The sequence below is a fragment of the Artemia franciscana genome, chromosome 5, assembly GCF_032884065.1.
Source record: "Artemia franciscana chromosome 5, ASM3288406v1, whole genome shotgun sequence".
Taxonomy (NCBI): domain Eukaryota; kingdom Metazoa; phylum Arthropoda; class Branchiopoda; order Anostraca; family Artemiidae; genus Artemia; species Artemia franciscana.
The window spans coordinates 44600602-44707141 of record NC_088867.1 but is presented as its reverse complement, the minus strand read 5'-3'; the positions used below and the strand labels follow the sequence as shown (position 1 = coordinate 44707141).

The 106540-nt window shown below is 35.6% G+C and overlaps 1 protein-coding gene across 3 annotated transcripts; it reads right to left on the bottom strand.

The window, feature by feature from the left end:
- Nucleotides 1–3380: 3380 nt before the first annotated feature.
- On the bottom strand, nt 3381–94945 carry LOC136027472 (thioredoxin reductase 1, cytoplasmic-like). 3 transcript variants are annotated; one of them, XM_065704765.1, is made up of 13 exons: nt 94867–94945; nt 88624–88766; nt 76511–76680; nt 52899–52959; nt 36370–36813; nt 33786–33928; nt 27457–27690; nt 25364–25525; nt 20800–20930; nt 14017–14146; nt 11055–11285; nt 8060–8194; nt 3381–3810 (listed from the first exon to the last, which is right to left on the bottom strand). In XM_065704765.1, the coding sequence occupies exons 2-13, from the start codon at nt 88724–88726 to the stop codon at nt 3748–3750; spliced, it is 2007 nt and encodes a 668-aa protein (XP_065560837.1). In that variant the 5' UTR covers nt 88727–88766; nt 94867–94945; the 3' UTR covers nt 3381–3747. The 3 variants fall into 3 exon arrangements, with proteins under 3 accessions (XP_065560837.1, XP_065560838.1, XP_065560839.1); XM_065704766.1 differs by having other exon boundaries at nt 94798–94899; XM_065704767.1 differs by lacking the exons at nt 88624–88766; nt 94867–94945 and adding an exon at nt 81820–81955.
- Nucleotides 94946–106540: the final 11595 nt, after the last annotated feature.

Sequence of the window (106540 nt, the reverse complement as noted above, 5' to 3'; positions counted from 1 at the left end):
TGTTTTTTTTACTCTTTTTCAAAAATAAATTTGTAAGTTAGGTGAGTTATTGACGCCCTTGCACATTGAGCCCTCCTCCAAGATGTTGCTCTAGATCCACCCCTGCTTGAGGACAACAGAAGATAAGTTTAAAAAACACTCCTGCTGGTGAGTTTTAATTTTTAAACCACTCTCTGAATTTTTGTTTTTTAAAGAGACATATTCAACAATGTGACAAGGGGGTGTGGACCACAGAGATGAAAAAAGAAAGAATACAAGTTCTCTCTAGTTTACACTATATGTTCCATGATAAAAAATTAGCATGACTTCGATCTAAGGGTAATATATGATTGCGAGTTTAGAAGAATCTTAGATCTTTTCTTTTTTCGATCTTTAGGGTTCAGACCCAACCTATCGAAAAAGAAAAAATTATGATAAAAGACAGAAATAATTTTTTTCATTGTTGAGCTATATTGCGTTTCAATTGATGTTACTTATAGAACTGACCCCTTTCGCTTTAGAAATTACTATATTTTAGAGTTTTGTGCCGTCCTTTCTTAGAATCCAAGAGAGACTCATTCTCCTCTATTCCACTCCAAAATGGTCCCTATATTTAAAATTTGAAAATGGTGACCGAAAACCATAACCAGAACACTATTTTGCAGATCAAAATGGAAGGGGTTTGTATTCCATAATTATGAGTCTTATCTGTATTTACAAATTAATAAAACATGAAGAGCTAACAAAGAAAAAGTAATGAAGCCAAGTTCAGTTTGGAGATAATAGCTTTCTACAATTTGTTCAACTTAAAAAACAAGTTAGGACTTAGCATTCTTAAAATGAGAAACATAAAAAGCAGTACAGAATCTCTTTCATTATTCCGCAATGGCTTTTAAAGCTACTTTGTCCGATATTAGTTCTCCCATCTATTACACCTGATATATGAATCTCGTGAAACTAGTAACATAAATGTTGTAATTACGAAAATATGGTTAAAACTGGGCATTTGCGTCTTCCCTTTTTAAAACACAAAACATACTTTTTTTTACTCAATTCTATTGTTTTCACCTTGCCCAGTGGAGAACTTTGAATGGACAGTAACTCATGTTCTAAAAAGCTGTTTTTCAAAATCTAGATGAGGGAGGAGGGGAAGGGGAGGTAATATTTAGTTTTTCAAATTTTTCAATGGAAACACAGAGGTATTTTTTAACGGGACTACAAAAACAGATATTTTTTCAAAATCCAGAGAGAGGGCGAATGCAGACATACAACGACTACCTAATTGAAGCTACTGCTGTCTTCAATAAAAACTTTGAAAATACCTTCCTGGGGAATAACTTCGAATCTGAATCCATTCATGAAAGTATCATTCACATAAACCACACTTTCCAACATAACATTTTTTTTGGAATTTTACCGATTAATAATATTCCTCTTATTTTGTGAATTTTTCAAGGTGAATCAGAACCTTCGTTAGCTATTTCAGTAAATTTCATCAAAGCTTTCTTTGGCAAGTTCAGTTGTCCTTTAGGTCAAATACAAAATTCTTTAACTAAAAATCGAACGTATCCGCCTATTTGGACACATGTCTATTTCCAACAACCAAAACAAAAATCCACTAGTAGTTTTTATGCTGTATGTCTAGTAGCATTTGCTTCTGTTTTCAGAGAGCCTTAGATAACTTCGAAGACCACACTGCCTTTCCATGACGAAAGTAAAACAGTTCAAAATAGGGATGATACCTTTTTATTGACAGTGAAATATAAAATTATTTAACTGGATATTTCGAACACATATACAGTGTTCATCATCAGCAGTAAAACTCAGCTGATCAGCATCATCAGCAGTTTTACTGCTGATGATGAACACTGTATATGTGTTCGAAATATCCAGTTAAATAATTTTATATTTCACTGTCAATAAAAAGGTATCATCCCTATTTTGAACTGTTTTACTTTCGTTCAGAGAGCCTTGTTTTTATTAGGCATTTTACGAACATAAAGGAAAGCTAATCAACTAACACCAATGCAGAAAAAATCTGTTATTTTCTTTTTTTTAAGCATATAAGCCATCTAGATTTAGATTTTACCAACACCGAGATTTAGGTAGTGCTAAATAGACCCATTCGGGATTTTCACTGAATTTTCTTGCCTAAAAAATTTTTGAAAAATTCTTTTTGGCTTAAATTAGCCGTATTTAAATCTCAGAATTAGTAAAATCCCATTGCGAATAGTGCCATAGGAAAACGGGATTTTAGACTAGTATTTTGCCCATAAGAAGGCATAAAAAACTTTTTTTATGGCTTAAGTAATTCAGGCTAATTTTAATTGGTAAGAAACGATTCCGTAGAGTGGATAAATCTTCGACACTGTGCTACCCATTAGATTGATGGAGGCAGTTTTAAAACATTTAAATGAACACAAAGCCCAAACTCTTCTTTGTAGAGATTTTTGTTCATTTCAAGCTGGGTTTGCGCATTCAGTTTAAGTTTCACTCGTTTTAAGATTTATTAATTCATTTATATTAGCAACTATTGTTTGCATGTTTGCTATGATTCTTTATTAAATTTCTGTTCGTTTTGGGTTTCATTTATTCTTTAATAGTAATTTCTGGTTGTTTTGAGTTTGAGTTATTGTAGGTTTCTATTTCTTCTGATCTTATGTTTAATATGGTCTTTACTTTTCTTTAGAAAACTTCTTTTTCGGAAAGTTTTTTTTTTAATTAATTGCTTAAAATAGCGTCAAAAGTATTCTCTGATTAGCTCGCATATTTGCGGGGAACTCGACGATATTTCTGTATAAAATGAGGGTTGGGTTACTTATTCATCAATAAGGGCATAAACGTCCATACTTCTTGTTGACGATTAATAGAATCCTTCCTAGAACATTTCAGACGTTCAGACGTCAATGGATTAAGCCCATAAGAAAAAGAGAGAAAGGTAAAGATTAAAGAAAACAAAAAAAAACACTGCTATTTTTGATTTTAATGCACTAATTCTCTGGTTAAAAAGCTTTTAATTTCTTTTTTAGATTTTGACGTGCCTAAGCATAGAGGAAGCACACATATACTTTGCACATGAGAATTTTGGGTTGGACTAAACAGCAGGTAAAAACAAAGTTTTTTGTTAAATTTTTATATTAACCCTTGTTAAAGAGAGAGAAAAAAAGAAGAAGAAATTAAGCATAATCATTCATAAGGCCGTATCTAGGGGGTGAGATGAGGGTGGGGGGTACTGGGTTTGAGCCTCCCCTAGAAATCTACTAGTAAAAGCGTAACAAAAATGCATATAAATACATTTTTAGGCGTTTTTTTTTCGTAAAACCTCTCCGAAGAATCCAGGATACGACCTTAATCATTCGATTTCTAAAAGGCTCGTTAATAACAAAACTAAAAAGCGATGATTCAAATTCGAACTTTATTGCTCAGGTTCTAATGCCTGATCAGAAGTAAAAACAGAATTAATGGAAAAAAAGCACTGGGTGGACTTTCATCAGCTCTCACATCAGGATATGCCCACCATAAATGGTTTCGAGCAAAACCGTCATAGAATCTTCTGTAAACAGACTTAAAGCGAGTGAAAGACCCTTAAATGCTGCTATTCGCTCATGTTTATCTCCGTCCTTCAATAAAAGCCTAAGTTCATACTGAGATTTCAGTCTTAACACCAAAGAGTAATTTATCACTATAGTCTTGCAGGTAGTATGAAAAACAAACGGGATCGGAGCATAAACACATTGTTAAAATGAGCGAAAAGCAGCAACCTTAACCTCAGCAGCCTTTCTGGAGGACGTCTTGGCCAGATGCTTTCGTGATTCGAAGAGTAGTCAACACCTGTAAAAAACGAGATCCAAAATAAGAGAGAGAGAGAAAGCGAGAGAGAGAAAGGGAGGAGGAGGAGAGAGAGAGAGAGAGAGAGAGAGAGAGAGAGAGAGGGGATGAGTTTTTTATTTTAAGTATTTAGCTTCATTCCTTGACATGGTCCCAATGACTTCGAGCATAACGAGACTGGTGGCGAGTTTCTCAAAACTGTTTTTACCTCACGTTTTGATTCCGCTCCTACTCATTAATGTCTGTTCAAGTATCTGAAATTTAATTATTTATCGAAATTGAAAAACTTTGACACGGCTCAGCCACACGCATCATTAGATCTATAAGAAACAGGCATGTACGCAGGGGGGGGGGGGGGGCTCGGGTCCACCCCCCCCTCCCCGAAATTTGGTGAAATATTTAATTTCCCCATGGTTTCTTAAGATTTCTGACAAAAGTAGGACTTTTATTAAGAATCTAGATACATGTGTGAAGCCTTTTTTAAGGGATTTTACAGAATGTAATTATCCGGTTAAGTCACTGCCCAATTATTAACCCATTTTCTGTCTAAATTTTTACCCTCTTTGAAGTAATTAGCAACTGTACTGTTATTTTTTTTTTGTAAAGAGAGTTTGCTTTCCACAACAAAATAGAATTATCTTTGATATTAGGGCGTTTATCCCCGCTTTTCAGGATAAATTACAGCTTTTAATGGATCAATTTTGGAAACTATCATTTTTCATTAAAATCTACATTTTTGCAATAGAAGAACTACCCCCCACAGCACCTATATTGCACTGTTAACCGTAAAATTTCCCTTTCCGTGGGATATAATAGATTAATCACTGGTTCTAAATCACTATGAACATAACCTGAGCCTAAAACGTACTTTTAAGGCTTCAGTCTTCTTCCCCCCATCAACTACAATACTCCAGATTAAAGTTAATCTGTATTTTCCGATATACGTGCTTTTTGCATTACTGAATAAAAATAAGTGCTACTTTATATCTGCTGTTTCGAAGGTTTTGGCCCCCCCCCCGGAAAAAATCCTGCGTACGTGCCTGATAAGAAACATCAGTTGAGTGATACTTGTTCACAAACTACGTGATGAGAGCTAGTGGAAAGTCCGTCTGTGTCTAAGAAAGTCCACCAGTGGGAAGTTCGTGGAAAAACTAGTGGAGAATCCGTCTCATAATAGCTGAATTCATTTCTGCACTACCAACATGGATTCGGTCTTTACAAAACTCAGTGAAAGTCGTGGTTGCAGCGGTACCTGCAACCTAGTAAAAAAAACAAAACAAAAATGGCCTTAAGTTTCAAAAATGGTGTCAGATTGAAACACAAAGTACACCATTGGAACTGCCTTTGCTGAAAACCTTATAAAGGAAACTTACAGTCCCTTGGCTTGAACAACAAGGAAGGTGGCTGAAATCATAAAATTCTACATCGATTTTCTTTCTACGCAGCTAGCGGGACACTTGGAACATCATATAAAGCTGTTTAAGGGACCGTTTTAAAGAAAATATAGGAATCTGGTTCACGCATCTGTTCACTGAGCACGGGCGTCAGATATTTGTTTCAGCACAAATCCATTTAAAAGGCCTATTTACAGTGTATGGCCAACTGGCATGTCTACATTGGGCTAACAATCCTCTATAGCTTGTGCTTTTGACCGTGGTAACTTATGTTAAAGAAAAAAAAAAACTAAATTAACATTAAGGAACAAGAAGTTAACATGTATAGTCACAACTTCCTATATGCTTTGGCGCTCAATGACTATCCTTTTTAAAATAACGATAAAAAAAATTCCCTTCCTCCCTTGCTACAGGCTTCCCGATTTCTAATCGATTTTTCCTTTATAGTTTTTTAGACAGCGGCCAAAAGGAATCACTTCACAAGAGATCAATTTCGCAATAATCCCTACAAACTTAAGTTTCAGAATTATCTGAATTATTGAGCTGGCAATTAATATACTCAAGCCAAAAAATGTTATTTTTTCAAAATTTGAAGTTTTCTGACGATAATTTCAAGATTAAATATAGAAATAGTCAACCACACAATTTTTTTTTCAAAATAGGAAGAATTCTAGAGAAACCGTAAGATTCAAGAGCTAGAAAATTGCTAGATTCCATATCTTGTAAGAATACTATCTTTCAAGAATATCCCCCCCCCCCTCTAAAATTATATATATATAATTAAAGGAGCTCTACAAGCACTGATTTGGCACCCGGACTGTCAAGATAGGTCCAGAAATTTGGATCGTAAAACTGAAGAAGAAGAAAAAGCAAAGAAACAAAAATTGATTCCGTCCTGTCTAAGAGGGCTATAGTGCTATAAGACTTTTATGTTTTATAATTATTTCTGTAAATAAAGTGCTGCTCATGGAAAAAAAGATTCATAGTTTGAGTCAAATTTAACATTTTTGGTTATAACAAATCGAATTGAATTACGAAAACGCCGTGTTATGCAGAATTAACCAACAGGCATACTGAATACAAACTGAATCAAACGCTTTCAAATAAAGAAAAACAAATTACATAATTGGTCTTACAAGAAAAAAAACTGATTGAACATAATAATTACTTGGACGACTCAGTTCTGGTGCAAGAATTGAGCCAACGATTCATCAGTAAATCTTGGGCTCGCACAATGCTAGGTTTCTGTTGCGACTTCCTCCGTGGACTCGCAACTCCTATTTGATGAAAAAATATAGCTAGTCTGACCTATGTGCTAAGTTAGCTGAGCTGAATGCACACATGCGCAATAAGTAAACCGGCCATGAATGGCAAAATGTTGTTTTTCGACGTGGAATTATTTTTGTTTGTATTTTAGAATGTAATTACGATATGTTGTTTCTTTCTTCTTTTTTCCTTTTTTTCAATGTACTCCATCACTTCATTATTTTGTATAATGGGTTATAAATAAATACATACATACATACATACCACCGGCAATCTCCTTTAATAACTTAAACTAAATTCAAAGATTTGTTTGTAGCTGGACATTTAATCTGAGAACAGTTATGATTGACGAATATGTAACACTGGTGGCCAGATACCCTGCACCGGTGAATGGCGGCTTGGGAGATTAAGCCAAAGAATATGGGCAATTTCTAAGAGTGGGAACTGGCACTAGCGTAGACAAAAAGACCCTCCACGCTATATAGCGTTTGACTCGGGGCAAAACATCGATTAGAGATTCGCCCCCCCCCCTGTCTCCCACAAAATTTTAAGGCAAAATCTTAATTTGTTAACAGAATTATTTTCAGTTTATTAATTAATATTGATTTTGATATTTTTGCGCCCCCTAAAATTTCTGAGCCTGGAGCAAGTGCCCTCTCTGTCCCTCCTCTATAATTGCTTCTATCACAGCAGCAGTCAGACGACGGACATTAAAAAGAAGAAAAATATAGCGTATACTCTTCGTTGAGATTTGAAGAAAACTTACCAAATCCATTTAACTTCGGAAGTTCTCCTCAGAATGAAAAGTCTGAGAACGTACACTCAATGCATAATAATCCAAACAACAGTCTCAACACCTTCGTCCAGTATTTTAAAATGAACAGTCTGAGGCGCTTCGACATTGAAACAGTTCCTGTCTTTCTTTTTAAATTCTGTTATAAAGGATATCTTAAAGGACTCCGAATAAATCCTAGAGTATAGGGTTTAGTTATATGAAGCATACACAGAGTCATGGCAAAGATGCCTCACATTAAATCTTTGAAATTTTTCTTCAGAATGAAAATTCCTAAGAACAGCCCGTTAAACAACTTTTTCATAACAACCCTGTTATTACTAAGCTATATTCCGAATAGTAAGCTGCACGAAAAATGTGGACCTATCCCGCTTTCTAGGGCTATAGTGAAAAAAAAAGTTGAGATGGCTAGGACACGTTCTACAGATGAAGGATGACAGATAGCTATAGATCGTTTTTTTGGGCCAACCGTCTAGAGCCAAAGGAAGAGCAGGTTGTCCCCGAACGGAAGGAGGTCGTAAAGAAGGACTTAATACAAATCGGAACTTCTTGGGCGGGGGAAAGGGAATTAAAGAGGGAGGCTTTGAATAAATTGGGATGGAACATGAGCGTGTATAACAAATACTGGCGTCAGGCGACTGTGTGCTACAATGGGTCGTTAGTAATAGGAGTAGCAGCAGTAATAAATACCCATGGGTATCGCCAAATTCAGTTTGGGAGGCTTAATAAAAAGAAAAAAGAAGATTAACGCAACCAAGTCTTAACAAAAATCAACACTAATAAAATTCAAGCGCATTACCTCAGCTGTAGTAGGGTGAATTCCAACAAGATTGTCCAAGTCGGCTTTCGATGCGTTCAGCTTTAAGCCGAGGGCAAACCCTTGAGTGACCTCGCCTGCATTTGGTCCGAAATAGTGCAGACCCACGACCCTTTCCTAGAGAAAACAAACATCACGATGAAGTAAGTGGGCAATATATTAAAATAAGCGTCATTTTAAAATATTTAACAGACAGAAAAAAAAAATAATAAATTTAGAATCGTTAACCAAGAATATGGGTAACTTACAGGGATTGAGACTGGCAACAGTGTAGAAAAATCGCGTTCTAGCGTTTATTGGCATTTTTCAGTGAAATATTAAGGCAAAATTAGACTAGTTAGTGTAATTGGTAAGATTAATGTAGTAATAAGTGCCAGATCTCAACTTAAAAAAAAAACACAGTTATGTTGCTTGAAACGCCAATCTAGAAAGCGTTGGTAATTTTTGTCGACACTAGCATCAGTTTCGACTCTTACAAGTTGCCATTTCCTTAGATCTTGACCCTGATTAAAGGATGTTCACATGTACATTTTGTTACGAAATAAAATAATAATCAAAGATTTAATTTAACTGAAATTAGATAATCACTGGAATACTGGAATGCTAGCATTCCTGGAAACCCTGGATAGCAATTAAAAAGAAACCATCAAAAAGGCATATCTCTTTTAGCTAGTTGACTCGAATTGAAATCTGAGGGGAAACAAAAATAATATATATTTACAAGACTGCAGTCTGACTACTGCTTGGAGCTATAATTAACGCCATTGGAGAATGTACAAAATGTACAAGTAACTTTAACGCTATCTAGCATTTGACGACACTTAGCAATTTTTCATGCTTTTTAATCGTTTTTTTTCTTCCAGGAACTGAGATCAGAGGAGTCATTACGATACTAATTTTATCAAATAAACAGACTGAATTAATTATTCTTACTATTACAATGAACAAATGCCAAGTATCGCAAATGCTAGATGGCATTGAGGTTGTTTTTATGTCAACACTAACGCCAGTTCCAACTCTTGTATGTCATTCCTAATCTTTGGTAGTCTACAAAAAAAAAAGAAAATAAAAGCTGATTCATAAATTGTTCTAGAGAAAAAACTGGCGATTATGTAATGTGAATGTTTTTTAAGTCATTATATCCTTATCTTAATTGAAAGATACGCATCAATAATTAAATCTTATACCATGAATAGCGTTTTCGTATCGCTCTAATTTGATGCCTCTTTGGGTTCACCATATATAGAACCAAATTATTCACGATTTTTCTGGAGCGGACAACCTCTTAACGCAGTTACGTGTTTGTTATTCTTTTTTTGAAGCCGCAACGAATGATCTAAAAAAAATTGAAATACTATTTTAGGGTTGACTCAAGTCAAAGTCACTTTGACTCAAGTCAAAATTTTCGGGGAAATAGAATTAATACAAATCGATAAAATTCAATTCTGGATATTACCATAGAGTATGGGTAACTTATGAGAATGGTAACTGGCGCTATTGTTGACAAAAATATCAGTGCCATCTAGTGTTTGGAGACACATGGCATTTTTTAGTATAACAATAATAATAATCAATTTAATTAGTGAAAATGGTAAATTAAGGTAGTAATAAGGGTCAAATCGCAAATCCTAAAAAAAAATAATTGAAAAATGATAAGTGTCGCCGAATGCAAGATCGGGTTGATAGTTATTTTTGTCGACACTAGCGCTAATTTCGACTCCTATAAGTTACCCACATTCTTTGACTACTATTTTGATTTCATGTTAAAGTCGTTAATCACAAGGCAAGTTTTACTATTTCGCTGAGGACGCCATCCGTTAGCGAAGACTTTGTACCTGTTAGTGTCTGTCACTGTCCAAGTAAGCAAAATGTTTTCTTCATATTTTGGAATTATTTTGGGCATATATATTCATAGACGACACAAAAATTAAAAAAAATTTAATTGTTACTGAGTTACATATACCGAAGAATGGATTTCGCTTCTTATTTATATTCTCCAAAATCATTGCAATATCAGATAAAAACACAAATAAGTGATCAACAGTCAAAGAACGCATGCGAAATTCATGATATTCATATAGAAACAAATTTAACATTACTTATTCTAACTTTTGATTGAGAGTGCTCAGGCTTAAACCCCACAGTCGCAAGAAATAGTTGTTGTTGTTGTTGATACATAATCACTGTTAATTTTCTGGGGGTGGGGGTGGAGGAGCGTGCGTAGCTGTGTTTGCCTCAGGCGGCTTGGTACTGCAGTGTGTTGTTGATAGTAGTAGTACTAACATTCCTGCTAATTAATTCAAGGACTTGGTATAAAGGAGTTGGGCTCTCATTTACAGACAGACTAAACTTTAAGTTCAGAAATACTGTTTTATGACCTCTGTGGTCTCAGCTATCATTACGGACTTTTTTCTTTTGTCTTTATTCTGGCTTTATTTTTATTTATTTTGTTCTTCTTTTGTTTAGTTTTCAATTTTTTTTTAAGCTTATTTGTTTTAGACCCTAACTGCTTTTTTTTTTGCAATGACATTTTGATGCTTAATAGATAATTAATTCATAAAACCTTTTTCTTCTTTGAAATCCACCGGCCTTAAACTCTCGATTCTTGTTTACTATTATTTTCTGAGACCTTTACTTACATTGAACAGACAAATAAACGTTCAAACGGGGATAAGTCCATTTATTAGACAGTAAAAACAGATACAAAAGTCTGGATATTTTGATCACACATACAGCAATCCTTATCAGCAGAAATACTAAACCACTAAAATTAAAACTAACAGACATTAATGTCAACAATTTAATATATCTGCTGATGACGATCGCTGTATATATGATCGAAATATCCAGACTTTTGTATCTGTTTTCACTGTCTAATAAATGGATTTATCCCCGTTTGAACATTTGTTTGTCATAGAAAGGCAGTGAGGTCTTGGAAAAAAAACCTAATTTAAGGCATTACGTCCAAATTACTTACATTTAAGGACTTGATGCAAATGACCTTGGCATAGCCGACATTCTCTCCTTTCTTCGGCAATTTGTATTCCAAAGGTGTGAAACTTGTGTGGTATATTTCAATATCATCAGCACCAAATCTTTCAATGGCGGCTTCTTCGGAGAATCCGACCGAGCCATATTCGATCGGTGTAAAAACAGTTGTAGGAACATTGATGTAATCCATTAGGCCAACTTGACCTCCATACAATCTCTGCAAAAATATTTTGATCCTTTTGAATATAAACACTATACGAATCAACAATGAAAAGTAATACATAATATGGAGCAAATTAGCACGATTATCACATATTTGATAAGACCAGCTGCCGCCTACGCGGTACAATTGCACGATTTTAGTACAATTTACAAGTCCTGGTACAATGCAGTTAATTTGAGACATTCATGGTACAATTCAAAATTTCTGGTACGTTTGGGCTGTATTTGCCACATCCAAGTATTTTTTTTTTTAATTTTCGAAACTCTTGAAGTTACCTATTAGGGATTTAAGCAATAGAAAATGGATCTGTGTCGACATGACATAAAAATAAACCACCCCTATTCAAACTAATCTCCACACAAGAAGCATCATTTAAATAGGTTTCTGAGAGGATGGAGATATTAATAATAATAATAATAATAATAATAATAAAAATGCTTGCCTTTCAGTCTATTCTAGTATTTTGTCTATGAGGTGAAAACCGACGCAGGATACTATAATTGTGCCACATATAGAAAATGTAATACAACATACATATAAATGTACCACATTATATTATAATCTTTTGGGTACAATTTGGTCAGAAACCGGTATAATTTATCTCTTACCTCTGGCAACGCTGGATAAGATACTTTTAATTTGGATAAATGGCAAACCTTGCACAATCTCTGCATAAATATTGTACCTTTATCCATTAATATGTAAATCACTGGCGCAGCTAGAAGGGAGGCAAGGGGGACGGCTGCCCGAGGAGCAGCCTCTGAGGGGGGCACCGAACTAGTTTTCTTCTGTTTACTTCTATTGTGGTAATCATAGAGGAGTGTCTCAGGGCACTGAAAACCACAACACGAATTTAACGTAAGCAATATATAAATGAAGACCATTAATTTGAAATGAGGAAAAGATTCGCATAGGCACTAGATACTTATCAAAATACTTTTAATTTGCAGAGCTGCTGACATTTGTGCATTCTCAGCCTAAAAATTTTAACTTTATCCATTTGGATGCAAGTAAAATACAAGTCAAAAATGAGCAATAGGAAGGAAGAAATAATGAAGAATTAGATATTCGAAGACTTAACATTGGAAGATAGGAGTTGTTATTAGCGCCAGTTACAATATAGCGTCTGGCAACTTAATTAAAAAAGTATATAATTTCAAAGAAAATTAGGTATCTGATAGGGTATAATCTGTAGTGCGTTAAGATTAAAGCTGAAATTTCTCTGCACGTGATAACTAGTCTGCATTTTTAACTTTCGAAAATTATTAAAGTCAAAATTCAGTCTGAAGTAAGAAGGCCGGGGTTAGTTCGAGATAATCCTTGTAGGTTAAGCAGGTTAGTGGACTTTAAAATGGTAGTCCCAAGGCTCAATAGGGCCAGAATTCGCTTTACTCTCCCCTACGTTTTAAAGTGATTTGAAACGACAAAAATGTAGCAATTTTGGGTCAAACGAAACCACCAAATGTTAGACGGCGTTGGAAATTTCCAACCTGACATTACCACCAATTAACGGAGAGCAACGAACCTAGACAGACAAAGAAATACAATTCCTGGAGAGACAAATACACTCCGCCTTTTTAAAGCCTAAGTGGTTCTTCTATGAGAATATAAAGACAGAAAAAAGGGTTAAAAGTTTTAGAATGTCATTTTTTAAAAGACTGTTCTCCGTGATTATGCTAAGTCTCTTGAGTAATAACAAGGCATTTTAAAATTAAATTATTCTCCATTCAATTCCTTTTAAACAAAGTTAATTATATTAGGAGTAAACGAGACATTACTTTCAAGGAAAAGTCGACAGGTAAAACAACAATATTGTCAATTCCAGCATATTTAGATGCGGTTACAACAAGAGGCAAAGAACAAGCAAAAACTCAGTAAAGAGCGCAGTGCCTTTCATATGGCTTTCAGACTCTATAACTAATCTAATTGGATTAAAGCTTTACCTACCGATGAATGTCTCCGTTGCTTCTTGTGAGAGTTTTTCCAAATTCAAGCTTATTAGAAGTTTTCCCAGATCGAGTTTGAGCCAAGCTCGACTTCCTCGCTTAGCTATTTTATCTAGCAAGATTGGTGTGGCGATATCAAGTTAGACAGAAGAGGTTCTAAGCAGAGTTGCCACCCGGCAAGAGAAACTATCACCAGATTTTAGTGATTTATTGGTTGTTTTAGCAATTTTCTTCAATGATCTAGTGATTTTTGAGTTTAGGCAATATAAAAAATAACTAGAAATAGTGATAAATCACTAGGGGTGGCGACACTGGTTCTAAGTAAAGAAGGGTTTTTAAAACAGTGCAAGTTATTATGATCCATTATAATGTAACACGGATGTTATAAAAATGTTAGTCCAAAAACTAGGTTTTAAAATGCTGTACTTTGTTACGCATTAGTTTATTTACATTGCATATTGGTAAGAATCTCACAAACCCTCAAAACATACTTACAAGATATTGTTGAGCACAAGACTCAGCAGACGTCCATAACAAAATTATATTTAACAGACTACTAATGCTAGTAAACAGAGAGAGAGGAGGAGGAGAAAGAAAGAAAGAAAGAGAGAGTGAGGAGGGAAGACAGAGGGGGAGACCAAGAGAGAGAGGGGGAGAGCAAGAGAGAGAGCGAGAGAGAGAGAGAGAGAGAGAGAGAGAGAGAGAGAGAGAGAGAGAGAGAGAGAGAGAGAGAGAGAGAGAGAGAGAGAGAGAGAGAGAGAGAGAGAGAGAGAGTTTACCCTTGAAAGTTGGATCCCCGCTTGAATCGCAACTGGTGTAAGTTCTAGTTTTCCGTCTAAGACGTCTCCGATGGCGAAAATGTTCTTCACATTTGTTCGCTCAGCTTCATCAGCAATGACTTTTCCATTTCTGAAATAAAGAGTGATGTGACTCAAAAAGACCATATTACCTAACCTACTTAATCAGTTCGCTAAGGTTTGCTAGTATTTATCGAGCACCGTAGGATAAGCCTGTCAGTAGGATACTACAACAGGGGAACAGGACCAGGCGTGTCCTCCCCCCCCCCAATAGCATCTGAAATTCAGATATCATTTTTAACAGTAAGCTCTCCAGACTCGCAATGACAGAGCTTGTAGATTCACACCCCTAACCATCACTTCAAGCCAAAGGTTTTGCTACAACAATACTTGAAACCTCGCCCTGAAGGACAGAGGATTACAAGTTCAGTGTGTCATCAATTCGGTTAGGGTGGTCCTAGCCAACTATTTCAAATGTTGAATTGCTGATGGCAGATGTCAACATTTCGTTAAATAATTCTTTGCAATTGCCAATAAGTTGGTGTGATATAAATAATTGTTCCCATAAACAGAAATAAGCATATAATAAATAATGTTTTAAGAAAAGAAGAAATACGATATTGGTGTTCAATAGAATATCTTTCTCATCATAGATTCACTAAACAACCTTTATGTATCATCTTCTTTGACTCTAGTCTTCTTTCTCTACACTACAATCAGGAACTAGACTGACGGCCATGGGGGCAGGGGGGCGCTAGCCCCGCTGGCTGAATGATGCTGCCTTATGTTTTTGTTTTGAGATTTATATTATACAGTATTGCCGATTTGACCAGGTAAGCCCCCCTCCCCCCCCAAAAAAAAAACAGCCTATGGGCACCCTTGCTGACAGTTAACCTTGACAAAGAGCTAACTGAAATTAACATTTAAATTCTGACAAAAAGCGACTCGCAGAAAACCATTGGTAGAATTATTACCATTTTCCTGAGATTATTTGTCCCTTTCTTCCATTAACAGAAATAAAGGTATTTAGTTTTCTAATCATAAAACTTTCAAAGATCACAAAAAAAAAAAAAAAAAAAAAAAAAAAAAAAAAAAAAAAAAAAAAAAAAAAAAAAAAAGAATAGGGCTGACACCACCAATCCCTTTTGAAGATTATATAAAAAAAAACTATTTTTTTTAAGCTGAAAGTAAGGAGCGACATTAAAACTTAAAACGAACAGAAATTACTCCGTATATAAAATGGTTTGTCCCCTCCGCAATGCCTCGCTCTTTACGCTAAAGCTTTTAATTGTTTTAAAAAGCAGAATTATGGCAAAGAGTCAAGTTTTTAATTGTTTTAAAAAGTAGAATTGTGACAAAGAATCAAACTTTAGCGTAAAGAGCGAGGGATTGCGGAGGGGACAAACCATTTTATATACGGAGTAATTTCTGTTCGTTTTAAGTTTTAATGTCGCTCCTTACTTTCAGCTAAAAAAATTAGTTTTTTTTTATTTAATTTCTGAACGTTTTTGAATTAATGCATGTTTGGTTTTGGCTCTCCGCACATAAATTATTAAAATGAATTTTGTATATTAATTCTTTTTTTGGCTAAATGGCTTTCTCTTAGTTTTGATCAGACGATTTTGAGAAATAAGGGGTGGAGAAGGAGGCCTAGTTGCCCTCCAAATTTTCGGTTGCTTAAAAAGGCAACTAGAACTTTTAATTTTTAACGAACGTTTTTATTAGTAAAAATTATACGTAACTTATAAATTAGCAACTTACGTAACAAACTTTCATAATCTTATATTTTTATTATGTATACAAGGGGGTTTGTATCCTCGTTAATACATCGCTCTTTACACTAAATCTTAAGTTTTGTCCCAATTCTTTAAGAATGACCCCTGAATCAGAAAGGCCGTAGAATAAATAGTTGAAATTACTAAAAATACTTTAGCATAAAGAGCGAGGTATTTATCTCCTCCTAAATACCTCGCTCTTTATGCTTAAGTATTTTGAGAACCCCTCATATGCGTTATAATCTCTGTTCGATTTAAGTTTCAATGCCACTCCTTCCTTTCATTTGAAAAAACGTTTTCATGTTTATTTTTCATTGTTTTCTTATAGTAATGCTAGAAAATCATGTGCCCTTTTCCTTGAATTTTTCTTCCCCCATGACAGATTCCTCCAAGGAAAGAACCTCCAACATAGCCCCCTCCCCTCAGCCCCACCCCCCAAACAAAATAAAATCCCCCTGAAAACGTCTGTACACTTCCCAATAACCATTACTATATGTAAACACTGGTCAAAGTTTGTAACTTGCAGCCCCTCCCCCAGGGATTGTGGGGGAGTAAATCATCCCCAAAGACATAGTTATTATGGTTTTCGACTATGCTGAACAAAATGGCTATCTCAAAATTTTGATCCGTTGACATAAGGGAAAAAATGAGCGTGGGAGGGGGCCTAGATGCCCTCCAATTTTTTTGGTCACTTAAAAAGGGCACTAGAACTTTTCATTTCCGTTAGAATGAGCCCTCTTGCGACATTCTAGGACCACTTGGTCGATACGATGACCCCTGAAAAAAAAAAAAAAAAAAAAAAAAAAAAAAAAAAAAAAAAAAAAAAAAAAAAAAACACGCACCCGTGATTTGTCTTCTGGCAAAAAATACAAAATTCCACATTTTTGTAGATAGGAGCTTGAAAATTCTACAGTAGTGTTCTCTGATACGCTGAAACTGATGGTGTGATTTTCGTTAAGATTATATGACTTTTAGGGGGTGTTTCCTCCTATTTTCTTAAATAAGGCAAATTTTCTCGGGCTCGTAACTTTTGATGGGTAAAACTAAACTTGATGAAACTTATATATTTAAAATCAGCATTAAAATGCGATTCTTTTGGTGTAGCTATTGATATCAAAATTCAATTTTTTAGAGTTTTGGTTACTATTGAGCCGGGTCGCTCCTTACTACAGTTCGTTACCACGAACTGTTTGACCAGAGCATAATTTGCACTTTACTGAAAACAAATTACATTTTATATGTTTGAAATTTTTGAACTTTATTAAATCGAAAATTATTAACACTAAGAAATGAATATCATTATATGGATGATAAATTGTCAATCCAAATCCATTTGTTTTTCCCCAGTAATTGTGGTTATGACATTGCTTTATTATTATTTTTTTCGATATTCTGAGAAATAGAAACATTCAGCTTGAAATAAAGATTGTTTTCAGATAAGTGCAAATTATGTTCTGGTCTTTAGAAAGAATGGGGGCGTGACCTCTATTTATCTTTGTTTCTGTTTGTTTTGGGTTTTATATATTTATTGGCAATTTTTGGTAGTTTTACGCAAGGAAAATTATTTGCCTTTATTTCTGCTCATTTTTGATTTATTATAGATCTTTACTTTTCTTTGGAAACAATATTTTGTGAAAAAAATTCAAATTAATTTCATTAAAGAGAAAGAAGGTCATAAAAAGAAAAACTGGCAAGCAAATAAGGAAACATGTCCATTACGGACCTTTATTTCGCTGAGTGCTAATTAAGGTAGGTTAAAGGAGTCAAGGGGAACATGGCTTCCGTCAGACTTGAACTTCGTCCTGACTGAATCAATACAGCCCAGCAGCAATAGAAGAGAAAAAGATAGAGCGGGTTGTTAAGACAGAACGAGTTATTTTGTATTAAGAGCCCAGACTTCTTTTATTTCTCTTACAATTCCTTACTTTTTGTATGAAATTCTGTTTTTTTTCTCGTTGCATTTGAATCATAACCCTTCTAATCCAGAACAGTTCCCTATACACATAGCAAAGGCCATATACAGGGGTTTTCAGCCCCTCCCCTCCAAAACATTTGTCTAAATCGTAATTTACGTAACAGAAATGAATAAACAAATTTTTTATGTATTTAAAAAAAATTCTGTACGCCGAAAAAAAAAAAACATCTTGGATAGGGCCCTGTATGTACCTATCCTAGTTTTCTCGTTACAAAATATAGCAGTAACGAAGAAACTTCAATTTAGCAGAAAACATAATATTATAAATGGGGATAGTTAATTCTCAGGGGGATAATCCTAATACAATTCTTTTAATACAAATATTGCTTGGATTTCACACTTATCTGGTTAAGAAAGATCTTTTCAAATGCTTCATTCTTTTCTATTTTCAATTGTACCTTAGAAAACCTACAGGCTTTTCCCACTGTAAAAACCAGATAAAAAATTGCACTCTCGATTGTAAATTTGGAATTCCATAGATAATAATTATAGTAATTTATTTATAACCCACTAATAAATAGAATAAAAAAGTCGAGTACAAAGAAAAAAGGAAGGGAAAAAACAAAACAACACAAATACAAAAACTCTACAAAAAACGAAAAGAAAGATGAGCCCGTGGTGCGACCCGAGCTTGCCGGGGGCTGATTAAGAATTGATTTTCCCCAGTCGTAGGTCGGGTTAATAAACTTTTTTGCTCCCCATGTTCCAATTTGTCAATCCTGCTTTATAAACTTTTTTTTCTTACCGACAATTCTCAATATTGTTTTAATTATCTAGTTTGTTGGTGGAAAATACCTTATATCTACGCTGTACACATTCTGTCTAAAACATGTACTGATAAAAGTGATACCCTTAAGGTAATTATAGGGTATAATTATAATTATGTGTTATTTATTATAAACAGTGTAATATATATAATATGTTATAGGGCATAGTTATAACTAATATAGTTATAACAATAAGGGTATAGGTAACTATAGTAAGTTTGTTTTGAAAAAAGGGGCACCATTTGCGCTGGTCTTCACTGTTTATTAAGAGATACTTTCAAAAATTAGTTGAATGTGACTTTCTGAGTTCAATCCCCCTCATCCCTCATGGCAAATTGTGAACAATACAAGTTACCCCTCTATGCTAGACTAAAGTCGTTGTTAGTTTATTTTCAAAATATTGTTTAGTGAAGAAGTGGCTTAATTTGTTATAAGTTTGATAGGGGAAATTGTACCATTATATCGGATATTAGAGACTGGAAATTACAAAGGATTATGAAAATCTTTTCGCCATTCTGATGCACTGATAAGTGATACCCTTATTAAACATGTACCGAAAATATCTATAAAAATAAATTTTCCTTCTATGCATAGAATTTCTTTAGGATGGCTTCAGAGAGTTTCGTTTTCAATCAGACACACAAGGCAGAGCCAACATTATGACATATTGGATCTGCCGTTTCGTTCGACAAATTCTACGGTCTTCACAGAACTTGGCTAAATGAGGATAAACAGTACTTGTTAAACAAACGAAACACACTCAAGAATTAGGTTTAGGTTGAGTTTAAGTATTAGGTTAGGTGAAGTTTAAGCATAGCGGTTATGCATACAAATGTGTTATGTACAGTTATTCCGCATATTATGAAGTAACATTTGTCTTCATGCTGTCCAAATACTCTAATCCCCCCCCCCTTAATTTGTAAATATATAACCCAAATGTTACGAGTCCAATGCATTTTATCGCCCGTCACTTGTCTTTGTGGCTATTAACCTGGTTTTTTTCATATCTAACACAAGCGCATCTAACCCACTAAAACGGTTTAGGTCCTACCTCTCAGAGAGATCTCAGTATGTTTCGGTTAACCGTACTTCTTCCTCTACTTTGCCTGTATTGAAAGGTGTCCCACAAGGCTCTATGCTTGGACCACTTATGCTTCTAATTTACATTAATGCTCTTGTTGATAGTCTTCATCCCCATGTTCACCCTCTTCTTTTTGCTGATGACAGTAACTTCTTCATTGCTGCAGTGGACCTGCCATCTGCCACTTCTATAGCTCAAGGTCTTCTTGATAAAGTAAAGGATTGATACTGGTCAAATGGCATGGCTCTTAACAGCCGAAAGAGTGCCATTGTCAACTTCAGGAACCCTTACCGTATGAGAGATGTACAGGAGCCAATCACGTGACTTTTGGGAACGATATTATACCACAAGCTACTATGGTAAAATTTCTTGGCGTGTATCTTGACTGTTTTCTTTCTTTTAAAAGGGATATAACTCACCCCCGTTACTTAATCCTCCGCCAGTCTTCAATGTTGCACCGGGTTGGGTCCTCCTGATGTTATGGTCTCTCCTTGTTATGCTTTTATTTATCCTTACCTTTTTTATTGCTGCTCTGTCTGGAGTAATACCAATAAATCTCTTCTCTGCTCACTTCAAAGAGCCCAAAATAGGGCAGTGAAGGCTACTTTTCTTTTCCCTCAGAAGGTGAGATTTCAATAGAAGGGAGCAGAGTGAAGTTTTGAATATAGGGGGCTGGAAGAATATCGCGCAGAGTTGTGTTGACCTGTAGTGGCTTTGTGCCGCGATAAGATGCTAGCAGTACCCTGAAGCACAATACTAACATCACACGACTAGTACAATGAAACGAAATAGAGAAGTGCTTTTATGACTTGTCCTTTGTGACTAAGGCAAACACAGGACAAGAAAGGTAACAAAGGTTATATTCTTATTGATTGGTAGTTGTTCTACTATTCCCTTAATAATCAGAACATACAAGGCGAATGTTAGATGCTTGTTTAGGAATATTATTTCAGCAACATGTGATTATATAAGCATCCAGGTTTTCTATAGAATATTAAAACATAAAATTAGTTGGGATAAGTAACATTTATGATGCTGAAACAGTGCCTAAATACTAATTCATCTCCCAGTCTCTTTCTCCCCCATGTTTGACACTACAATCAGAAAGGAATAGGGCTAGTTTAGTACCTTTTGACTGAACAAATTTCACTTATTTTCTGTACTTACAGTGGATTCAGAACAATTCCAGCTTTATCAGCTGCAATTTCGTCGGTGCAAGCGTTTCGGCCAATAGCAAACAAGACTGTATTATACATATCCTCTCGGATTTCACCTGATTCTTGATGCTTAGACGTGACCTTAAATAGAACTGCAACTTTAAAACAAGACTTTAACAAATTAAATCAGGAGAAGATACAAAGACAAAAAACTATAGAATAGAGTTATCATAGAATAGAATACAATAGAATATAGATGCTATAATTACTATAAAAAAATAGAATTACCATAGAATAGAGTCTGTTACTACAGAATATTAGAAAATAGAATACAGAGATACTATAGAACAGAATAATGCTAAAAGAACAAGAGGAGACATTAAGACAACAAACTATAGAAATGAGGTAAGAACTTGGACAAAAACATGGTGGTGGGAGCGGGGGATTAGGAGAGTGACTTCGTAGGATCTGGACCCCATAAGGGGTCGGCACGTGATCCAGTCATGGAATTTAAAGAAAATTTTGTGTTTGAAGCTATGTCGACAAAACCCGATTTATTAAGGGAGTGAGCGTGCAAATATACAAGCTACCTAAAATCAGGCATACTCGTTGCTAATTTCTGTGCTCAATTAATTGATTTGGATAGCCTGAATGCTTACAACACACCCGAATGGGAGTATTGCCTTCGTTTTGCTAGGAAAGTATTAGTGTGAATAATTTAAGTGAAAGAAAACAAGGAACCAATTTCGTTGATGCAATACCCCCCTCCCGCTCCCTAATAGTGAAAAATTTAAAGTTATAAGAATAATTTTTTTGTTCGATCCAAAGAATCTCTTACCAAGGGAAATCCCAGGAAAAAAATCGAAAGACCACGCACCTCGCAATAATCACACTAAATGGCAGAGGAGGGAGACGGTTCGCAACTATTTCCCTATATATTTCGAAAAATACCGCAACTATTTCCCTATATTTTGTATTTTTTTATTATTTTAGATTTCTTTCATCTTCAATTTAAGAAAAAGTTCCGGTCTTAAATTTCGAAAAATGCTTGTACTTTTCTTGTAGTAAAAAAAAAAAAAAAAAAAAAAAAAAAAAAAAAAAAAAAAAAAAAAAAAAAAAAAAAAAAAACTTACCCTGACTACTTTCATGAATTGATGTCATTTTTTTTATACATACATTTGAGCTTTTCATGAGAAAAAAATTGATGATTGACATAACCGGAATGGATCCGCTGTCTTTGGTTTATTTGGGGGTGGTGGTTAATTCTGAAAAATTAGAAAAAATGAGGTATTTTTAACTTACGAACGGGTATCAGATCTCAATGAAATTTGATATATAGAAGGATATCGTGTCTGAAAGCTCATATTTCAAATTCCGACAGGATCTGGTGACATCGGGGGGAGTTTGGGGGAGGAACCTACAATCATGGAAAACGCTTATATTGGAGGGATCGGGATGAAACTTGGTGAGAAAAATAAGCAGAAGTCTTAGATACGTGATTGACATAATTGGAACGGATCTGCTCTATTGGGGGGGGGGAAGGGTTAATTCTGAAAAATTAGAAAAAATGATGTATTTTTAACTTACGAAAGAGTGATCGGATCTTCATGAAACTTCGTATTTAGAAGGGTCTCGTAACTCAGATCTCTTATTTTAAATCTCAACTAGATCCAGCGTCATTGGGGGGGGGCAGTTCGGGGGGGGGGGGGACAGAAATCTTAGAAAATACTTAAAGCGGACAGATCAGTATGAAACTGAATGGGAATAATAAAAATCTGTCTAAGATACGTGACTGGCATAACCGGACCAGATCTGCTCTCTTTGGTGGAGTTTGGGGGGGAGGGTGATGCGGAAAAATGAGGTATTTGTAACTTACGAACGGGTGACCAGATCTCAATGAAATCTGATATTTAGAAGGATCTTGTGCTTTAAAGCTCTAATGTTAAATTCCGACCAGATACTGTGACATTGGGGGGAGTTGGAGGGGGAAACTGGAATTCTTGGAAAACGTGAAAATTGGGATATTTTTATCTTACGAATAGGTGATCGGATCTTAATGAAACTTGATATATATAGAAGGATCTTATGTCTCAGATGCTCCATTTTCGACTCGAATTGGATCTGGGGACACAGGGGGTTGGAGGAGGGAAACAGAAATCTTGGAAAACGCTTAGAGTGGAGAGATCGGGATGAAACTTGATGGGAAGAATAAGCACAAGTTCTAGATACGTGATTGACATAATTGGAACAGATCCGCTATCTTTGGAGGAGCTGGGGGGTGTTAATTTGGAAAAATTGAGGTATTTTTAACTTAAGAACGGGTGACCGGATCTTAATGAAATTTGATATTTAGAAGGAACTCATGTCTCAGAGCTCTTATTTCAAATCCCGACCAGATCTGTTGACATTGGGGGAGTTGGAGGGGGAAATCGGAAATCTTGGAAAACGCTTAGAGTGGAGGAATCAGGATGAAGCTTGGTGGATAGAATAAGCAAATGTCCTTGATACGTGATTGACGCAATCGTACTCGATTCGCTCTCTTTGGAGGAGTTGGGGGGAGGGTTCAGTGATTTGGCGAATTTGGAGCTTCTGGACGTGCTAGTACGATGAAAATTGGTAGGTGTGTCAGGGAACTGCACAAATTGACTTGATAAAGTCGTTTTCCCAGATTTGACCATCTGGGGGGCTAAAGGGAGAGGAAAAATTAGAAAAAATGAGATATTTATAACTTACGAGTGGGTGATCGGATCTTAATGAATTTTGATGTTTAGAAGGACATCGTGACTCAGAGTTCTTATTTAAATCCTGACCGGCATTAAGCCTCTGTTTTCCTTTTAAATCAGTATATTGATTCTTAGAATTTTGTTAAAGCTCATACCATATGAGCTCTTGGCTCTTAGCTCTTCTTGCCTCGTCAAAAGGGCCATATGAGCTCTTAGCTCTTGTTTTCAAAGAGCGATCGTACCAAATCGGTTATCCTAGAAAATCGGGAGAGGGCTAGTTTGATCGGAAATCAAAAGTACAATGCCCTTTTAAGAAATCAAAAAAGATCGAAGGGCAACTAGTCCACTTCCATGTCCATTTTTGTTACCAGAGACATACGATCAAAAAGTTTGGAATAAGGACCTCACTCAGCATGGTTGAAAGATTCAATAACTATGCCTTAGGGGATGATTTTTACAACCCATAGCCCCTTAAAAAGGGGCTGTAAATTACGCAGTTTGCCCTTTGTTCCCACATGTCTATTATCGGGAAATATACAAACATTTTTGGGGAATATATTCTGTGACGAGTGAGAAGGGGGATCCGCTGTGAGAATTGTCCATGATGAGGAGTTTCCGGAGGGAATTTTGAACAGGGGTAGAGAGAGGAGAAAGGATTTCCAGACATAATTTGAAGAACGGTCAAAAATTAAATAAAAACAAGTTCTGTTCGACTGAAAGTAAGGAGCAACATTATAACTCAACCCCAACAGAAATTATTACGTATATGAGGGTGAGGTGAGAGGCTGTCCCTTCCTCAACCCTCGTTATTTAAGCTAAAATTTGCCTTTCTGTAACAATCCTATAAGAAGGACTACTCAAACAAAGGCACGTTGAATTTGAACGATTAGTATTTTTTAAAGAACTTCAAAACTTTAGCGCAAAGAGTGAGAGAAACGAAGGGGCAGTCCCCTAATATATGGAATCATTTCTGTTTGTTTTAAGTTTTAACGTTGCTTCATACTTTCAGTTGAAACAAACTAATTTTTTTTACTATCAATTAAGAATGACACGAACAAAACAAAAACGGTTAAAGATGTCAAAGTTCATTTGACAATTTTCCCTTGAGGTTCCACTCTCTGTTATAAAAAATGGTCCAAATATACATTATTTCGAGTTTTCTCCCTCTTCCTCCTAAAGAGACTGGCTTATAGCGAACCTTTAATAACAAACATCTTTTCTAAGCAAACAATTAGAAACAGTCAACTGAAAAAGTATTTGGTGAGAAATTAAGTGACGATTGAATCGTCACTTAAGATTAAAATATTTTTTCTTATTATATATATATATATATATATATTATATCAAAGTCAACACTTGACTTTGAACTTGGTACGAAAAGTGAACGTTTCAATATTCGTTAAACAAGATTGATACCAAGACTGAAATATAATTGTTTGTCCATCAAACGCTAAATATATAAATATATATTTTTTTAACTAAATTGAAGAAACTAAACTAGAAACTATAAATTCAGTATATATATATATATATATATATATATATATATATATATATATATATATATATATATATATATATATATATATATATATAAATTTAAACTAAATTTTAAAACTAAGTGCTTAAATACCTTTAAGCCCATAACCGGTACTTCCCTCCACTGTTTATTTTATGGAGTTTATTTGGCTACTGAACAATTTGATGTTGCGAAATAAATCATTATGTAGAGATTTTTTTTAACCTAGGGTTGTTTTTTTTTTTACTCACAACAGGTATTAAAGGATAATCCAACAACAATTAAAAATAATACAATACGAAAAATATTTCTAAAAGGATAGCCATTTATACCTTCAGTGTTGGTGGTTTTCCTTCACTGGGGTTTCCATCTTCGATCTTTTCTACTTTAATGGGAACAAAACCTCTGGAAAATTTAACACCTTCCTCCTCCATGTTCTTTCCAATCAGCTCAGCCATCTGTTGGTCAAATCCTCGCAATAAAATAGAACGAACCTGTAATACAGATACTTCAATTCAAGCTGAAATAATTGATATAGAGTGCTTATTCTTAAATAAAAAAAATCGTCTTCAGTGTGAAATGCCAAGAAAATTTCGCTAGTCCCAGCTAACTATTCTTGTCACAAACCATTTTTTTGTCGCATGTTGTCATAATTCAGATTAACTCATATTGAAAGACTAGAAATTTTGAACAAATTAATTATATATTAGTAACAAGTAATAAAAGCAGTCACATCAAATAAAATTCATTCTGAATTATTTTACGCATATTAAAGAACCAAAAAAGAACCAATAAATTTGTGTTATTTATCAAATTTGGCTCATACGAAAAATGTAATAAATCTATTAAAAAGTGACAGAATCCCAACTGTAAAACTCCCACTCAATGATCAAATTTTTTTTATAGAAGTTTTAAGATAGCTTTTTATTGAAATTGTTTTGATACAACGCAATGCAGTTTCAAGGATACCAGAATCGAAACTTTTTTTGAGCACATTTGACCCATTTTAAACTAATCCAAACGACATTTTTCTCAGATTCTGGTTTTGGATGTTTTAAAATTAAGAAGTTTTTCATAATTAATATTTTTGTCATATTTTTGTCGTCGTTGCCACACTGAATCGTTAAAACAAATAAAAAAAAACTAATTAGTTACATTTGACAATCTTTTTCATCTGTAAAAATTCAAACAATAACAATCTGTTGAGTCCCTAAGACAATTAAACCTTCTAAGAAAAGGCTGAATTTTGACCAGTTTGTTTATTTGCATTTTCATTCAGAGCCCAGTATTACCAAAAACTACATAACTGCATATAGAGGTCTCTTTCATTAATAAATTGAATTTAATTTTTCCTAATTTTTAAGGTATATTCGATATAATTGTGTAATTAACCAATTCGGAATGTTTTATATCCTTTTCAATGTCCTTGCATGTTTTTAAATATGCATTACATAATGTCAATACGCATACCTTTACAACTTCAGAGAAAATAGAAACCAGCCACAGCATTAAGCCCAGCGCAATGACGATTATAAGGTGGTCAAGTTTTTAGCAACGGCATTTTGGTCAAACAATAATAAACATACCGTTTTTAATTTCAATGACGAGAATAACTACTACTAATTAAACAAAAAGCAGGTAGTCCCCGAGTGGGGTTAGAGGACGTCATAAGGAATGATTTAAAGAAATGGGAACTTTCTGAGAGGGTGTAAAGAAGGAAGCTTTGAATAGATTGGGATGGAGGAGCGGGCGTAGATGTGTTGGCCTAAGCTGGCTCGATGCTGCAGTGAGTTGTCGAACAGAAATCGAAAAAACATAGGCCTTTTAAGTTAAAAGGCTTGAACGAAAAGAAGGGAGCCCTTGGACCTGTATTCCTGTTTTTAAAATTTCCCAGGGGAGTGTTTAGTTTGTTCTTTAATTTTCCAACTTATTTTTCATCCGACCATTCTTTTAAAGATAGCTGTTTTTTTTTTTTTTTTTTTTTTTTTTTTTTTTTTTTTTTTTTTTTTTTTTTTTTTTTTTTTTTTTTTTTTTTTTTTTTTTTTTAGGAGAGAGAAAGTTGACACTAGAATTCTATTTGTATTCGTATTCATTGTCATTTGTGAAAAGTATACTCATTAATGCGTCTTTCATTATAGTCTCTCGGCTTCTCTATTATAGTGTCCCCACTAATTTTGAATGGTATGTTCCTAATTTCTTACACGGCTCATGTTATAGCAAACTTAGTGAACTTTCTCAGTTCTCTTTCTAGAAAATAAAACGCTAAAATTGATAAAAGTAGACTTGTTTGTTAACTACGTTTCGTTAAATCGAACGCAACTCAGAATATATAGAGATAACACAATATTACAATTAATTCAAATTATTGTACAGGTATTGCAAATTATTCAACTTTGAAATGTTTAGCTGTAAGAGAACCACTTACCATTACTTCAACCTCCAATCCTAAACCTTTGAGGAAGCCAGCACACTCAAGAGCAATGTAGGATGCTCCCACACACAAAGTCTTACCAGGGGAGTGAGGCAAGGAAAAGATGTCATCAGAAGTAATGCAGTATTCCTTTGCTCCAGGAATAGAAGGATACCTAGGACGACCACCTGTGGCGATAACAACATGTCGAGCGGTTATTATCCTCTCTTTATTCCTCTTGTCAACAGTCTGAATGAAAAAATAGCAATATAAAATATAATAATAATAATTTATTTACTGCCCACAAAAACACTGTATAACAAGTATTAGAATGTGGAGCGAAAATAATTAAATATACAGAAGATACAAAAAACGAGAAAATATAAGGAGAAAGTTTATCAAGAGCAGTGCCTGAGAGCTTTCTGTGTAGCTTTTCCAACTTTAATGTTATCTCAGGTATATTATATCAAACAGTTCGTGGTAACGAACTGTAGTAAGGAGCGACCCGGCTCCTTGCTACAGACCCTTACGTAATAAAAGTATACAAATGTAAAAGTTCATTACGTAAGTTAATTTGTAAGTCACGTATATTTATTACTAATAAAAACATTTGTAAATAAAATTAAAAGCTCTTGTGGCCTTTCTAAGTAACCAAAAAAATTGGAGGACAATTAGGTCCCCTCCCTTGTCCCTTTTTTCTCAAAATCGTCCGATCAAAACTTTGAGAAAGCCATTTAGCCAAAAAAAGTAAAATTAATATGCAAATTTCGTTTTAATTATTCATGTACGGTGAACCAAAATCAAAAGCTGCATTAATTCAAAAACATTCAGAAATAAAAAAACAAGTTTTTTTTAACTGAAAGTAAGAAGCGACATTAAAACTTTAAAACGAACAGAAATTATTCCGCATACGAAAGGGGCTGTCCCCTCCTCAACGTCCCGCTCTTTACGCAAAACTTCAACTCTTTCTCACATATCTACTTTTTAAAACAATAAAGATCTTAAGCGTAAAGAGCGGGCGTTGTGGAGGGGACAGTCCCTTTCATATACAGGCAAATTTCTGTTCGTTTTAAGTTTTAATGTCGCTCCTTACTTTCAGTTAAAAAAAACTTTTTTTTGTTTAATTTACTATTTAGAAACCGGTTACGTGTCCAAGGAGGAATGACAAGAAGAAACATAAAATTTCTGAAATAACTACCCCGGATTCTTTTTAAATCACTTTTTCTCAGGATGGGGTAAATTCTTGCCGTGTAAAGGACTGAATGGTCACAATAGGTAGAGTTTCGTAAAGTAATTAAATAAGAAAAAAAAGGTTTTTTTACATGAAAGTAAGGAGCGACATTAAAACTTAAAACGAACAGAAAATTACTATATGAAATGGGTTGTCCCCTCCGCAATCCCTCGCTCTTTACGATAAAGTTTTTAATTGTTTTAAAAAGTAGAATTGTGGCGAAGAGTCAAACTTTAGCGTAAAGAGCGAGGGATTGCGGAGGGGACAACCCATTTCATATACAGAGTAATTTCTGTTCGTTTTAAGTTTTAATGTCGCTCCTCACTTTCAGTTAAAAAAAAATAGTTTTTTTTTATTTAATTTCTAAACGTTTTTGAATTAATGCATGTTTGATTTTGGCTCTCCGTACATAAATTATTAAAATGAAATTTGCATAATAATTCTTTTTTTTTGGCTAAATGGCTTTCTCTTAGTTTCGATCAGGCAATTTTGAGAAATAAGAGATGGGGAAGGAGGCCTAGTTGCCCTCCAACTTTCCGGTTACTTAAAAAGGCAACTAGAACTTTTAATTTTTAACGAACGGTTATATTAGTAAAAAAAATATACGTAACTTAAGAATTAACTTACGTAACAAACTTTTATATTCTTATATTTTTGATTATATATATGAGGGGGTTTGTCCCCTCGTTAATACTTCGCTCTTCACACTAAATCTTAAGTTTTGTCCCAATTCTTTAAGAATGACCCCTGAATCAGAAAGGCCGTAGAATAAATAGTTATTAATAAAAATAGTTATATAGTTATAAGAGTTAAATAGTTATAAATAAATTATTAAAAATACTTTAGCATAAAGAGCAAAGTATTTATCTCCTCCTAAATACCTCGCTCTTTATGCTAAAGTATTTATAGAACTCCTCAGATGCGTAATAATCTCTGTTCGTTTTAAGTTTTAATGCTACTCCTTACTTTCAACTGAAAACTTTTCAAAAAAAACTTTTTTCAATTCAAGATTATTTTCATGTTTATATTTTCTTTGTTTTTTTTTAATAGTAATGCTAGAAAATCCAGCGCCCTTTTCATTGAATTTCTATTCCCCCCTGAAATATTCCTCCAAGGAAAGATCCTCCCACATAGCCCCCTGAAAACGTCGGTACACTTCCCAATAATCATTACCGTATGTAAACATTGGTCAAAGTTTGTAACTTGCAGCCCTCCCCCAGGGACTGTGGGGGAGTAAGTCATCCCCAAAGACATAATTATTATGGTTTTCGACTATGCGGAACAAAATGGCTATCTCAAAATTTTGACCCGTTGACTTTGGGAAAAACGAGCGTGGGAGGGGGCCTAGGTGCCCTCCAATTTTTTGGTCACTTAAAAAAAGCACTAGAACTTTTCAATTTCCGTTAGAATGAGCCCTCTTGCAACACTCTAGGACCACTTGGTCGATACGATGACCCCTGGAGAAAAAAAAACAACAAATAAACACGCACCCGTGATCTGTCTTCTGACAAAAAATACAAAATTCCACATTTTGTAGATTGGACCTTGAAATTTTTTCTATAGAGTTCTTTGATACGCTGAATGCGATGGTGTGATTTTTGTTAAGATCCTATGACTTTTAGGGGGTGTTTCCCCTACTTCCCAAAATGAGGCAAATTTTCTCAGGCTCGTAACTTTTGATGACAAAGACTAAATTTGATGAAACTTATATATTTAAAATCAGCATAAAAATCCGATTCTTTTGATATATCTTTTAGCATCGAAATTCCGATTTTTAGAGTTTCGTTTATTATTGAGCCGGGTCGCTCCTTACTACAGCAGTTCGTTACCACGAACTGTTTGAAAAATATCAACTGCAACAAATACATAATTCAGGCTGACTCGTTAAAAGATGACAACAAAAATGACGGATTAAAAGAAAAAAAGGAACTTATAATTTGTGTTTGGAGCAAGGGAGCGCCTAATAAAACAGTATTAAGCTGCGGAAATTTCGAAGTGGCGGTAGCACTTTTTGTCTCCCTTTGAGGGAGAATTTGGTTAGTGAACGGTAATTAAACTCGGTGATTTAATTGTGAACTGAAAATTTAAACTTATAATTTTACGATGACAATTTTACATCAGCCATATGAAAATTAGCCAGCTATTCTTCAAAAGGACTAGATTGACTACAATCCCCGAAACTACTAAAGGAAACAGTATTAGTTACTTCTTACGCTAAGATTTACTTCTGCAAGTAAACAAAACTAAAATATAATCTACGAGCAAATCGCAAAAAACGGGTTTCAACGAGTTTTACCACTAGCGTCTGATCTTAAAACCTAAATTCGGTAAGTTTTGATTTTATATAGCACATATTTATTGCCAGCTGGGTAAAGATGAAGGCAGTGGCATCAATCCACAGAAATTTACGAAAAGGATTTTTTTTTGTTTGATTTAATCACTGAAATAACAAAAAAGGTAATTATCAATGAACATACCCCAAAATGTATCTTTCAAAACCTATGCGGGAAAATGCCCCCCCCCCCCAACGAAAATTGATATCCCTAGAAGGAGGTAGCAGTACCAACATTTTTAGAGTTTGTACGATTAGAATCTTAATCGACATAGGTAATTGATTTGTTCTTTTAATGCATACTTTTCAAGGAGTGTTTTTCTGGCCTCCTCCTCTATTTTAGAAAAAATTGCTAACCCCACCTTGGTATTTAGAAATAAACAGAAATACTAAATAACATTTTTATTGCATTCTTGTACGACCATTAGTGCATATCAAGAATCATCAGCCCTCCCCCTCCCCCCCCAAAAAAAAAAAATCAAACTAGCAACCAATCTAGGAACCAATTTTGCATATTCTTTTTGTATGCAATTTTTTATACCTCTTTTTTGTTTATTACTTAAATTTGACTCAAAATCTTGGAACGACCGCTCAGATTTAGGTCAATACACGCCATCGTATTTAGTAAGATATCTAAGCTTTATAAATACTAAACTCATTAAGGACAAACAGGCACAAAAAAACAGGATTACACACAACTTGTTCCGAGTAGGACAACGCCCATGTCCCAAGGTAGAACTCATTAAACCGGTTCCAAGTCTGAATAACTAAAGTAAATGAGCAAATTGAGCTTCCTCTTCCATAAAAAAAATATCACAGCTTTATAGAAGGTGCGCAGAGGGTTACATTCAGAACCATATCCAGGGGGTATTAGGTTTGCCCCCTCCCCGACCAGATCCTGGATACGCCCTTAGTTATTTGCGATCCTCGTGTTCTTTCCTCTTGCCATTCATCCGGAACATAAATAATTGAAAAAAAAATTCCATCAGTTTCATCCTTCTGCTTGATCCACACTACTAAACTGGTTTTCTTGAAACACTACCCTAATGACATAAAGAGATCTTAAAAAGTATTGAGACTATTCCATAGCGTTGAATTTAACTGAACAAAATTGAGCACAATTAAACATAATTGTGCTTACTAACGGACTGGATCCAATATTAACAAGTATTTAGTAGCATCATCAATTATTATCCAATAATCAAGGCTTACGAAATTCCACAGAGAACAGGAAAATGTATTTTCCTTAATTATAGTTCGAGTCTATTTATTTTTTTATTTTTTTTTTTGCTCACAATGCGTTTTGAAACACAGACAATTCTAATGATTTGAGCAGGACTTTAAGGCCCCGCGATACCATTTAAGTCATTTTGCGAGTCTCAACATCGACTGACAGCTTCAAAGATAAAGAACCCATTAGTAAATTTTCCCAGCAACACAGGAAAATTCCAAAGCAATTTTGGTAAAAATTGATAGGGGATCTTAAATGTGTCGACAGTTCGAATAGCTAACGAGGGGCTAGTTTACAACAAAGAAAACTTACAATCTCTTACTAATTGTTAAGCAAAACGCTGCCCAACCAATGTACATACAGCATAAATAATATGCATTCTGTATAAGAAAAGATTTTTATCGAGACAGTTAGCATAACAGGGAACTTCCAAAGTTGTCAAATTATCCAACAACACTTCTTTTGAGCTAATTCTTAATGTTTTCCAAGCAGATATGCTATACTATTTTTAGAAAATGCCCCTTCATAAACATAGAGAAGCTAAATACTTCTTCTAAGATTCCCAGGAAAGTAGGTGCTGGCTTTTAGTTTTCTTTTATGCCTTATTCAAGCTCTATAAGTTATGACAATACCATCCGACAAATTCTGAATGGTTTGCCCACAAACAAAAAACGTTTATAATAGACTCTCGTCTATTATAAACTTTTTTTGTTTTTGGGCAAACCATTCAGAAGGGTGATAATTTATGGTATCGAGCGGTCTTAAGCCATATTCTTTTTTTAAATCCAAGAAAAATCTTCATAAATCCTATTAAACATCATATATCAGAATTTGACAAATATACAGGTAACAGTTTTATACATGGTCTCTCCTGAACTAAAAATTATGATAATAGGAAAAGAACAAACGATTTAACCTAAAATAAGCAAAACATACAAATACGAAAAAAACACACATGCTATAAAAAACAAAAGAAAAATTCAATTTTTTGTATATTAAATTTTATTTTTAAATTTAATAAGTTGAATTCAATTTTAATTTAATTTTCTGTATTCTTTAATTTATCATACAGAAAGCAATTAAAATTTTCCAAAAATTATCATTAGATTTGCTGGTAAATGCATCAGCCTTTTCTTTCACAATTTCATAAAATAACTTTATTAAAAACTACAGAGCATTAGTATTACAGAGTATTACTATTGAGTATTAGCATTATCGTAAGCTACAAAGTAGTATTACTAAAACTTACACAGATGCTTCTAGTTTAACTACATCTTAAAGATCAAGCTGGCTGGCTTCCCTATTTATATTCATTTGAAAATTAGCGTCAAAACCATTTTGCGATTTTTACATTTTCAAGTTCATAAGGAATATCATCGACGAACAAATAAACGAAAAAATATACGGAGACAACAACACATAAACCGGACAGGATACCTAATTTAAGGCGTTTCGTCAAAAAAATAGCATTGACTGAATTGAACAAAATTACGGTTAAAACATAACTTTACTGTAGATACTGAGAGTGATGAAAAGGAAGAAAAAGCTACCTTTAGAGTATGCGGGTCCAAAAATGAAGCATATGCGTTGATATAATCTACTTTCTTATCCCTGAGCTGTACTCGATAACCCCAATTCAGTGATTTGATATGCTCTTGGATTTTTTCGACCATCTTATTCCAATCGTGCGTCACTACATAAAATGAACATTGAGAAAACAATGAGACTAGAGAGAACAATGAGAGAATAATCTTAGACAAGAATGTTCCTTCTAGAATCCTAGAAAAGTCCAAGATGGACGTCACAAATACTAACTTAAGTCAATATTTTTTGCATCAAAGTAAATTTACCGTCCCTTTAGCTGAAAAAAGGATTAATACTAGGAAATGACAAAGAAAGAGTTTGCTATAGACTAATAAAAATTCACTTCAATCTAATTCAAATGTACCTAACCACATTTAGTAAACCCAAATGCTCACAAAAAAAAATCCACCAAATGATTCTAACATTTAAACCAAACCTTTCTGTGTATAGTTTTTCCTTTTTTTGTGCAGTAGCCTTCATTAATCTAGCCTCTGAATAATAATGTGAACAGTACCTAGCCTGTGAACAGTTACTACGAAGGATATGCTCAACATCATTCTTCATTAGCCCATACAGGAGAACAAACCAAAAGTCAACCATTCGAAAGAGAAACTCACTTTAAACAAATAAATAGAGAAAGGTTTTGAAGCAGAATACATAATTAGATAGATAGACTTAGTATGAGCCAAACAAGGTCATACAAAACAGTATTCAAAAATTTAACACAATATAGTAATGTGAGTCTACTCTCCCTTCCTAGCAAGAGCCAAAAAAACATACTGCTCTCCTTTCCTTTCGATATTATGAATACAAAATTTTTTCTTATTATAAGCCTAACAAAGTCTCAAAACAAGGTATTTGTAATATACATAAAAAAGCACAATATGCTACCATCGGTAAATAAATTGGGATGCAACCATTAAGAGCAAAAAAAAAAATCCTAATAGGAATGGAAATGGACATGGACATAAAATATTCATTGTTATTTAAAGAACCTCATACTTTAAGAAGTACAATGCCTCAACTGTTAGAAAAGGCTGCCACTAAAGCCAAAATCCGAACGAGTTCAAAAACATCCGACGTTGAGGTTAAAACAGGCAATACATAATCTCTATCGAGGTCACAACAATAAGATTAAGCCAAATAGGACTCCCAGAACCTGAGATTCCAATATTCTAATTTTGGTTTGCAGACTTATCTTCCTATTCTTCCAAACTTTTTTTAACTGCGAAAAAAAATCCCTGAGCCTTAGCTATTCTACTTTTAACGCCTTCACTGCTTCACCGTCTTTACTAATAATACTACCAAGGTAAGTGAAGCTGCCAACCTGATCAATCTTTCCGTTACCCAACGTCACCTTTTCATCTTCACTTATTCCTAGCCTTAGTGGCTTAGTCTTCTTAACATTAATTTTCCAATTTATTCTAGCACCCTGAACTCGCAAAACCTCTAAAAATTCATTCATTTTGCTCACACTTTCATCTAATATGCTTAAATCATCAGCATAATCTAAGACAAGGAGCGTTTTTCCTCCCCATTTGATTCTGTGGTCTCCAATTTTCTTTCCTGTGCTCCTTAAGACGAAGTTCATCAAAATGATCCATATAAAGGGGGATAGAACACAACCCTGCTTAACTCCTGATTTAATAGAGAACCAGTTGCTAACCTCATTTCCTACCTTAACCGCAGCAGTACTATTCTCGTACATAGCACAAATCACTTTAAAGTATTTTTCTGGTATACCATATAAGGATAAGACCTTTGCTAATGCTCTTCTGTCAACAGAATCAAAAGCTTGCTCATAATCGATAAAACTGAGGACCAAAGGTGTTAGACAACGAAGCTTAGTACATATCGTTGTTAGAAATCGGAGTAGCTTCTAATAATCAAACATCTTTGAACAGATTTTAGCATGAAAAGACATTAAATTGCGTAAAGAGCAAAAAACTGATAATTGCAGAAATATTTCTTTATATTTTAACAAGGGGTTACAACAATTCAAAACCTTAAAAAAGAAAAAAAAAGTTTGAAGCTCAGTAGAAATCGTTGTTAGAAATTGGACTTGCTTTAATTATCAAATATCTTTGAAAATATTGCAATGTGAAAAGACAGCAAATTGTCTCACATTGACTGCGGTTAGAAGACAAGCGACTATGAAAATCCTGTATATATATATATATATATATATATATATATATATATATATATATATATATATATATATATATATATATATATATATATATATATATATATATATATATATATATATATATATATATATATATATATATATATATATATATATATATATTAGTATAAATGTATAAATCATACATACTAGGCCAAGAAAGTCACCAAAATTATTCCCCGACGCCCCTGAAATCACAGATTTATCACCAAACAATTTAATCTTATAAATATTTTAGTCTTTTGATTAATGCTTCAGTTCTGCCACAACCTCCTCTTTAGTTCCATGCTTTTTATGGTCACATTAGGTATTTGAGATTAATAAATACCGACTGTCAGTCAATTACACAGACGGCTTACCTTTATCTGGTGTATTCCAGCCAAAAGCATGTGAATCATCTAAATATTTTCCGATTAATGCCGATTGGTGCATAAGTTTTTTCGGTATACAGCCAACATTAACACATGTACCACCAAGACCCCAAGTGGTTCCAATAGGGGTTGGCTTCACAAAGTCACATACTGCTACTTTTTTTCCGAGCAACGCTGCTTCCTTAGAAGCCGCTAAACCTCCAGATCCACCGCCAATAACTACTAAGTCATAATCATAGTTAGCATCTAGTTCGCCGTCCTCTTGTTGATCTTGTGAGGCACGAAAATTTAACAAAGCTTCAAGTCTCCCACTTCTTTGGGCTGAATGAGTGGCATCACAGCCACCGACATGATTTCCGGCGACAAACACGCTAGGAACGGTTGCAAGTCCAGTGCGCGAACGTAATTCTTTCTGAATATTGTCACCATCAGCTGAAAAGAAGTGAGGGTTAAAAGGAATAAATAAATCTGTTTGTCTACAAACCAACAAAATTACTCATATTGGTGTGGTCAGTTTTCAAGATCCGAAGGAAAAACCTCGTTGAGTAGTTTTTGCACTGGATTTCGAGCGCCAGATCCAATAACAACAAACCAAGGAAAGGCAAACTGTGCATTTTATAATCTAGTGAAGAACTGAAAACTAAACTTATTCAAAATAAAACACTATCAACAAAAGAAATGGAAGAGAATCACTCATTTGGTTACATACTAGCCACATCACAAGACAAATAATATTGAGTCTACTTAAAAATGCAAGCTGAGGGACAGCTCACCCTACCGTTAGGATGCACCCCTATCTATAGTCGTAGAACATATGGCCAAAAATTTCAGTAAACGTCTACAAATTGGGCATCTTCACATTGGGATATTTTAACCAAAAAGAAACACTTTTTCATACTGCTAATTTTAAGCTCATTTTCAATGATTTTTTTTCACGTTTTTGACGAAGTCCCAGCCCCCTCCTGATGCTCTCATATAGCCCGAGCTGTATAAAGAAACTGACCAAAAAATGATGGAATTTTTACTTTATAATATGCAGCAAGTGTTAATGAATCACATTCCATGTGTTTTCCTGTTTTTGAATCGGTTTCCATCAATTATTACGTTGTTTCTTCCTACATAGCCTAAGGCTATATGAGATCATTACAGGGGGGTTGGGGATGAATTGCCAAAAGCCCAAACCGAAAAGCAAACGAGATAGAGAGAGAGAGAGAGAGAGAGAGAGAGAGAGAGAGAGAGGGAGGGAGAGAGAGACAGAGAGGGAGGGAGAGAGAGACAGAGAGAGCTGACGACCAGCATTGTCAGGTAATCTATTTTAGTTTTGTTTTTTCCTTTTGTTAAAGAATATTTTTCTGTTGTTGCCCTTGGCGTTTGCTCCCCCTCTCGGAAAACAAATTCCTCCATTTTCTCTACTTTCCACCTACGATATAATTTTGTGCCAGTCAAAATGTTTTTCTTGTGTCAGTCAAAATGTTCTAATTAGCGTTAGCTGAACATCAGTATTAGCGAAATCTCATAGAGAATGGGCCTATAGCGATACAGTTGACATCGCATCTTCTTACTCCGATCAACTCCGTGGCATAATTATGAATGCTTCAAAATATAAAACGAATTATATTAACGATACAATTTTTTCCCTTTTTTTAGATCCATTATCGATGAATTGCAAGGTCCCATAGCCATCAAAAGCAGAAACAAAACTGCCAGTGTTTCTTTCTATTTAGGTGGTCATAAAATAACAAACGTTGTCATAGTAACAAAAATGATTTTTTTTTTTCTATTTTCGCACATAAAAAGACTGGCACTTCAATAAAGGTGTTGCTACGACGACTAGAGTAATGACTTAAATGACCTTCGATAAATCAATTAGAAATTATATGGCTTTTATTATAAAGCAATAAATTTGAAAATATTTTTATGATTTTTCGCGAAAGCATGGCCATACCTAAGATTTTAATTCGGAGGGGGTAATTGTCAGCTATATCCGTTTTTACCATATGTAATCTTTTGGTTACATATGGTAACCAAAATTCCCATAATTTCTTTATGGAATTTTTTCAATTTTTTTTTAGGGTGGGAGAAGGATATATCCAAAAATCTTCTTGGTATGAAATTGAATTAAAGGTTAGCATATTCCCAAAATATACCAGATATTTATGGCGTCGCAAACAAATTTATGCAACTCCTAACCACAATCAAAAGCTCTATAATGAAGGAAAGAAATGAATAAAAAATAAACATAACAGACGCGATCAACATGATGAATTATCAACATCTTTAAATGTTTACCTTACCGCTTGATGTCAGTGTTGCCAGATCGGACGGAGAGGATTATGTTTCCTTGAGCCCAAAATTATGCTTTTTTGGAAAGACTTATGCTACGCTTCTATATTTTTCCAGGTTTCACGAAAAATTTGATCAGTTAAGACAAGTCGAATTCTGTCTTATCTTAATAAAGGTTCTGAATAGAATATAATCTGGTAATAATAGCCTAATAGTTTATTTTTAACCCGCTAAGGGAACAATAGTGGGGTATAAACAAAGGAGGCAAAGAAAAAGGTAAAATAGCATAGAAAATAAGTAAAAATGCTTTTTTTATGTCCAGGGGAAGGATCTTGGTTCACAATTTGGTTCACGTTTTCGTCTTTTTTCGCAAGTCGTCTTTCTTTTCGAAGCGGTTGGTGGCATTTGAAAAACATAGTGTCTTACATCATCATCAAAATTTTACTACAGATACATTAAAAAAAGAAGGAAAAAATGTGGTTCATATTCAATGATCTTCTTCATCTTCGCTTTTGGATTCGACTTCTTGACCAGGGGGCGGGGTGGCTACGTAGAGGTTCTCGGAATTGTGGAGCTTGATCTGATTGTCTGTAGAGACGTATTTGTAGCAAACTGTATCTTTTGTTCTTAGTCACGATTTTGTGACCAGCACGGCTTCAATACTTTCTTTCTTCTACCTATTTCGCTTTTTTGTCTTGACATCACTGATCCAAGAAAAAATCACTTCTGAGTCTGCGTTCGAATGCGGTAGGGAGAGCACCCTCTCGGCGAGTTCTGCCAGATCTGGAAAAACTCTTTCGTCGGTAAAGTTTCTCATTTCGCTTAATTTTCTCCACATCAAGTCTGTAGTAATTTTACTCATATCTATCTTTTCGGAGTCACTAAAAGCATATGGCAGCTTGCGCCACTGGGAATCAATATCTGTGATTTTTGGCATTAGACTTGGAAATCGGTTCAATACGACACCTAGTGACCTAGTAATTTTGGTAGATTAGAAAACAATATCTGATCAGCATAAGCTTTTCACAAAAACTTCTGGAGTTTCGGCGATAGTTTGGTGTCTAGCTGGTATCAGCTGGTGTGTAGTAGCTATCAACCAATTCTTGAACCTTGAACCATTGCCTATGGTTGAAAGGGCTAGGCCTAATTGCACAGCAAAATTCTCTCACCGTTCACCACCAACAACAACAACATGAAACCCCTCTAAATCTCAAAATTTCATCAAACAATCATCTTCACCAATCCAATCCAACCAATCACCACATGTCTTTAAATTCAAATATCTTGCGTGCGCTTTTCTTTGCCATAGACCATAGACCACAGGATCAGAACAAAAAAATACCAGATGGTTAGTCCCCGAAGCCGCGCCGAATCGAAATTCGGCGGCGGTGGAGAGAATTTATGTCGGCGGCGGCGACAAAAAAAAATTTGCAGCGCGCCGCCGAAAAACAATCGGCGGCGCACCATCTATTTTTCGGCGTTTTCACAATTTTTAAGGCATTTTTCAGTAACTTTTTTAATTTTCTTTGGAATTTTTAATACTGTCTTTATAGAAATCTTTAGCGGTTTTCACAATATTTATAAGCCCTGAATTCTCTTTCTTTCATCCTTACCTAGTTATATAATATCTTGTCTTACGACATGACTTTGCAAAAACTAGCGGAGATTTCTAGATTGTGAGATTTACGCTTAACTCAGCAAGCGGTAGACTAGAAAATATGAGTGTAGGATTATTCATAAGAATGAGAGTTTCGAATCCGTGTTCAAATACCAAATACCCTTTAATACTGAATGTATATAATAATAACAAAGAAAAGAAAACAAGAGCTAAGAGCTCATATGGCACTTGTGACGAGGCGAGAAGAGCTAAGAGCCAAGAGATCATATGGTATGAGCTCTAACAAAATTCTATGAATCAATAGATTGATTGGAAAAGGTTAAATACGAGGCTTAATGCCGGTCAGGATTTAAAATAAGAGCTCTGAGTCACGATGTCCTTCTAAATGTCAAAATTCATTAAGATCCGATCACCCACTCGTAAGTTATAAATACCTAATTTTTTCTAATTTTTCCTCTCCCTTTAGCCCCCAGATGGTCGAATCTGGGAAAACGACTTTATCAAGTCAAATTGTGCAGCTCCCTGACACGCCTACCAATTTTCATCGTCCTAGCACGCCCAGAAGCACCAAACTCGCCAAATCACTGAACCCCTTCCCCCAACTCCCCCAAAGAGAGCGAATCCAGTACGATTCTGTCAATCATGTATCAAGGACATTTGTTTATTCTATCCACCAAGCTTCATCCCGATTCCTCCACTCCAAGTGTTTTCCAAGATTTCCCCCTCCAACTCCCCCCAACGTCACAGGATCTGTTCGGAATTTAAAATTAAAACTTTAAAGCACAAGATCCTTCTAAATATCAAATTTCATTGAGATCTGGTCACCCTTTCGTAAGTTACAAATACCTCAATTTTCAAAATTACCCCCCCCCCCCCCCCAATTCCACCAAAGAGAGCAGATCCGGTCCGGTTATGTCAGTCACGTATCTTAGACAGGTTTTTATTCTTCCCATCCAGTTTCATCCTGATCTCACCGCTTTAAGTATTTTCTAAGATTTCCGTTCCCCCCAACTGCCCCCCCCCCCCAATTACGCTTGATCAGGTTGAGATTTAAAATAAGAGATCTGAGTTAAGAGGTCCTTCTAAATATGAAGTTTCATGAAGATCCGATCACTCCTCCGTAAGTTAAAAATACGTCAATTTTTCTTATTTTTCAGAATTAACCCCCCCCCCCAATAGAGTCGATCCGTTCCAATTATGTAAATCACATATGTAAGACTTCTGATTATTTTCCCCACCAAGTTTCATCCCGATTCCTCCAATCTAAGCGTTTTCCATGATTTTAGGTTCCCCCACCCCAAACTTCCCCCAATGTCACCAGATCTGGTCAGGATTTAAAATAGTTGCTTTGAGACACGATATCCTTCTAAATATCAAATTTCATTGAGATCCGATCAACCGTTCGTAAGTTAAAAATACCTCATTTTTTCTAATTTTTCAGAATTAAACCCTCCCCCAACTACCCCAAAGAGAGCAGATCCGTTCCGTTTATGTCAATCATGTATCCACGACTTGTGCTTATTTTTCCCACCAAGTTTCATCCCGATCCCTCCACTCTAAGTATTTTCGAGGTTTTAGATTTCCCCCTCCCAACTCCCCCCCCCCCCTCAAATGTCACCATATCCGGTCGGGTTAAAAATAAGAATTCTAAGCCACGATATCCTTCTAAATATCAAATTTCATTGAAATCCGATCACTCGTTCGTAAGTTAAAAATACCTCATTTTTTCTAATTTTTCAGAAATACCCCCCCCCAAAAAAAAAAACTACCCCAAAGAGAGCGGATCCGTTCCGTTTATGTCAATCATGTATCTAGGACTTGTGTTTATTTTTCCCACCAAGTTTCATCCCGATCCCTCCACTATAAGTGTTTTCCAAGTTTTAGGTTTCCCCCTCCCAACTCCCCCCCCCAATGTCACCAGATCCGGTCAAGCTTTAAAATAAGAGCTCTAAGACACGATATCCTTCTAAACATCACATTTCATGGAGATCCGATCACCCGTTCGTAAGTTAAAAATACCTCATTTTTCCTAATTTTTCAGAATTAACCCCCCCCCCCCCAACTACCCCAAAGAGAGCGGATCCGTTCCGATTATGTCAATCCTGTATCTGGGACGTGTGCTTATTTTTCCCATCAAGTTTCATCCCGATCCCTCCACTCTAAGTGTTTCCCAAGATTTTAGGTCCCCCCCTCCAACTCCCCCCTATGTCTTCAGATCCGGTCGGGATTTAAAATAAGAGCTCTGAGACACAATATCATTCCAAACATCAAGTTTCATTAAGATCCCATCACCCGCTCATAAGTTAAAAATACTTCATTTTTTTCTATTTTTTTACGAATTAACCGGCCCCCCACTCCCCCCCAGATGGTCAATTGGGAAAACGATTTCTAATTTAAGCTGGTCATGTCCATGATACGCCTGCCAAATTTCATCGTCCTAGCTTACCTGGAAGTGCATAAAGTAGCAAAACCGGGACCGACAGACAGACCGACAGAATTGGCGATTGCTATATGTCACTTGGTTAATACCAAGTGCCATAAAAAGATCCATTGTAGCTGAGTGCAAAAGCTTAAATTATTCCTTTGAAAGCTTTGACTACCTTGTAATTATCACGTATAAAAATGAGCTTGTTCACGCGATGTGGAGCTAACATCGAACGTTTGGCAGTGACTAATCGCTAAATTCAGCGTAAAATCGCCCACAGATGGCACAGACAATAGAACGTCCGTAGTTACAGCTGTACTCACTTTGATAAGCTATATAGGACTAAATAAAAATCGGCGACAGTTATTCATCGGCGGACCGCCGCCGCCAAACCTCGCGGCGGCGCGCCGACATGTTTTCGGCGGCGGGCCGCCGACTTTCGACGCGGCTTCGGGGACTACAGATGGTTCGTAGTCTGTCGCTGTGCCGAAAATTTTACTTTAGTTTGGTCGAAAATTCGATAAACCATCTTTGGTGTTCGTTTAATGATGTGAAGTTATGAGTTGTTCTACACTGTCTTAGATTATGCTACAATTATGCTATCTTAAGGAGGATTATGCTTGGATGCTTTTGGTTTCTAATTATGCTACGTTCCGCATAATTATGCTACATCTGGCAGCACTGCTTGATGTACAAAGCTTACCAAACCAATACTCGAGTAACCACTGATAATAGGCGTGGTCAAATATTGCATATGAGAGACTAAGGTTGGTTTACCCTTAAGCAATGCAATAGATGAAAACCATAAAAGTAGAAGCATCTTTAATTTAGCCTTGGGAAGAAGATATTACTTATAAACAGAAAATACGGTAAAGCTATTGGGATAAAAATGTGAGTATTTGTTGCATTTAGACTGTTACGACATAAAAACATGCATCCTGGCACTTTTTTTTACTTAAACAAAAGGTGTCAGGAAACAGGAAGTCACTAGCAATGCTATATCCGGATGGGTGTTACCAGGTTTACCCCTCCCCCCTGAAATTTTGTCCGACTCGTAAACAAGTAGCAAAAAATGCGCATCAACACATTTTTGATGCGTCTTGTAAAGTCTTTTTTTGTAGTCCCTCCGAACAAAAATCTTGGGTATGCCCTTGGTCACCAGGGGTGCTGCAGTAACTACTGAGGCCTACATAACCTTCAAACCTTTAATAAGAGAAACGACGATTTCAATTATAAAGTAATGAGCATAAAAAAATGGAGTAAATGGAGTTTTCAATTTGAGTAAAGCAAGCAAATTCGTATCCAGGATTTCCAAAGACTAAGTTTTTTTCTTCAATATATCTCAAAAAGGAATCTATGGCATGAACCAAAATAGTGAATTATGGAGCCAAAAAATCAAAAATCACAAAGGGAATTCCAACTAATTCAACTTCAGACATGGTCACTTTCTGTTTTAAAACTGCCATTAAAAGGTCTCTATGATAAAGCAAGGAATTTCAAACCTTCTGATTTCTTAATTAGATAATATTCTTTACAGGAGATATGAAAGGCCAGGCTTCTATCTAAATTAACTTTTTAGAATCAGAAAAACATATACAACTGAAAATCAACTCGTTTAGGATGGAAAGGGGGGTCCCTTAAATCTTGTGGTCAAGACAAATAACAAAATAGGTAGCCGAATATCGGTCAAACTTGGTAAAAAGTAAGAGTTACTGTTTCTATCCCTGCCTTTTGGAGAGCAGAGACCAATAGACCAAAGGGGGGATTAAATTCTTATCGTTAGGATAAGAAACAGGAAATTCAGTCAGATTTCAACCAAACTCTGTGGACAGTATATGTAAATGTCCGCCCATAATATATCGAAAACCTGGGAGGCCCCGAATTTTTTTTATTAGGGGTTCTACTATAAGGGGTTATTAGATCTAGATCGAACTCACTGGAAGGTAAGAGCAAGCGTCCCAATCAGACTTATTGGGTGTCTGAATGTAATCCATGATATCCAGGGGGAGAAGTAGTTTCTTACATTACATTCATCAGGATGTCTACCACAAAAAAATGGTTTGATCTAAACCAAACTTTATGGAATGTAAGATCTAGTAAGAAGATAGTAAGAGCATTGCGCCTTTTGGTATCACTACCAAATGCAACCTTTTTGAGGATGAGGGAGGGCAGGAATTCTAAATTCCTGTCAGCAGGACATGTAGCAGCCGATTCTGTTGAGTCCGAGACGACGTTCGTTTAACCAAGATTAAATCTCTCAGTTTTGCCTTTTTGAGTCCGTACCCGTACCTCTATGACAGGAGGAGGCCCTTAAATCTTTGCTATCACATCTAATAGAGTATTTCGTCGGATGTTCACCAAGCTTGGTGGGATAGAAATAAATGTTCTAGTTATACCTTGTGGGACTTTGTACTCAATCCGACTTATACGAAGGGATTAAGAGGTACAGTAGTGTCGTAGCTAGGGTTTCAAGGAATGGAGCCCGGCCTACCTTCTGTGTGTGGGGGGAGGGGTTGAAGCGGGTGACCCCTAAATTCTTGTCGTTAAGACATCAAACAGAAAAGTTTGTCGGACTTCAACCAAGCCTGGTGGAAGGTAAGATTAAGCACCCAGGTTTTACACCTGATCCGATCTCCAGGCAGGGGACCTAATGTCCTACTTTTACCTTCTGGGAATCAGAATCTGATTCGGCATTTGTCGTGGAGGAAAAGGAAAGAGCCAATAAATTCTTGTCAGCAGGACAACTAGCCAAGGGGGTAATAAATAGCATGCTACATGCCTAGTTTTGCCTTGAGAGTCTGCTCATTTTAACTATCGTGGAAGGAGGGCATTCAGAACATTAACCACCAAGATTTGTCAGAACTCAACCAATCTTGCCACTAATAGCAATTGATGTTTTATGTCTTTTCAGGGTCGAAAATTGGTTAGAGTCTGCTAGTCCAATGGGAGGTGCATTAGGTGGGCCTAATAAAAACTCAAATTTTCATAGTTTAGTGGGGATAACCATTTTTCAAAAAATTGTATTCTAAAAGCTGTCCCAAGGACAACAACGGAGGCTATGTGTAACTTCCTTTAGAGTCAGTGATGGCATACTTATGGTCTTTTCAAATTTTGATCACCGATTCCCATATGTCCTTGCGTTCAAAGCTGATTTCACAAATGTGTACGAAACTGAAGATTAAACATCGTTTTTGGTCAGTCTATAATCTCCAATCGAATAGCTTATGTTAGAATCTTGTGAAGGTAACGCAACTCCATACAAAAGGCTTATTGTCAGGATCACCCTAATTATTGGGATACCTATTTGCTTTTCGTTTAGAATGTATTGAATTCTACTATGTCCTCCACAACTAAATATTAATATCATCGCATAATGTTTGGTAGGCAGCCTCTTCCATTTTTGTATATTCAATTGACATTGCCTTCCAATGATTATTTTGATTGTTATGAGGATTATGTGGCTAATTTAGTTAGGAATTTATTTACGATTTACAGGATTTATGATGAACAAATAGGAACGCAGAGAAAGACTCTAGGATATAATATAATAAAAATGCTATGGATATACCAATTTTGTGAGAATGGGAGCTCGTTTAGGCCCAAGACAGAGCTCGGAGTCCAAGGGAAATCAAGGGTTTGAAGCTCAAATTTCAGGGATCCTACATAATCTTAAATTTTTAAAAGGATTCCCTGATCTTCGTACAAGAACTTTCTGGGTCGTCTATATGAAGCACAGTGAGAAGTCGTTTGAACCTGTAAAGGATTCAAACAAACTTTCTGGGGTTTGTGTAACAGAATCTCGGACTTAGAAGGATTGATTCAGGATCGTCTGTATACCAGCTTTCGGTGGAGACTCTAGCAGTTTGTTCAGAGTTGATTGAGTCTAGGTCTGTTTCTAATGTATGACCGGAGGTCCAAATAGAGCCTTGTCTAGTTAGTCCAGAGGTAGATAAACGTGAAATAGAAGTTGAAGTAAGACCAAGCGGAGACAAACATTCTTATGAGAAGTAGTAGGAAAGGAACTTAAGCCCTCGGGTTATCATAGAGATTAGTAAGACTATGTTATTACAGCTAGATGTTTTCGCGAAAAATCCCTATATGTTGTTTTGAGTGCCCCAGTGACTGACCGTATTTCAAACAGTAGGCTGTACGAAAAGTGTGGTTCAATCCTGCTTTCTAAAGCTATAATGAGAGAAAGGCTGAGATGGTTAAGGCGCGTTCTACGAATGAAGAATGAGAGATTGCCCTTTTCGGCCAACCGTCTACGGCTAAACGGAAAGCCGGCCATCCTCGGTTGGAATGGAAGGACGTCGTAAGGAAAGATTTAAGAGCAATGGGAACTTCCTGGGATGGTGTAAAGAGAGAGGCTTTGAATAGATTGGGATGGAGGAAGAGTGTGCGTATCTGTGTTAGTCTGGGGCGGCTTGATGATACAGTGATTTGTTAGTAGAAGTAGCATATCATTACAGTATAAAAGGTGATGAAAGTAATAGTCATAGTTAAAATAAAGATAAAGATTGTCATAGTGTTGATAAGCTTAATAGTAGAAATGGTTTCTTGGAAATAAGAATAACAGAGAGACAAATAATAGAAACGAAAGCTACGCGGCAATTTTTTTCAAATTATTTATTTAATAATATTTTATGAATGTTAAAAGAATCGACTAAATTGTGCGAAAATAAAGAGTAGAAGTGGATTGCTCGGATGAAGATAGAAAAAAGGAAATAAAGAGAAAACACCTCACTGTGGTTGTTGTTTAGATTGGAGATTTCTATTTTCGAAGACATGTTCTTTTTAAAGGATATATTAGGTGATAAAAATTAGGTGTAGAGTTATGCAAATTCTATGCGAATTTACCGTGACAATATAAAAATAATAAAGTGAATTAAATACATCAACCTTCAGGAAAATATAGTACATATTTCTGCTTCTTATTATTCAGTTTTAGTGCCAGAATTTCATTCTATTTTTTAACGTTTGTACCTTTATTCAAAGATTTTGTTTTATATAATTTGAAAAACCGGGGTTCCCTTCTTGATGACAGTCTATCTTCTTAGGGCAGAACTAACGCAGATAGTCATTCAGTAAGGTTTAATTCAGTTAGTCTCTCAGTTCTGCGAGGGTAAGGCCATTTGAAGATAATTAGAAAACAAAAATGATTAAAAAATTTATGACCGGCCATGTCCACAGGGCTTAAAGTAAGTCCTTTTATGTTTCCAGGTTGTCTTGCTTCATCTTTATGCATTAATTCTTTTAACGTGCTTCCGAGTTAGATTACATATTTTTGAATTAAGTTTCAAATTTTAAATTTAGTTTAAATTAATTTCCTCTTAATGTCCGGGTTTCCAATTCCTGGCAAATTAAAATCATTATTAACATTTGAAAGTCTGATATTTTGGCGACTAAGCAAATATACGAAACAAGTGTCCATTTGTGTAGTTAGTTCTCATTTTCTCGTCATTATGTGAACATTTATTGCTCAAAATATACTAAAAGTAAAATATATACGTTTATACTTCATGCATACTTTACAACAGTTAGAGACGGTAGAAATTCTCCGCCGGCCGAGAAATAAGCGACAAAAGGAGAAATTTTACAGAGCTTAGCATGATTGGTAGGCCCATACTTGTGCTTTCTTATGGTAGATGTACAATCTTATCATTTTTGGATGGACAAGGGTATCAAAAATGTCTCGCCTGGTTACTAATCGGGCTGAAAGAATTCACTCACAGCCTGCTCTCAAATTACGTTTAGTGAGGGTGGACTTGCCAATGTTGCTGAGAACCTCCGAAAGGCTTTGTTGGATAGAATGCCTTCTATGTTTATAAGCCTTGGTCCTGTCACACCCGTCACGATTATCATAGGGTTAGCTTCTATTCCCATTTACAATGGGTTGTTTTGATGGACTATCCTAGGGAGCACAGCAAAGGCAAAGAGAGAACATGGAATTAACTGGGGATGTAAAACTCTGCTAGACTTTTGATTATACTGGTTGCTAGATTGCGAATAAGTGAAGGTGAAGAGTTGATATTGGGTTTGAGAAGATTGATCAGGTGGGCAGCTTCATTTACCTGGGTACCATTACTAGCAAAGACATTGGGTGTAGTGAAGATGTTAAAAGTAGAATAGCCATGGCTCAGGGTGCTTTTTCAAAGTTGAAAAAAGTTTGGAAACATAGGAAGAAACGTATGCAAATCAAGATTAGAATATCGGAAGCTAAAGCGATGACAGTGGTCAAGTATGGTTCTGAAGAGTGGGCGCTCCAAAATATGGAGGAGAATTTCATTGATAATTTCGAGAGAAATTGTCAACAGATTGGTTTAGGTACCCGACTGACTCACCGTATCACAAACAGCAGGCTGTCCAAAAAAATCTTGTTCAATCCCGCACTCTAGGGCTATAATGCAGGGAGTTGTTAGTAGGACTATATCTCCCCTGACGATCTTCTCCAAGTTGTGATTAAAATACAAGAGAGATGGATTTGGGCTTGTTGACTGCTGAATCTGTATTAGTGGATACAAGCACCGTGACAGTCTCATTGATTCAGCCACAACAGAATCAAGCCAGTTTGGGGGGATTAAACAACGATGTTCTTGTAGTCAATGCAAGATATACTTCGCCCGTTGCCTATTCTGAGACGGCTCTGCAAATTTTGATAGGGAGTCTATAGTTCCAAGAACGACTGATCCACTCAAGTTATGAGAGTCTCGCAATATGAGGTTCCAGAAATACCTTTAACAGGTTGCCAATAAATCAATATCCGTCACCACCATCAGTGTCTCTTCTGGGTTTTCTAAGGATGGTCAGTTAACCACTGCGAGGTGGGACCGACTCTTAGGGAAAAAATTGCTGTTTGCTACTGGCCAAAAATAGCCAGTAGTTTATTTAAAAAAAAAAATTGGGTTTTCAGGATATTCATGTATGTAATCGAAGTTCGTTTTCATTGTTTGATTTTATATTATTCGAAGTTTGAAGAAAAACTCTTTAAGTACAACTTTCGTCGTTGAACTTTCTCGAAACCATCAGTTAATCCGAGCAAAAAAAAAAAAAAAAATGATCCAAAATTTCAACATCGACATATTGAAAATCGAAAGTAAAAAATATCGATATATCGACACATCGGCTAATTAAACTATCGCCCCACACTAGCTGGCAACTATAGTTGGGATCCTGTGTCCACGCTTGATGAGATTTTTGTGTGGGGGAAGAACTCGACCCTTGCCAACCGCAACCATAAGAATCGCTGATTGGATTTCAATTAAATTTAACAGGGACCCTCAGCAAGAACTTTGTTACGCTGTCAGATTGCTTGAGTACAAACTGGCGAGACACGGCCACTTTTGCTCCGCAGCCATGACCCGCGGTCTATGGTTGTTCCAACACTTTACGGAACCATGACACCTGGGGTCTATTTTTTCCCTAATCAAATTCTCTTCTTCTCCTAAAAGTGACCAACAGATAATATTCAAACATAAAAATAGTCACACTCTTAGATAAGAAATAAAATTTATTGAATCAATTATGTAAAACAAAACCGGACTTTAAACATACACAATTTCTTAGAAAATTTTGAGCAATATGCAAAGAATGCAATCAGAATGGTCAATTTCAAATACTGAGTTATTAGATAAGAAATAAATTTTTTCAACCATACTTTAGCTTATTTGAATTTGAGAATTTATAAAAAAAAAGCAATAGAAAAAAACAACATAGGCTAATTTTGTCAGTTATAGATTATTTCAATACTAGGCTAAATAGGAGTTACGTCAAGTTCGGCTCATTTTGTGTAGGGCGGGGGTAGTAATCCCGTTATTCAACCCAAGACGTTTACACACATATTGATTCGAAGGGAAAGGACTCAAGTTACAACACTGAAAATTATCTGGAAAACATGAGAAATTAAAGTAAAAATTTCGAGTTTTAGGGGGAAGGGGTGCACGGACCGGAAGAGTACTATCCCTTGAATTCCTCGTTATAGAATTTATGAAACAAATTTGATTCAAATTCCAAGCTTTTTTTCAGTAAATTCCATATTTCACGGTTGTAGACAATATACAACATTAATGTCTAGAGTTCTACTGCACTATGAGGGAATGACGTTTTCTCTCTCCCCCCCCCCCGTAAACGGTAAATGTCTCCTACTTTTTTTCATTAAGTCAAATTTTTTATTCGGAAAGAGGGTAAATATTTAATGGTAAGCCTCTTCAGAAGGAAACAAGCTAATAAATGAAAGTAGTACCATTAGATTCCTGATTTTATGCTATTTCAAACATACTGACCACTTTTCTGACAATGCACCCCACCTCCCCCTTCCTGATGGCTCCATATATGACCCTAATAATATATATAAAAAAAACTCAAAGAAAACACTTTATAATATGCAGAATGTTTCTATTAATCAAATTATCATGTTTCCTTCCATTGTTATTCACTTTTTAAGATCATTTCAAATATATTTTACAAATATCGGTAGTATTCCCAACGAAACTAGATTGCATCAGGCGAGACTACAGAGAACCGGTTTCAAAAAAGAACCTATGACAAATGACAACATTCAATAACCGAGAATTATAATATTAGGGCTATATATGGGATCACCAATATGCAGGGAATGTGTAGGTAGGAAGTGCTGTCAGAAATGCGACCATGATATTTAGAAACAGCATAAAATAAGTAATCTAATGGTATTACTTTTATTTGATTAGCATATTTTCCTCAGAACAGGAAAAACCACTAAATATTTACCAAGAGGGTTAAATAAGTGATTTAATGAAACAGTTTTAATTTACTAATATGTTTCCTTCTGTGGGGCCACTAAAATATAATGTTACCGTTTCGTGTTTTGGCCATTTCATAATTATTTACCATCACGGTTTTTAATTGTTCAGGTAATGAACAAATAAATTTTCAAATAGGAATAATTCCATTTATTTAGACAGTGAAAAAATGACAGGTACAAAAGTACAGATATTTTTAGCACATATACAGCAACCGTCATCAGTAGAATTAATAAAATAATAATATTGAAACTGGCATATGTATGCGCAAAAAATAAATAAATCAAATTTTGTGTCATTCACAAAATAATGAACATCCGGATTATTCACTAGATCATTTTTAGAGAAAGTTCAATCAAAGCCTTGATGTAAATTTCCTTCTTTAATCTTCCCCAAAAGTAAAAAAAAAAAATTCTAATGAAGGTGGCACAGCCTTCTGTGTCTTACTTAATGCAAAGGAAATGTTGAGTTTATAGTCGTACACCAGGTTTGTCTCATTTCTCCATATATACGACGTAACACCTTAGATTAGGTATTCTTTTCTTAGACCACACTTCCGCTTTATGACGAAAAATTAAATTTTCAAACGGGGATAATTCCATTTAATTTATCACTGTCTAAATAACTGGAACTATCCCCATTTGAAAATTTATTTGTTCGTCATAGAACATCAGTGTCCTCTAAGAAAAGAATACCTAATCTAAGGTGTTACGTTACAAGTACATCGTTCAGGCAATTTTAAGGCTGAAGCGTCCCACGGAGCAGCCGATTCCCCAGGAAGTTTGTAATCACCAGGTTCGATATGACCCTTCAATTTGGGTAAAAGGGAGGTATCAATAAAGTAACATGTTTTTTGGCCTACATGGCAATTTCTAATCTTTCGGGTCATTTTTAAGGGTCAAATACTATTTGGAGGAGCCCGGAGATATCCGTACTTAGGGAGTTTGATATGTCTAGAAAAATTCATCAGATCGCGTGTAAACAGTTTCGTAGCAATCTGAATATAAACATGTTTTTGTTAACTGGCACATGAACTTTTTAGTGTGCGAGCAAAAAAATTGACTAAATAACACATTTTAATGTACTGCAGCCACAATGTGTGAATCCGCACGCTACAAGAGCAAGACTCCATCCTATAAAGGTGTCAAAGCATCGGCCAAATGGGCTAAATTTGCGCCATTATGGCGTTTTTTTTTAGGCGACTGCGAATTGTTCAAACCGGTGCATTTTTTTTAGGGTGAAAATTGTTTGTTCTGTGCATTTTCAATAGAAAAAATGAAGATTTCGGCGCAACTTTAAACCAGATATCTAGTAATACTGTGTCAAAGTTGAAAAGAGAATGGATATATAAAAAAAAAAAAAAAAAAAAAAAAAAAAAAAAAAAAAAAAAAAAAAAAAAAAAAAGGTAGCCTACCTCTTTTGTCGAGTTCAACAGCAGTGAATTCCTGATTTATGCTCTTAAACAAGTCTTTGACCTGCAACAAAAAATAACCTGCTAGAAACATACTATAGGTCTATAATAATGTACATTCTATAATTCTTGAAAAAAAAATTTCTATTACAACTAGACCAAATGCTCGCTGAACGACGATGAAAGACAAATCCACTGTCATAATTTAGCCTCTAGTCATTTACAATAGTGGGTTAATTAAAGGAATCAGGTCATGAAACGTCAATTGAACCAACAGGTATACAATAAACCACAATAGTTACAAACATTAACAAGGTATGCAGGAGTAGATAGATCTTATCTTTAAAAATTATTTTACGAATACACGGGCAATAGTTCAATACTTAAAGGTGGAAAAAAAGAAATTCCGTTTCTATATTCCTTACTTTTTAGCAATGTTTATATATCTAACTTTCTGTCACTGCTTTTACAAGCAATGTATCGGAGTAGGATGCATTCCAGGTTGTAAGTCCTAGAAAATTAACAACAACTACGGATGTTCTGTGTTGCCACCATGGCCTGGACGAACTTACTAAATCTGAGAGGAAAATTTCACTAAATCGCATGTTTTTCCTATATACTCCCAAATTTTTTTGGCACCTACGACTAGCGCCTGATGGACACCTTGTTGCACTGATGGACAACAGCCTGTATTTTGCAATATATGTACACTCTTAAAACTGTTAGAAATAAATTACTGACTGCTTAATTGATTCCTCAATGAAAAGGAAAGTTGTTTGCTGTATCCACGCTTCTGATTTTCAAAGCTTCACGTAATATACTGATGGTGATGATGAGGTGGAAGAGACTGATACTGGACCCACAGAATAAAAAATATCAATTCAGACAGAGAAAAAAGTTCCAATTTTGTTCAAAAGAATGAAACTTGGCACAACAATCACTAAACATTTTTTTTTCATATTTCTGGCAAATTTAATAAAAAACTTAGTAAATTTAAAGAAATTTCAAAAATTTACCAAATTTGACCTAAAATTTTTTTTTACCAAATTGTGATAGAGCAAATCTTTCTGTCAGTTTATACATGACATGGTCCACATCCTTTAAAGCAGGACGCTACATGTCATAGACTGGGCAATAACGTAAAGAGTGATGTATGCTCAATGTATTATTTATTTATTTTATTATTTTATTTTTTGGTTTTAGACCAGGGCACTTAATATCGAAGGAGTTGTTGTAGAAACCTCGGAAAGGGCTCAATCATTTGAGGGTAAATAACACCCCGCCCACGCCCACCATTTCCCCAAACACACCCAATCAAAATTTGAGATAGCCATTTTGTTCAACGTAGGTGAAAGGTCCGGACATTTTCTTTGAGGATGACAAAACCCACCCCCAAAGCCCTCGGGGCAATGGTTGTAAGTTATGGCCTGGGGGTATATAAGTTTTTTTTATAAAAAGAGTGATCATATAAACTTTGGAGGGTTCTAATTGAACTGTTGATCATAAGTTCTAGTGCCCTTTTTAAGATTCAGAGTGATCGGAGGGTGGATACCCCCTCCAGACTTCGTATTTTCCCCAAATGCAAGACATTTTGAGATAGCCATTTATTGTCGTACAAACTTCAAAAAAGACCATTCGACTGGAAAAAGAAGGGGTAATGCCCGTTTTAATAGTCAAAAGTGATTGGAGGGTAACCAATTCCTCTCACATGCCCACCATTCCCCCAGACACATCCAATCAAAATTTTAAATAGCTACTATGTTCAGTGTAGTTAAAAGGTCAGGAGATTATGTCTTTGAGGATGATAACCTCCCCGCCGCACTCAGGGCAAGGGTCGTAAGTTATGTCCTGGGGACATATAAGGTTTTATAGAAAGGGTGGTCGTATAAACTTCGGAGGGACTCACTGGATTGGTCGTCAGAAGTTCTAGTAACCTTTTTAAGATTCAAAGAGATCGGAAGCCGGATAACCCACCCCCAACACACCTCGCATTTTCCCATAATGCATCTGATAGAAATTGTTAGACGACCATTTGCTGTGGTAAAAACTTCAAAAAAGGCTCATGCGATTGGAAATTGAGAGGGTCTTTTTTAATATTCAAAAGTGATTGCAGGGCGACAACCCCCCCCCCCCAACGCCCATCAATTCCCAAAACGCATCTAATCAAAATTTTTATAGCCATTTTGTTCAACGTAGTTGATGGGCCTGGGAATTATGTCTGAGGATGACACCCCTCCAGAGTCCTTAGCGCAAGGGTTAAGGGCACATAAGGTTTTTATGGAAACGGTGGTCGTATAAACCCCGGGGATGGGGGGCTCATTTGATTGGAGATTAGATGTTCAGGTTCCCTTTTTACGAGTTAAAGTGACCAGGGGCAGTTGCTCCCCCCTACGTTTTATTTTCCACAAATACATCTGATAAACTTTTTTTAGATAGCCATTTGCTCAAAAACAGTCCAAAGATCATATAATAAGGCCAAGGGGTAAGGATCGCAAGTTACGTCCGACGGGCATATAAGGTTTTCATGGAAGGGGTGGTTATGTGAGGCTCACTTGATGTGAAATATATAGTTCTAGTTCCTTTTTAAAGTTAAATATAATGGAGAGCAACTAGCTCCCCTCCCTGACATCCTCTTTTCCCAAACACATTCAACTGAAATTGTGAGATAGCCATTGTGTTACCGAAAGTCCAAAAATCATAAAACAATTTCTTTAGGGTGGACAGAATTCCCCAGGCCAATGGGCAAGAATTGTAAGTTATGCCAAGTGCATGTAAGATTTTTATCGAACTGGTAGTCTGCGTCCATTTGATTGGACGTAGTAAGTTTTCGTGTTCTTTTTAAGAGTCAAAAGTGAATGGAGGGACGTCAGCCCTCCCAAAGCCTATCATTCCCCAGAACATATCCAATCGAAATTCTAAGAGAGCTATTTTGTCCAGCATTGTTGAAAGGTCCAGTATTGGTGATGTCAAACTACCCACAGTCCTCCGGGAAATGGCCTTAAGTTAGGCAATTCGTTCGTTAATCTAAGCACTTTTTTTTAACTAAGAGCGTACAACTATTGTTGCTCCAAATTCTTCTGGGTTGAGCTATTTTTTGTAATACCTGTAAGCACTTCCACTTCCACTTCCATTACATTTTAAAATAGATTACATTATTTTGAATACTTTTCCTTGAAAATTTCTAGGTCAAAGTCAAAATTAATACTTTATTTCTATAACAAAAAAAGATTTTCTTTTTTTTGCGGAGCTTAAACTTCCTTACAGAAACAGGAATTTGGACTATAACGGCAAGTTCCCGAATAAAATTTCAAACAAAATCACCAACGTGGAAAGAAATTCCAACGTTAGATTAAAATACAAATTATCAGGATTGCAATTTCCAACTTCTTTGAAAACCAACCAAAAATGATATCTCTGAACTGGATATTGGAACTTTGCCCACAGAAACGCACCTGACAGGAAGTTGACTATGCTTTGCTAATTCTGCCCTTCTGTAAACAGTCGAGTACAGTAGCTATTAATCAGCGGCATCAAATCACAAAAATTTAGGAGGGAGGGGGGAGGAAGTATTTTGAAATATCTAGGGGTAAGGGAAAACTTGCCGTTTCCTTCAATTTTTTCCGCGAAAATGCCAAAAAGACGATTTTCAATAAAAATACGAAAAAATTGTTTTTCAGTGAAAATATCCCCAAAAAGGTATTTTCAAAATCTAAGGGTGGGGGATTTTACGGGGCCGCACGTCCACCTATCAATTGACACAACTAAATTTGTTAAACGTTTGTTTTCCCTGCTATCACCTTACAATCAACAGGAATTGAGCTATCTAACATTTGTGTTGCGAGAGCAACACTTTGGTTTTGTCCCGTTTTTTTTTTCTTTTTTCTTTTTTTTTCTATGCCGCCGATGTCGGCTTATTCCTGGAAACTGGTAAGGGTCTAACCTGTGCGTTTTTTACGGAAAGTGTGGACCTCAGGCCGGATTTATAAATATAACATTGCATTTTGGAAAGCTCCGCAGAACTCTTGCCTGGGGCCAAAAAGGATGGTTTTTGCTTGTCCACGAGCCAGAGCCTATGGCGTGCGAAGTGAAGTGGACTTATGTAGCCTATGTCAGAGAGGAGTATCTGAAGTTGTGCAGCCAAGCTTTCGTTTCATCAAACCATGTTTCTGCTTTCGAGTGGAAAGCTCCGTTCTAGCAGGCAAGCACCACTTACAAATTGAAGATGGACTAAAATCTATAAGTGTTAAATATATACGGCAGTTACCCGGCCCCACAGCCAATATATCTTCTTTGAGTGTTACATAGAAAAATTTACAGAGGCAAGAAAGCGGCATTTTCCCACGGGTCCGAAAGTGCTGCCGTGATTTTCGCTGGGTTTACCATTTGTTTTTTCGGACTTGGAATTGAGGTAGAGAAATGTTATCAGATGTACCTCTTAAACTTTAAAAGTTCTGTCATTGCTAAAGAAATTGGAGCTTATCCTTTGCTCCTTTCTAAGTGGTGACGTTAGAAAGTTGGACTACGGCAAAAAAATCAACTTTTGAACTAAGACAGATTGATTTTTTTTTTTTCGACGGCAATCGATAGCTCTTGATGAGCTGATCAAGTGTATGTCATCCATTTTTTGATACAAAAATTCCTTCATGAGATATATTAGTTTGAAACTTTCAAGGGGTTGACAACTTCAGGTAGGGTACACACTGAACCCTAAAATAAGCCGATACCAATTGTGAGACATGTAGGGGACTTGTAAAGAAAGGTCAGCTGTTAGCTCATAATCATTTTCGGCAGTGAGGGGTTTGCAGATTTTGCTATTTGGTGTACCTATTATTTGTTTCCAGTGTATTTGATGATAAGACCCAGTTGGTTCCAGTGGTAAGACATGTAGGGGACTTGTAAGTAATAATCGTCTGTTAGGCTACACTCATCTTTAGTGAAGAGGGGTTTGTAACTTTTACTAATTGGTGTAGCCTACCCATACTCACTGTAACCTAGAATTAATTGTTTACGCAACGGGTACAAACTTATATAGAAAAAGAATAATTCCCAAGTCTTTGAAAAAAAAACTTATGTGTCCCAAAATAGTAAATAGTAGTATCTTGTAAATGACTATTTTTTCTCAAACCATATTTACATTTTTCGAGTATATATTCGAAACCCAAGGGAGCAGCACCTTCATCTTGACAGGCTTGAAGCCTTAGTTAAGACAGCTATGCTAGAACTTCTAATTTATTTATACTTTTTCCTGATTACATCCGGCAAAAATTCTACTCTTTTCTGACGGCCAAAATACTCTATTCCCATATTAGTGGAATAGGAAGTACTTACATCTTCATTGTATTATAAAGTGTCAAGAAAAGAACGTGATGAGAAAACCTAGACAACAGTAAAAAAAAAGATGGAGAGAAATACAAAAAAATTCTTCCTTTTATATATGCATTAAATACTCGGTGAAATCCATTGTAAGGGATCAGAACGTTTACAAAGGGAGGTAGGATTCATAAAGAGGAGTATAGGTACATACACTGGGCGGGCGGTGTTATATATTTGCATTAAAGACTTAGTGAAATGAATTGTGAGGGATCAGAACGTTTCATAAAGAGGAGTGTAGGTACATACACTGGGAGGGCGGAGTTATACATATGCATTAAATACTTTGTGAAATCAATTGTGAGGTATCAGATCGTTTATAAAGGGAGGTAGGACTCATAAAGAAGAGTGTAGACACATACACTGGGAAGGCGGTGTTATGAAAATTTCATAGTTTATCCGATAATTTAATTTTTTTTTAATATGATTTATCTTTTTTTTTTATTCCTAAATACATTCTAAAACCACACTAGCTATACGTGAAGTATTGAAAATAAAAAATCTAAAATGAAATGACAGGCTTTTGCCGAAATATAAACTTCTGTTCTATTCGCTTCTTTTCTATCCACTGGCTCATATTGCCCTTGTTTTCTCGGTTATTTAATGGGTTTGGTACTTGTCCATTATTCAGAAAACATCCAAGTTGAATCAATTTACAGGTACACAGGTTAAACAACCGAGACACTTGGGAGAAAGGTAGGATATATATATATATATATATATATATATATATATATATATATATATATATATATATATATATATATATATATATATATATAATTTGGACTGTATATTTTCACATATATGTATAGCTTCACATATATCACATATATAGGGGGGTAAGTATAGCCGGCTTACATGCAAAACGTAACCTAACCAAAATTCAACTAAATATTTAATTAAAATAAAGCTACAACGTAGTTTTTCACTAAACCGAAGCTAATTCTCTCCGAGTACAGTTAGCAATAAGCCGGTTAATGTCTGATATTACGAACCAAATTCTTGGTGTTTTCTGAATAATGAACAAGTACCAGTTAATTATATCACTTTTATCTTGTCGCAAGTTATTTTTATTTCTCCTCTTCAAATAAATTTCTGTGAACGTATCACACCAAGTGGTCTTGATGGGCACTTACGCTGCAAAGATCAACTCCAACTTCCATGCTTCTCATTTATTTGTACTAGTGCTTCTATTTCTTGTTCGATACTCCATATACTTCACCTTTCTTGCTTTTTTTAAAATCCCCCTTCCATAAATAGATCCCACCTATAATATTGTTAGGATGTTCCTGGGACAGTGAAGCCATTTCTATCGGAAAATGATAACACATTTAGTTATGCCAGTATTAGCTGAAGTTCTAAGAAACGAAGATCAGTGCCACCAGTTTCCACTGTAAAACCTGACACCACTTCCTTTACCTTTTTTTATATATTACCAGAAGCCTTAGAGATGCCTTCCGTTTTCAGTGCAGAGGGAGGAAGATAAGAAGACTTCCAAGTGAGAGACATAAGACCTTAGAAAAACACTTTTGGAGCCAGAAGCCTTCCGTTTTCAGTGCAGAGGGAGGAAGATAAGAAGACTTCCAAGTGAGAGACATAAGACCTTAGAAAAGCACTTTTGGAGCCAGAAGCCTTCCGTTTTCAGTGCAGAGGGAGGAAGATAAGAAGACTTCCAAGTGAGAGACATAAGACCTTAGAAAAACACTTTTGGAGCCAGAAGCCTTCCGTTTTCAGTGCAGAGGGAGGAAGATAAGAAGACTTCCAAGTGAGAGACATAAGACCTTAGAAAAATACTCTTGGAGCAAATTTTCTTATGGTCCCTTGGCCACAATTTTGGGCACATCAAATTTGAACGAAGTTCTCAGACGCTCCATTTTTATCATTTTTTTTTTATTATTACTACCTCGATGAAGCAATGGAGACGTGATTTTGCATTGAGAATTAAAACAATAGCGTATTGTTTAATTTCTGTCTTGGCTATCAAAATTGTTCACTTTCAAACATCAAAGTAAATGATTAGGACAAGGTTCGATTTCTAATCCATCCTTATCATTATATTAGCTTAGTACAGATAGTTTTTATTTAATTATTTTACGAATGTGTGTGTGATAATACTTGATTTATTTTTTACCTGCTAAATTTGGTATATATTTCTTTACTGTCTTTTGCCAGTACTTTTTTTGGCTTGAAGGTTTTTAAGCATCTAGATTCCGAAGTCAGCCTCAATTAGCATGTACGAAGGGGTATCAGCCCTTCCCCACTCAGAGATATCAGCATTTTTACAATTACCTGCTCTAGTTTTAACAGTTATCATACACTACCTATTTTCAAAATGAGGCAATTTTTTTGTGCTGTGCTTGAAACATTGCCCCCAGAACTTGAAAAATAAATTAATGGAAACGATGCATGGTCCAGTAAACAGTATTTAATGCAAGTTCAATTCCTTTACTTAAGAATGGTTTTGCGTTCCCGAAAGGTATAGCATCCTAAAAATTCCCAAAATTGCACCATTTATGCAGACAATCACCGGACTCAGTAAAGCTTGTTGCAATCAATTACACCTGATTTTCGTCATTGGGAGCCAATGAAAATCACTCTCTGATAAAATGATAAGTTACCATTGGCTGTGAGTGATGAGAATCAATTGCAATATGCAGTATTTAACGCGGGATAGAGTTACAAACAGTTCGTGGTAACGAACTGTAGTAAGGAGCGACCCGGCTCAATAGTAACCCAAACTCTAAAAAATGGAATTTTGATATCAATAGCTACATCAAAAGAATCGCATGTTAATGCTGATTTTAAATATATAAGTTTAATCAAGTTTAGTCTTATCCATCAAAAGTTACGAGCATGAGAAAATTTGCCTTAATTTAGAAAATAGGGGAAAACAACCTCTAAAAGTCATAGAATCTTAACGAAAATCACACCATCAGATTCAGCGGATTAGAGAACCCTATTGTAGAAGTTTCAAGCTCCTATCTACAAAAATGTGGAATTTTGTATTTTTTATATAGAAGGCAGATCACGGATGCGTGTTTATTTGTATGTTTGTTTGTTGTTTTTTTTTTTCCCCAGGGTTTCAATGTCGCTCCTTACTTTCCGTTAAAAAAAACTTGTTTTTTTTTATTTATATAAGAATAAATTGAATACCTCAGAATAACATAAGATACATAACTGATACAATTACATTGAACGTAATTGTTTTTCCTGCAATAATCTCAGGAAGAGAGACACTGAGTTATAGTAAAGAACAATAATACTTTTACTTGTCAACAGATTAAAGGCATACAGTTAATTCAAACCCATAAGAAACTGAAAATGGCTTTCAAATATTCAAGCTATGCTTTGTTGTTAAAGTGATACTTAATGTTTCTATTTAGAACATCAAACAAATATTAATAAGCTATATCAATGATTGATTTCAAAATCATGGTAATAAAATAGTGTAAATACAATGCCCTACAATAGCAGATATTAGTATACAGTGAAAAATATCACGTGCAGTAATAAAAAAGTATATGAAAAAATTATTTACAATCAGTCATATACCATAGATGAATATTAAACAAATAATATTAGTAATAAGTTTTTATAATAAATGATTAAAATAGCTTATACTATAGAAATTTAAGAACAAATGTTAACTACTGAGTTCTCATTGCAATAAATCGTTTAGCAGAGGTAAATAGAGCTTCTCAAAGTTCAAGTTTGTGAGATCAGTCTGTTCCGAAATCCCAAATGTTAGATTTGTCATAAGAAAGTTATTCAGGTTTTTTAACGTTCCCAAGGGGACAAAGAAAAAAAAAATAAGATTAACAAAATCAATTTACCAAAATTTAGGTATCGGTTTTTGAATTTGAAGCCGTTCTTTGAAGCCGATTTAATCATTTATTCCTTCTTCAAATTTTCCATGAATTTTACAAAAAACAAATAAGAGAAAAAACTGCCAATCTTGTAACATAAAAACTATCAAAATTTGGACTTTGATTTAGAGGCTTCTGAGATAATGCTTCGCCTTTCTTTCATTTATTTATTATTGCTTTTAGCAACCTTAAATGATGATTCTAATAAAAAAAATAATGTAAATTCTACCGTTTAACTTTTTGGAATTCAAAAATTCAGAGCTAGTTTGTGAACCAACTTTAACGTCTGTATTATTTTTGTAAAAAAAAAAAGAACAACAAACAAACAACTTATTCTGTTATATTTTACTTTCATTCATCCAATGTCGAAAATGAGTCAAAGTTTGGACAGTTTCGAAAATTGTTTGTTTCTTTTTTCTATTGTTTGTGATCATTTTAACTACGTCCGCTTGAAGCGCATGCATTTTGGAAATCTCTCTAATCATTCTCAGAATCTTTCCTAGTGCAATCCCTCGTCTAATTGTCATGATATTATGTATAGAAGGTGTAAATTGAATGACTAAGTAGATATTGATGAGAAGCCAATAGCCTATTCCTCAAATTATCACTTTTGAAAATGTTTTTTTTCAAAGATGCGGGCAACATTAGGCCACACTAACGAACATCCTAGTAAAACTTAAGAATACTAAATGTTTTTAAGATATTGTTTTTGTCCGAGTTTCTTCAAACATAAATTTTCCTTTAGAATTCAAATTTTCTTTTAGAATATAACTTGATATTTTTCTGTAATTTTATCATTTCAGCTTCTCATTTTACAAATCGTCAAATTCAAAAAATATTTGGATGTATAGAAAGGTTTGTTCCATAAATTTGAGCTTTAATGGGTGCAATAAAAAAAAAAAGTATTTTTGCAGTCCTAGAATTAATTGATAAATCGAGATTTATGAATTTCCAGAATATTACTGTGATAAAAATTATTGAAGAAAAAATATTGCTTAGAGTATCAAAATATCTTATCGCTAGGTAGTATGTGTTAGTTAAGTACTTGTATTAATAAGGTGTAATTTTGTCTACGAGACCAATAAAATGATGAATTTACTTAATAAAAAAGACTCCACCACCTCTTTCATAATTCATTTTGACGACTTTAGAAGTTCGAAGTGGTTTCTATGATGTATACTTGTATGTTGTCAAAACAATTAAATGTTCAGTTCCTATAGCGTAATATTTTAGTTATATCAATATTAAAGAAAATGTTGCTATATATCTGTTGAAGAAAATGTTGTAATCCGATTACGTATATTGTTTTATAATAAACACATCACATATATGATTGTTATATCCTACTGTCTCAAAAAACATAGCCAAGGTTCACATATAGTCCATCAGTTCACATATAACATTCATTCAGTGAACATCTTAAACCGGATTTACTCTCACGAAGTTTTTGATAAAACAAGAATGCATTCGAGGTAAGTAAGACCGTTCATTCAGTGTTCAGCAAGGTTAATTTGCTGTCGACTTTTTTTGGATAGATTCAGATGCCAATATTACTCACAGTGAGCAATTAAAGGAGTTTTATGTGGTAGCATATTTCTACAGTCTATTTTTCTTGGAGTGCAATTACTATTTTGTATAATGGGAGGAAAGAGGAAGAAGAACAAATCTGACGAGGCTTTTCTTACATCCAGTCCTATGGAAGGAATCTCATTGAAATCACTATCTGATAGCTAGCGTCTAGTTTTATAGACTGTTAAAGAAAGTTCAACTACGTTAAATGAGCTGAACGTTAATTTTAAAGGATTAGAACAAAGGATTTCTAAGATCGAAGAATCTATATTGGAATCGAAATTGGAGGTGGAAGGTATTAAGCCTAAAGTGATCAGCCTTGAGGTAGAAACCAAAGATTTGAAGAGCCACATTTCAGTGCTGGTTGATGAAAATTCTTTACTGAAATCGCAGTTATCTTGCCTAAAGCATAAAATGATGAAGCTGGAAAGTAAAGAAACAGATAAAAATATTCTAGTATGGAAAGTGACAGCGAAAGATACTGGAAACGCTAGGGCGATTTTCGATAGTATAATTTCGCCACGCCTTGGGATTCAGGAGGCACCCAAATACACGATAGCTGATGTTAAGCCTAAAAAAAGCTGATAAAGGTTATCACGGAGAACAGGGAGCTGAAAGTGGCAATTCTAAAACAGGCTCGAAATATTCGTGGAAAAACTAGCATGGGCAATCAGAATGTTTTTTAACCGATGATTCTCCTCCGTCTGTTCGAGAAGTTCGAAAAAAACTTTTAGCTATCCGAACCAGTATTCGTGAAAAACCAGGTTTCGAAACTTGGATTACGAGATCTATACCACCATCTCTATGTATTCGTCGCCTTAAGGGCCAGTGGAAATGTTTTTGATTGATGAAATCCCACCGGATATTGGTAGCCTGATTCAAACGCAATGAGAGCGTAAGCAAGGAAGTGGCAATTCTATGGACTGGATTACATGAGTGAATATTTTTTTTTTCAATTTTTGTTTAGTGAGTTTGTGGAAGCTCGGACACTTTGTGTTTTGATAAGAAAAAAGTATTGCTTGAATTATTTGTTGAGTTAGTTTGGTCCGATGCAATAAAAAATAGTATTAGTGACTTATATAATGGTATCTTCTGCTACAACAAACATTGTGTCTTTTTTATTGTATTTTTATTGTTATTTTTTTGTACCAACAGTATAGTATTAGAACAAACCCATTTACTGTGAGTTTTAGTGCTTTTATTTTTCAGTGGGAGAGGCATGGGGGGTACTCCTTGGCGTGAGGTCAATACACGATAATGGTTAATCAAGCACATGGGATCCCTGCATCTAGACTGGAAGAATTTGAAAGAAACTCAGCCCTCTTTAGTAATGTATTCCAAACGCCTCTAGCCCATGATAGTAATGAAATCTTAAACTCTTTTTTGGTCCCCCAAAATAAATATTTATTTTCTGATGAAATAGCTCATGAAAACCAAAATATGATGAGAATATCTTTTTGGAACTGTCGTGGTTGGAGGAGTGGGCAAGGTGCAACTGAAATTTTTTATTTGAATCGGGTACGGATATTCTTGGGGTTTGTGAAACATTTTTAGATGAAAGCTCGGCAAATAAAATTAATATTAGCGATTTCTAATTCTTTCATGTAAGCAGAAATAAAAAAAAGCAAGGTGGTTTAGCAATACTAGTTAAAAATCATATTCTGGCGCGAGTGAAAGAAGAATTTCTATATCTGAATACTGAGATGGTTTTTGAAATCTGTATTGTTGAATGTTTTTTATAAATAGATAATGAATAATATTAAAATAATTTTATAAATAAATTTAAGTAAATAATGAAAAAAATGTAATTGCTGTAATTTATCGTCCTTCCTCATCAAGCATAGCAGTCTTTATTGACAAATTTGAAAATATGTTAAGCGTAATATCAAATCTCTGAATGTCATTTTTTATCCTTGGGGACTTCTATATTGACTTTATGAGATGCCTCCCTTCAAGCCTGCAAAGGATTGACCGACACATCCTTCAGTTTTAGAATGTAACCTTTCACTTGGTATGAGCCCAGTATGTATTATTCCGACACGAATTACAAATTCATCTTTTTCTCTGATTGATAACATTTTTGGACCTTATCCATGTAAGGCTACATTCGTGGTTACGGAAGATACGTCTGATCATTGTATTTTAATGTCTGACTTCAGAGCGCAAAAGATAGCCAATAAAGAAAACCCTATCAAGCAGTTCGTGGTAACGAACTGTAGTAAGGAGCGACCCGGCTCAATAGCAACTGAGACTCTAAAAAATGGAATTTTGATACCAATAGTTATATCAAAAGAATCGAATTTTAATACTGATTTTAAATATATAAGTTTCATCAAGATTAGTCTTACCCATCAAAAGTTACGAGCCTGAGAGAATTTGCTTCATTTTAGAAAATAGGGGGAAACACCCCCTAAAAGTCATACGATCTTAACGAAAATCACACCATCAGATTCAGCGTATCAGAGAACCTTATTGTAGAAGTACAGAAGTACCCCTATCTACAAAAGTGTGGAATTTTGCACTTTTTGCCAGAAGATAAATCACGGATGCGTGTTTATTTGTTTTTTTTCTCTCCCAGGGGTGATCGTATCCCTCCAAAAAAATTGGAGGGCTCCTAGGCCCCCTCCCACGCTCATTGTTTCCCCAAAGTCACCGGATCAAAATTCTGAGATAGCCATTTTATTCACCATAGTCGAAAAACCTAATAACTATGTCTTTGAGGACGACTTACTCCCCCGCAGTCCCCGTGGGAGGGGCTGCAAGTTACAAACTTTGACCTGTGTTTACATATAGTAATGATTATTGGGAAGTGTACAGACGTTTTCAGGGGGAATTTTTTGGTTTGGGGGGAGTTGAGGGGGTTTACGTGGGAGGATCTATCCATCGAGGAACTTCTCATGGGGGAAGAGACTTTCAATGGAGGGGGCACAGGATTTTCTAGCATTATTTAAAAAATAATGAAAAAATAAATATGAAAAGTTTTTTTCCACTGAAAGTGAGAAGCAGCATGAAAACTTAAAACAAACAGAAATCAATTACGCATATGAGGGGTTTACCTCCTCGTAATACCTCGCTCTTTACGCTAAAGTATTTTTAGTAATTTCAACTATTTATTCTACCGCCTTTGTGATTCAGGGGTCATTCTTAAGGAATTGGGACAAAATTTAAGCCTTAATGAAAAGAGTGAGGTATCGACGAGGGGTGAGCCCCCTCATATACGCAATAAAAACATACGAATATAGAAGTTCGCTACGTAATTTAATTCGTAAGTTACGTATATTTTTTACTTATGAAAATGTTCGTAAAAAATTATAAGTTATAGTTGCCTTTTTAAGTAATCAAAAAATTGGAGGGCAACTAGGCCTCCTTCCTCGCTCCTTTTTTCTCAAAATCTGCCGATTAAAACTATGAAAAAGCCATGTAGCCCAAAAAAATTAATATGCAAATTTCGTTTTAATTATTTATGTGCTGAGAGCCAAGATCAAAACATGCATTAATTCAAAAACGTCCAGAAAACAGAAGGTTTTTACTGTTTTAAAATGTAGAGTTAAGAGAAAGAGTCAAACTTTAGCGTAAAGAGCGCGGCGTTGAGGAGGAAAAGCCCTTTCCATATACGGAGTAATTTCTGTTCGTTTTAAGTGTTAATGTCGCTCCTTACTTTCATTTAAAAAAACTTTTTTTTTTGTTTAATCACTTGTCTAAAGGTAGGTAAATCGACTGTGGAAATTGAAAGGGTATTAACGTTACAAAACACGAACCTTACGGGAGACTAGAAAGACAAATCAATGGGCTTAGAGTTTTTTTTTCAAGCTCGTTTATGCAACATTTCTGTTTTTTTTTTTGAAAATCAAAGATAGGACAACAACCATTTTAATATCAATAGCCCCATTGTCTAAATACTTACGAGTGCAAAAATGGAATAAAATAATTTTTGAGAAACAAATCCAAATTTTCAAAAAACAAAGCAAAATCCTGGTAAACAAAATGAACCAGCCAAAAGAAAATGCTTAGTTTAAGAGCACAGGCTAAAAATTCAGCTCACTGGGAAATGTCAAACTGATGCAAAAAAAAATAAATCAAACCATAAGAAAAGTGTAAATAATCTGGGTAGAGGCATGGAACCCGAAGATTCAGCGCCTGAGCAAGTGTTTTACGCACTTTCATTTTATGTATATTGGAGGAACAACTGTAGCCTTAGAAATATAACTGGATGCAATCTCGGTTGTCTAAATGTTTTAAACGTGCAACCAGAGACGTAAGTGCAGATTAATTATGGAACAAGAGCAAATTAAAAAAAGAGTAAAAATAAGCGAATCATGTGAGTCATATGACTCCCATGACTCATCACGAAATTCACCCCCGGAGCTCAGCGACCCTATCCTTCGCATGAAGAAGCTCGAAACGTTGGATGGTCATGACGGAATCGTAAGTCTGAAATCTAAGCCACACAGCAAAAGCTGGGTTGTGATGGTACGCGATAAGCGCTCAGCCGACACGCTTGCTGAAGCTGTTACTAGCTCCATTCCAAACGTTGAAACCAAAGTAATTGATAAAAAGCCTTTAGCTGTTGTCCGTGAAATACCCCATAACTATTCAAGAGCTGATTTAGAGGCCTCAGTGGAAGGACTTATTAGTGCTAATCAAATCGGCAATTCTCGCACTTTTCGCCTCGAGTTTATCGACAAAACCGCTCTGAACGCGGTTCTGGAGTCGGGAATCCGTATTGGGTATGAAATTTTTCGCGCTAAGCCCTTTCAATCCATTCCGCGTCGATGCTTTCGCTGTCAAAGTACTGATCACCTGATTGGAGCTTGTCCCCGCTCACCAGCACATCCCAAGTGTTCCAGATGTTCTGGCCCTCATGTGAATTCCAAGGAAAACCCTTGCCAAGCCTCACCAAAATGTGCAAATTGCACTATGGAACACGTAAGTTTTAGTCTGAAATGCAAAGTTCTCCGATCGGCTCTCAACAACGCTAATAAATGAATGCTCAAACTCCGTTTAGCTTTGTTTCCCTTAATATTAATGGTACAAAAGACAAGGATCTACTGATTAGTGAGCTACTTGAAAATGATATTGTGTTTCTACAGGAGCACCTTCTCTCTAAAGTGAATGTTGATAGCCTAAAGCGTTCTCGGACCCATTATACCTTCTTGACAGCCGCCCAAAAAACCTGTGGTAGACCATCAGGAGGTCTGGCCATCTATTTCAGACACAAGACTCAGCCGATATTATTGCAAAGCGACGCTAACATCTTAGCGAAAAAATGTGGTGATACCGCATTTATAAACATTTATTTCCCCTGTAATGGAAAGACTGTGCAGTCATTGTCTAGTTTTTCACAAGCATGTAATCGCCTACGAACACTACTTAGCGACCTTTCAAAACAAAATACCAAATGGGTTCTCGCCGGCGACATGAACACTGACTTATTATCTAATTCCGACCGATCTGAAATCTTTCTCGATTCACTACCTGGAGGATTCCATCTTGCTGATAAAGATCTTCTATTTACTTATATTCACAATCGTGGTGGTCTTACTTCCAACCTTGATCATGTATTTGTGTCAGATTCAACTCTACTTTCATCAATAGTTCATGTGGAAGACTCTAAAATCGACGACGATCGTTAACCAATCACGTGCCAACTATCTTGCTCCATGGCGACATCTGTGCAACGTAACTCTCCCAAGTGGTTCTCAAAGTTAAATTGGGAAAATACCAATGTTCCACTTTATGCATTGACATTGTCCCAGTTATTATTATCTATTAAAGTGCCTTTTCACTTATTGCAAACATCTGTATCTACAACTTCAACTCGGATAGATATCAACTCGTATTATCAGCAACTAGTGTTCTGTCTAAAGTCTGCCGCTAAAACAGCTGTACCCTCCGAGTGCGTGCGAACGGGTACTCGCAATCCCTTTTGGAAAGTTGATCCTAAAGTGAAGATGGCTAAACAAAAAGCTAAGTTCTGGCTCCGTGGATAGCCTGTAATCGTCCTTCTTCTGGTTCAGTACATCAAATAAAACAGAAAACCAAACGAGAGTACAAATATTCCCTGCGTAGAGCGAGACTGAATGCCTGGGATGGTCCTTGTGACAAGAAATCCTGGGATCGTGTTATAAACAGTGTAAAGTGTTCACCTCCAATTAATTCGTCTCTTCGGCTATGTGACTTCGTTTCTCATTATAAAAATATTTTGCTTTCATTTAATATTAATCTCCAAAATCATTTTAGAAAGTTTGTCAACTCAATCCTCCCAATTCGTATCAACCAATCTCAAGTGTTGTCGGTGGAATATGGTGTTATACTCCGAGCTCTTAAGCAAGTGAACAAGTCTGAGTCTCTCGATAGTGATGGTCTTTAATTCAAGTTTTTTGCTTATGATTGTCCTGAACTGCTGAAGCATTTGCAGTTATTGTTTCAGATGTGTTTAGCACAGTCCGTTGAGCCAGATAGTTTTTTGTCCGGTTGTATATCTCCCATAGTCAAGAGGCGTCAGGACCCCAGTGCTTGCTCTAATTATCGTCCTATCACTGTGTCTTGTTTTGTTAGTAAGCTATTTGAATATGTACTGCTACCGGCTATTAACTCCAAGTGCAATTTTACACCCTTCCAGCTTGGTTTTAGAAAAGGTATGGGCTGTGTTCAAGCTCACCATATTGTGGGTCGGCTAATGAAACAAGCTGTTGCTCAAAAAAGTCCCCTGTATTGTCTGACTGTTGACATATCTAGTGCTTTTGACAATGTAATTCATTCAAATGATTTGTTTTCTCTAGCAGCCTCTGGTGTTAACCTTTCTATTGTTTCCGTGCTTAAGTATTGGTATGCTAATTCTTCAGTTAGGGTGAAGTGGAATGGTACTGTAGGGGAGTATATTCCTGTTAAAAAGGCGTTAGGCAAGGTGCCGTGTTATCCCCGAGCATTTTTAAATGTGTTTTAGCTTCGTGTCTCCAACGTCTTCAACCGTCTTATTATACTGATGATGTTCTGCTTTTTAGCCGGACAAAAAATAGTCTAATTACCAACTTTTACCGGCTTTCAGCCGCACTATCCACAGTAGGCCTTTCAGTTAATGCCTCCAAATGTGAGTTTTTGTGTTTTGGGAGTCCTCCACCAGCATCACCTCTTTGCTTGGGTTCTTCAACTATACCATGTTCAGCAAGTATTAAATGGTTGGGTCTCTCTTTTTCCACGTCACTTTCGTCTACTTGCTCCGCTATTACGTCCAGCGTGCTGAAAAGTATGCGGGTTGGATACGCGAAAATTTCACCGAATCGTGGTCGGTATAACCGAAAAGGACTATGCCGTCTTTATTCTAGTTTTTGTGCCCCTGCTGTTTTTTATCTTTCTGGTTTTACTTTCCTCCTTCGCAAGAAGGATACAAAGAAAATACGCTCAGGATATTTTAAGTATTGCAAGTATTTGCTGCGTCTGCCTCGGTGGTATCGGAATCATACAGTCGTTTCTAAATTTGACATCGTTGATGCGCCCTCGCGACTGAAACATTTATCTAAAGATATATGTCTTAAAACTCGGCAAATGATTGGTGTTTTTGACCCTCTTTGGCCATTTTTTGAATTGAGGTAATTTACTTATGTTGTTCTGCTGCTATGTTATTTATGTTGTTATGTTTTTTGTCTTGTTTTTTCTTTTTTTGTGTGTGTTTACTCCACAGTTTAATGTACTTTGTGGGTTATAAATAAATTATTTTTATTATTATTATATGACTCAAGTGAGTAAAAAAAACCTTAACATCACCAAGATCTATCCCTTCAGATGTGTCTCGCACATCTTCAAAAGATCACTCTTTGCGCGTAACTGAACCTGAAAAAAAAACTGATCCTCTTTTTGTTTCTAAAACTGAAAAAAACTTTCCGTTTCTAAAACTGAAAAAAAAGTCTGGATCCTCTTGAGTAAGGAATCAGGCACCGGGACACAGTTTTAGTCATTACGATAATTGATAAGCCGGCTTTTCCATGTATACTTAAGTGACGATATACTTGGGAGCAGTTTATAGTCATCAGTGACTTCTTTTGGTCTTGATTGCTTTATATCTTGTAGAGCATCACAAGGATCTCCTGCTAGAGTCCACCGCTAGCTGAGGACGATGTCATTACCCTTTAAACTGGAGAGTCTTCAACATGTTCTTCTCTTTCATTTTTGCCACTGTCCAAGAATCACTCACATACTTTTGCATTTCTGCTTCGTAAAGTCTATCTTTACAGGCATTGTTCCTCCATAAAAAGAAACGTATTTACTAGCTAAAAGCTCGATTTCAGAGGCTTCTGCCACATCCCTCTGCTCGCTTGGACCTTACAAATAATGGACTTGAGGTTTCTGCACTCGCAAAGGTAGCCCGACTTCGCTTCTATCAACTCACCACAGTTAGCACATTGGGTTTGCAGTTCTTGCATGATATGATCATGAGACCATTCTAATTAGTTTTCTAGACTTTTCTTTGCTGCCGAATTTTTTTTATTATTTATTTAGCCTCTGGTTATTTACTTCCTCTGGTCTTGATTGCTTTGTACCTTGCAGAGCATCACAAGGATCTCCTGCTAGAGTCCACCGCTAGCTGAGGACGATGTCATAATCCTTGAAACTAGAGAGTCTTCAACATGTTCTTCTCTTTCATTTTTGCCACTGTCCAAGAATCACTCACATACTATTGCATTTCTGCTTCGTGAAGTCTATCTGTACAGGCATTGTTCTTCCATAAAAAGAAATGTATTTATTAGCTAAAAGCTCAATTTCAGAGCCTTCTGCCACGTCCCTCTGCTCGCTTGGACCTTACAAATAATGGGCTTGAGGTTTCTGCACTCGCGAAGGTAGCCCGACTTCGCTTCTATCAACTCACTACAGTCAGCACATTGGGTTTCCAGCTCTTGCATGATATGATCATGAGATCATTCTAATTAGTTTTCTAGATTTTTCTTTGCTGCCGAATTTTTTTTTATTATGTAATTAGCCTCTGTCCGTAAAATGTTCCGAAATTCCGTAAAATGTCCTGCTTCTAGCTTGACTGGTTTAGACATTTTGCAAACATTCAAACCCACGTATACACGCACACGCACACACGTGACTTTAAATATACATACACCTGCATTGAAGGCTTTCTTTGTTCTGTTTTAACCTAGGTCATCGGAAAAGCATTTTCGTATTTTATTCAAATCTACTGAACTTCAAAACTATTTTAATTAGCCTTGTCTCTGCTAATGTTATGAAGTCGGCCATGTACACACGAAGATATCCAACATCCAACGATTTTGACAACTCATAACCGAATTTCCACTACTTTTACAAGACTTTTCGTAGTTATTCTTGATGATAATGGTCACTTCTGCTTAAAATATTCTGCAGAAAATACATACCACTTTCGTTCGGTGATATTCAAGTTACTCGCGATATAAATGTACTATATCATTTCCTATCGGTTTTTCGTAATCTATGGCACGGAAAACATTAGAAAGGCCTCTCCCTCAAAATATTTTATGTTGAATTTCAATAATATGTCCTTAATTATACTGATGAATTCTTTTAGGTTTTATGTTTATTATTCTTCAATTCGAATACCCATACTAGAATAGGGCTATTCTAAAACTGGTCAAATTTTAAATGGTTGCGCACATTCAAGACAAATTTGGCCCATCCGAGCTTGAAATTATGATACCAATTTGAGCCAATTTGAGATGCGTTAAAGGCCGATTTCTCTGTAAATATTACAATATTTATTTTTGTTCCAATTAAAAAGAAACTTAAGAAAAACTATTTCGCATGCTGGCCAATGGATCGCATAGTGTAGGTGCCGACAGGCATACAAAGAGTTCTAAAGCTGCCACTAACGAAACTCGATAAAATTCCAAAAGCTTCCAACACTTTAGCGACACAACATGTGTTTTGATAGCTTGCTTTGGGCAAAAAGTACTTTTATATGTAAAGTTTGCAGAACAGTAAGAAAGGTGATTTTCAGGGAGATTTCGGAAATTCGGAAAACAGATTTTTTTTTTAAACACACACGAGATTTTTGGGAAAATCTCTAGGCAGGGAGCGTAATGTGTAGCTGGGAGCAAATCATCCAGCCTTTCTGTGGTATTCCCCAGATTTTTTCAGGTATCCTTTTGGAGCTGGATCGACTTTGGCTGAGCTTAGAGTCAAGCCGTTGACCCCTGTTACAAACCAAAGAATCAGCACACCAGGATTCGAACCCCTACTCTTACAAATAAAGGGTTTCAAGTCTAGCAGATTTTTTTCTAAATCTGACCGTACTCTGACTATACTTTTAGCAAATTTTTGCGTTTATACACCCTCCTTCCATTACAACTGAGATTAAAACTTGTTTAGTAAACGATTTATTATGGTCGAAATATCGAGCCTGATTTTGGCCACAATCGTCCAGAATGTCCTTTTTAAGCAAAGAAAATACGATGAACTAGCTATGTGAACTATGTGAAAATACGATGAACTATTTAGTTCTCAGAAGACCTCTGTTGAGACATGAGAATCCCTATAGCACAAAAACATGAGAAACCATGCCCTGGCCACCACAAGCAAAGTTTAAGAGCCAGTTTTCCTTCAGCTATATCGTGTTATAATTGCTCACAAATATAAATACCGGTGATGAACCGAACCCCATCCCCCTGTCAGAAAATTTAGCATACAGAAAAACGAGTGCTTTAATATTATGAAAGAATAAGCAATGTAGAAGTTTTTTAAAACCTTTCTTCCAGCCATCCATAAATCTTTTGCAGTCACTCACCCCCTCCCCCCCTGGAAAAGTTTTCTCAGTTACCCATGTTATTACTTTTTTGGCCCTAGAGGAATTTTAGACTCTGTTGTATCTCAAATTCGTATTAGTGACAGCAATCAACAACACATATATTTAGCGTTTGATACAACTGCTTGGTCAAACATAATTAAAGTGACGAATAACGACTCAACCTGAGCTCAGAATTTGGACTGATTTTGTTTTACGGGATAAGTGTATGTCCTTCAAAGGCAGAAAGCGAAAATTCGTTTACAATTAATCCCCAGTCTATTTCAGCATCCAAGATGATTGGAATCCGGAACAATCCTTTTTGTACTATTGCCTGGAGAGCTTTTTCGAGTGTACTCCTTTTTGCCTCACATTTGAGCTTGTTATTGATCCACTAGTTACAGACTGCGAAAAAGCCGAAAAATATTCTTTGGAAGGTACAGCCAGACCTTGAAAACTTTAAGAACGGCTGTCTGCATCACCCTCGCGGCAGGAACTGCTCCACCTATAAGTAGATGACACATTTCTACGGTACAAGAACTCTGAGGCAGTAAGTCTCCAACAATCCTAATCCCATTGGACCAAAGAATTTTGAACTAGCCAGCTCCTCATGGTTCATTCTTGGCTTCCAACTCTACCTGCTAGCGACCACTTTGGGAGACATCTATCAGGTACATGGCTTATCAGCAGGCATTGCATTGTGCTTGCCTCAGAGCATGTGGACTGCACGGTGAGCTATTATTGTTTTAATAATAAAGTTCATTGCTTCTACCAAAATCAATGCGTTTACCAGGACATTCAAGACATTCTGTGTCTTGAAAAATGGCGTTAAGTGCAGATGACCAGGATGCTGTATAAAGTGAGGGTGGTTGTGCTCAAAATGCAAAACAATTCAGACCCAATGTCCACACTTGTGGACTTTCCCAGGGGTGGAGGTAGGGGGTCAATTTTTTTTAAAGCTTATTAGCATTAAAGATGTTTTCTTTCAATTAATTACAAAGAAATCTATAGAATTGGAGAAGTATCGCTTCAGGTCTCACAGAAATTACTTCGTATATGAAAGGAGCTGCTTCCTCCTCAACGCCCCGCTCTTTACGCTAAAGTTTGACTCTTTCTCCTAACTCTACTTTTTAAAACAGTAAAAAACTTTAGCGTAAAGAGCGGAGCGTTGAGGAGGAAGCAGCCCCTTTCATATACGAAGTAATTTCTGTTCGTTTTAAGTTTTAATGCCGCTCCTTACTTTCTGTTAAAAAAAATTGTTTTTTTTTTTATTTAATTTCTGAACGTTTTTGACTCAATGCATGTTTTGATTGTGGCTCTTCGCAGATGAATAATTAAACCGAAATTTGCATATTTTTTTTTTTTTTTTGGCTAAATGGCTTTCTCATAGTTTTAATCGAATGATTTTGAGAAAAAAGGAGCGAGGGAGGAGGCCTAGTTACCCTCCGATTTTTTGGTTACTTAAAAAGGCAACTAGAATTTTAATAAAAATGTATTTAATAAAGATTTAATAAAATGGCTTTCTCGGAATTTTGATCCGTTGACTTTGGGAAAATAGTTAGTGTGGGAGGGGGCTTAGGTGCCCTCCAATTTTTTGGTTACTTAAAAAGGGCACTAGAACTTTTCATTTCCGTTAGATTAGAATAAGCCCCCTCGCAACATTCTAAAACCACTGGGTCGATACGATCACCCCTGGGAAAAAAAAACAAATAAACACGCATTCGTGATCTGCCTTATGGCAAAAAATACTAGGGTTCTCTGATACGCTGAATCTGATTGGGAGATTTTCGGGTTTTCCCCCTATTTTCTTAAATAAGGAAAATTTTCTCAGGCTAGTAACTTTTGATGGGTAAGACTAAACTTGATGAAACTTGTATATTTAAAATCAGCGTTAAAATTCGATTCTTTTGATGTAGCTATTGGGTCGCTCCTTACTACAGTTCGTTACCACAAACTGCTTGAAAGCCGTCCTCACCAATATAAGTCAGGAAAGTCCCAGCCTTTGGGCAGGTATGCGTATATACATACTATACTTTAAAAAAACTTACCCTGATGCAGAAAGGACAAAAACTTTTGCTGAAGATCACCACTTTGTTTTCCTGTAAATATTTGTCGATGAGATCCGCTATGCCATTTTCCTTGACAGGAGGCATCTTCGCTGTTCTTACGGAGACTTTAATCACTCCAGTTTCTAGAATTGTTTTTTTCCTAGCGAAACCTTTAAAATAAAAAGAATCGAAATTACAAACAACTTGAGACAATGGTTTACTGCGGCTGTACGGAGGACTTACCTAGGAGAGCCCTATATATATATATATATATATATATATATATATATATATATATATATATATATATATATATATATATATATATATATATATATATATATATATATATATATATAAATCCCACAAAAATAGCATAATATACACCAAATTCAGGACATGGAAATGTTCAAAAGTGTCAGATTTCAAGTGGGGATCCAATCCTTTTTTGAGCAAGACTGTCGACTCTAAATTAACCACTTAAATGGCACCCCTAATTAAAACCAAAACTACATCTAATCTTAAAGTAACAAGTAAAACAAAAGGGAATCAGTGTCGGTTCTATGCTTAGGCAGGGGGGCGGCTGCCCTCTCCCAGTTTTTTAAACATTAAATCCTCTCATTTTATATTGTGGCATTCCTACTGAGGTACCTTAACCCCTCCCCCAGATTATAAGGACTAAAACCGCTACTGCCGGGGATTTACCAAAGACAGTAAAATTTGTTCAAACGTTGAGAATATTCCGGCTCTATATCTAAAATTCGTCCTCAGCAAACTAAATAAAACCTAAAATAAAACGGGTTGATCTTCGTTGATTTCATGATTCTCGGACTGCTTTATTTTTTAGATTTAGTTTTACAGTCACCATTTTATTGTTAGTTTTATTGGTACTTATGTATTATACCAAACACAGTTAAGAAGTTGGCTGAATGTTAAATCTCAGAAAACCGGTTTCATAGCCACAAAGACAAATGACAGGTGACAGAATGCATTTGACTTTTGTAATTTGGGCTACATATTTGCACATTGGAGGGGGAAGGGGTTAAGGTTAGATTACTTCACCCAACCCCTTAATGTGCAAATATATAGCCCACATTATGCAAGGTTATGTTAGGTTACTTTAGTCCCACCCAGGGGCGTGTTTTCGGGGGAGGGGGCAGATACCCCTTCCCCAATAATTTAGAGAAAAAATTATTATTTAGCCCATGCCCAGATATGAAAAAAGTTCCAAAGCTGCCAGTAGCAGAATTCGAGAGAATTCCAAAAGCTGCCGAAACTTAAGTGACACAACTTGTTCTCCGACAGCTTTTCTTTGAGCAAGAAGTACTTTTATTCGTAAAAACGGTATTTTCAGACAAAATCTGACAATAAATATGAAAACTGCCAATTAGCCTTGCTACCTCACGTTTTGCACAGCAGCCCATGCCCCTTGACTATCAGGATATTGACCCCTCTTGCCCCCCAATAAAAACACTGGAGCTACGCCCCAGCCCCCCCCCCCCTTATTTGCACACATATAGCCCAAGTTGTAAACTAAAGCATTATATTTTCATCATGTTCTGGTATATTTCATTATGATTAACGTAACTTAACTTCTTGAGTGTTTTTGGTATAACACATAAGTACCGTTTTATTTTGTCTATATACGTAGTTTGCTGAAAAGGGCTCTTATATATAGAGCCGGAATATTCTTAAGGTTTACATAAATTTCACTGCCTTAGGTAAAGACCCTGTTGTTTTACTTGCTTGTGTTCTTATGATGGAAAGGCAGTGTGGCCTTCGTCGCTATTTATACCTAATTTGTCGAAAATCGCTAAATAAGGCCCTAACCATCAACAATATCTTCGCTTTTTCAGCTTTTGTGTGAATTTGGGTGATATGCCCCCAAATCTCCATCTGATCCAGAAATCGGATCCTAAGAAGATTAACATTAGCAGACAGTGGACTTGCGATCATTTTCTGATCTTATTTCTCAACATGATCGGTTGACACGGCTAAACGAAAGCAACTTCGAAAAAAACAAACAAACATCTAGTGACTGATCTTGCTGCACCCTAAATAAACAATGGTCCAGTTCCCACTAAGAAGAGAGAAGCTGGGACACAAATACAATGATTGCGATTATATTGGGATAGAACATTAAATGGGAAATTGAATTATATATATTCTTCTTTTACTTATTGGATATCTGTTCATAAATTAACTTTAGGCCTTTCATCCGTAATTCTGGGGGAGAAATAGCTGTATTTCCTCGCTCTCTACAAATGCTGTGCTTTTTACTGGGGTGAACTGTTCAGTGAGGTCAATACCCCCCAGAGGGCATTGACCTTTGGAGACATTTTACAACCTTTGTGTTATAAAATTGACATCTTGCAAAATAGATCTTCAGCTCAAATGAGGCATAAGAAAATTGCTCTAAGCCTCACACCATTTATCATCCTTAATATGTGAGATTTTAAACATCTGGAAATCAATTTCTTAAATTTAGGAAAAGCCCTTGAAAATTCCCAACTGAAAATTCCACTGAAATAACCGGAATTGCATTTTCAAAGACTAAAGTCAATGAAATACCCACCTTGGTACATTTTTGGCCCCAAATTCATCCCTAAAGATTTTATTCACCAAACTCAACTACTTTCCAAGATAGGAATGAACCAGGGCCGGGTCGACTAGGTGCAGGGCCTGATTAGAATTTTTAGCATAGCTGTTTGTGTCTCACAATATTTCTTCCTAGAGATCTGTTGGGTTACGACTGATCTAATAATTTAAAACATTTGAGCGTAACATCTCCATTTAACAGTACTAAACAATACATTTGTCATATGAACATGGTTCAAAACCACCTTCAGGGGTTTGTGATGCGAGTGCCGCTGAATTCATTTCTAATAAATTTATCAAGCTGTATTGAAGCTGAAAACATTACGAATACTTTTGGTTCGATCATTGCTTACATTGAGTGAAGCTAAAGTAAAACACGAGTTCTAGTTTCGTATTTGTTTGTGGAACTCTAAGAGAACAAGTGATGTCCTATAACAGACCAAAATAATTCATTTGGGAATTGTTGCTGCAGGAATGCAGTTTGACTAAGCAGGCAGCAGCCCCCAAGAATGTCCTCTTTGTTGGCTACTTTTCCTATGGGATAATAGAGGATTCCACAGTGAATACATACAGAGTTGAAGGGTTCCAATGACTTGTAAATAACACTTGCGTAGTTTAAGGCATCTTTGTAGGTTTTTACTTGGTTTCATGCCAGAATTTGTTGGCATCGAAGATTGTGATAGTGCTCTTCTTCTAACATCATATTTTTTCGGTACTTCTGTACATAATGGCAGACACTCAAGAAGTGAAGTAAGGTCAATCCTAATTAGATATACCAAAATATAATGTAAATATAATACTTTAGAAAAATAGGGCTTATATTTGCACATTAGGAGGGGGAGTATAGGGGGTCTGCGTGCAAAGTGTTAGCGACAATTATTCTGCATATTATGAAGTAAGAGTTGTTTTCTAACTTCATGCTGTCCAAATACTTTACAACATCCCCTAGTGTGCAATTATATAGCCCAAATTATGTAAGTCCAATGTTTTCTGTCCCCCGTCACTTGTTTTCTTCTGAGCGTAAGCTAATTATTTCTTTAAAAAAGCAGATAAAACCAGTTTGTTGTCGGATGTATACCATTATGTACACAAGTACCTTTTTTATTCTGCACTTTCATTTTTAACTCGCTCTAATTCTAGCTGTTCTTTAACGGCACAGTTCTTTGTTCTTCACTGTCATTTTTGACACTCTTTATACTTGCTTTAGGGTGTCTGCTACTCCTACAATCCTTTGTTCTTCACTTTCATCTTTGCAAAGTTCTGATTCCTGCTGCCACTTGTAATTCTCACTGCTAATTATCTTCTAACTGTACGTTTCTTTGATCTCACTGTCATATATCTTCTAACCACACATTTCTCTGTTCTTCATTTCATTTTGATTCGTTCCAATCCTCATTGTCGCATGTCTTGTAACTGCATATTTTTTTTTTTTGCTCTTCACTTTCGTTTTTGAGTCGTTGTGATTCTCGATGCCACTTATCTTTCAGCTGCATATTCATATGTTCTTCAATTTCGTCTTTGACGTGTTCTAATATTCATTTTCGTTGGTATTCTAACTTACATCCTCTCGGATCTTTATTGTCGTTTATCATTGCTTCAAACATTTTTTCAGTGCCTTTTGCCTGAGTTGGTTGGATTGTTCTTGTTACTTTTAATATTATAGGTTGTTCATTATAACCCATTCGTATATTTACATTTTTCAGGTCGTTCTCTTGATCTTATCTCAATTTGTCCATTTTGATCTTACGGTTTTGTCCGCTTTTGTACTCATTTAGTGCTAACGTTAGTTTACGTTTGTGTCCCCTAGATATTATGAAACTGCTGAAAATGCCTATTGAAATTTATATCACTGAATATGGGCACATGAATCTACACATTTATCAATTTTGTTCTGCAAATGCTTCTAAAACGGTTTTAAGATCTATTTTTCTTGTGTCATCACTATCAGTCAATATGATTGCTAAACTATTTAGTCTATCCTGATTCACTGTTGATATCGTATAGTTGTTTTTTTTATTGCTTTTAGCCTTGAAAATGATCTGTCTTCAGAAGCAACGCTTAAAAAATTAATTGTTCATTTTGATGGCGGCGCGTGGCCCTTTCAAACGCGAGGTTCGCTTGGGCCCAATCGCCCTTTTTCCGGCCTTGCAAGAAACACCCTAAACTAAAATTCACAGTACTTTTCAATAGAAAAAAGGGTACTTGTTTTTTATACGGCACACATTGGAGAAGAGAAGTTAGATCAATCCTAATGAAATATACAAAAATATGATGAAAACACAATACTTTAGTAACAAAATTATAAAAATTACAACAAAGAATTATGGTAAGAGTGTACAGAACGCATTATATTAAATACTTAACGCAACGAATATACCATTTCTATATATTAAATATTTAATCGAAAATATACCTAAAACATGGATTTCAACTGAGACTAAGCTAATTTTCTTCAAATACTGAAAGGTATAAACTGGTTATTATTTCATCTGTGTAGATCCAAATTCTCGAGTATGTACCATATAATACACAAGTACCGAAAAAAGAATCACGAACTAAGACTTCAAATCTAGTCTGAGTACAATTTAAAGATAGTCTATTTTCTGAAATGTTTCGTTATTTATCTTGACAATCAAATTCATAAATAGTACTCTCTATGTTTTATTAATTAAGAACAAACACAAAAGAGACAGAAAGCAAAATCAACCTACTTTCAAAAAATAGTTATCAGTTTAAATAACTGATCTAACAACCTTCCTCAACAAGCACAGATTCAAAACTAGGCACTGGATCACTTTTGCCGTGATTAACTAACTGACGTCACAATTGTTCCAGTCATGATGACACGCATTTCTCTTTGAGTTATGCAATAAAAGCTTAACTTTAAAAAGCGGAGTCGTGCCTTAAGGGAGTGTGTACTAGGTCATTTGGTGTACATAAAAGGCAAAATTAAAACAGTTCAAAATAGGGATGATACCTTTTTATTGACAGTGAATAGATATAAAATTATTTAACTGGATATTTCGAACACATATACAGTTTTCATCACCAGCAGTAAAATCTGCAGAGTTTTACTGCTGATGATGAACACTGTATATGTGTTCGAAATATCCAGTTAAATAATTTTATATCTATTCACTGTCAATAAAAAGGTATCATCCATTTTGAACTGTTTTACTTTCGTCATGGAAAGGCAGTGTAGTCTCCGAAGTTATCTAAATAAAAGGCAGAGTTGAATGTCATGGATGTAACTAATGATTGCTTTAGGATGGAGGAGGGGGCAACAATCCAGCTACAGGGGAGCTTAAATTTGCAGTTTCATACGGTTAAGTAAGGAACGACTCGGTTAAAAGTAACCCAAACTCTAAAGAATGGAAAATTGACGTTAACAGATACATAGCAAATGGCTTATTATGCTGATTCCAAACAGATCAGATTCTTAAGTGTAGTGTTACCCATCAAAAGCTACGAGCCTGGGAAAATGTACCTGATTTTGGAAAAATCGAGGAATCTTAATGAAAATCACAACGCCAGATTCGGCGTATCAGAGACCCCTACAGCATGCTAGAGGTTTCAAGCTCCCAACTGCAAAGATATGGAAAGCTTTATTATTTTACTAGAAGAAAGATAAAGGATGCGTATTTATTGATTTCTACAGGGGTTGCCCACTCCCCAATAGATTGCTCTATACGTTAAAGTTCGACTTTTGTGTCAATTCTTTAAGAACGACTCCTGAAACGCAAGGGTATTTCATAGGACAATAAGAGGTTTTTTTTTAAACACTGAAAAACTTTAACGATGCTTAAGCTTAAATTAAAACTGTAATGCTTTTAAGTTTTAACGTAGCTATTTACTTTCGGTTGAAAATTCTTTTTTTCATTTAATTTCTGTATAAAGCTTGCTTTACACTTACGTAAGTTCAATGCATTCTGTCACCCGTCACTTGTCTTTGTGACTAAAAAATAGTCCAAATAGTCTTTTGGACTTCTTCCTTCTCTGACTGGTTTTCAATAAAACAATAGTTTCACCCTTTTAAAAAGAAATATCGGTTATTTCTAAATTGTCTTATTTTATATACACGCCCTTCTCTCTGTTTATTTTTGGACTAAAAATACTCGAAATAGTCTTTTGGACTTCTTCCTTCTCTGATGGGTTTTCAATAAAACAATAGATTCACCCTTTGAAAAAGAAATATCGATTATTTCTCATTTGTCTTGTTTTATATACACGCCCTTCTCTCTGTTTATTTTTGGACTAAAAATACTCGAAATAGTCTTTTGGACTTCTTCCTTCTCTGACGGGTTTTCAATAAAACAATAGTTTCACCCTTTTAAAAAGAAATACCGATTATTTCTAAATTGTCTTGTTTTATATACACGCCCTTCTCTCTGTTTATTTTTGGACTAAAAATACTCGAAATAGTCTTTTGGACTTCTTCCTTCTCTGACGGGTTTTCAATAAAACAATAGTTTCACCCTTTTAAAAAGAAATACCGATTATTTCTAAATTGTCTTGTTTTATATACACGCCCTTCTGTCTGTTTATTTTTGGACTAAAAATACTCGAAATAGTCTTTTGAACTTCTTCCTTCTCTGACGGGTTTTCAATAAAACAACAGTTTCACCCTTTTAAAAAGAAATATCGATTATTTCTCAATTGTCTTATTTTATGTACTAGCCCTTCTGTCTTTTTGTTTTTGGACTAATAATAGTCGAAATAGCCTTTTGGACTTCTTCCTTCTCTAACAGGTTTTCAATAAAATAATAGTTTCACTCTTTTACAAACAAATATCGATTATTTCTCAATTGTCTTGTTTTATATACACGCCCTTCTGTCTTTTTATTTTTGGACTAAAAATAGTTCAAATAGTCTTTTGGACTTCTTTCTTCTCTGACGGGTTTTCAATAAAACAATAGATTCACCCTTTGAAAAAGAAATATCGATTATTTCTCAATTGTCTTGTTTTATACACACGCCCTTCTGTCTTCTTATTTTTGGACTAAAAATAGTCCAAGTAGTCTTTTGGACTTCTTCTTTCTCTGATAGGGTTTCAATAAAACAAGAGTTTCCCCCTTTCAAAAAAAAATATCGATTATTTCTCAATTGTCTTGCTTTATATACACACCCTTCTGTCTTTTTATTTCTGGACTAAAAATAGTCCAAACAGTCCTTTGGACTTCTTCCTTCTCTGACTGGTTATTAATAAAACAATAATTTCACTCTTTTATAAGAAAATTCGATTATTTCTCAATTGTTTTGTTTTATATACACAGCCTTCTGTCTTTTTATTGTCGGATAAATACAATCCGTCCTAACCCTCAATCCTCATAAGATCAACCTGAAGCTCTTAACATAGTTTACTCCGATCCTAGTTTTTGGGAATATTAATACATATGTCATTACCGTAATAATATAATTTATTCAAAATATTGCAACTGAAATTATTTTTAAACATATTAAAAGGGTCGGCCTTGTGTATTATAAAGTCCTAGGGTTAGTCCATGAAGTGAAAATAATACTTGACCAATTAAACAGTTCGAGGTAACAAATGTAAGTAAGAAGCGAATTGGCTAAATAGTAACCGGAACCCTAAAAAAAGAATTTTGATAACAATAGACACATCAAAAGAGTTGGCTTTTCATGCTGATTTATATAGGATCCATTGAGTTTAATATCATCAAAAGCTACATACCTGAAAAAATTTCCCTGGTTTTCATACAAGAGCTAAGAGCTCATGTGGCACTTGTGACGAGGTCGGAAGAGCCAAGAGCTCATATGGCATGAATTCTAGCAAAATTCTAAGAATCAATAGATTGATTGATTTAAAAGGAAAATCAGAGGCTTAATGCCGGCCGGGATTTAAAATAAGAGCTCTGAGACACGAGGTCCTTCTAAATATCAAAATTCATTAAGATCCGATCACCCACTCGGAAGTTATAAATACCTCATTTTTTCTAATTTTTCCTCTCCCTTCAGCCCCCCAGATGGTCGAATCGGTGAAAACGACTTTATCAAGTTAATTTGTGCAGGTTCCTGACACACCTACCAATTTCCATCGTCCTAGCACGTCCAGAAGCACCAAACTCGCCAAAGCAGGACCCCCCTAACTCCCCCAAAGAGAGCGGATTCAGTCCGGTTACGTCAATCACGTATCTGTGATATTTGCTTATTCTATCCACCAAGTTACATCCCGATCTCTCCACTCTAAGCATTTTCCAAGATTTTCGGTTTCCCCCTCCAACTCCCTCAATGTCACCAGATCTGGTTGGGATTTAAATAAGAGCTCTGAGACATAAGTTCCTCATAAATATCAAATTTCATTAAGATCCGGTCATCCGTTTTAAGTTAAAAATACCTCAATTTTTCTAATTTTCCGAATTACCACCCCCAACCCCCAAAGAGAGCGGCTCCGCTCCAATTGTGTAAATCACGTACCTAGAACTTGTGTTTATTCTTACCATCAAGTTTTATCCCGATCTCTCCACTCTAAGCGTTTTCCAAGATTTCTGTTTCCTCCCTCCAACCCCCTATGTCCCTGGATCCAATTCGAATTGAAAATGGAGCATCTGAGACATAAGATCTTTCTATATATCAAGTTTCATTAAGATCCGATCACTCATTCGTAAGATAAAGATACCTCAATTTTCACGTTTTCCAAGATTTCCGGTTTCCCCCTCCAACTCCCCCAATGTCACTGGATCTGGTCGAGATTTAAAATAAGAGCTCTGAAGCACAAGATCCTTCTAAAAATCAAATTTCATAAGATCTGATCACCCGTTTGTAAGTAACAAATACGTATTTTTTCTAATTTCTCCGAATTACCCCCCCCCCCAACTCCCCCAAAGAGAGCGGATACGGTCCGGTTATGTCAGTCACGTATCTTGGACTTGTGCTTATTCTTCCCACCAAGTTTCATCCTGATCTCTCCACTCTGAGCATTTCCCAAGATTTCCGGTCCCCGCCCCCACTCCCTCCAATGACAGTGGATCCGGTCGGAATTTAAATTAAGAGATCTGAGTTACGAGGTCCTTCTAAATATGAAATTTCATTAAGATCCGATCACTCCTTCGTAAGTTAAAAATACCTCATTTTTTCTAATTTTTCAGAATTAACCCTCCCCTCAACTCCCCCAAAGAGAGCGGATCCGTTCCCGTTATACCAATCACATATCTAGGACTTGTGCCTATTTTTCCCACCAAGTTTCATCCCAATCCCTCCACTCTAAGCGTTTTCTAAGATTTTAGGTTTCCCCCTCCAACTCCCCCCCCTAATGTCACCGGATCCGGTCGGGATTTAAAATAAGAGCTCTGAGACACGATATCCTTATAAATATCAAATTTATTAAGATACGATCACCCGTTTCGTAAGTTAAAAATACCTCAATTTTTTCTAAATTTTCGAATTAACCATCCCCCCACTCGCCCCCCCCCCCAGAAGGTCGAATTGGGGAAACGACATTTTCTAATTTAATCCGGTCTGGTCCCTCATACGCCTACCAAATTTCATTGTCCTTGCTTATCTGGAAGTGCCTAAACTAACAAAACTGGGACCGACAGACCAACAGAATTTGCGATCGCTGTATGTCACTTGGTAAATACCAATTGCCATAAATGGGGGTAAACACCTAATGTAGAGGTTTCAAGTTGCTATGTATAAAGACGTGAAATTTTGAATTTTTCATCGGAAGAAGGATCCTGGGTGCGGGTAGATGCGACTCATGGACGCGTATAATGGATGACAAACATTGTAAATCCGAGGATCTCCCCTAAGATCTAAGTCAAATATTTGAGAATCTATGTCAAGATGATGACACGTTTTTGGCATGGTAGTCCATTCAATCTCAAAAAATAAATGTCTACTCCCCAGTCAAACTTGAATAAAGGCACTGGTTTTAGATTGGCATTTTATAACTGTCGAGGGTTACTTAATATTTTTGATTGAATATCCCTGTTTATTTCTTGTCATGATATAGATGTCTTTGCCTCTTGCAAAACATTTTTGAATGATTCGATGAAGACAATTATTAATAAACAAGACTATGCTTTTTTCATAAGAATCAAATTAATGAAAATAGGGAGGGGTTGGTGTTTTCATTAAATCAACAATTCAGCCACATCTGGTGAGTGAATTTGATCATCTAAATGGTGCTTGAGTTGTTGAAGTTAATTTACGTAAAGGGTATAAAAATATTGTATTGCGTTTTACTGGCTTGACCTTAAGTTTACCTGCTTGAACTTAAGTCCACCTGCTTCGAAATTCGTGGAACTTCTATATGATTATTGCTTCAAAAAAGTGCCTCAAAAGTTTTATCATGGGTGATATTAATATCGATTAACATTATTTTAGTAATTATTTGGTAACGTCCTAGGAATCCCTTCTGATATGGCTGACTTGCTATCAGTTTACCTGTCCAGCAGGCAAACTGATGAGAAGACTCATTCAAACGATAATTAAGTTCTATAGATATTTTAAGTGACCAAAAAGATTGAAAGGCAACTAGTCTCCATCTGATGCCCCTTATTCTCCCAAAGAAATCTGAAACAAATTTTAAGACAGACATTTGGTTCAGCATTAGTTGAAAGGTCCAATAGTTTTTGCCTCTGGGGATGACTTGACCCCCCCCCCCCACACACACACAAACACAGCCCCTAGGGAAAAAACGGTATAAGGAATGCAAACTGTCCATCTTTTACACAGAATAGTTGTTATAGGAAAATATATGGATATTTTTGGGAGTTTTCTGCAGGGGGGGGATTTTCCACAAAGAGAAAACTTCTAGGGTGAATTTTCCAAAATATCACTCAGAGAGGGGAGGAGGGAGATTTCCTAACTTAATTAAAAAAACGGTCAGAAAGTAAAAAACAAACAAAAAAGTTTATCAATGGAAATTAAGGAGCGACATTAAAAATTAAAACAAATAGAAATTATTCTGTATATCAGGGACTGCTCCTTTATCCTTCCTTGCGATTTATGCTAAAGTTTCACGTTTGGTTTTAATTCTTTAGGAACGACCCTCAAACATAAGAGCTGTTGAATTTGAATGAGAAGTATTCTTAAACAGCCTTAAGGCGTTATTGTAAAGAGGGAGGATTGAGAAAGTGGTAGCCCCGTAAAAACGCTACATATTGAATTTCATATCCTCCCCAAATGAAAATTCCACTAATTAGTAATAAATTCTTCTAATTAACATATTATTTGACAGTCATTATTTTTTTAGATATTTCAGTGTATCACTTTTTATAATGATTCATTTATTTACCATGTAGTTTCTTTATTGCTTTTTATTAAACCCGCTCCCCCTCCTACCGAATAATATGGAGAAAAAATTATGACTCTCCAGATGGAGACCCCTCTAGTCCACCCAATCAAAATGCTGGAGCTACGCCCCTGATCATAGGCTATAGGTTGCTAAAAGCATGAACCAGCTCCACAATTACTGTAGTAGTAGTATTCACCTCTAGTTTAACCATAATTCCTACCTTTAAGAAATTCAAAAAATCGTTTTATATACATACCTGAATTAGAGATAAGGCCAGTACTTTTGTTCAGAAGTTGGTTCAATAAAGGTCTTCTAACTACTAACAAACACCTCCTGAGAGCAAAAACTGAAGACGGCATTCAGCAAAAGTTACAAGCACAGAAAAGAGACATTTGCTACCTGAAAAGTTAAAAAAACAAATCAGCAAAATATAGTAAGGTTAAAATTAGAGTCAACAAGATTCCAACAAACAAAAGAATTGTGCTATACCATGGCCACCCATGTATGTCCATGCAAACACTGAAGGGTCTGAAATCATAGTCAATGGAGTAATATTGACTTGGCACGTTTTTTTCTCTGGCCAATTTGTACAGAACATGCAACTGAAAAAACTTGGGAAGGGGTAATTTGATAGAAATTAGAAACTAGAAAATTAGAATTAGAAATTACTAACATATTTTTAAGGACCTGGAGTGACCATAGCATAATCAGGCCCTCCCTCCCTGTCGTTTCCTTTTTTTCCCACAAAAGGCACCACAACTATATGACATTGGATATATTTTTTAGACAGCCAATTCACTCAGAATGGTATAAACCTTTAAAAATAACTTTATAACCCACCAGAAGGCAAAATCTAAACAGCCCAAGGGAGATGGGCTTAAAATTATGCAAAGAACCCCGTCCTTACACATTGAAAATATGTTAAAACTGACTTCCTACAAGGAATTCATTATCTGTATAATTAAAGGTACAAATTAGATCCATCAATATTTTTGCAGTGATAATTTTATAGCAGAAAGCTAGCCATGTTGCACTTTGTTTGAAACAGTTTCATGCAAAGAGTTTCAATCTGTATGAGTGAAATGGAAAAAGGGTGGTCTGTATTGTAGTGATAATGTGCAAAATCTCTTTTGCATATTGATGTGCAAAAACGAGTTTAAGTCTGAGCTATGAAATCTTGAAGTCACCACTCAATATAAAAACAAGTCAAGTTTCAGAAAAATATATGGAGAGAGTGGGGGTTCAAAATCTAGTGGGGGGATAAAATAATTTTTTTTCCATTTTTTTCAATGAGCCTCTCCCCCCCCCCCAAAAAAAAGGATGTATCAATGGAAATGCTCCAAAAATGTGTTTTTCAAAAACTAGAGGTAAGATGGGGGGAAATGTGACAAATGCCCCTCTCCCAATTGAGGCTCCTGGCCCTGACTTTCTGCAAAAATGAGATAAATACTATCTCCTAATCAACAGTGAAGCAAAATATCTAGCCACAAACTGCAAAACTTCAGAATTGCAGGGGAAAAACAAGCTAATTCTTGACTGAGTGTAATAATGGACAAAGTTCATGCTGGCAATCTAACCTTTGACTTGGTGCTAGAACAACTTAAGCTCTAACTCTACATAAAAAAGAGCAATGTTGTGACTCAGTGTAAAAGTGAGCTAAATTCTGATATAGCACAAAAAAAGAGGAAGCCATCGACTGCCTTGGTGCAAAAATGAAATTCACCCCCACAGAAAATACCCTCCAGGGAAAATAAGCCCTGAAAAACACTGCACAGAAAACAACTCCCCCCATCTTGAAAATTCTACTCCCACATGACTGGTTGGTCTTCAATCCCCTGGACTTCAAAAAAAGGACTAGAACTCTCAATTTCTGATCTAATGAGCACACTCTGAAGTTCTGCAACCTTGAGGTGGAGATGTGGATGAGGAAGGGGCAGACCCCCTCCTGTACAGAATAAGTTCTGCTCATTTTGTGGTTTAGTGTCATTCTTTACTTTCATAAATGACAGAAACCAGAAATATTCTCAGAAATCATAACAGAGTAGGCTGTATATCATTTCACATTTTTGATGTCTTTATTTAAGCTGTACCCTTTCAAAACCCCCCATCTCACCCCAGAGAAAATCTGACAAAAAGAAAAGTATATACTGCAAATAATTTTGTTATTCAATTAAACAAACACATACACCCCCCCCCCCCCAATTTTGACCCAAAGACTCCTTCTCTTAAAAATATATGGCATACAAATTTTCTAATAGTGCTCAATGTTGCACACCTATTTCCTGTTTACACTGATTAGGTGCCCCTATGTAAAAAAGCATATATATATATATACATGCTTTTTATTATTCAGAGAAAATTGACTTCTAGATTTCTCAAGTTTTGGATGACCTTTCCCACCAACTGCACAACACTAGACAAAGGATTGAAGTGAAAAATTGCTGGGGTTAGTTTTAGACTGTATTTCTTTCCATTATACAATTAAAATACATGCTAAATGTTTAGCGACATTTTACATTTACAGACACTCTTAATAGTAAATTTTAAAACTTTTACAAATGGGGAAAATGCAGCAGATACATGTTTTAGCCATTAAAATCTTTGCAGGGATTTTACTAGGACATTCTTGGATATATTATTCAATTTGCCACTTTGGGCTTAATTCAGTAGTATTCAGTAGCTACTTTTCATGCATATCGCATTTTTACCTTTGGATGGCTGTGATGCAAACAATAACCTTTCTTTCTTGATTCATTTTCTAATTTGCAATAAAAGTTTAATCAAATGAACAGTTCAATTTTCTTTTATAGACAAGTTGAGGGTTATCATGTTGATTTTAACTGAAAACTAATTGACAATACTCATATTGGATATCTATGGTTCCTCTTGACATCCTTCAATGAAACTTTTTGGAATTACACTTGTCCCAGTATAAAAACCATGGCTAGAAAAGGTGTTTAACTGCTCCTATACCAAATCCTTCTTTACTAGCAAAACATTAAAGATTCCATGATTATGATAATTTAAAGATTTTTGATGTCTTAATTTTCAGTTTTTGGTTCAAAGTTTGCTTTATAGTCCATCTCTCTAAAACAGTAAGGCTTAGCAATGTTTTTCATAGTATTAGGAATAGTTTCAACTTAAGTAAAGGTTTTTTATGGCACTTGGTATTCACAAGGTGACATATAGCAATCACAAATTCTGTTGGTCTGTCTGTCCTGGTTTTGCTAGTTAGGCACTTCCAGATAAGCTAGGACAATGAAATTCGGTAGGCGTATCAGGAACCAGACCAGATTAAATTAGAAATAGTTGTTTCCCCAATTCAACTATCTGGGGGAGAGTGGGGGGATGGTTAATTTGGAAAAATTAGAAAAAATTAAGTATTTTTAACTTACAAACAGGTGATTAGATCTTGATTAAATTTGATATTTAAATTGATATTGTGTCTCAGAGCTCTTATTTTAAATCATGACTGGATCTGGTGACATTGGAGGGGGGGACCTAAAATCTTGGAAAATGCTTAGAGTGGAGGGATTGGGATGAAACTTGGTGGGAAAAATAAGCACGAGTCCTAGATAAAGGATTGACATAACTGGGACGCATCTGCCATATTTGGGGGGGGGGTTGGAGGGGGGGGTTGTTAATTCTGAAAAATTAGAAAATGAGGTATTTTTAACTTACAAAGGAGTGATCAGATCTTAATGTAATTTGATATTTAGAAGGATCTTTTGCTTGAGCTCTCATTCTAAATCCAAACCAGATCTGGTGACATTGGGGGAAGTTGAAGGGGGAAAATGTGAAAATTGAGGTATCTTTATCTTACAAATGGGTGATCAGATCTTAATGAAACATGATACATGGAAAGATCTTATGTCTCAGATGCTCAATTTTCAATGCAAATCAGATCTGGGGACAAAGAGGTTGGAGGGGGAAAAAAATCTTGGAAAACATGAAAATTGAGGTATCTTTATCTTATAAATGTGTGATCAGATCTTAATGAAACTTCACATACAAAAATATCTTATGTCTCAGATGCTCCATTTTCAATTCAAATTGGATCCAGGGACATAGGGGGTTTGAGGGGGGAAACAGAAATCTTGGAAACCAGAAATCTTGGAAAATGCTAACTGTGGAGAGATCAGGATGAAACTTGATGGGAAGAATAAGGACACATTCTAGATACATGATTGACAAAATTAGAACAGATCCACTCTCTTGGGGGGGGGGGATTTCCAGTTCTTTGGCAAGTTTGGTGCTTCTGTATGTGCTAGGACAATGAAAAGTGGTAGGCGTGTTGGGGACTTGCACAAATTGACTTGATAACAGTTGTTTCCCTGATTTGACCATCTGGAGGGCTGGAGGGAGAGGAAAAATGGAAAAAAAATTAGAGGTATTTTTAAATCATAAATGGGTGATCAGATCTTAATGAAATTTGATATTTAGAAGGACCTTGTGTCTCAGAGCTCTTATTTTGAATCCTGACAGCATCTGGTGATATCGGGGGAGTTGGAGGGGGAAGCAGAAAATCTTGGAAAATGCTTAGAGTAGAGAGATCAGGATGAAACTTGGTGGGAAGAATAAGCACAAGTCCTGGATACATGATTGACATAATTGGACTGAATCTACTCTCTTTAGGGGAGTTGGGGGGGGGTGTTAATTCGGAAAAAATTAAGGTATTTTTAACTTAAGAATTGGTGACAGGATCTTAATGAAATTTCATATTAGAAGGAATTCATGTCTCAAAGGTCTTATTAAAATCCCAGCCAAATCTGGTGACATAGGGAGGAGTCAGAGGGGGAAACCAGAAATCTTAGAAAATGCTTAGGGTGGAGGGATTGGGATGAAAGTTGGTGGTAAAATAAGCTAGTGTTGTAGATACATGATTGATGTAACTAAACTGGATCTGCTCTTTTTGGGGTAGTTAGGGTGGGGGCCAGTGCTTTGTTGCTTCTGGACATGCTAGAACAATGTCAATTGGTAGGCATTTCATTGACCTGCACAAACTGATTTGATAAAGTAGTTTTCAACTCAACCATCTGGGGGGCTGAAGGGAGAGGAAAAATTAGATATTTTTAACTTACAAGTGGGTGATTGAATCTTAAAGAATTTTTATATTTAGAAGGACCTTGGGTAAAAATATAGCAGTTACTATAACTGGCTTACCAATAAAGTGAACATAGCACTTGATGCCTTTTTTTAGGCTTTTTACAAATATAATAATTGCTTCTATTTTAAATTCAAATTTAAGCACTTTTTAACCAAACCTAACTTTATTATAAATAATTTTAGCACTGAGAAAATGTAGTATTATTTTGTCAAAAACAGTGTAGAGAAAACACATTATTATTTTGTCAGAAACAATGGATAACTTGTACTTTAATTGAAAATTTGTCATTTTTAAGAGCTTAAAAAATGCTTAAATTTGAATTTGTAGTAGAAGTAATAATTATATTTGTAAAGAACATAAAAAAGGCATTAAGTGGTGTGTTTGCTTTATTGGTAAGTCAGTTAAATGAACTGTCATAATTTTTTGAAAAACTGTCATTTTTAAGAGCTAAAAGAGCATTTAAATCTCAATTTACAGTAGAAGCAATTATTATATTTGTAAAGAGCATAAAAAAGGCATCAAATGGTATATTCACTTTATAGGAAAGCCAGTTATATGAACTGCTATAATTTTACTGAACCTTGTGTCACAGAGCTCTTATTTTAAATCTTTACCAGCATTAAGCCTCTGATTTTCCTTTTAAACCAATCTGTTGATTTTTAGAATTTTTCTAAAGCTCATACCATATGAGCTATTGGCTCTTCTGACCATTTCACAAGTGCCATATGAGCTCTAAGCTCTTGTTCTAAGTTAGAATACATTTTCATAGAAAATCCCTTATTATGCAAGCGGAAAGGGTGGATGCATAAGGACTAAAAAATCTCTCTAGATCAATATTTGAAACACATTTTAGAGAAAGAAGAAAGTATCTAGGCAACAGTTAAAAAGAACCTTAGAATATACAAATATAGCCTATTTACTAAATGTATAAGTTAAAATGGAAAAGGCCATTTCAAGATTTTAATTATATTTCTCTTATTAACAATGCTTCTTAACTACTCAGATCTTTGTGTAGTCCAACTTTTTTATCTCCCATGTGCTTTCCAATTTCTTGATTTTATCAGCATTTAGGCTATTCAATTTACAGGTACAGAGGTTGAAACAAAATTGATGCATGGCAAAATGTACGGAAAACATGTAATTTGGTCTACATATATGCACAATAGGCGGAGTCAGAGCTTTTTCTAGGGTAGGGGGTAACCAGATGAGCTGCTCCTGGGAGATTACCCAGTTTCATCAAATTTTTCACTTTGATTCAGCTTTTTTACTTATATTTGAGTTAGGAGGAGGCAGTGTAACTAATTTAACCCGAGAATTACCAACCCAAAATGCATATTTTGAAATTCATCTCCAGCAAAGGTATTTAAAGATATATACTTCAACTTAACATACTTTTTCACCCATAACCATAGCATGATTTAAAAAACGTTTTCCTTCGGGTCTCCGATACTCGAGCGGCATCAAACTTAAAATTCTCAATTAATTAGACAGCGCTGTACTTCTGCATACTGCATCATTGGCACTGTAGGTTGCTGGGGGTGGCTTGTTGCCGTCAGATTGCATTTGAATCTTCAAAATGGAACCGGAACTTTTAATTTATAGTCACTTGAGGCCCCTCCAGTGTTTATGCGCAATCTTTTCCGTAAAAACATTTTAAGCCCCAGGAATCATAAATAGGTAACTAGAAATCTCAGTTTACAATCAAATGAGCAACGTTTGATGTTTATACAACCACGATGCTTAAAAATCTTATCTGCTTCCGGGGCATAGCCTACAAAACTTAATCTTGGCTCTGGGCGCTGTCTTGGCCCCTGATTTTTTTATTTGATCTTTAAACTATTTAAAACAAAGTGTCCATCTCAAAATTTTGAACAGATGCAACCGGCGGAAATTAGGGACTTGGGGGAAGGGGCTAGTTTCCCTCCGATTACTTTAAACTGTTAAAAAGGACACTATAAATTCCAATTTATAATTGGATGAGTCCCCTCTGAAGTTTATATGATGATCCCTTCCATATGAAGTACCTTGGGGGAAAAAATGATAATTAAACAAATAATAGACATTGGAGCCGTATAGCCTATACTATATGCAATGCTATAGAGTTGCCTCTGATTGTAAGAAAGGGCATTTAGATATCTGTACCATGTACTTTCTGTCTTTGGTATTTACCAATATTTTTGCTTAGTTGAAAACCCATCGTACAAAGCAAAAACGATATGGGAGAAAACACAACTGAAAATGAAAGTATAAAACTCGAAGAAATTAATGTTAGTGAAGACGAAGATAATGGCGAAGACAATATAATCTCTTAAAAAATAAAAAATGAATGGAGCTTCTGGGTCCCAAAGGATCGTTTAGATTTAGTTACTCGACGTTAAAAACATAAACTTGCCGCTTTGTAGAAATGATACTTTTTTATATTAAAAAATATAGATTATGAGTCCACGAGGAGACCATTGAAGATATTTTATTAAAGGACCGAAAAGATAACAAAGTTCTGTTTTCTACAATAGGTGCAAATTTTCAGATTCCTATAATTCCCATATTCAAACCTCAGTGTATTCTCTTCTAAAGGGGCCCAGGAGCATAGTATAAGTGTATCCAGGTTGTCAAAGAGCATAGAAAGAATATTTTAGGAGGGATAATAAGTTTTATTTTGTAGGTTAATTTCAGAAGCTATAAAATTAAATTAAAAAGTATTGCTCGTGTCAGCATTAAAAATTGTTGAAAGTTTCTCAAACATGGTAATAGCAACCCCTTCTATGGATTTTTATAGAAGAAAACTGGAAAGATATACAGTGTTTTTTTTCATGAAAAAGACTATGTCCATGAAAAACGAACATGAATTAATTTAAAAGAAGTTTTCCACAAGACTAGTTTTTCAAAGAAAAGTAAGGAGCTCCATTAAGCTGAGAATGAGCAAAAATAAAGTCGAATAATCTTCCAAGTGTAAAACTACCATAAATCCCTATCAATAAATAAATGAAACTCAAAACGAACAGAAGTCACAATGAGTAGGGCTGATAACCCTTATGCCTTCTGAAGACCAGAACACTATTTGCGCTTTACTGAAAGCAAAATACGTTTGAAATGTTTTCACCTTTCTTACTTTCATAAACGAAAAATTATATAAATCTTAACGAAGAAATGTCAGTATATGTCAATTTAAGTGACAATCCAGGGTCATTTGTTTGTTTTTCAGAAAGACACAAATTGTGTTCTGGCCTTGAGGAGGCTTAAGGGGTTATCAGCCTTGATCATGTTCATTTTTGCTCGTTTCGAGTTTGACTCGGCTTTCTGTTGTAATTTATGTTCATTTTGAGTTTCATTCACTTATTGATAGTGATTTGTATTAGTTTTACGTTTGGAAGATTATTTGACTGTATTTTTGCTCTTTCTTGGCTTAATGAAGATCTTTACTTTTCTTTAAATAATTTGTCTTGTGAAAAAAGTTTTTTGGATTACATGCTCGTTAACGAAGCAATTCCTGTATTATTTTCATCTAATAACCAAAGATTGCCGCAATTGCGCTATCTGTAATAGTTTGTATTTCTGTTTGTTATGTCAATAAAAGTCAAAATTCAATTTGTGCGAGCTATTCTGGGAAAAAAAAACTGAAAAAAAATAAATAAAAATGCTACTGAATAAAATAAAATTCTTGCAGACACTATAGTTTCTTATACAAAAATATTGGTTGTAGCTTCAGAAGTCTTCTCGTATAATCACCGTTTGTATTTTAGTTGATCTAAACAAGGAATTCAAAAATGTTGACTTTCGGTGCTAATTAGGTTGAAAACGCCTTATTCCAGTCAAATAATCGGGAGTAGAGCAGAATAATAATTTTCGAAGCCCAATTTGAATCTTTCAGAAGCTGTTTTTTGAATTTTAAATAAACTTCTAGTAATTGGTATAAAACGGTGGGGGGTTAAACAACCTCACAAAATGTATTTCTTCCAAATCTGAGGGGAGAAGGCTTTTCTATTTTTAACCAAGATATAGAAAGACATATCTTAGAATGCCAACCTTCCCTCCCCCACAAAAAAATGGCACCTCTACTAATAATATATGTAGTTGCCATACCTAAGCTACTGTATAGTCCCGTTTGTAGATTATGAAAAAGATTATATATGACTACGCGTCCAATGTTTACACGAGAATTGAACTACACGAAAATTTTGTTAAAATTAGGGTGGACAGTGTCCAGGCACGTTCCTTGATTCTAAGTAATGCGAAAAAATTAAAAGGAAAAGAGTTCGGTGTCTATAAGTCTGTTTTTATTAGTGATGATGTCTCACCACTTGTGCGGGTTTTGCGTAAAGAACTGCTTAGGTTACGCAAGCGTTTGGCGGATAAAGGTGTGGAATGCTGGGCAGCTCCTACCCTACCACCGAGCATCTCTGTTAAAAAGGACAACCGTGTTATTAAAGTGCCTTGGTACAATGCTAAGAGTTTGTTGGATTCTTTATTTTTTTTGCTGTTGTTAGAATTAGTGAGTGTTTATTTGTTATTGAAAAGATCAATTAAAAAAATAAATAAATAAAAATAAAACTGGCTATTTTGTCGCAATAATTATGGTTGTGTGATTGTGCGAATTAGTAACGGTTGTATTTGGTAACTTGTATATGGATTCGTTACGGGCAAATTAAATACAGCCTGTTTCTTTTTTTTGTTTGTTTTTTTCCGAGATGGAAAGTGACATTCTTTTGTTTGTTATATTTTATTTTGTTCTTGTTTAGTTCTTTTTCTTTTCTTTTTTGCTTTGTTGTGGAGATGAGGCCATATTACTTTGTTGTAAAACTGTATGAATATGGTTGATGGTGATCGTGGCACCCCGGGCAACAGTCGTCTTAAAAATTTGGAAGCTTCATTTGTGGATTTTGGTAGTATGCTTACGGAGCAGCTCCACCGGAATTCTGATATTGGGATTGCTGGTCAATATGTTTCTTGTAATTCAAAGTACCTATTTAAAGATGGTTTGAGGTCCGAGAATAGTGGTGGTGATTCTGAAGATCTCAGAGTTTTCCATCTTAACTGCCAGCGTTTGAATTCATCTTTTAATTTTATAAGCGAGATATGTGAACTTTCCATTTTTCAGGTTATTGGTCTCACAGAAAAATGGCTAAATAAGCATAACTCTACTCTCTTGGATATTCCATGGTATACATTTTATCATAGGAATCGTCAATTTCGTCAACATGGAGGTATTGGAGCTTATATACGGAGCGATATCGAGGTTTTGGTAAGAAGTGATCTAGTGCTATTTCACGAGATGTTATTTGAGCCACTTATCCTTCAGCACAGGCTTAAGCCAAAAGATGTTTATGTTGCTGTACTATATAGACCACTGTCTGGGTCTATACCGGCCTTTTTGGATATTTTGGAGGAACAGTTGGATAAACTACCTACTGGTTTGCACCCATTCTTCATGCTTGGGGACTTTAATATTGACCTTAACGATATAAATTTGAATACTCCTATGGACTTCCTACAGCTTTGCATGTCATATAGTTTATTTCCCACTATTAATATTTGTACGCGTGTTACCACTTTAACGGCAAAGCTACTTGATAATATTTTTTCTAATTCTAAATTTTCAGATCCAGGGGTTATTGTTACTGATTTTTCTGACCATTTTGGGATTTTGGCAAGTTTTAAAGTTTGTTTCTCGAGGCAGCAAGGCCCTAGACTGAAAATGAGTATGGTACCTTTGCTAAACCAGGGTAACTTAGAAAAATTTAAACAAGAGATTTCTAATGTTGATTGGAATAATAAAGTTGAAAATTTAGATGATATAAATATAAGTTTTCAGAGATTTTAAGATGCATTGATCTCTATTTTGAGTAAAACTTGTGTAATGAATCGGACAATGTCAAGGAAAAATATGCCCAAAAAGCCGTGGTTGTCACCTAGTCTTCTGCGGTGCATAAATAAGAAAGACCAGTTATATAGGGATTCAGCAAGGAATGAAAATGATCCAGTTTGCACAAGAGTTTATAAAAATTATAGAAATACTCTTAATAAACTTTTGAGAAACGCGAAGAAAAAATATTTTGAGTGTAAATTTAAAGATGCTTGTGGTAACCCGGCTAAAACTTGGAAAATTATTAAAACTGTTATATCTTCAACAGATCCGGTTCTGCCTGATGAAGTTACTACAAGTGATGGGTTAAAATCGAATGAGCCTGATGTAATTTGTAATGCCCTTTCGGTACATTTTGCAACTGTTGGGGCTCGATTTTCTCGTACTAAAGTAGCTTCTGATAATGATCCTCCGCTTGAGAATTTTATGGGTACTTCTGTCAATGTATCAATGTATCTAAGATCTGTCACTCATGATGAAGTTCGTAAGATTATCTTTGAGATGAAAAGTTCTTCGGCTGGGAGTGATTCCATTAACCTTCTTGTTTTAAAAGCCGCGTTTCCAAGCATTTCACATATATTAACTACCCTTACTAGTGCTTGTTTTAAGCAAGGGAAGTTCCCCAATTGTCTTAAAATTGCAAGAATAACTCCTGTGTTTAAGGGTGGTAATAAGAATGATTTGGGGAATTATAGACCAATTTCATTATTACTTGTTGTTTCACGAGTTTTAGAAAAATGTATTAATATTAGAATTTATGAGCATTTGGAGCGTCATAAACTTCTACATCCAATTCAGTTTGGTTTCAGGAAGGACAGAACAACAGAAATGGCGATTTCATTTACTACTACTATAATCAATGATGCTCTTGATAAAAAGCTTAGGGTAGCTGCTATATTTTTGGACTTAATTAAGGCGTTTGACACTGTTGACCATCGAATATTATTAAAAAAAAACGTAAGTTTTATGGATTAAGGGGTGCTAAATTGGGCTTACTTTGCAGTTATCTTCAAAATAGACAGCAGTTTGTCAATTTACAAGGATTTTTGTCTAGTAAAAATGTTGTTAATTGGGGGGTTCCCCAAGGATCCGTACTGGGCCCGACTCTGTTTTCAATTTTTATTAATGATCTACCGCATGTTGTGAAAGCTCTGCCCAGAATCGACCACTTTGTTGACAATGGTCCGAGTAAGACTCAGCTTACTATGCCCTTATTTGCTGATGATGCAACCTTGGTGTGTGTTGCCCCTACAGAACAACTGCTAATGTCAACTATAAATGCAACAATGAGCAGGATATGTACATGGCTTAAAATAAACCACCTTGACCTGAATATAGATAAGTCAAATTTTTTTATTTTCTCTCGATCTCCGAATTTTTACCCTTGGCTTATGGAAATAATTTCGGAGCGGGGAATTATTAAACGAACAAAATTCACCAAATACCTCGGAATCAATGTTGATGAAACCCTATCATTTAAAGATCATGAGAAGTCAGTTTCGAAAATATTGTCAAGTAACTTAGGCATCATGCGCAAATTGAAACATATTTTCCCCCCAAATGTTCTACGATTGTTATATTTTTCCCTAATTCACCCTTACATTTTGTATTGCTCGTCGATTTGGCTTTGTACTTTCCCTTCGATAGTTCGTCCAATCCGTGTCATCCAGAATAATGCTATCCGAGTTTTTTGTGGTATTGGGAACCAGGAGTCTTTGAGGTCTGTGTATAGAGATTTAAATATAATGCCTGCAGCTGGATTACGTAATTTTTATACGTTGATTTTTATATAAAAGTATTACAGTGATAGCCTTCCTGATTGTTTTACAGGAATATTTTGTGAGAGGTCTGATGTTCACCACCCCATTACTCGGATACGAGGTAATACTGAGGTTCCTCGATTAGTTTCAAGTAGGTCTTCTTTTTCACTTATTTACAGAGCTTCAAAACTTTGGAATAAACTAAGTATAGATACCAAGGAAATAGGTAGCCTTGGCCAGTTTAAGTCTGATTTACGTGTGGAGTTGCTCGGTAGGTATGCTTTTGAAACAAATTAACTAAAATAAATTTTGCATAGGTTATTCATTTGTAATATTTATGTATTTTTTTTTTGTCTTCGGGTCACGCAAGGTAGTGTATTGCTTATGTTTTTTTTTGTTTTGTTTTTTTGTTGATTTCGGTATATGGTCTCATTCTCCATATTTTCTCTTTATTTTCTTTGAATTTAGCACAGCCTCGCAAGCTTTGCTTATGTTGTGCTATTGATTAAGAAATGTTTATTTCTAATAAAATTGTTCTACTACTACTACTACTACAATAATGCTCCCCGTACGTCATCCGAGAGCCATAAAATCTTCTTATGATATCATACTGAAAATTAAATGCATGTCATAAAAAATGTAATCCTGGAATATCAGTGTCCCATTTGTATACTGGGTCCAGCAGAAGATCTAGGTAAAATATTTTTAATGAACAATGTCTGGGAATAATTTAATAATGTTTTTCAAACCAAGTTTTTGCGCTTAAAATCACCCAATTTTCTAGTAAAATTGTGAAGTTTTAACCAATGGAGAACACGAATTATTCGATAAGCTAGACTTTAAATCAAATTGATGACTGTCATTGGGCTGAAACATCAATCTAAAAAATATAGTTCATGCTGAATGAAAACAACGCAAATTTAAAAAAAATAATGTTTTCGGCTGCATTTCAGGACTATAAAGAAACCGTTTAATTGTTGAGTAAAAAATGAACACTTTCTATACAAAACATTTAAAAAAATTTACACATTGGCAGCATTCAAAAGTTGTTGAGTCGCAGCGTCCTGATCATCCTGTGAAATAGATAGCGCTGAAGGTTGAGAATGGTTGGGGTCCCACAGAAAGATATAGTAGAGAGAAAGTAAAACTGCTGCCATTGAAACGGAGCAAGCGTAAGCAATAACAGTCAGAATACGGATAAATTTGCTGGGGCCATTTTTTTCTACTGTTGGCTTCTCTGGCTTTTCCTGAGCTTCTTCAGCAGACATCAATGACTTGGTGAGCTGGAATCAACACATAGAGCATTGTAATTAATTTTCAAAGTAGTTTAAAGGAAGGAATGTCGAAGAACGACATAAAGGAAAATTTTGTGCCAGCAAAAATATTTAGTAGCCAAGAATTTTCAAAAAAAAAGAAAAAAAAGAAGAGAAAGCCAAAAATACAAAACTGTGAAAAATTGAAAAAAATTGTTTGGGCTGTTTAATGAGCTATATACCTCCTATGTATTTTTTTCCCCAAGCTTTGAGTGAAAACTTGGTCATAGGAACTTGGGCGGAGGCTGGTTCGATCAGTTTGGAATTTCTAGTGTCATTTAAAAGGGAAAAGTATTTAGAGGACTCTATCCCCCTACATACCTTCTTTGTCCCTGGGCTCCCCTAAAACTCTCCATGTACAAGATACAAATTTCAAGTCATACTATTTGACCAAATAGTCAAAAGCCTTAATAAGTATAATTTTTAGTTCGGCATCCCAGCCCCCAGAGGTGATAACTCCGCAAATTACCCATTGTTCACGAATAGGTTTTTTAGGAGAGGCAGGTACGTCTTCCTTTCCTTAATGCTATCAGAGCATTATGGAATTCCAGGGATTGTTCACTGGGCCAATATTTTTTTTTAGTTCCTCAAGGGTATACTCCTGAGGTATACTCCTGAAATGACACACGCACCTGCTACACAAAAGTAAAATAACAATATACCAAACCGAGTTTTTGAAATCTGCAATATCTGGGGAACGATTAAGGGGATCGATTTGAGAATTTCAAGGTATGTTCATAGGGAGTAGGTGGGAGTGTTCCCCAGCTGAACACTCTCGCAAAGGGTAGTCTCAAAACATGGACGTTAATGGACCCTCTTCCTTAGGGGATTTTAGTAACTAGGTGCTTAACTGAGCTCTAATCAAATCTGACTTTTGTCCGGATGGGCTTGTAACCCTCCACCCGAAAACGAGCCCATCGAAAAAGAACGATTCCTAGTCTCAGATCAAACTACAAAGGCGTTTTCAGTTTTCATTATGACGAGTTGTAACATGACCAACTGTGTACTAATATGTATTTAGGAAGTATATTTTACTTCCTATTATACTTCCTAAGAAGCACGATCTTGTACTGTTAAGATGGATGTATCATGTCACCCCTGATAACATTTCTTCATTATTTTCGGCTTTTTTATGAAAAACATTTCTTAAAATTTTTATGCGATGCTATGTGGAGATATGAGGGCTCTCGAGGGCAGATAAAGTCTGTTGGATATTATCTAATTCATTTCCTTGCTTAAGTTGGACACTAGATATCAGGATTTGCAGTCAAACAAGCCCTTCGCAGCTTTCTGCTATTGTGCTCGCTATATTATGGAACGAGAGAGAAAATAATACGCGTAAGATATATTGCTCTTTTGCTAGGTCTAATCTAGCGCCCAACCGACAATCAAAGGAAATCTTTGAGGTATTTACTAACTGTGTTTTAATTTCGGAAAGGAGGATGGGGCCAAAGACTGCACTTTGGGCCCTTTTATCATAGACACCAAGAATTTTTAACATGATTCGACTTTTGGTGAGGCGTATTATGAACACCTTTCTACTGCAACGTTTTCTAGATGTGTTTTTCTAGATGTGTTTTCTAGTAAAATATTTTCATAAGTTGAGCCTCTTCTCCTCTTTCATATTTATGGCTAGATTACGCATCTGCTATTTGTATATTATGTCATTTTGGACTGCGAGGGAGTCCAAAGGTACAAAAGAATTTGAAATGGTGGACAGGAACCCTCCAAAAAGCTTTCTTCGCACAAGACGGCCAATAAATCTTAGAATATAGCATCAAGTTAGCCTGGGACCATTGATTTTCCTGAGGCCACAATAACTTCAATTGTTTACTGTTACCGCTACTAACAACACACCGCAGCACCAATCCACTTGAGGCCAGGAGAGCTACGGACGCTCCTCCTCTTCCCCAATCTATTCAAGACTTCCCTCTTTACACTCTCCCAAGAAGTTCCCATTTCATTTAAATCTTTCCTTACGACATCCTCCTAATCTATTCAGGGACGAACTGTTTTTCGTTTGATCTTAGAGTATTGGCAGACAAGGCCAATCTTTTGCAATCTGTCATTCTTCATCTGCAGAACGTGTCCTAGCCATCTTATCCTTTCCCTAATTATACCCATTGAAACCAGAATTCAACCATTTCTGTCTCATAGTTTGCTGTATGAGATTTGGTCAGTCAGTCTGATACCCAAAACAAACCGTAGGCAATTTCTATGGAAAATATCCTGCAGATTATCCTTCATTTATCGGAGCACCTATAATTCGGGACCATACTTGACCACTTTTATCACTGTAGCTTCCAATGTTGTAATCCTGGTTCGCAGTCGTAGACTTATGTTCCTATCTTCTAAACTTCTTTCAACTTTCAAAAAAAACCCTGGACCTTGGTTTGACCACTTTTAATATCTTCATTACAACCACCTTCTTTACTAATAACACTACCAAGCTATGTGAATCTGTCCACTTGATCGATCTATTCGTTATCCACCTTTTCACGTTCGCTTAATCTTAATCTTGATAACTTAGTGTCGTCAACATTATTTTTCAAACCTCTTCTTAATCTCTGAACTCATAAAACCTCTAAGAGTTCGTTCATTTTGCTGACATTTTCATCTTGGGTGCTTAAATGATCAGCATAATTTAAGTCTTGGAGAGTTTTAATTCTTTGATTCCATGTTGGCCCATTGGCTTTACCGTGCTCCTTAGGACAAGGTAAATCAAAATGATCCATATAAATGTAGATAGAACACAACTTTGCTTAACTCTTGATTTAGTACAAAACCAACTACTAACCTTAATTTAACCCTTAACCAGAGCCATGCTATTCTCGTATATAGCAGTAATCACTTTAATATATTCATCTGCTGCACTATAAAAGGATAGGACCTTCGCGATAGCTTTTTGTCAGCTTAAAAAGCTTAAAGGTATCATCATACTCTGTAATTTTCTTTCAAATAAAACCCGGCCAATGCCTCTATAAATTACCATACTCACTTTTATCACCTTTCTTGTGGAGAAGTTTAATTAGAGTTTTCCTAATCACGGTTTAGGTCATTCTCAAAATTTTCTACCCATCTCTCTTTAATTCTTTCCTCATCACTTATTGTGGCACTGATCCTATTATTAACCGGAAAAAGTCTAAATTGCTATTCCCTCTTAATCTATTAACTTACCAGCAGAACATTTTACTAATATGTCGTCTGGCTGCAGCTTCCAAATTTTCAGCAATTTTATCCATGGCCTCCTATTTACACCTCCTTAATTCAAATTTTAATGCTTTCTCCACTTTTTTTACATTCTTCTTATTTTCATACTAAATATCTCTCAAACTAAATATCTCTCAAATAATTCGTATACAAGGCCTTCCTTCTTTCTTTTAAACATAAAGTATTTTCACTAATATTCCTAGCCGTGGTTGTAACTTTCTTTCCTTAGGTGTCAACAGCAACTTCACGACCTATTTTTCAAAATTATTCCATTTATCTTCTACATTGTCAAATCAAAGCTCTCCAGTTTAGTATTTAACTGTTCCTGAAAATTTTTTCTTAGATTGAGAAAAAAAGGAAGAATAAAACTAATTTTGAAACTTTATCTGATCTGAATCTGACGGCTGAATCTGACGGTATGACTTTCGTTAGGATTCTATGACTTTTAAGGGGCATTTTCCCCTGTTTTCTATAATAAGGCGAAAATTTTCAGGCTCGTAACTTCTTATGGGTAAGACTAAACTTGATGAAACATTTATATTTAATATCAGCATTAAAATGCAATTCTTTTGATTTAACTATTGTTATCAAAATTCCGTTTTTTAGAGTTTCGGTTACTATTGAGCCGGTCGCTCCTTGATACAGTTCGTTACCACGATGACATTCCAAGTTGTTATTTTCATATTCTTTAAATCATTGAAATTATTATGGCATCAGGAAAAACAAATTCCCCAGAACCAGCACAGGCAGGGGATCAACACATCTTCTCAAGTCTACATAAGACACTTTAGCCGGCCTCGAACCGGACAGCAAGAAGTCCCTGGGACCGCTATTTGAACGGGGGCTTCATGCAATCCTTGGCTCATCTTGGTCAAAACATGGTTTTTGACAATGTTTTGGCGATGTCTCCAATCAACAAGGGT

What these genes read in the sequence shown, in the direction of transcription:
- LOC136027472 (XM_065704765.1), bottom strand. Translation starts at nt 88,726, where the DNA reads ATGCCGTCTTCAGTTTTTGCTCTCAGGAGGTGTTTGTTAGTAGTTAGA. An exon ending in TGTTGAACTCGACAAAAGAG is followed by an intron (nt 36,814 to 52,898) that starts GTAGGCTACCTT and finishes ACTTCTTTTCAG; the next exon opens with CTGATGGTGACAATATTCAG. An exon ending in GATTGGAGGTTGAAGTAATG is followed by an intron (nt 25,526 to 27,456) that starts GTAAGTGGTTCT and finishes TCTGTATTACAG; the next exon opens with GTTCGTTCTATTTTATTGCG.